We start from the raw sequence: 144,179 nt of genomic DNA on the forward strand, positions 1-144,179 counted from the left end.
ATAAGTTTTATTCACACATGGGGGAGGATCTGATCCCATTGTAGTTCTGGATAGTAAATACTAAATAGCCATGTAAAGTAAATAGTGAGGGAGTGTGTGGTGGCAAGGTGGGGAGAGGGGGGTGCACAATGTCCATGAGTAATATACTTACATCAGTTTGCTTTATGTCTAAGCTAGCCCATTTGAAAACTTTTTTTTAAATTAAATCTTTATTGTTCAGATTATTACATTTGTTCCTCTTTTTTCCCCCCCATAACTCCCCTCCTCCCAGTTCCCGCCCCACCCTCCGCCCTCACTCCCCACCCACTGTTCTCATCCATAGGTGCACGATTTTTGTCCAGTCTCTTCCCCCATCCCCCACATCCCTTTCCCCCCCAAGAATAGTCAGTCCATTCCCTTTCTATGTCCCTGATTCTATTATAATCACCAGTTCATTCTGTTCATCAGATTATTTATTCACTTGATTCTTAGATTCACTTGTTGATAGATGCGTATTTGTTGTTCATAGTTTGTATCTTTACCTTTTTCTTCTTCTTCCTCTTCTTAAAGGATGCCTTTCAGCATTTCATATAATGCTGGTTTGGTGGTGATGAACTCCTTTAGCTTTTCCTTATCTGTGAAGCTCTTTATCTGACCTTCAATTCTGAATGATAGCTTTGCTGGATAAAGTAATCTTGGTTGTAGGTTCTTGGTATTCATCACTTTGAATATTTCTTGCCACTCCCTTCTGGCCTGCAAAGTTTCTGTTGAGAAATCAGCTGACAGTCGTATATGGGTATTCCCTTGTAGGTAGCTGAGTTTCTTTCTCTTGCTGCTTTTAAGATTCTCTCTTTGTCTTTTGCTCTTGGCATTTTAATGATGATGTGTCTTGGTGTGGTCCTCTTTGGATTCCTTTTGTTTGGGGTTCTCTGCGCTTCCTGGACTTGTAAATCTATTTCTTTCACCAGGTAGGGGAAGTTTTCTGTCATTATTTCTTCAAATAGGTTTTCAATATCTTGCTCTCATCTTCTGGCACCCCTATAATTCGGATGTTGGTAGCTTGAAGCTGTCCCAGAGGCTCCTTACACTATCTTCGTATTTTTGGATTCTTTTTTCATTTTGCTTTTCCAGTTGGGTGCTTTATGCTTCTTCGCATTTCAAATCTTTGACTTGATTCTTGCGCTCCTCTGGTCTGCTGTTGGGAGTCTGTATAATATTCTTTATTTCAGTCAGTGTATGCTTAATTTCTAGTTGGTCCTTTATCACAACATCGAGGGTCTCATTAGATTTCTTGTACATCTCATTAAGTTTATCGGCAGTCTCTAGAAGACTCTTGAAAGACCTCAAAAGTGTGATTTTGAATTCTATATCCAGCAGCCTGCTTTCCTCCAGTTCTGTCATTTGTGTCCTGTTTCTTTGTCTCGGCATTTTTTATGCTTCGCTGTGTCGATAGAGTGGCTTTCTGTGTTAAGTGTCCCAATTACCTGAGGTAGACACTCTTGGTGCACCCCCTTGTGGTCTTTGTGCACAGTCTTGTTGTAGCTAAGCCTTGATTGTTGTCGGTAACACTGGGAGGGATTTGACCTCCAGGCCAATTGGCTGTGAGAATCAGCTGTGTCTTCAGTGGGAAAACTTCTGTCCTGGATCTCTAGGGTGGTGCTAATCTAGCCTCTGCCTGAGGCTAACCAGCAAATGCCTCCATGCAAGGTTTGGGCGGGGCAGGTCCCAGGGGATCAACAGGGTGGGCAGAGCGAGCAGTTATGGCTGCTCTCAGTCCCGTCCCCAGAGGCTCTGCTTCTCAGTGTCCCAGCAAGCGCTGCACGCACCTCAGAAAGCTGCCCTCGAGTTTCGACAGATGCCAGACAGTCCCGCCCCTCCTGTTTGAGTCTGGGTCCCCAGAGACTCATCCGGAACTGGAGCCCAGAGCCTGAGACTCCCTCCCGATTGAAAAAGACAACCGTGCCCTCAGCGACCAGCCTGCTCCACACTCACCTTTGTATTTTACTTCAGCACTGAGCCTCCTCTGAGTCTCAGTATGCTTTTCTCTTTCCTTCTAGTTGTAGAATTTCCCCTCAGCCAGCCTTCCTGTGGTTCTGGGTGATGTCCGTTCCGTCTTTTAGTTGTATTTTTGAAGTGGTTGTGCGAGGCAGCAATCTCTGGTGTTTACCTATGCTGCCATCTTGGTTTTCCCTCTGAAAACTCTTAACAGACCAAGAAAGCCTTATCTTTGGGATTAGAAGGGGGATTATCAAGTTATATGTTCAATGGTAGCAGAAACAGTGAGTCCACAGATGGCAAACCTCTAGATTTCGAACACAGATTATTTGGACAAACCAGGTTACTTAGGGACTTGAACAAGATATCTTTATATCTTGGGTTCTCAGAAAAAAATCAACGTGAGATTTGGACCTAAGTCTAACACTGTATCACCAATACTTGGAATTGGACCCATTCTCCTCTTTTGCCTCAGATATATCTGATCAAGAAAATGATCACGTATTTTTTTAAATTTTTTTATTGATGCTGTTACCTAGCTTATTGAACACCTTATACAGTCCAACTGCTCAGATGTATTGGGAAATACAATCATGAAGTATGTTGTTCAACGGCCTAACGGATGGGGTGCCCAGCTGGCATGGAATGCTGCTGGGCAGAGAGAGGGGAGTAACTAGAGCGATGTTGAAGGCATCGTTAGCTCACAGGTTAGTGAGCAGCCAGTCCAGCAGTTGTTTTCTAGCCATGTTGCCCACAGCTTCATCCAGTTGTCGTTCCTTGGCAAACTTCATGACTTCTTGAAGGAGATCTCCTACACTGTAGCCTTTCTCTGCTGCCTTAGCTGAAACTTCAGGAAGCTGTGGAATGAGCAGAGATAGCATGAGTCATGTGATGTTTTTGGAGAAGAGACCCAGATGGATAAAGTGAACTAACCCCTTTACCTACCTTTCCACCCACAATTCTAAGATTAGAGTAAAAGCTGCCACAGATCTAGGACTGGCTTTTCTCTCTTTTTTCCTTGACCCTCCTCTAATGGCATACATCAAAATGAAAAAAAATACTTTTTATCTCTGCAGTATTTTGAGGGCCTTCAAATTCAAAACATAAGACAAAATTGGTCCTCAATATTTTACCAAATACTTTGTTTAAAGGATCATTGATAAAACAAAGCTAATCTTACTCTTCTCTTGGTTGAAATGTGCAGACCCTGAGGTGGTAGAGCCTCACTTAATGGTTCACACTTTTGTGTTTTTATGAAGTGAAAGTAATTCATAAGGCAAATGGTAAAGAGCAGACTTGAAAAAAATTGAACTGCTCTTGAACTCTAAGTACAATGTTGCCTCCATGCCCCTCTCCATTCTAACCCTTTCTTCTTGTGCTTTGTCATTGCTTACCTTATCCAGTTGTCCATCATCATCTCCCATGAAATAGAGCATAGGCACATTAAATTGGGAGGCTGCAATCCACTGCAGGACAGCTTGGAGCTGCTTCTGCAAGCTACTTGTTGAGCACTGATTATTGACGATGACTTCTGGCCCAGAAAATTCTTCATAGTTCTGTGGCATTGCACCATCATGACTACATCTGGGGCCACCAGCCTGGTAATGAGAGTTGTTTGCCATGGATGCTTGTTCTTCCAACTCAGCAAGGGCTTCCCCGTTGTTGCTATACTTAGCCATGATAAGGCACAGCTTCATCACAGATTCTACCAGTTGATCAATGAATTGCCGGTTCATTTGCTTCACGCCAGTGAAGTCAAGTTCTGGATTTTCCTGGCATTGTTCTTCCCCTCTCTTGGACATGGAAGTTGCTTTGTTTACCCTGAGCTCAGCAGATTTGTTCTCACTTTCAGATAGGTCATCACAGTTGAAGTTGTTCTCACTGAGCAGTTTCTGAATCAGTGATAGAACAATGTTTGACATATCTAACTTCTGGCAGTCTGCCTGTTGAGCCTCCTTTAGACAGTTAGATGGCCCAGGAGCTCCACGTGACTCTAGATGTTTCATTGAAAGAGCCTTGGCACTTTGGCCACTTGAACTTTTTTCGTATTGGGCACTCTGAGTCATATAGCTCGTTGTTGAAGGACAGTCATCTTCAACTGAATCTTTGCCCTTGGCCTGCTGGGTTAGGTGGTACTGAATCAGCTTAAGGGCAGAAACAATCAAGTCCTTTGCCAGTGAATCTGTGGAAGAGCTGATCTTTTCTCTTTTTTCTTCCCTACTGGTGCATGCTTTGCTAATCATCTTGCCTTGGTTTCCTTGTTTTTGGTTCCACATGTTCAGGCTCTCCTTGAGGATGTGTTCACCGACTCTTTCAGCACTGCTCAATGACTTGCATTGATCTGATTTTATTTTGCTTTTGTCCTTCCCCTTCATCTCAGCTTTCATGGTGGAGAACTCAAGACTTTGGTTCTTATTTTGGTTCTTGCTTTTGAGATCATGGGACCCAGCTTTCAAAGATGCATACAATAGACTCTGCGATTTACTGTCCTTCTTCTCTCCAAGCAGAGCACTAACCAGGCGCTTCAGCATGGCCTCCATGATATCTGTAGCATTTTGTCTTCCATGGTTGAACAGATTCCTCTTGACAGCTGAGACAAAGTCAGAATCAGTCATCAGGACTCCAGTGATATTATGCAGGTTCTTCAAGCAGGAGTCAATCAAATCGGACACAATGTCTTTGGTGTGTTTTAACAATACCTTCTTCAGGACAACACAGGCAGGAATTGGCTTCCCAGAGGTATGCACTTTCAAGGTCTTCATAACAGAAAGCATCATGTCAGATGCCACTTGATTTGCATAAACCATGAGCCCTTTACTGATGGAATCTGCAAATTCTTTACTGTCTTTTTGGCATAACTGTTTGTCTCCCACCTTGTTCTTGGATAATTCACTATATAGAAACGTTTTCAGACCACCTTCCCTGCACTCTTCTCCTCCGGTGCCCCGCATTTCTGCAGAGGTCATTTCCACAGCATCATGGACCATTTCAGAAGCGATCTTGCTCACAGCACTGCGGGGGCTGTTTTTCCCTTTGTCCACAGAGGGTGGATAGACTGAATGATGAAAGCATTTGTTTCCATTTTCCAACTTATCTTTGATTTCTTTATGGGCCATTTGGACTACCAGATTAGATAGTCGGTTGACATAGAAGGAAAGGTCATCCATTGAACATTCTCCCTCAGGAGACATTTCTTCCCTCTGAGTGCTAGGAGATTTTGCTGGTGGGGTGGAAGGACTCTGGTTATTGTTGGTATTTTTGGCTGCAGTCATTTCTCGACGTAGGCTTTGAGGTCTGTTGGTCGTATAATCGACTTTCACTTGATCGGCAAAAATGCTGTAGCAGTTTTCATGGGGGTATCTGTGATGTTCATTCTCTGTGCCTCCTACTTTATGTTTACAGTTAGAAGCTGAGGGGCTTAGTGCATGTTGGAAACCCAAGGCATACTTCTGGAGATCATTGAGGAGCCAATTTAGAACACTTATAGGATCAGAGGGAGCTTGTTTGAAAAGGCATATAGATCCCTCCGTCTAAAAAAAGAAGAACACCTAAGAATTTGGGAGGGTACTTCCCACCCCCTTATTTTATTTTGAATATATCTTTCTAAACCACACATATTAGGGATTTGGCTTTTAGAATTTGCATGGAAACAAAATATACAATTATATCCATTAACACACATCCAAGCACAAGTGCTATCAACAAAAGCTCAGAGTGTATACATTTGTACACTTAACTATATACAAGTGCTATCAATGTCAATTTCACCTGAGCATGTTGTGCTTATTTCAATATGTGTAAAAAATATGTCTACGTGTGTGTATGAATAACAATATAGCAATTTATGTGTGAACATCTAAGAAGATGTGAGAATGTATCAATCTGTGTTGCAGTGTGTGGAAATGTATCAGTGTGTGTGTGTGTTCATGTGTGCATTTTAGTGTACTATATGATTGACTATATGTAAGCATGTGTAATAATGTGTATGTTAAAATTGTGTGCATGGATATGAATATGGATGTTTATATGTTTGCTGGAGCAATGCTTGTATGTGTTTATCAGTATCATATGTGTGTCATTGCTTATACAAGTTATTTTTGCTGATATATATAAATATATATATATTTGTTAATCCTCACCCAAGGATATTTTTCAATTGATTTTTAGAGAGAGTGGAAGGGAGAGGGACAGGGACAGAGAGGAACATTAATGTGAGAGAGACACATAGATTAGTTGCCTCCCACATGAACCCTGACCTGGGGCCAGGGATCGAGCCTGCAACCAAGGCATTTGCCCTTCACCAAAATCGAACCCAGGTCCCTTCAGTCTGTGAGCTGGTGCTCTAATGGCTAAACTGAACCAGCTAGGGCAGTGATGGCGAACCTATGACACGCGTGTCAGAGGTGACACGCAAACTCATTTTTTTGGTTGATTTTTCTTTGTTAAATGGCATTTAAATATATAAAATAGATATCAAAAATATAAGTCTTTGTTTTACTATGGTTGCAAATATCAAAAAATTTCTATATGTGACACGGCACCAGAGTTAAGTTAGGGATTTTCAAAATGCTGACACGCCGAGCTCAAAAGGTTCGCCATCACTGAGCTAGGGCTATAAATGTATATATTGATGTGTGTTGCTTTGTGCCACTTTGTGTAAATTTATGTGTACATGTATTGTATACATCTACTCAATGCTAAATACCATTGCTCTCTTTGTCCCTTCCATTGCTTCAGCTCCTCTCTTTTCACTGAATTCCTAGAAATGTAAGGTCATGATAAGTTCAACATTTTGAAAATAGGCTTAGGTTACAATCAAGGAGATCTGCATTGTGAGCTGCACTTTTAAAAATAAACATTAGGTATAATTTAACCCTTTCTTAAGACTCCAAAATAGAGCCTCCCCAATTGAACCCAACACCCTTTGAAAAATATTTTGTAAATGTTTTTTTTTCTTCCTTAAGGACCACTCTTACCACTCCAATTGTGTCAGAAATGTTCTTTCTGGTTATAACATGAGCATAGGGACTCAGAACAGGAAATATTTGACTCCTTTGAGCTAAAACCAAATATCTTGTTTCAGTATCAACCACTCTGGGCTTGCAGGACTGTGAAGGTGACTTGTCATGAGCTCTAATGCCCACCCCAAACCAGGAGCCTAACAGACATAATTTAGGGTAGTTACATAAAAAACAAAGAGATTCTGTATGTGACAATGGTGTGCAAGTCTAATTGCTTCTAACTTCATTATACCTAACAGCCTGGATAATCTCTTAGACAACAGGGTTGGGGACCAGGCAACTACAGTTCTTGGTTGTCATGAAGTCTCTCTGCTCCATATATCCTTGGGTATCCTTGGCAACCAGACAACTACAGTTTTGGTTGTCATGGAGTCTCTCTGCTCCATATATCCTTGGGTATCCTTGGCAACCAGACAACTACAGTTTTGGTTGTCATGGAGTCTCTCTGCTCCATATATCCTTGGGAACCAGACAACTACAGTTTTGGTTGTCATGGAGTCTCTCTGCTCCATATATCCTTGGGTATCCTTGGGAACCAGACAACTACAGTTTTGGTTGTCATGGAGTCTCTCTGCTCCATATATCCTTGGGTATCCTTGGGAACCAGACAACTACAGTTTTGGTTGTCATGGAGTCTCTCTGCTCCATATATCCTTGGGTATCCTTGGGAACCAGACTACAGTTTTGGTTGTCATGGAGTCTCTCTGCTCCATATATCCTTGGGTATCCTTGGGAACCTGACAACTACAGTTTTGGCTGTCATGGAGTCTCTCTGCTCCATATATCCTTGGGTATCCTTGGGAACCTGACAACTACAGTTTTTTTGTTTTTTGTGTTTTTTTTTTAAAATATATTTCATTGATTTTTTACAGAGAGGAAGGGAGAGAGATAGAAACATCGATGAGAGAGAAACATGGACCAGCCGCCTCCTGCACATCCCCCACCAGGGATGTGCCTGCAACCCAGGTACATGCCCTTGACCGGAATCGAACCTGGGACCTTTCAGTCCGCAGGCCGATGCTCTATCCACTGAGCCAAACCAGTTTCGGCCTGACAACTATACAGTTTTGGTTGTCATGGAGTCTCTCTGCTCCATATATCCTTGGGTATCCTTGGGAACCAGACTACAGTTTTGGTTGTCATGGAGTCTCTCTGCTCCATATATCCTTGGGTATCCTTGGGAACCAGACAACTACAGTTTTGGTTGTCATGGAGTCTCTCTGCTCCATATATCCTTGGGTATCCTTGGGAACCAGACTACAGTTTTGGTTGTCATGGAGTCTCTCTGCTCCATATATCCTTGGGTATCCTTGGGAACCTGACAACTACAGTTTTGGCTGTCATGGAGTCTCTCTGCTCCATATATCCTTGGGTATCCTTGGGAACCTGACAACTACAGTTTTTTTGTTTTTTGTGTGTTTTTTTTAAAATATATTTCATTGATTTTTTACAGAGAGGAAGGGAGAGAGATAGAAACATCGATGAGAGAGAAACATGGACCAGCCGCCTCCTGCACATCCCCCACCAGGGATGTGCCTGCAACCCAGGTACATGCCCTTGACCGGAATCGAACCTGGGACCTTTCAGTCCGCAGGCCGATGCTCTATCCACTGAGCCAAACCAGTTTCGGCCTGACAACTATACAGTTTTGGTTGTCATGGAGTCTCTCTGCTCCATATATCCTTGGGAACCAGACTACAGTTTTGGTTGTCATGGAGTCTCTCTGCTCCATATATCCTTGGGTATCCTTGGGAACCTGACAACTACAGTTTTGGCTGTCATGGAGTCTCTCTGCTCCATATATCCTTGGGTATCCTTGGGAACCTGACAACTACAGTTTTGGCTGTCATGGAGTCTCTCTGCTCCATATATCCTTGGGTATCCTTGGGAACCTGACAACTACAGTTTTGGCTCTCATGGAGTCTCTCTGCTCCATATATCCTTGGGAACCTGACAACTACAGTTTTGGCTGTCATGGAGTCTCTCTGCTCCATATATCCTTGGGTATCCTTGGGAACCTGACAACTACAGTTTTGGCTGTCATGGAGTCTCTCTGCTCCATATATCCTTGGGTATCCTTGGGAACCAGACAACCACAGTTCTTGGTGGTCGTGGAGTCTCTCTGTTCCATATTTCCTTGGGTATCCTTGGGAACCAGACAACTACAGTTTTGGCTGTCATGGAGTCTCTCTGCTCCATATATCCTTGTGTATCCTTGGGAACCAGACAACCACAGTTCTTGGTGGTTGTGGAGTCTCTGTTCCATATATCCATGTTTGTGTGTGTGTGTGTGTGTGTGTGTGTGTGTGTTTAACACTGGGCAATGTGGGGCACACAAGGATCTTTCTTATAAACCCATATCTTTTTTTTTAGGATAAGGATAGCAATATTCTGTTTGGAGTAGATGCCTGAAATCAGGAAAGGGCATTCTGAGCCTCTGTGATTAATGCCATTTTTAGATACCTGGGCATTGAACTTACCGTGACACTGAACTTAGGCCTGTGTTCTCTGGAATGTCATAGTAGTCAAATTTATGGGCCTGTTTGACAATATTTCTCTTACCAGATTCTTCAGACTCAGCACTGGGCTCTGGAAATTAGAAAGGGCAGACTCAGAGGCTAAGCATACCTTGGACTGGTGGTCTTTTTTCTCAATATCCTTGATCACAATAATTTCTTTATCTTCCAGATGCTCCAGGGTTAAGTCACCTCCTGAACTGGAACCACCAGCATCCTATGGAATTAAGGGATGAGATTCTTATGAATAGTAGCTTTTTGAAACTTATGAATAGTTGCTTTTTGAAACTTCTCCAGGCTGCCCTCTCTGCCTGTGACCACTTCAAAACATGAATGACATATCTTTTTAATTTTCGAAGGAGAAGTAGACTTGTAGTGTTAACTAGTCTTTGAAGAATGAGATATTTTTCTTTCCACAAATTACTACCCTTCCCCAGAGGAATTCACAAAGCAACCAATCTCAGGAACCACAGTTCATTAATTACCGACCTTTTGGACATTTTTTTTCACTGTTCTGACATGGTATCTTCCATGCTTTAGTTCTTCCATCCCTACCAGCAATGTAAGTGCTTTCTAAAATGAGATTTGGTATCAAGAGTGACAGTAAATTCTCAACCAGAGATCCTGGGCTCACAAGAATGATGGCTTCTCACCTGAATCGCCTCCACCTTTTCACCCACAGCCACAGCCTTTCCCTTTTATTATGTCATCACTGACAATCCTTTCAGCAGTTTCCTACCCTTTCCAACTATGAGGGGAACAGAGAATACCTACCTTGGAACCTTTATCTTCCACATTCAGGGTGGCCACATCAACAAAACATATCTGCATCAAATTAAGAGGATGCATTTAGAAAAATTCTAGAGAAAAGACTGTAGTTTCTCTTTGAGATGATAAAGCACCTACCGTATAGGGTTCTTGTGAGGATTGATTGAGATAGTGCATGTAAAGAAAGCTTTCAGCAGAGTACTTGTTCATAGTAAATATTCAGTAAGTGTTATTAGGCAGACAGAATCTTATCATTGCTATATTTCCTAGATGAGAAAACTTACCTATCAGAGAGGCCCCAAATACCCACATTTATTAAGAAAAGTAAGAAGAAAGGTGGCTTGCCCAACTGACACAAACTCAAAGGTGGAACTTATATTAGATCTCAATTCTCCTAGCTCCCAATTTAGAGCACTTTCAACTACACTAGTGTTTCCCAAACGTGTTATTTTTACTATTGAGGCTATAGAAAAGTTTAAGTGGTACATGGTTAAACACTTCTGTGTTTAATAAGTATATTTTTTATTGTTTAGTAGGAAAAGTACATACTAGAACATCAAACCTGTGATATTTTGGATACCATTGTTTAAGGTGATGGTAATTTTTAAATGTAAGTCAATTTTAAAAACATTGTAAAACACATATTAAATAAATAATAGTATGAGTGGTACTTGAGCATGATAAAGAAAAGTGAAATACTACACAAATAACTCAAAGTTTGGGAAACAGCATGAAGTATTTTGCCCTCCTGAGGGAGTCCCACTTTAGTACAACTCATGTTAGCTAGGTGGTATTATGACTTCAGAGGTTAGGTAATAGAGGCTTGTAACTAGGCAACCACCACTCCTCCCTCCCCTGAGGCTCCCTCTAGCCCTCCCTCCCTAGCTCCTTTACCACTCTTCATCTTGCCCTTCCCTTGATTTGTCCCTCTGCAATGTATAAGCATACTGGTCCCCCACAGACTTTATTGAACTTGCTTGCTTGTAAACGACACTGTCACCCTTCATTAATCTATCCTGGGTTCCAGTATATCTGTATCCATATGCCAATACTTCCCACACTTTGGTAGGAGTAATTTTGTATCTTACCACTTTGCGTTCCTGTTCTTTCCGTTCTGTTGGGCTATAGAGATCGACCTTGCACACACCCCTGGAGCTGTGTAGCCAGTCAATAGGATCAGACATCTGGAAAGACAAAGAAAAGTAATCTGAAAGGTTTATATATGTTTTTTAGGAACTGGCTCAGTTTAGATAAGAGGACCCTGAAACCCACCTGTGTTTCATATTAGTTTAGGCTAGAAACTGGCGAGGTGAGCAGTGGGGGAAAGGATACCCTGAAATCATCAAATCATCAGGATCATTTTAGCATAATTCATAGTTTCTCACCTATACCTAGGTGTTCTCTCTCTCTCTCTCTCTCTCTCTCTCTCTCTCTCTCTCTCTCTTCCTCTCTCTCTCTCTCCTTCCCTCCCTCCCTCCTCTCTCTCATACCCAGCTTCTCTCTCTCGCTCTCCCTTTCTCTTTCTCTCTCTCTCCTATACCCAGCTATCATTTCACATAATAACACTACATCCATACCCTTTACCTGCCCCCACCCCTGCATCACATGAAAATCTTTTAGGACTCTCCCAAAGATTTAGAAAAAAGCTTCACACACCCTCAAAAGGGGTAGTTTCTTTTTTCCAGAGCTAGAGATCACTAGCCTAGAAAAAGAGGGAGGCATAGAGGTCCCTCATGTACAGATTCTAAAGAACTGTTAAAAAAAGAAATTTATAAACTCATTACCTTGATAATGAAGTTGTTTTCTTCTTTTTGCTGAAAACGTGCCACCGAGAAGGGAGATACGCCCCTTTAGATGGATCTGGGCAGTGCCAAGTTCTTGGGCACTCACAGCTGGCTGCTACCCCTACCAGCAGTTGGACAAGACTGATGGGCCAAGGCTTTTTTCTGCTGCTTATGACCTTGAGGTATGACATCATACTTTGTTAGGTCACAATGCCTGAAACTATAGCAACCGTAGTAAAGGGGTGGCAGGCTGGCAAACTTAATACCCCTTCAAATCAAAACTACCTCAGGCTGTCTGCTATATGACAAGCTTTTTCTATTCTTTCTAGAAGGGTACATATAATTCTTTCACATTTTGTCCAGTTCACAACACCTTGAAACCTCCTTTCTCTTTCCTCTGCTTGCTAGACTTCCAGAACAACCTAATCCTACCAGTTTGGTCTGTATTTTTCACATACAGAATTACCACCAGCCTGTATGAACAAAACAGTATTAATTTTCACATCTTAACTTATTTTTCTATGCTAGTGTTTGTTTAAGTCTCATTATGTAGGAGTGGGTGAAATTCTTTGTGCTGAAAGTTGAAATTTTTATAGGCCAAGATTGAGGCCTAGTTGAGAAGCGGTTTCAGGGGAGCTTGACAATATCAAATCATCATGTTGTAGATCTTAAATACATATAATGTTTATTAAAACATTAATTTTGGTTGAGGATGGAGTCTTTGTCAATGGTGATGAGCTAAAATCCACAATATAGGACTTGTTTTTCTTTTATCATCCCTTTTGGCAAGGGGAACTTTTGATATTTAAGTTGGAGCTCTTGTGTCTGGCTCATGTCTATGGAATAATAAGTAAAGAAAGAAAATGTTTATTTATTCTCTATGTATAAGAATATATATTCCTAAGATTAAAAACAAGCAAACAAACAAACAAATAAGCAAACAAACAAAAAACACCTCTCTATGTCTCTCAGCCTAGAAGGAAAAAACTGTCGTCTGGGCCTGGAAAATGTCATACCAAATCCTCTAAATGACATAGAGAGAACTATTATGGATGATTAGAGCCCTGACCCATGGCACCCCAATACTGTCATCCTGGAGGCTAACCAGGAGCAAATAAGAGCAGCATTTGGGTGGGAAACCAATAATGAAAATGTAAGGAGGCTCAGTCATAGGTTACAGTATATTCACTGCCTCTTCTTTTCTCTTAAGCTGCTGAGGCTCTCAGAGTGTCCTGTACTGATGTTCAAAGTGTCAGAAGAAGGAATATGCTACATTAGTATGTCAATATATGCCAAGTAGTGTACACTTAGGTTAGCCTTTAAGAGCCAAATATAGAGATGTTAAACAGAAGCTTTGTCATTTTTCCCTAACCATTATCATCCATTTTCTAACCTTATTTATTCTCAAACATCTTCTCTTTCATATAAACTTGTGAGTAATCATACAAATTACATTTTAAATATGCTTTCAGCTTGCATTTGGTTTGAAAGAGCTATTAAGGTAATAAAAAATGGAACCTGTGTTTCTAATTATTATGAATAATGGCAAAATGAAATTTAAGTGAACTGAACTATCAGCCTTCATGAAATTACTGTCTGCCTGTTAGTTCCACTAAGTACCTTTCAGCCTCAGATTTAGCCTACCTAATTTAGTTTATGTGATGACACTATTTGGAAAATGGGAAGTGATGTCAATGATTATCAGACATTATTTATTATGGACCAGTACAAATGGGAACTCCACCTCTTTTTCTCCTGAATTGTTTCCAAGCCATGAGAATGCCCAATGTCCTTTAGAGCAGCTCCCCACAACCATAGTAAATTGAAAAATTAGATAGCCATTATTTTTAAATTTTATTAAATTTATTGGGTGATATTGGTTATTAAATTACATGCTTTGAGTGTACAATTCTACAGCACATCATCTATATATTATATTGTACCACTCAAAGTCAAGTCTCCTTCAATCACCATTTATCCCCCCTTTACCCTCTTCTACCCCCATACTCCCTTTCCCTCTTGTAATCACCATACTGTTTTCTGTGTCTGTGAGTTTTTGTCTGTTCATTTGTTGCTTTCAGTATTATATCCTACATATGAGTGAAATCATATGGTTTTTGACTTTTTCCATCTGACTTCTTTTGCTTAGCATGACATTCTCAGGATCCAACCATGTTGTCACAAATGGCAGTATTTTGTCTTTTCCTATGGCTGATTAGTATTCCATTGTATATATGTACCACATTTTCTTTATTAAATCATCTATTAGATAGCTATTCTGAGCATCTCATCAATGGTACTGCATAATTACTTCCATCAAGTATTTATGTCATGTCTGCATACCCATCTGTCCTTTCCTATAAGTGATTGAAACAGTGGAGGGAGAAAATAAAGCACTTTTAAAAAACTATAAACGTTCTAATTATTTTTATTTAAGAGGCAGCTGTTAAAGGAAAGCAAACTCTTAGATATGTTGGGGTTTCCTTTCAGGCAGGGAGTTAATTAGGCAGCTAAGGTCTGTTCTATTGCCTTGTGGAAATTACTTACAGCTATTTGGTGTATGTGTGTGTGTATTGGGGGGGGGGGGCTCACCTCTAATTGTAAAATTTCCCTCCTCTGATTTCCTAGAACATTTGCTTATTGTCCATATAATTCATTTGACATTTACTAGATCTGGCCTTGTAGATTTAATTAACTTTTCCTATTCCTGGATCACCTACACTGAAGCCTCAGGGCAGGTTCTCTGTCTCTTTCTCATTGTATCTACTATGATACTGGCCATACAGTTGAGGTCAAGAAACAAATGATGGTTTTGAAAGTTCAGGCAGGAGTAATGAAATCCGAAATAATGACAAATATCTTGGTTAGCTATTTGAGTTGGCAGCCTTCCTCATTGAGCAACGATTTTGACACATTAGGCGTGACTCAGGGTCACTTGGAGTGCTTAATAAAACATAGTTGGGCCTCATCCCAGAGTGTCTAATTCTACAGGTCTGGAAATTTGCCTGGTGTTGTGTTTTACATGCATACTCTCATTTAATTCTCAGACAGACTTATGATATGGGCACTATTTTAATCCAGACTTTATTAATGGCTCGCTGGAGACCTGAGACGGCTTTGATTGATGGTGCAGCCAGTTCCAGCAGTAGCCACTTCCCTCATCCTGGAGGGGGGGGGTGTTATGTGTGTGTTCAGAGATTAGCATGAGTTTTCTTTATTCTAGGGTTATAAGATGTAGAAGAGAAATTTCTTGAGGGGAAAAAAAGTATAGAGGGTACCTAGTATAATCTTTTGGCCCCATCTAGCGGTTTCAAGTCTGACTAAAAAGGGTCAATCCGTTATCTCCCCCTTCTGGCGAGAATGGTACAGTCGGCGCGCCTCCTAAGTGCGCATGCTTGCTGGAGGCTGTTAATATGAGGCGGTTGGCAGCCGGTTTGAAGCAGTTGGCCAGAGAGGCGGTTGGCCAGAGAGGCGGTTGGCCAGAGAGGCGGTTGGCCAGAGAGGCGGTTGGCCAGAGAGGCGGTTGGCCAGAGAGGCGGTTGGCCAGAGAGGCGGTTGGTCCAAGGTGGTAATTCTGAGGCGGTAATTCTAAGGCGGTAATTTTCTAAGGCGATAATTCTAAAGCCGTTAGTTCCCTCTCCCTTTGCCCCTCATCTATGTTGGTTTTGTTTCCAACAGGCGGGAAGTTCGTTTCCCATGCGTAGTTTTGGTTCCAATCCCATTTGTAGCTTGTTAAAGGTTCTTTTGCCGTACACATATAAATATATTTTATGTCAGCGCTGGAGATATGGCTGAGGGAAATAAGCTGTTAATCGGAATATTTTTTTCCTGTCAGACGAACTTGCTTGAACATCTGACAGAAAAGTACTTAAATATAGTATTAATTGGTGATAGTTTTTCTCCTTCTCTCCAGACAGTTTCTTTATTTGTGAATAAATGTTTTAAACAAAGACTACGGAGGAGAGAAAGGGGATCTGGAAGCATGAACCTCTTCAGGTCCCCTTATAGCACTTAAAGGCATCCTCCCCCTCTACACACACACTTAAGGATCCCCCTAGTTTTAGGAACATTAAAATGGATGAAGACTGGCCTAGTCTTCAGCGTTGTCAGGTAGTTGCCCTGCGTGGGGATGTCAGTCAGGCTTAGTTAGCCCTTCTGTGCCTGTTGCTCTCAAAGTTAGATGGTAAATGGGGGTAATGAGTTCATGTGGCCACTAGGAGGTCGCAGCTGCTTGGAAAACATTTCCATACAGTACAAGATCACCCCATACAAAAATCAATTTTGCCAAGCATTCCTCAAGAGGGAATTTGGTGATTCCCCTCGCCCCCCATATAATCACCCTCCATCCTAAAAATTGCATTTTTAAGTCTGTTATATTTATTGACTTAATACTTAGTATTATATTTATAATGCAGATAATATACACATAATATTAATGTAATATTTTCTTAATTGTTCCATCATAAAGGTGTATTAGGTTCAAAGGAAGAAGTATTTGTCTAACTCTCTGTATAGACCCTAACAAGTGGCGTATGTACCTAATACACTCACTAATCACTATTGGTGATGCTGGGGTGAGTATGACAGCAGTGACTGGGTTGGGAATAATAGCGTGCTAAACAACATGTGTCCTCTGAAATCTTTAGCAGTTGTATTTTCACCTTGTTTTGGCAATTATTGCGCTGAATTAATGTTAGCTACTACTATTAATAGCTCTCTGCACTTTGGGGACTTACCCATAAAATAGGGGCAATAATTTCTACCCTGCTTCCCATCACAAGGCCACTTGTGAAGCCAGCAGGAGTTAATGTTTGATTCTACAAAGATTTCTTAACTGGTCTGAACCTAAGTTGTACAGTTGCTCTCCCCTTCCTCCAGCAGGGTTATTTAAATAAAATGCCTCTTTAAAGAGACCCAGTACTTCACTTGTCAAACCAGCCTATTCCAACCAATTGTATGGGAAACCAAGCCCCAATGTAGTCGATTTGACAAGGAGTTCAATCAATTACCCTCCCAGCCCACCCCTCCTTGCTGGGCCAAGCCTATGTCACAACTCTGCACGCAGATTGGTCCTTGTTGGCCAATCACCACTGCAGTTTCTCTAGGACTGTAATTTTAAAAATTCACTGCTAGCAGATGGATTGGAGGGAACTCAGGCCAGGCTGAGACCCACACCCGGTCACTATGACTTGGTGCTCCATTCATTTATCGGGGCTCCTCCTGGTCTAGAAGTGTGTCTATGGTCTTTCCTGTTATGCCCCCAATTTCAATGTGAGGTAGGAGCCTTTGGTTTTGTACTGCCCGCACGAATGTCCGGTATTGGCCATGGAATGCCCCTTGTTACACGCTGTCTTCTCTTGCCAGTCAGCCGTTGTGAAGTGAGCCCCATATGAGGTTGGGCAGGGAGTGTGTATTAGAGGGTGAAATGATAAAGTAAATGAGACTAGGTCCCATCATTTAGATGGAGCGTCCAGTACACATGCCTGAATCAGAGTACATATACAAAATGTCTTTTTACAAGTGAAAGTATGCAGGATCAATTTCAGCCACAAGACAACGCATTTAAGTCAGAGAATGCTATTTGAGGGATGTGTTTTGAACTACAGGTTAATGGAAACGTGTCCTTTCCCCCTTGTTAAACTTCTCACATCTCCATTCTTCTATCTCTGCTTCTAACCCTTCAACTCTGGCTTGCCCATTGCTCTCTGCTATGTGATTAGAGTCCTAGAAGGCCAGATGTCGAAGGTGCCTTAGAACCATGCTTCTTAAACTTAAAAGTGCATACAAATCACCTGGGGATATTGTTAACTTGCCTGTGCCTATTTGGTAAGGCCTAGCTTGGGGCCTAAGATTTTAAATGGCTAAAAGCTCCCACGTGTGGCAAATGATGCTGGTCCATTTACCACTGTATGAATAACATGGAGGCTTTGGTCCCATTGCCTCATTTTATTACCTGGAGAAATGAAGTCTACAGAGGGAAAAGGGACTTGCCTAGTGTCACCTAGCCAGCTACCTGCAGTGTTAGAACTAGATCCTAAGATACTTTCCTACCCAGTGCTGCTTTCATTGACAGACACCATACTCCTTACTCTCCCCAATGTCTTGCTGTCTGTAACCTGCCTTTATATATAAAACAAAGTTGCTATTGTTTCCTGTAGACCAGTGGTTCTCAACCTTCCTAATGCCGCAACCCTTTAATACAGTTCCTCATATTGTGGTGACCCCCAACCATAAAATTATTTTCGTTGCTACTTCATAACTGTAATTTTGCTACTGTTATGAATCATAATGTAATTATATATGTGTTTTCCGATGGTCTTAGGCGACTCCTGTGAAAGGGTTGTTCAACCCCCAAAGGGGTCGCGACCCATAGGTTGAGAACCACTGCTGTAGACTGTCTTGATCTACAGTTCTGGAGTCTGAACAATTGGGCTTTTAAAAGAGCCAATTTGCCCTCGTGTGGGTTTCAGCACTGCTCTGGGATTCTCAATGAGGTCTTCAACATGTAGGGGACATGGAGAGTCTGGACACTGGAAAGGATTCTAAGTTTCTTGTCCAAGTAAGGCTCAGCATTTTGTAGGTGGTAGGAGTCTAGAGTGTTTTTGCAGAGTGTCCTTTTATGAAAGCATGTTTTTAGTGGTGTCATTCCCCTCTCCCAGTAGCAGGAAAACTAGCTACTTAAGTCAGTGTGTGTGTCTCCCAAAGCAAGTGATTATTGTTCAGGATAGTGAAAGTGGTGCATGACCGTCGTATGAATAACCTTGTTTTCTCTGAGGTTTAATTAAATCTGTGACACTCTCAGCTGAAAAATTTTTAGCCTTTTTTTTTTTTACTTCAATCTGATATTTTTTCTTTTCCTTTGAAAGGTGAATGTTTCAGAACATGAGTTTTTAGTCATCCATAAAAAAATTGTATGAGGTGTGAATAATAATAGTGGTGTAAGTGGTTTTCATAGAGTGCAGTTAGGGGTAGGTGCACCCAATTTAGCTTTATTGTTGCTTGGCCGAGTTTTGAGGATGAGATGGAAAATAGTTTTCAATTTGGAGGAAGAGGTGAGTAATACCCACCATTTATTCTGAGTGCCTGCCATGCTTAGGCTTTCATGTAAAAATTTACATTTGGCTCTAACCAGTTTGGCTCAGTGGATAGAGCATCGGCCTTCGGACTGAAGGGTCCCAAGTTTGATTCCGGTCAAGGGCATGTACCTTGGTTGCAGGCACATCCCCAGTAGGGAGTGTGAAGGAGGCAGCTGATTGATGTTTCTCTCTCATCGATGTTTCTAACTCTCTATCTCTCTCCCTTCCTCTCTGTAAAATATCAATAAAATATATTTTAAAAAAAGTTTACATTGGCACCACAGAATACCCCTGCAAGTGTATCTTTTTGCAAAAGAGGAAGTTGAGGCTCAAAGATGCTAATTTGGCTGGTTAAGAAGTCCAATTGCTTCTTTTAAAAAAATCCTTTGCTAATTCTACCTCCTCTCTCTACTATACTAGGGCCTTTCGTTTTGGACCATGGACTGTTCTGAAATGTCTTTTTTTTTTTTCTGTGATCAGAGAGATTTTATTTTTTATTTTTTAGAAAGAGCCCTGGAAAGAGCTGGGTGATGTATACGGTTTAATAGTTTGTCCTGTATAGTAAGTCATGTAACTCATTTGGAACTATAAAATGGAAACAGTTTTGTTGTGAGAATCAACTGATGTAGTAACTGTGAAGGCACATACTTTTACTGACTTTTCCTCATCAACAAAATATGTAATACTTCTCCATCCAAAGCAAAACCCAAATCCTTTCTCCTTTCTTAAATCTTCCCCTCAAGCTGCAGACTACTGTTACCAGCCTACCCCCAGCCTAGCTTTCAACCCCTTTATAACTCCTCCCCAGCACATTCTTTTTACTTTGAACTCAGACAACCTGGATATACCTGGAACCTTCTGTTCTCTGCATGTTCAAGTCTCTGCCTGGGCTCAGGCTTTCTTTGGAAAACTGGAAAGCCCTCCAGATCATATATAACCTCTTCTATATTTCCATTATGTTTCTCTAGTACTTTGTATCTACCTTTAAAAATAATTTGTCACTTTTTTGCATAAGAAAGATGTACTTTTTAAAGGAATGAAGAAGTATGTTGGCAAAACATCTACTCTCCCAGGTCCTGGGTAAAGAGGGACCTGTAAATTCTGAAGCTATATTGAAAATTATTTCCTTCTCAATGGCAGTATATACAGCAGCAAACCTTCCAAACCTGTTGTCACAGCCCTCTATAATCCTGAATCTACTTTACAGGTGGGCAAACTTAGACTTAGAAGCAGAAGGTGACCCGGAGCAAGGGGACACTGGAGCTGGCTCAAGGTAAGGGCAAACAGGAGGTGTCTCCACTCAGCCAAAGGCAGGGCCTCTGCCTATATGGAAGGGAAAGGTAAAAGCTAGGGTGACCAAAACTCCCTTTTTCTTTCAGCCTAGGGAAGCAGTGTCAGGAAAGAAAGGCAGGTTCCTACTCTTAGTGGCAAAGGCCAGGGCAGGCCAGAGTTCCTCCTGAGGCCTCTTCAGTGATGCTCTCTGTGTTTGGGTATTGTGGGTTCACTGCTTCTCTAACTCTCTTGTTACCTGCATCTGAGCCTAGACCTCAAGTCTTTAATTATTTCAAAAAGGCAGGGTGGGGAGATGGTTTAAGACAGTGGTTCTCAACTTTGGCTGCACATTAGAATCACCTGGGAATCTTTTTAAAATCCTGATTTCTGGGCCTCATTCCAGAAATCAGGATTTTGAAAAGATTCCCAGGTGATTCTAATGTGCACTTAAGGTTGAGAACCACTGGTTTAAGAGAATATGAGACACAGAACAATCTTTCCACAGCCTCACTTTAAGTAGGCTGGGTCTTTTAAAGATCCCCTTCACCCTGTCTCCTAGGGATATTTAAAGGCAGCTTTTATGAGATTCTATACTGTCTTTTGTGTTTCTTGTTTTGAAAATTATATATCCTATCTAATAAAAGAGAAAAATGGTAATTGGCGTACGACGATACCCTTTTCATTGGCTAATCAGGGCTATATGCAAATTAGCTGCCAACTAAGATTGGCAGTTAACTGCCAACAAGATGGCGGTTAATTTGCATATGTAGGCACAATGCAGGGAGGTGAAAGGGAAAGCAGGAAGAAGCCCCCTGCCACTGACAGTGATCGGAAACCCAGGGGGGAGCTAAGAGCTGCCCCCCAGCCATGATCGGAGAATCAGGCGCCTTTGCTGCCCTGGCCAGTGATAGCAGGAAGTAGGGGTGGAGCCAGCGATGGGAGCTGGGCACGGTCGAAGCTGGCAGTCCCAGGAGCTAGGGGTCCCTTGCCTGGGCCTAAAGCGAAGCCCACGATCGCGGGGCCGCTGCAGCTGCGGGTCCCCGCTGCCTGAGCCGGACGCCTCAGCCAGAGGCGTTAGGCCTGGGCAGGGGCGGAGCCTGCAACCACGGGGAGCTGGGGGTCCCCTGCCCAGGCCTGACACCTCTGCCAGAGGCCTCAGGCCTGGTCAAGGGGCCGATCCGGTGATTGGTGATCGGAGGGTGATGAGGGTCAACTCCTCTGGCCGAGGCATCAGGCCTGGGTGGGGGGCGGAGCCGGGGATTGGGGGGATATGATGGTCCCCTTGCCCAGGCCTGAAGCCTGGGTCAGAGGCGTCAGGCTTGGGCGGGGGGTGGAGCAAGCGATCAGAGGGAGATGGGGGTCCCCTGCCCAGGCATGATTCCTGGGCCAGAGGCCTCAGGCCTGGGTGGGGGCCGGAGCCAGTGATCAGGGGGAGATGGGGGTCCCCTGTCCAAGCCTGACACCTCTGGTGGAGGCGTCAGGCCTGGGCAAGGGGCCGATCAGGCGATCGGAGGGTGATGGGTGTCTACGCCTCTGGCCGAGGCATCAGGCCTGGGCTGGGGGCAGAACCAGTGATGGGGGGAAATGAGGGTCCCCTGCCCAGGCCTGACGCCTAGGCGTCAGGCCTGGGCAAGGGGCCGATCCTGCGATTGGAGGGTGATGGGGGTCAACGCCTGAGGGTTCCCAGTATGTGAGAGGGGGCAGGCTGGGCTGAGGGACACCCCCCACACACACACACAGTGCACGAATTTCGTGCACCGGGCCCCTAGTTCTTTTACATATTCTTTAAAAAAATAGTTTTTTGGTTCCTAAACTCTGAGGAATGATATGATTTTGAACTAAGTAAATCTGGGCTTCCCTTGCCAGGAAGCCCTTAGCAACCCCAAGGCCCTCTGCTGGTTCCCTTCCACAGTCCATCTTCAGGCAGCCCCAGCTGCCTTGCCAGCCTGAGCTTTATGCCACAAGCATAGAACAACCCACTTGATGAAGACAATCCTTAAAGTGATCTGAGCCCCAGACACTGGCCTTGGGTCCAGTCCACCTCCATCTCCAGCTGCTGCTTCAGGAAGGGCTGCTTAAGCGCTTCTGATCTTTTCCTCTCCTTTCTTCTCACTCTTCTTAATCTTTCTGTGGGTGGTCAGTGAGAGCAGATCAGTAAGGCTTATTGGCATCCTTGGGCCTCTTTAGCTGTACCTTCAGCCTCTTCATGGCAATTTGAAAGTCATTCATGGCCTGAATAGCTATCTGGGCACTGGTTGGATTGTCAAAGCTAACAAACCCAAAACACTTGCTCTGGTTGGGGCTTGATCCACAAAGACTTTGACAGAGACTACAACTCCAAAGTACAGGGAAGTCTATATGAGTTCTGCATCACCAAACTCCTGAGGCAGGTGATAGATGAAGAGGTTATAGTCTTCGGGCCTTCTTTTTGCTGCTGGGGCAGGGCTGAAGGCTGCTGGGGAAAAGCTATGTTCACTGGGGCATAGGCTGATGGGTAGGCTGCTGCTGCATAGTGGTGCATCCTAGCTTAGGCCTGTGCAGGGGGTCAACCACACCAGGGCTCTGTACTAGGTAAGGGGCGAGCTGGTTATTTTAGAGAGTGTGAGGGCTGGCTGCCCATTGGTCTGAGGGGTCAGGGGGCCAAATCCTCTGACTGATGGGTGCCAGGAGACCTGAAAGTATGCCCTGGCAGCTGCAGGGAGGGGAGTTGGCTGCAGGTGGTGGAGGAGGTGGCAGAGTCAGGCCACATCTTCCTCCCAGCCTCTCTCTGCCACAGCCCCGCCCTGCTTTCCCATTTGTCACATTTTTATGTTACTGTTAGAGCTATGCATGTGAATACTTCTAGGATAAGATCCGTGATTTGTGTTTGTATCTTTATTGCCTGAAATATCTGGTACATAGTGGGACATTTGTTGTAGTCCCTTTAGGGTCTTTCTTAGGGAAGCCTGTTGTTTGTCAAATGCAGTTGAACTTGGAGATTGAATGTGAGTGGGGTTGAAAGGTCAGTTGTATCTGAGTGGGAAGGGTTTCTTGTGTATCCAAAAAATAATTCCTCCTAATAATGTATTTGCTTGTAAGACACATAAGTGTATCTAACTATTGAGACTCAGAAACTACAAGAACCTTAAGAAATATAGAATGGCCTGGGGGAAGAAGGGGGACGGTAGCAGGGTGGAAGAGGTTCTATGGGAAAAGGAGGGCCTATGTAATACTTTCAACAATAAATATTTTTTAAAAAGAAATTAGAATGGGGTTTTCTACTGAGATGAGGTGAAGGTAGGATTCTTCTAAGGGTTGTAATAACTGTTAAATTGTTATGTCAAATGATTTTCCAATACATTACTTTCTTTTGCTATTATCTCATTTTTTATTTTTAAATGTTCCTATCAGGTGTCTAGAACTGTATTACAGTTTCTTCTGCTTGATTGCAACCTTTGAGTACTCGCTGGCCTATTGTGCATATGTGTGTGTGCAGTGCATTCTTGTGTCTTCTTTGTAACATATTATAATTTCCACTAGAGGCCCGGTGCACAAAAATTTGTGCACTCGGGGTTGGGAGAGGAGGTCCCTCAGCCTGGCCTGTGCCCTCTCACAGTCTGGGACCCATCAGGAGATAAGGACCTGCTGGTTTAGGCCTGCTCCCGGGTGGCAGAGGGCAGGCCTAATCCTAGGTGTAACCCCTGGTCGGGCTCAGAGCAGGGCCCATTGGGGAGTTGGGGCCCCGCCTCCTGTCATGCACAGAGCAGGGCGGATTGGGAGGTTGCGATGCCACCCTCAGTCATGCTCAGGGTAGGGCTGATTGGGGGGTTGGGGCACCACCCACTGGCACACTCAAGGCAGGGTCCATAGGGAGGTTGCAGCGCCACTCCTGTCATGCACAGAGCAGGGCCGCTCAGAGGGTTGGAGCTCCGCACCCTGTCACACTGATCCCGGTGCTGGGAAGCCTCCCTGCTCCGCTGATCCCAGGGCCAGGACGCCTCTCGGCTCCCCTGATCCCTGGCCCGGAGGCCTCTGACTCCGCTGATCACTGGGGCCCGGAGGCTTCTCGGTTCTGCTGATCACCGGACCGGAAGGCCTCTCGGCTCCGCTGATCACCGGGGCCGGGAGGCCTCTCGGCTCCTCTGATCACCGGGGCCGGGAGGCCTCTCGGCTCCGCTGATCACAGGGGCCTGGAGGCCTCTCGGCTCCGCTGATCACCGGGGCCGGGAGGCCCCTCGGCTCTGCTGATCGCGGGGCCTCCGACTCCGCTGATCACCGGGGCCAGGAGGCTTCTCTGCTCCGCTGATCACCGGGGCCGGGAGGCCTCTCGACTCCGCTGATCACTGGAGCCCGGAGGCCTCTCGGTTCTGGTGATCACCGGGGCTGGAAGGCCTCTCGGCTCTGCTGATCACTGGGGCCGGGAGGTCTCTCGGCTCCGCTGATCGCGGGGCCTCAACTCCGCTGATCACCGGGGCCGGGAGGCCTCTCAGCTCCTCTGATCACCGGCGCCGGGAGGCCTCTCGGCTCCGCTGATCACCGAGGCCGCAAGGCCCTTCGGCTCTGCTGATCACCGGGGCCGGGAGGCCTCTGGACTCCGCTGATCACAGGGGCCGGGAGGCCTCTCGGCTCCGCTGATCGCGGGGCCTCTGACTCCGCTGATCACCGGGGCCGGGAGGCCTCTGGGCTCCGCTGATCACCGGGCCGGGAGGCCTCTGGACTCCGCTGATAACAGGGGCCGGGAGGCCTCTCGGCTCCGCTGATCGCGGGGCCTCTGACTCCGCTGATCACAGGGGCCGGGAGGCCTCTCGGCTCCGCTGATCGCGGGGCCTCTGACTCCGCTGATCACCGGGGCCGGGAGGCCTCTGGGCTCCGCTGATCACTGGGCCGGGAGGCCTCTGGGCTCCGCTGATCACCGGGGCCGGGAGGCCTCTGGGCTCCGCTGATCACCGGGGCCGGGAGGCCTCTCGGATCTGCTGATCGCGGGGCCTCTGACTCCGCTGATCACCGGGGCCGGGAGGCCTCTGGGCTCCGCTGATCAACGGGGCCGGGAGGCCTCTCGGCTCCGCAGATCACCGGGGCCGGGAGGCCTCTTGGCTCCGCTGATCACCGGGGCCGGGAGGCCTCTCGGCTCTGCTGATCACCGGGGCTGGGAGTCCTCTCGGCTCCGCTGATCACGGGCCGGGAGGCCTCTCGACTCCGCTGATCACAGGGGCCGGGAGGCCTCTTGGCTCCGCTGATCACCGGGGCAGGGAGGCCTCTCGGCTCCGCTGATCACCGGGGCTGGGAGGCCTCTCGGCTCCGCTGATCACAGGGGCCTGGAGGCCTCTCGGCTCCGCTGATCACAGGGGCCTGGAGGCCTCTCGGCTCCGCTGATCACCGGGGCCGGGAGGCCCCTCGGCTCTGCTGATCGCGGGGCCTCCGACTCCGCTGATCACCGGGGCCAGGAGGCTTCTCTGCTCCGCTTATCACCGGGGCCGGAGGCCTCTCGACTCCGCTGATCACTGGAGCCCGGAGGCCTCTCGGTTCTGGTGATCACCGGGGCTGGAAGGCCTCTCGGCTCCGCTGATCACTGGGGCCGGGAGGTCTCTCGGCTCCGCTGATCGCGGGGCCTCAACTCCGCTGATCACCGGGGCCGGGAGGCCTCTCAGCTCCTCTGATCACCGGCGCCGGGAGGCCTCTCGGCTCCGCTGATCACCGAGGCCGCGAGGCCCTTCGGCTCTGCTGATCACCGGGGCCGGGAGGCCTCTGGACTCCGCTGATCACAGGGGCCGGTAGGCCTCTTGGCTCCGCTGATCGCGGGGCCTCCGACTCCGCTGATCACCGGGGCCGGGAGGCCTCTCGGCTCCGCTGATCGCGGGGCCTCCGACTCCGCTGATCACCGGGGCCGGGAGGCCTCTCGGCTCCGCTGATCACCGGGGCCGGGAGGCCTCTCGGCTCCGCTGATCACCGGGGCCCGGAGGCCTCTGGACTCCGCTGATCACTGGGGCCCGGAGGCCTCTCGGTTCCGCTGATCACCGGGGCCGGAAGGCCTCTCGGCTCCGCTGATCACTGGGGCCGGGAGGCCTCTCAGCTCCTCTGATCACCTGGGCCGGGAGGCCTCTCAGCTCCGCTGATCACGGGCCGGGAGGCCTCTCGGCTCCGCTGATCACCGGGCCCGGAGGCCTCTGGACTCCGCTGATCACAGGGGCCGGGAGGCCTCTCGGCTCCGCTGATCACCGGGGCTGGGAGGCCTCTCGGCTCCGCTGATCACAGGGGCCTGGAGGCCTCTCGGCTCCGCTGATCACAGGGGCCTGGAGGCCTCTCGGCTCCGCTGATCACCGGGGCCGGGAGGCCCCTCGGCTCTGCTGATTGCGGGGCCTCCGACTCCGCTGATCACCGGGGCCAGGAGGCTTCTCTGCTCCGCTGATCACCGGGGCCGGGAGGCCTCTCGACTCCGCTGATCACTGGAGCCCGGAGGCCTCTCGGTTCTGGTGATCACCGGGGCTGGAAGGCCTCTCGGCTCCGCTGATCACTGGGGCCGGGAGGTCTCTCGGCTCCGCTGATCACGGGGCCTCAACTCCGCTGATCACCGGGGCCGGGAGGCCTCTCAGTTCCTCTGATCACCGGCGCCGGGAGGCCTCTCGGCTCCGCTGATCACCGAGGCCGCGAGGCCCTTCGGCTCTGCTGATCACCGGGGCCGGGAGGCCTCTGGACTCCGCTGATCACAGGGGCCGGTAGGCCTCTTGGCTCCGCTGATCGCGGGGCCTCCGACTCCGCTGATCACCGGGGCCGGGAGGCCTCTCGGCTCCGCTGATCGCGGGGCCTCCGACTCCGCTGATCACCGGGGCCGGGAGGCCTCTCGTCTCCGCCGATCACCGGGGCCGGGAGGCCTCTCGGCTCCGCTGATCACCGGGGCCCGGAGGCCTCTGGACTCCGCTGATCACTGGGGCCCGGAGGCCTCTCGGTTCCGCTGATCACCGGGGCCGGAAGGCCTCTCGGCTCCGCTGATCACTGGGGCCGGGAGGCCTCTCGGCTCCTCTGATCACCTGGGCCGGGAGGCCTCTCAGCTCCGCTGATCACGGGCCGGGAGGCCTCTGGGCTCCGCTGATCACCAGGCCCGGAGGCCTCTGGACTCCACTGATCACAGGGGCCGGAAGGCCTCTTGGCTCTACTGATCACCAGGGCGGGGAGGCCTCTCAGCTCCGCTGATCACCGGGGCTGGGAGGCCTCTCGGCTCCGCTGATCACAGGGGCCTGGAGGCCTCTCGGCTCCGCTGATCACAGGGGCCTGGAGGCCTCTCGGCTCCGCTGATCACCGGGGCCGGGAGGCCCCTCGGCTCTGCTGATCGCGGGGCCTCCGACTCCGCTGATCACCGGGGCCAGGAGGCTTCTCTGCTCCGCTGATCACCGGGGCCGGGAGGCCTCTCGGTTCTGGTGATCACCGGGGCTGGAAGGCCTCTCGGCTCCGCTGATCACTGGGGCCGGGAGGTCTCTCGGCTCCGCTGATCGCGGGGCCTCAACTCCGCTGATCACCGGGGCCGGGAGGCCTCTCAGCTCCTCTGATCACCGGCACCGGGAGGCCTCTCGGCTCCGCTGATCACCGAGGCCGGGAGGCCTCTCGACTCCGCTGATCACAGGGGCCGGTAGGCCTCTCGACTCCGCTGATCGCGGGGCCTCTGACTCCGCTGATCACCGGGGCCGGGAGGCCTCTGGGCTCCGCTGATCACCGGGGCCGGGAGGCCTCTGGGCTCCGCTGATCACCGGGGCCGGGAGGCCTCTCGGCTCCGCTGATCACCGGGGCCAGGAGGCCACTCGGCTCTGCTGATCGCGGGGCGTCTGACTCCGCTGATCACCAGGGCCGGGAGGCTTCTCGGCTCCGCTGATCACCGGGGCCGGGAGGCCTCTCGTCTCCGCTGATCGCGGGGCGTCTGACTCCGCTGATCACCAGGGCCGGGGGGCTTCTCGGCTCCGCTGATCACCGGGGCCGGGAGGCCTCTCGGCTCCTCTGATCACCGGGGCCGGGAGGCCTCTCGGCTCCGCTGATCACCGAGGCCGCGAGGCCCTTCGGCTCTGCTGATCACCGGGGCCGGGAGGCCTCTGGACTCCGCTGATCACAGGGGCCGGGAGGCCTCTCGGCTCCGCTGATCGCGGGGCCTCTGACTCCGCTGATCACCGGGGCCGGGAGGCCTCTGGGCTCCGCTGATCACCGGGGCCGCGAGGCCTCTCGGCTCCGCTGATCACCGGGGCCGGGAGGCCTCTGGGCTCCGCTGATCACCGGGGCCGGGAGGCCTCTCGGCTCCGCTGATCACCGGGGCCGGGAGGCCTCTCGGCTCCGCTGATCACCGGGGCCGGGAGGCCTCTGGGCTCCGCTGATCACCGGGGCCGGGAGGCCTCTCGGCTCTGCTGATCACCGGGGCTGGGAGGCCTCTCGGCTCCGCTGATCACGGGCCGGGAGGCCTCTTGACTCCGCTGATCACAGGGGCCGGGAGGCCTCTCGGCTCCGCTGATCACCGGGGCCGGGAGGCCTCTCGGCTCCACTGATCGCGGGGCGTCTGACTCCGCTGATCACCGGGGCCGGGAGGCTTCTCGGCTCCGCTGATCACCGGGGCCGGGAGGCCTCTCGGCTCCGCTGATCGCGGGGCCTCCGACTCCGCTGATCACCGGGGCCGGGAGGCCTCTCGGCTCCGCTGATCGCGGGGCCTCCGACTCCGCTGATCACCGGGGCCAGGAGGCCTCTCGGCTCCGCCGATCACCGGGGCCGGGAGGCCTCTCGGCTCCGCTGATCACCGGGGCCCGGAGGCCTCTGGACTCCGCTGATCACTGGGGCCCGGAGGCCTCACGGTTCCGCTGATCACCGGGGCCGGAAGGCCTCTCGGCTCCGCTGATCACTGGGGCCGGGAGGCCTCTCGGCTCCTCTGATCACCTGGGCCGGGAGGCCTCTCAGCTCCGCTGATCACGGGCCGGGAGGCCTCTGGGCTCCGCTGATCACCGGGCCCGGAGGCCTCTGGACTCCGCTGATCACAGGGGCCGGGAGGCCTCTCGGCTCCGCTGATCACCGGGGCCGGGAGGCCTCTCGGCTCCGCTGATCACCGGGGCTGGGAGGCCTCTCGGCTCCGCTGATCACAGGGGCCTGGAGGCCTCTCGGCTCCGCTGATCGCGGGGCCTGGACTCCGCTGATCACCGGGGCCGAGAGGCCTCTCGGCTCCTCTGATCACCGAGGCCGCGAGGCCCTTCGGCTCCGCTGATCACCGGGGCCGGGAGGCCTCTCGGCTCCGCTGATCACGGGCCGGGAGGCCTCTGGGCTCCGCTGATCACCGGGCCGGGAGGCCTCTTGGCTCCGCTGATCGCGGGGCCTCTGACTCCGCTGATCACTGGGGCCGGGAGGCCTCTCGGCTCCGCTGATCACCGGGGCCGGGAGGCCTCTGGACTCTGCTGATCCCAGGCCCTGAGGCCTCTCTGCCCTGCTGCTTCAGGGCTGTTTGGCTTCGCTCTGCTTGGAGCCTGAGTATGCAAAGTAACCGCCATCTTTTAGCTTCTATAATTAAAACATTGTATCTTTTGGAGTTGTTGCTTCAGGAGCTCAGAGCCCTGCAGCTGCGGGGATCCTTGACTTTCTCCATCGCTGGGGCAACCAAGCCTCCTATTCTCAGCTGCCTGGCTGCCAGCCGCCATCTTGGCTGACAGTTAATTTGCATATCTCGCTGATTAGCCAATGAAAAAGGTATCGGTTGTATGCCAATTACCATTTTTCTCTTTTATTAGTATAGGATGGCCAGGATCCCATGCCTTTTAAAGAACATTATTCTTACCAGCTAGCCTCCATACTATATGACCTGTCACATTTTTTATTGTCTTCAGTGTAAATCACATAACTTGTTCCCAGTGTTCCTAGACTTAAACTTGGGGCTAGGCCATAATTTCAGTGCCCACAGATGATGGCAGGCATTACGCTGGGCTTTTTACATAGAGTATCTAATTTAATTTGAACAGTGTCCTGCAGAGGTAGGTATACTTATCCCCATTTTATAGAGGGATATCTGGATCCCAGGGAGTTTCAGTCACTAACCCAAGGTTAACTGTGGTAGAAACAAGATCTGCCTAACTCAAAGTCTGTTTCCTCCTGGGGATGCTATAGAGAGACTGGGTTTTCTCAAAAGTCTCCGGATAATTCTGTGATGTTTCTGGTGAATAGTATTTTAAAGAGACCCTTTATGATTGCAGCTCTGCCTTGGATAGACACTGCTGAATCTGTAAGAGATGCCACCACCACCGGGAAGCGACAAAAAAGAGACTAAGAAATCTCAGTCCAACAAGATTGTGCCCACTGATCATGGCCAATCTGAAAAGGTTAGAGCAAGCTGTTTCTCCTAATAGTGTCTCAAGTAGCCCCTTCCTGTGTTGGCTTGGTCCCTATACTCACCCCTAAGTCTTTCAGATTATGTGTGGTTTTATTTGAGAAGGAGGGCAAGGAGTAAGAGCCCCTGTAGTTGCAGAAGATCAGCAAATTAGAATTTGGGGAGAAAATATGAACTTTTCTTTCCCATAAATGCATGGCTGAAATGAAGGCTACCCTCCTCAGTCTTCCAAAGCAAAGAACATTCACCTCTCCTTAATGATCATATCCATACTCCTACTTTGCCTAAGTTGCTCAAAGCACCTTTCCAGGAGGTTGCTTGGTAAATCCTGGGGAGACTATGAAGATTAGGTCAACAATCATGATTTTTATAGCTATTTAATTAGAAGAATGGGTTCATTTTGATTCTGTTGTTTTGACCTTGGGGGTCGTTTGACATAGTCATTCCGGTCCTGAGCTGTTCTGTGTTCATTTATCATCATACATATTTTAATAAGAATTTTACTAACACTAATGAATTGTCATTAAGAGAGTATTTCCTAGAACAAGTATCATTAGGCCAATTTCTTTTCCTTGATTACTTTCCTTTCAGTACAGATATACATTTTCTAATCATTTTCATTTTAATAAAATGATTTTCATGTAGGGGAGAAATATTTTTTCCTGTATAAATTGGCAAGAAATATTTGCTACATTTATCAGATTTTTGTCTATATCGGATTTTCTTGTTTAGATTTTGCCATTGTAAGTTTTCTTTTGTGGTAGTTATTTTTCCAAATGCAACTTTCTTGGGCACATTTTTTAAATCTAAATTTTTATTGAGTTTAGTTTTACCTGTGAATTTTATTTGGGGCTGATTATTTCTACCAGTAATATTAAGTAGGAATTAGAAAACAGATTAACAGTTGATGTCTTAGCTAATGTGAAAAAATATTTTTTTGCTAATTATTTCCACTAGGATTATTTATTGTGAGCTAGATTAAAAAACTAATGGTTTACTTATTTCTTAGCTTAATCAATTAGAAAACAGAAGTAATTCTTCTCAGCTCTTTCAGGATTACTCTACTGTATTAGATTGGTCTGAGGATATTTTTCCATTGATATTTAGAGAGAGTGGAAAGGAGGGAAAGAGGGAGGAGAGAGAGAGAGAGAGAGAGAGAGAGAGAGAGAGAGAGAGAGAGAGAGAGAGAAAGAGAAACATCGACGTGAGAGAGAGAGACAATTGATTGGTTGCCTTTTGCATGCATCCCAACCTGGGCCAGGGATTGAACCTGCAACCCAGGTACATGTCCTTGACCAGGAATTGAACCTGGGACCCTTTGTTTCATGGACTAACACTCTAACCACTGACCAACACTGGCCAGGGCTGAAGTGAGTCTCTTGTAGACAGCATATGTAAGGGTCTTATTTTGTTATCCATTCATCCACCTAACTCTGAGTTACACTGATGGTCATCTTGTCTCATTGCAGCCTTGTCCCTATCATCAATGATTACCTCTTTCAGTGATTCTCTAAGCAGCAGTGAGTGTCAAAATGTCCTTTTGTTGTAGTTTATTGGAGTTTATATTATAAACTGCAGTTGCTTGGAGATTCTGGAGTTTCCTTCTGAGCCCCAGAGACGACCCTGAAAAAGACTGTTCACAGTTGGGTATACTCATTTACCTCTTTTACTTTTTTAGAGAGGTGAGGATTACCAAGCAGTGATATCTCCATCTTCATCTCCGGAACTGCTCAAAAAGAGATCAGCTTTGGACGATCTCACCAATGTGAGTATGCTAATCCAATCCTCTGCTGTGATGTTGCATAAGGTTTAGACAACCTCTTCCTTGAAGGACCTTTCCAGTTGACCAGACTATGACCCTTTCTGGAATGTAGAGATTTGATTTTATTTGGAGTCAGTGACCCAATTTCAGAAACTGGAGGGGCTCCTCTGCTGGCACATGCATCTGAATTAATTGGTGGAGTTCTCTTGATAGAATGATTATTATATATGAAATTGTAGATAAATATGAGAACTATGGGATTGTACATTTATATAAAGTCCAGAAGTTGGTCAACAGGTTGCCTATGCCTTGGAGGTAAGTACTTTGGTGCATTCATTGTAGTCTAGGGCAATGTTTATCAACTCAAGCACTATGGGCAATTGGGGCAGGACATTTTTGTTGTTGTTGTGTAGGAATGACCTCAGGCAACATCCCTGGACTCCAGGATTTAAGTTCCAGTAGCATCCCAGTCATAGTGATAATAAAAAATGCTCCCTGTGGGCACCACAGCTCCATGATCTGGTCTTCAACTATGGAGCTCTTGGAACTCAATTTTGACTAGAATTCTTAAGTTCACTTCCAAGTTACTCCCTTCTGGTATTATGTAAGTACCAGCAAAACTCAGAATTAATGGAATGTTACTAATTGAATATAGAATTGGGCTAAAAGTAATCTTTGGTCTTAGATAATAGTAACTGATGCCTACTGAGTGCTTACCATCTGCCAGACACTATTCTAAGCACTTTTTCCATATCAACTTGATCCTCATATAAGCCTTTGAGGTAGATGCTATCATTATCTCCACTTTACAAATGAGGACTTGTCCAATGTTTATTTTGAAGTCTGTTTCAGCTATGATACAGAGAACCTGATGAACTGTTCTTGCCATCTATAATAAAGTGCCCTTCTGTGGCTACCTGAATACTTGTCTCTACTAGATAATATTTACCCTCTTGGCTAGGATTGGGTAAACACTGATAAAGTTCTCCCCTTTGAATCTCTGCTCTTTAGATGCTATGTGACCACCTTTGTGCTAATACAGTCTCTTTCCCATAGAGATTACAACATATATGATTAAGGTTATAGCTTTCTGCCTAATTTCAGATTTACTATAGAAAGGTTTAAAGAGACCCCTTCCATACAGACCTGTGGGGTTAGGTTTATTTCCTGACTTATTTAACCACTAGTGGTCCAGTGCACGAAATTCATGCACATTAAAAGGGGATTAATTAGAGGAAATATTTTAACTTTGCTATTTGCCCTTTCTCTATAATAGAAGTGTCAGAGATGAAAGAAAATTAGTAAAATGTATATGAAAATCTTCCTCCTGTCAGAGTCTGGGGCACACCACAGAACCCAGAGTCAAATCCCCGCCCATCCATGTGTGCCTCAAAATCGCACGAGACCCAGACCCGGCTGTGCCCCCCCCATTGGGCTAGATCCAAACCTGGCCAGTCCCACCCTTGTCAAGCCCCACTTGGGTGGGGGGGTGCAGCCTCAGGGCCCCTGGCCTGGCACTGGGGTGGAGGGCGCGGCCTGAGGTCCTCCAGCCCAGGCCAGGGGCATGCCTTGAGGTCTCTCGTCAAGCCCCGCTGGGTGGGGGATGCAGTCTGAGATCCCCTATCAAGCCCCACCGGGTGGGGTGCATGGCCTGAGGTCCCCCGTCAAGCCCTGCCAGGTGGGGGGCATGACCTGAGGTCCCCTGGCCTGGCACCAGGGCAGGGGGCATGGCCTGAGGTCCCCTGTCAAGCCCTGCTGGGTGGGGGCGTGGCCTGAGGTCCCCCATCAAGCCCTGCTGGGTGGGGGGCACAGCCTGAGGTCCCCAGCCTGGCACTGGGGTGGGGAGCATGGCCTGAGGTACCCCGTCAAGCTCTGTTGGGTGGGGGTGTGTGGCCTAAGGTCCCCTGTCAAGCCCTGCCAGGTGGGGGGTACAGCCTGAGGTCTCCCAGCCTGGCACCAGGGTGGGGGGCGTGGCCTGAAGTCCCCTGTCAAGCCCTACTGGGAGGGGGATGTGGCCTGAGGTCCCCCGGCCTGGCTTCAGGGTGGGGGGGCATGGCCTGAGGTCCCCCAGCTTGCACCGGGGTTGGGGGCACGGCCTGAGGTCCTCCATCAAGCTCTGCTGGGCGGGGGTGTGTGTGGCCTGAGGTCCCCTGTCAAGCCCTGCTGGGTGGGGGGCATGGCCTGAGGTCCCCCGGCCTGGCGCCAGGGTTGGGTGTGTGGCCTGAGGTCCCCTGTCAAGCCCCACAGGGGAAGGAGGGGAGCGCAGCCACAGGTCCCTGCTGATTGCTCGTTTAGGCTCGTTACGGAAATTCGGCCTTTGCTGTGGGTGCAGCCATCTTGTGTACGGAAACCCCGTCTCCGCTGTGGGCGCCGCCATCTTTGTGGCAGAGTGACAGCCAATTTGCATATTCCCTCTTTAGTGTATAGGATGGATCTAGAAACTTGGCTGAACTAAGCCACACACGTGAGGAGCAGGTGCAGCTCATCTTGGTGAAGATTCCCTTGGCCTACAGAATCTGTTATGGGAGTGTGGTGACAGTGTATGAAAAGCAAGGTCTCAGCATGTGAGAAACTTGTTTGTCATGTCTCAGTCCTATCTCATTAAGTTTATACAGAAACTAGAGGCCCAGTGCACAAAATTTGTGCACTGGCACGGGGGGTATCCCTCAGCCCCACTTGTGCTCTCTCACAGTCCGGGACCCCTCGGGAGATAATGACCTGTTGGCTTAGGCCCACTCCCGGGTGGCAGAGGGCAGGCCCAATCCCTAGGTGCCTGCCCCGCAGCCCCTGGTCGGGCTCAGAGCAGGGCTGATTGGGGAGTTGGGGCACCGCGCCCTGTCATGCACAGAGCAGGGCAGATCAGGAGGTTGCGATGCCACCCTCAGTCACGCTCAGGGTAGGGCCAATTGGGGGGTTAGGGCGCCGCCCCCTGTCACACTCAAGGCAGGGTCGATGGGGAGGTTGCGGCACCACCCCCTGTCACACACAGAGCAGGGCCCATCAGGGGGGTTGGGGCTCCATACCCTGTCACACACAGAGCAGGGCCAATCAGGGGGTTGGGGAGCTCCCCCCTGTCATGCACAGAGCAGGGCGGATCAGGTGGTTGCCATGCAACCCTCAGTCACACCCATGGTAGGGCCGATTGGGGGGTTGGGGTGCCGCCCCCTGTCACACTCAAGGCAGAGTCGATGGGGAGGTTGTGGCGCCACCTCCTGTCACGCACAGAGCAGGGCGGATCAGGGGGTTGGGGCGCTGCCCCCTGTCACCCACAGAGCAAGGCCAATCAGGGGGTTGGGGCACTGCCCCCTGTCACACTCAGGGCAGGACCAATGGGGAGGTTGTGGCTCCACCCCGTCACACACAGAGCAGGGCCCATGGGGGGGTTGGGGCACCGCACCCTGTCACACACAGAGCAGGGCCGATCAGGGGGCTGGGGAGCTCCCCGCTATCAGGCACAGAGCAGGGCAGATCAGGGGGTTGGGGTGCCTTCCCCTGTCACGAACAGAGCAGGGCAGATAAGGAGGTTGTGGCCCTGCCCCCTGTCACACACAGAGCTGCAGGGCGATCAGGGGGTTTGGGCGCTGCCCCCTGTCACACTGCTCCAGGGGCCAGGAAGCCTTGCAGCTCCGCTGATCCCAGTGCTGGGAGGCCTCGCTGCTCCGCTTGACACAGGGGCAGTGAGGCCTCGCTGCTCAGCTGATCCCGGTGCTGGGAGGCCTCGCTGCTCAGCTGATCCCGGTACTGGGAGGCCTCACTGCTCAGCTTATCCCGGTGCTGGGAGGCCTCGTGGCTCCGCTGATCCTGGTGCTGGAAGGCCTCGCGGCTCCACTTGACACAGGGGCAGTGAGGCCTCGCTGCTCTGCTGATCCCGGTGCCGGGAGGCCTCGTGACTTCGCTGATCCCAGGTTCGGGAGGCCTTGCGGCTCCGCTGATCCCAGTGCTGGAAGGCATATTACCCTTTTACTATATAGGATAGAGGCTTGGTGCACAGGTGGGGGCCAGCTGGTTTGCCTTGAAGGGTGTCCCGGATCAGGGTGGGGGTCCTGCTTGGGTGCCTGGCCAGCCTGGATGAGGGGATGATGGCTGTTTGCAGCTGGTCACACCCCCTTCAGGGTGGGGGTCCCCACTGGGGTGCCTGGCCAGCCTGGGTGAGGGGCTGAGGGCGGTTTTCAGGCTGGCGGGTAACTGAAGCTCCCAACCTCTCCTTTTTTACTTTTTTTTTTTATTTTGGGATTTATTTACCTTCTATGCCTGACACTGGAGCTGAAAGCCGGCTTTAACTCTGAGGCTCGGCTCCAGCTCTGAGACCTCAGTTGCTGAAAGCAGGTTTCTGGGCTTTGTTTACCTTCTGTATTTGAAACTTTGTGGCGACTCTAGCTCTGAGATCCTGGCTGACTGAAAGCAGGTTTCTGGGGATTGTTTACCTTCTATATTTGCAACAATGTTTCTTAGAGAGCAGCTCAGAACCCAGCAGCGGCAGGCGGGGAACATTGGTTTCCTCTATCACTGGAGCAAGCAAGCCTCCTGTTCGCTTCAGGGGCCTGGCTGCTGGCCGCCATCTTGGTTGGCAGTTAATTTGCATATCTCACTGATTAGTCAATGGGAAGGGTAGCGAAGTTATGGTTAATTATCATGTTTCTCTATTATTAGATAGGGTAGCTATCTACACTAATAAAAGAGAAACATGAAATTAACCATCACTCCGCCACTTTGCTACACCCACAAGCCACGCCCACCAGTCAATCAGGAGCGAGTATGCAAATTAACCCAACTAAGATGGCAGTGGCCACGGAGCTGGAGCGAGCAGGAGGCTTGGGTTGCCCCTTGGCTATGGAGGAAGACAAGCTTCCCGCCTGCCCTGGCCGGCCCTGGGCTCTGCTCAAAGCTACAAAGTTTCAATTATAGAAGATAAATAAATCCCAGATACCTGCTTCCAGCCAGCCTCCACTGGGAGCTTGGGTGGCTGGAGGCCATGCCCAGCCTGCAAACAGCCATCAGCCCCTCACCCAGGCTGTCCAGGCACCCCAGCAGGGACCCCCACCCTGAAGGTGGTGTGGCCAGCCTGAAAGCAGCACTCAGCCCCTCACCCAGGCTGTCCAGGCACCCCAGCAGGGACCCCCACCCTGAAGGTGGTGTGGCCAGCCTGCAAACAGCCCGCAGCCCCTCACCAAGGCTGGCCAGGCACCCCAGTGGGACCCCTCATGCTGAAGGGAGTGTGGCCAGCCTGAACACGGCCCCCAGCCCCTCATCCAGGCTGGCCAAGCATCCCAGTGGGGACCCCACCCTGAAGGGGGTGTGGCCAGCCTGCAAACAGCCCGCAGCCCCTCACCAAGGCTGGCCAGGCACCCCAGTGGGACCCCTCATGCTGAAGGGAGTGTGGCCAGCCTGAACACGGCCCTCAGTCCCTCATCCAGGCTGGCCAATCATCCCAGTGGGGACCCTCACCCTGAAGGGGGTGTGGCTAGCCTGCAAACAGCCATTAGTCCCTCAGCAAGGCTGGCCAGGCACCCCAGCGGGACCCCAGGCCTGAAGCCTGGGTCAGAGGCGTCAGGCCTGGGAAGGGGGATGAGCCGGCAATCGGAGGAGTCTGGGGGGTCCCCTGCCCAGGCCTGACACCTCTGGCAGAGGCATCAAGCCTGGGCAAGGGGCTTATTTGGCGATCGGAGGGTGATGGGGGTCGTCGCCTCTGGCTGAGGCGTCAGGCCTGGGCGAGGGCAGAGCCATCAATTGGAGGGGTCTGGGGGGTCCCCTGCCCAGGCCTGAAGCCTGGGCCAGAGGCATCAGGCATGGGCGGGGGGCAGAGCCATAAATTGGAGGGGTCTGGGGGGTCCCCTGCCCAGGCCTGACACCTCTGGAAGAGGCGTTAGGCCTGGGCAAGGGGCCGATCCTGCGATTGGAGGGTGATGGGTGTTGATGCCTCTGGCCCAGGTGTCAGGCATGTGCGGGGGGTGGAGCTGGCAATCGAGGGGTCTGGGGGTCCCCTGTCCAGGTCTGACGCCTGAGCCAGAGGCATCAGTCCTGGGTGGGGGGGGGCGGAGCCGGTGATCGGGGGAATACGGGGGTTCCCTGCCCAGGCCTGAAGCCTGGGCCAGAGGCGTCAGGCCTGGGCGGGGGGAGGAGCAGGCAATCGGAGGGGTCTGGGGTCCCCTGCCCAGGCCTGACGCCTCTGGCCGAGGCATCAGGCCTGGGCAAGGGGCCGATCCAGTGATCGAAGGGTGATGGGGGTCGACACCTCTGGCTGAGGCGTCAGGCCTGGGTGAGGGGCCGATCTGGCGATCGGTGGGTGATGGGGATTGACGCCTCTGGCCAAGGCATCAGGCCTGGGAGAGGGCGGAGCTGGTGATCCATGGGAGATGGGGATCCCCTGCCCAGGCCTGAAACCTGGGCCAGAGGCGTCAGGCCTGGGGGATGGGAGGGCAAGCCGGTGATTGGTGTGAACTACAGAGGAAACACCTTTTCCGACAGCTCATTGGTTAAGCTCCCTGCATGCCACTGGTAATATTCTTAGTAACTTGGGTAATAAGAATCCAAGAAGGTGATCTAGGGTTTTTCACCACGCTCCTGGCGAAAAAAACGAAGGTCCGCTGCTGGAGGGCTAAGAAATGTCATTCTGCCCTAGCCGGTTTTACTCAGTGGATAATGCCTTGGCCTGCCGATGGCAGGGTCTGAGTTCAATTCTGACCAAGGGCATGTACCTAGGTTGCAGGCTCCTTCCTGGCCAGGGCCCAGGTCAGGGCTCATGCAGGAGGCAACCAATCAAAATGTTACTCTCACTTTGATGTTTCTCTCTGTCTTTCCCTTTCTCTTCCACATTCTCTAAAAATCAATGGAAACATATCCTCAGGTGAGGATAAAAAAAATAATAAAGAAATTATTATTATATGAAAGACACATCTTGAAAATGCCTAAAGATAGTTGTCATTTTTTCATGGTGAAGGGACTGGAGTCCTTGTCGATGAAAAAACCTTGCTGGCTGCAGTGACTGGCAGTGGCTGCAGCAGCAGGATGATGGGGCTGGTGCCTTCCCCTGATCAGCCTGGTCAACTCCCACAAAGGGAGGCCAGACTGCGGCTTAGGTCCTATCCCCAAGGGGAACAGGGAATGGGCCTAAGCCGTCAGTAGGACATCCCCTGAGGGTTCCCAGTATGTGAGAGGGGGCAGGCTGGGCTGAGGGACACCCCCCCAGTGCATGAATTTCATGCACTGGGCCCCTAGTATACTAATAAAAGGGTAATATGCTAATTAGAGTGGGAGACCTTCCAGGAGACATTCTGGACGTTCTTCTAGACAAAGCCATGGTGGCGGGGCCGAGGTAGAGGTGGTTAGAGGCCAAGAGGGGAGGGCAGTTGTGGGTGATCAGGCTGGTGGGGGGTAGGGCTGTTGAAGCAGACCAACAGGGGGGCCAGTTGGGGGCAAGCAGGCCATCAGTGGGGGTCAGTTGGAGGTGATCAGGACAGCAGGAGGCAGTTTGGAGTGAGCAGGCCAGCAGGGGGGCAGTTGGGGGCGAGCAGGCCAGTGGGGAGGGAAGGTGGGGGCGAGCAGGCCAGCAGGCAGAGTGGTTAGGGGCAATCAGGCAGGCAGGCAGGCAGGTGAGCGGTTAGGAGCCAGCAGTCCCGGATTGCAAGAGGGATGTCTGACTGCTGGTTTAGGCCCAATCCCTGTAAACCAGAAGTAGGACATCCTTCGAGGGGTCCCAGACTGGAGAGGGTGCAGGCCGGGCTGAGGAACACCCCCTCCTCCATGCATGAATTTCGTGCACTGGGCCACTAGTTTATAAAGAATAAACACAAATAAACTAATAGTAAGTACATGTAGATATCCAGGACTCTCCTGATACTCTAACTGAATTCAACATCTGCTAGGTCACATCCTCATTCAGCATTGGGGGTGGGATTAGAAAGGCATCCCTGAGCAGTATTGTCTCTATCTAGCTTTCCAGATTCCCAGAAAGCCCATTTCCATTTTTGCATTCAAGTTCTGAGGATTCACTTTGGTCACCGGTGCTTTCCAGAGAACCTCCCATTATTACAATATACTTAAGCCATTCCGAGGGTTGGGCACTTGCAGATGTCTGAGCTCATCTATTTGAAGGTTTAGGGCTCCTTTCTCTATGAATTTTGGGGTTCCCTATATGATTATTTTCTTCTTTCTATCAGTATTAATAGGGCTCTCTATACCCATATCTATTTTCTCCTTACTATTCACTATAGTGAAGTCCTAGCCTGCCAAAAGTTTTGACCTGTTTTAATTAGTTAATCTGCTTTGAGTTTTTTTCTTTCCCTCTCCTTTGTCATTCTGGCATAGGAAGGATTCTGCTATGTAAGAGCTGATCTTAAGCCAGTAGACAAGGAGATAGGGTCCATATCCACATTTACCTAAATGATTTTGTGTCAGTAGGATTTTCAACTCTATTTTCCTATGTCGTGGTGAAAGAATTATGGGGAAGTACAGTTAAAGGTCTCCTTGAGCTTAGATCTGAAAATATCTGTGCTTCAAACCTTTACATATGGCAGGTACAGAGTGTCACCCTAGGGGTTGCAGGGGTGGGCAAACTTTTTGACTTGAGGGCCACAATGGATTCTTAAACTGGACCGGAGGGCCGGAACAAAAGCATGGATGGAGTGTTTGTGTGAACTAATATAAATTCAAAGTAAACATCATTACATAAAAGGGTACGCTCTTTTTTTTTAGTTTTATTCATTTCAAACGGCCCTCGGGCCATAGTTTGCCCATGGCTGGGTTAGGGTCTCCGCCTCTCTCCTGCTAAGAATGTACTTTATTTTTCAATTCTGAATCTCAATTGCATATATTAGGAGTTAATAAAGCTTCAGGTAAAGTTAAAATGAAAACTGTGCCAAGCTCTTTGAAGAGAAGAGGGGATGACTTGAGTGCCTAAGAAAGAATTCCCTATTGATCTCAAGATACAAAAGTATCACTTTAAAAATATTTTATTTAGAAATAATTTCAAGTATACATATTTGCAAAAATAAAAAATAGTACAAAGAATACACATAAGGTCTTACCTAAAGTCATGTGTCACATGACTTTATCGCATTTGCTTACATCCATCATCGTCCTTTATCCCCAAGTACTTTAGTGTATATTTTCTTGGAGAAACCACAGTACAATTAACAAATTTATAAAATTACATTGATACAATATTTTTATAATCTATTGTAATATATTGTCTATATTCCGATTTTTCCAGTTGACTTTATAAGATCAACATTATAAACATTTTTCCTCCTCCAGTAAAGGATTCAGTCTAGGGTCATTTGCTTGTCATGTCTCTAGCTTCTTTTAATTTGGAACATTTCCATAGCCTTTCTTTGTTTTCTTTTTTATGACAGTACCCTTTTTGAAGAATATAGTCCCACCCAACTTCCCCTTTTAAAAATAGAACATTCCTCATTTTATGTTTATCTGATGTTTCCATGTGATTAGATTGATGTTATACATTCTTGGCTAGAATGCTGTGTAGGTGATGTTCTGTCCTTCTTAGGCTATCGCATCTGGAGACACACAATGCCCATCTGTCTCTCATTGGTAATGTTAAATTTGATCACTGAGTTAAGCTGTTGTCTGGTTTCTCCAATATATAATTACTGTTTCTTTTTATCCTCTTGCAACAAATAGGCAATCTGTGGGACACACTCTTAAGAGCCTGCAAATAACATGCTCTTCATAAAAAATGTCCCCTAGATTTAGCATCCATTGATGATTTATTTCCCTAAATCAATCTTATGATGATTTTTTCCACTAGCACTCACTCCCCATTTATTACCCTGACCTGGATATTCTACTACAAGCATGAGCCTTCCCTTCTTCCCTGCTTATTTATTATTGGTATGGACTTATTAACTCCTATTTTTCAGTGGTTTATTATTCATTATTGTGCTTAAGTATTATTTTTTTAATGTAAAAATGTACTTTTATTTTATATCATATTTTCCAGGTTGAAATCAAAGCAAATAAAAGTATAGCATATTATAACTCATTTAAACAACATTTAACACAAATTTAAATAGAAATGTAAAGTGATCCTGTCACAGATATCAAGTTTCTACTGAATGAAACTTTTTTTTAGAGAAATGTTTTTCTTTTATTGAGATAACATTGGTTAATAACATTATGTAATTTTCAGATACAACATTATAATTTGATATCTGTATACACTATAGCATACTCACCATCAAAAGTATAGTTTCTATTCATCAGCATATATTTGACCCTCTTTGCCCACTCTATTTTTTATTTATTTATTTTTGTTTGTTTAACGTATTACATATGTCTCCTTTTTCTCTCATTGACCTCTTCCTGGCCACTCCCTCTCCAAGCACATGCCCTCATCCCCCTAATGTCTGTGTCCATTGGTTATGCTTATATGCATACATACAAGTCCTTTGGTTGATCTCTGACCCAACTCACCTCCCTTGCCTTCCCTCTGAGGTTTGACTGTTGGATGCTTCTCTATCTCTGGATCTATTTTTGTTCATCAGTTTATGTTGTTCATTATATTCTGCAAATGAATGAGATCATGTGATATTTATCTTTCTCGGATTGGCTTATTTCGCTTAGCATAATGCTTCCCATGTCCATCCATGCCGTTGTGAATGGTAAGAATTCCTTCTTTTTTAAAGCATCATAGTATTCCATTGCATAGATGTACCACAGGTTTTTAATCCACTCATCTGCTGATGGGCACTTAGGCTGTTTCCAAATCTTAGCTATTGTAAATTGTGCTGCTATGAACATAGTGGTGCATATATCCTTTCTGATTTCTTGGGTATATTCCTAGAAGTGGGATGACTGAGTCAAATGGGAGTTCTCGTTTTAATTTTTTGAGGAAACTCGATACTGTTTTCCACATTGGTTGCACCAGTCTGCATTCCCACCAGCAGTACAAGAGGGTTCATTTTTCTTCACATCCCCATAAGCACTTGTCGTTTGTTGATGATAGCCATTCTGACAGATGTGAGATAGTACCTCATTGTCATTTTGATTTGCATCTCTCAGATGATTACTGACTTTAAGCATATTTTCATATGTCTCTTGGCCTTTTGTATGTGTCTATTTAGGTATTTTGCCCATTTTTTGATTGGATTGTTTACCTTCCTTTTGTTAAGTTGTATGAATTCCCAGTAAGTTTGGAGATTAAATCCTTATCGGAGAGAACGTTGTCAAATATGTTCTCCCATGCAGTGGGCTTTCTTGTTATTTTGTTTATGGTTTCTTTTGCTGTGCAGAAGCTTTTTATTTTGATGTATTTTCTCCATTTGTTTATTTTCTCCTTAGTTTCCATTGCCTTAGGAGCTGTATTGGTAAAGATATTGCTACGACATATGTCTAATGTTTTGCTGCCTATGGATTCTTCTAAGATATTTATGGTTTCCCGCCTTATGTTTAAGTCCTTTATCCATTTTGAGTTTATTTTTGTGTATGGTGTAAGTTGGTGGTCTAGTTTTATATTTTTGCATGTATCTGTCCAATTTTCCCAACACCATTTATTGAAGAGACCGTCTTGACTCCATTGTATGCTCTTGCCTCCTTTGTCAAATATTAATTGAGCATAATGGCTGGGGTCAATTTCTGGGTTCTCTGTTCTGTTCCATTGGTTTATGTCTGTTCTTGTGCCAGTATGAGACAGTTTTGAGAACTATGGCTTTGTAATATAGATTAATATCTGGTATTGAAATCCCTCCTACCTTGTTCTTCTTTCTCAGGATTGCTGCAGCTATTTGGGGTCTTTTTTTATTCTAGATGAATTTTTGGAGAGTTTGTTCTAGGTCTTTGAAGTATGCCATTGGCATTTTAATGGGGATTGCATTGAATCTGTAGATTGCTTTAGGTAGTATGGACATTTTAATGATGTTGATTCTACCAGTCTATGAACACGGTATATTCTTCCATTTGTTTATGTCTTCCTCTATCTCTTTTTTCAACGTCCTATAGTTTTCTGAGTACAGGTCTTTTACCTCCTTAGTTAAGTTTACTCCTAGGTATCTTAATTTTTTTGGTGCAATAGTAAATGGGATTTTTTTTTTTTTAGTTTCTCTTTCTGTGAGTTCATTATTAGTCTATAAAAAAGGCATAGATTTCTGGGTATCAATTTTGTATCCTGCTACATTGCCGAATTAATTTATTAAGTCTAGTAGGTTTTTATGGAGTCTTTGGGGTTTTCTATGTACAATATCATGTAATCTGTGAATAATGATAGTCTTTTCCAACTTGGATGCCTTTTATTTCTTTTTCTTGTCTGATTACTATGGCTAGAACTTCCAGTACTATGCTGAACAGGAATGGTGAAACTGGGCATCCCTGACTTGTTCTCTTCTTTGGGGAAATAGTTTTATTTTTTGCCCATTGAGTATGATGTTGGCTGTAGGTTTGTCATATATGGCCTTTATCATGTTGAGATATGTCCCTCTCTTCCCACCTTGCTGAGAATTTTTATCAAAGTGGGTGTTGAATTATGTTGAAAGCTTTTTCTGTGTCTATTGATGTGATCATGTGATTTTTGTCCTTCAATTTGTATATGTGATGTATCATGTTTATTGATTTGCGAATATTGTACCAGCCTGGCATCCCTGGAATAAATCCCACTTGATCATGGTGTATGACCTTTTTAATACATTTCTGGGTGCCATTTGCTAATATTTTGTTGAGGATTTTAGCATCTATGTTCATCAGGGATATTGGCCTCTAACTCTCTTTCTTTGTAGTGTCTTTATCTGGTTTTGGAATTAGGATAATTCTGGCCTCATAAAAAGAGTTTGGAAATGTTTCTTCCTCTTGGAGTTTTCTGAAATAATTTGAGGAATATAGGTGTTAGTTCTTTGAATGTTTGGTAAAACTCCCCTGTTAAGCTGTCCAGACCTGGACTTTTGTTTGGTGGGAGTTTTTTTGATTCCTGCTTTTATTTCATCAGTTGTTATTGGCCTATTCAGGGTTTCTGATTCCTCCTGATTCAGTTTTGGGAGATTATCTTTTTTCTAGGAATTTGTCTATTTCATCCACATTGTCCAGCTTGTTGGCATGTAGTTGTTCATAATATTTTCGTACAGTGCTTTGTATTTCTGTAGTGTCAGTGGTTACTCCTCCACTTTTGTTTCTGTTTTTATTTATTTGGGTCCTCTCTCTTTGTTTCTTGATGAGTCTGGCTAATGGTTCATCAATTTTGTTTATTCTTTCCAAGAACTAGCTCTTGTTTTCATTGATTTTTTGTATTGTATTTGTAGTCTCTATGTTATTTATTTCTGCTCTAATCTTTATTATTTCCTTCCTTCTACTTACTCTGGGCTTTTCTTGTTGTTCTCTTTCTAATTCTTTAAGTTGTAGGGTTAAATAATTTATTGCTGATTTTTCTTGTGTTTTAGGTATGCCTATACCGCTATGAACTTCCCTCTCAGGACTGCTTTTGCTGTGTCCCAGAGATTTTGCATTGTTGTGTGTTCATTTTCATTTGTTTCCATGAAGTTTTTGATTTTTTTTTCTTGATCTCATTGGTAACCCATTCATTGTTTAGTAATATGCTATTTAGCCTCCATGTATTTGAATGATTTGGGGTGTTTTTACTGTATTTTTTTAAATACATTTTATTGATTTTTTACAGAGAGGAAGGGAGAGGGATAGAGAGCCAGAAACATCGATGAGAGAGAAACATCGATCAGCTGCCTCCTGCACGCCCCCTACTGGGGATGTGCCCGCAACCAAGGTACATGCCCTTGACCGGAATCGAACCTGGGACCTTTCAGTCCGCAGGCCGACGCTCTATCCACTGAGCCAAACCGGTTCTGGCATGTTTTTACTGTAGTTGATTTATAATTTCATTCCACTGTGATCTGAGAAGATGCTTGATATGATTTCAATATTTTTAAACTTGTAGAGACTTATTTTGTGTCCTAACATGTGGTCTATCTTTGTGAATGATCCATGTGCACTTGAGAAGAATGTATATTTTGCTGTGTTGGGATGAAATGTTCTATAAATGTCAATTAAGTCTGACCCAGTGTGTCCTTTAGAGTCTCTGTTTCATTGTTAAGTTTTTGTCCGGAAGATCTATCTAGTGAAGTCAGAGGGGTGTTGAAGTCTCCTACTAGACTGTATTGTTGTTGATCTCTCTGTTAAAGTCCTCTAGAAGTTTTTTTTTTAATATATTTAGGTGCTCCTATGTTGGGTGCATATGTTTACCAGGGTTATATCATCTTGTTGGATTGATTCCTTTAGTATTATGTAGTGACCTTTGTTGTCTCTTGTGATGGCCTTTCTTTTGAAGTCTATTTTGTTGGATATGAGTATTGCTACTCCAGCTTTTTTTTTTCTTTTCCATTTGCATGGAAAATTTTCTCCCATCCCTTCACTCTCATCTTGTGTGTGTCTTTCGTTTTGAGGTGGGTCTCTTGTAGACAGCATATAGTTGGGTCATGTTTTTGAATCCATTCAGCTACCCTACGCCTTTTTATTTTAGTATTTATTCAATTTACATTTAGGGTTATTATTGATAGGTACTTATTTATTGTCATTTTAATTCTGTATGGCTAGGGTTCTCTCTCTGTTTCTTCTTATTATTACAGCAATTCCTTTAGCATTTCTTGTAATGCTGGCTTGGTGGTGATGTACTCCTTTAGCCTCTTTTTATCTGGGAAGCTTTTTATTTGACTGTCTGTTTTGAATGATAGCCTTATTGTATATAGTAATCTTGGTCTCAGATCCTTGTTTTCCATTACCTTGAGTACTTTATGCCATGCCCTTCTGGCCTGTGGAGTTTCTGATGAGATATCAGGTGTCAGCCTTATGGGAACTCCTTTGTAGGAAACAGTTTTATTTTCTACTGCTGCATTTAAGATTCATTCTTTATCTTTAATTTTGGGCATTTTAATTATGATGTGTCTGGGCATGGGCCTGTTTGGATTCTTTTTGCTTGGGGTTCTCTGTGCCTCCTGAACTTGTGTGACTTTTTCCTTTACCAAGTTAGGGAAGTTTTCTGCCATTATTTCTTCAAACACCTTCTCTGTGCCTTTCTCCCTTTCTGCTTCTTCTGGCACACCTACTATTCTAATATTGTTAGACTAGTGGCCTGGTGCATGAAATTCGTGCATGGGGGGGGTTCACTCAGCCCAGCATGCACCCTCTCCAATCAGGGACCCCTTGGAAAATGTCCAACTGCTGATGGTCAGACATCCTTCTCACAATCTGGGACTGCTGGCTCCTAACCGCTCACCTTCCTGCCTGCCTCATTGCCCCCAACTGCCTCTGCCTGCCTGCCCAATTGCCCCTAACCCAGGGGTGGGCAAACTTTTTGACTCGAGGGCCACAATGAATTCTTAAACTGGACCAGAGGGCCGGAACAAAAGCATGGATGGAGTGTTTGTGTGAACTAATATAAATTCAAAGTAAACATCATTACATAAAAGGGTATGGTGTCTTTTTTTTTTTAGTTTTCATTTCAAACGGGCCGGATCCGGGCCACGGGCCGTAGTTTGCCCACGGCTGCCCTAACCCCTCTGCCTGCCTGACTGATCACCCCTAACCTCTCTGCCTGCCTGCCTGATCACCCCTAACTGCCCTCCCCTGCCGGCCTGATCTTGCTCCCCAACTGCTCTCCCCTACCAGCCTGATCTCACTCCCAACTGCCTCTGCCTGCCTGATCACCCCAACTGCTCTCCCCTGCTGGCCTGATCTCACCCCCAATGGTACTTCCCTACTAGCCTGACCTCTCCCCCAACTGCTCTTCCCTGCAGGCCTGATCTCGCTCCAAACGGCCCTCTCCTGCTGGCCTGATCTTGCGCCCAACTGCCCTCCCCGCCAGCCTGATCTTGCCCCTAACTGCCCACCCCTCTGGCCTGATCTCGCCCTCAACTTTCCTCCCCTGTCAGTCTGATCTTGCCCCCAACTGCCCTCCTCTGCCTGCCTGATTGCCCCTAACTTCCCTTTGCTGCCAGCCTCATCTTGCCCCGAACTGCCCTCCCCTGCTGACCCAATCTTGTCCCCAATGGCCCTCTCTACTGTCCTGAACTTTCCCCAACATCCCTCCCCTGCTGGCCTGATCTCGCCCCCAACTGCCCTCCCCTGCCAGCCTGATCACCCCTAACTGCCTCTGCCTCAGCCCCCACCACCATGGCTTTGTCCAGAAGGAAGTCGGGCATCTGGAACATGGCCAGTTGACCCGGTCTAATTAGCATATTACCCTTTTATTAGTATAGATAAATTATATAGGATAGGATTGCTTAAATGGGGGGTAAATGCCTTTTTCAGCAGGAGGAGATGCTCTTGGAAGACAAAAATACATAATAATCCCTTATATCTGGACTGATAGCCAGCCATATGCACTATACTGCCAAACCAGTAATTAAAAAATTGAATTGCTTTCTTACACCTTACACCAAACAACTATTGCCCTTAAAACACCCCCTCAGCCCCCACCTTAGGTTCTGCCTTCGCAGTACACCCAGAGTAGGTTCTGATTGGTCAGTTTCTATGCCAGTCAGCATCAAAAGCTTTGCCTCCTATGCAGTCATTGGCTCCTCGCAGTTTACCCAGATTTGGTTCTGATTGGTCAGTTTTTATGCCATTCAGCGTCTCCTGGCCTATCTCCAGGCCTGATCAGAGAGGCAGGGCTGATCAGCAGCACCCGCGGAGGCCCGGAGAGAAAGAGAGGCATGGCTGTTGGCCAGGGCTGGAGAGAAAGAGAGAGGCAAGGACTGATCAACAGCTGCCACAGAGGCTAGGGGTCAGACCCTGGTTCTCTCTCCAGGCCTGATCCGCAGCCCCCTCGGCAGTCAGTGCTGGTTGCCACACCTGCAGCAGCGGCAGTTAGTGCTGGGTTGCCGGCAACTCAGCACTGCCTGCAGGACTGACTTCCAGTTGGTCAAGCCTTTGGTCGTTTGGAATATTATGGGTCCTGAATTTTTATATATTAGGATTTCACGTTGTCCCACAACTCTCTTAACCAGTTAACTGCCACATGTCCAAAACAGAAACCATTCTCACATGTCACTATATTTTGAATTTAATTAAAAAATCAATTTGCAATGAATATTATAAAAATAAATATATTACAATTCATGTGTTCTTGAATATTTTCAGTTGAAAATTCTCATGAAAAATGATTTTAAAGTTGGTCAGGGCTGCAACTTAGAGAAAACATTTTTAAAAAAAATTCTTCCAAAGAACATTTTTAATGATTTTTACGTAGTACATACACAGTTAAAAAAAGTACACTTAGTTATTATTAAAATCACCTCAGTTTATGATAAAGTTGGAAACACAGTACAACACATAATGGAACATTATATTGTTTACAAAAGTATTTGGTTTCTTTTCACTGGTTTCTACCAATACTAGTAGAAGAGCATACCAGACACTTTTTCCATGTAGATTTTTCTCCCATTCGGCAGATATTCCCCCCAAAAATGTCATTCATATAATCTGGATGGCAAGTCAGCGACATAATGTTTTCTTTCCTCACATTGTGCTAATAAACGTTTTTGAATTAATTGCCTGATTACCTGTAACTGGAAATCACCGAGTGTAATATTGCTATTTTTTGTGTGGCTATAGATGTGCATGGTGTGTGGGGAAGGTCTGCCACTCACATCTATTAGACACTTATGGTGTACAAAGGATTAAGCTGTCCTCCTGTTTTTAAATTGCTTTTTTCTTTTTAGTTTTCTAGTTGAGTGATATTTTCAACTCTGTTTTCAAATTCAATGATTTCATCCTCAGCTTCCCCTAATCTGCTGTGTATTCCTTCCAATGTGTTCTTTATTTGTGTTGTCATTCTTTATCTCAGACTGTTCTTTTTCATAGTTACTATATCCCTTTTCATGCTGTTGACCATCTTTACCATTGTTACTCTGAACTCTGTGTCAGATAAATTTCTTTCTTATCTCTGCTTCATTTATCTCTTTTGGAGAATTCTCTAGTTCTTTCATTTGGGGGTTGTTTCTTTGCCTCCTCATTTTGGCTTTCTGTTTGGGTTTGTGACTATGTATTATGTAGATGCTCAATACCTCTCAATTTCTAGTGCAGGACAGTGTTAAAGGCTGTTTCTGACTAATTAGATCAGGCAAAGACTCAAAGCCTCAAGAGACTGCCTCTGCCTACAGACTGATAGGATTCCAACTTGAATTACCCCCCCCAGGCAATTGTCCTCAGGTGTGGCAAGAGTTTCTTTCAATACAGTGGGACAGTTTCTTGTGCCTGGAGGCCAATTGTTATTTTAGTCTTTTAAGTAGCCTCAGGGCAAGGTGTTTTCCGATAGGGTGTGCCAACTGTCTTCCCTCAGGCAAGGCAAATGTCTATATGGGAAAGATGTCCTCTGCTGTGTGAGGGAATTACTCAGCCCAGGATACTTTGGGTGTCTGCCTTCTGAGCTCTATCCCCTGAGTTTCCCAGTACTGGCTTCTACTCTCATAGCTGCAGTCCACTTCACTCTCCCTCTGCTGGAGCACAAGGTGGGTGGCTCCACAGGGAATTTTGTGCATTGGCCCTTTAAGAGGGTGCCTAAGATTTCAGCTGTTACTCTCTGGCAGACAGCAGCCTGCTGCTTTTCACAGTCAGATGTTATGTGGGTACCCTCCTGTTTTGATGCTCTCTGCTGGGGCCCAGCTTGGCGATTAGATCCCAGAGTTCTCAGTGGCAACCTCTCACAGCTCAGATATCTCTCCAGGATTTCAGTTGCTCTCTGTGGGCACCTGGCCAGCCCTTTCCCGCCTCCACCCCTCCTACCAGTCTCTATACAGCAGTTCTCAACCTGTGGGTTGTGACCATCAGAAAACACATATAGCATATCAGATATTTACATTAAGATTCATAACAGTAGCAAAATTACAGTTACGAAAGAGCAATGAAAATAATTTTATGGGAGAACCAAGATGGCGGCATAGGTTAACACCGGAGTTTGCTGCTTTGAACAACTACTTCAAAAGTAAAACTAAAAGACGGAAGGGACATCACCCAGAACCGCAGGAACACTGGCTGTGTGGAAGTCCTACAACTAGGAGGAAAGAGAAATGCATACGGACACTCAGAGGAGGCGCAGTGCTGAAGTCAAATTCTGAGGTGTGGAGTGCGCGGATCGGGCTGGCGGCAGAGGGCGCGGTTGTTGTTTTCAATCGGGAGGGAGTCGCAGACTCTGAGCTCCAGATACAGGCGAGTCTTTAGGGACCCAGACTCAAACGGGACTGTCTGGCTTCGGTCAGAGCGAGTGCAGCTTTCTCTCCCAGCTTTGCAGCGGGTGCTGGGACTCAGAGAGGCAGAGCCCCTGGGGACAGGACTGAGAGCCGCCATAACTGCTCTCTCCGGCCCACCCTGTTGATCCTGTGCGACCCGCCCCGCCCAAGCCCTGCACAGAGGCATTTGCTGGATAGCCTCAGGCAAAGGCTAAATTAGCACCTCCCTAGAGGACAGAAGTTCTCTCACTGCTGACACAGCTGATTCTCATAGCCACTTAGCCTGGAGGTCAAACCCTCCCTGGGATTAGCTACAACAATCAAGGTTTAACTATAAGACTGCAAACAAAAACCACTAGGGGGTGCACCAAGGAAGCATAACAAAATGCGGAGACAAAGAAACAAGACAAAATTGTCAAAGGAAGATATAGAGTTCAGAACCACACTTTTAAGGTCTCTCAAGAACTGTTTAGAAGCCGCCGATAAACTTAATGAGATCCTCAAGAAATCTAATGAGAACCTCGATGTTGTGATAAAGAACCAACTAGAAATTAAGCATACACGGACTGAAACAACGAATATTATACAGACTCCCGACAGCAGACCAGAGGAGCGCAAGAATCAAGTCAATGATTTGAAATGCGAGGAAGCAAAAAACACCCAACTGGAGGGGCGGAATGAAAAAAGAATCGAAAAATGCGAGGATAGTGTAAGGAGCCTCTGGGACAGCTTCAAGCGTACCAACATCAGAATTATAGGGGTGCCAGAAGATGAGAGAGAGCAAGATATTGAAAACCTATTTGAAGAAATAATGACAGAAAACTTCCCCCACCTGATGAAAGAAATGGACTTACAGGTCCAAGAAGCGCAGAGAACCCCAAACAAAAGGAATCCAAAGAGGACCACACCAAGACACATCATAATTAAAATGCCAAGAGCAAAAGACAAAGAGAGAATCTTAAAAATAGCGAGAGAAAGAAACTCAGTTACCTACAAGGGAATACCCATACGACTGTCAGATGATTTCTCAACAGAAACTTTGCAGGCCAGAAGGGAATGGCAAGAAATATTCAAAGTGATGAATACCAAGAACCTACAACCAAGATTACTTTATCCAGCAAAGCTATCATTCAGAATTGAAGGTCAGATAAAGAGCTTCACAGATAAGGAAAAGCTAAAGGAGTTCATCACCACCAAACCAGGATTATATGAAATGCTGAAAGGTATCCTTTAAGTAGAGGAAGAGGAAGAAAAAGGTAAAGATACAAATTATGAACAACAAATATGCATCTATCAACAAGTGAATCTAAGAATCAAGTGAATAAATAATCTGATGAACAGAATGAACTGGTGATTATAATAGAATCAGGGACATAGAAAGGGAATGGACTGACTATTCTTGGGGGGAAAAGGGGGGTGGGAGATTCGGGAAGAGACTGGACAAAAATCGTGCACCTATGGATGAGGACAGTGGGTGGGGAGTGAGGGCGGAAGGTGAGGCGGGAACTGGGAGGAGGGGAGTTATGGGGGGGAAAAAAGAGGAACAAATGTAATAATCTGAACAATAAAGATTTAATTAAAAAAAAAAGAAAATAATTGTATGGTTGGGGGTCACCACAACATGAGGAACTGTATTAAAGGGTCGCAGCATTAGGAAGGTTGAGAACCACTGCTCTATACAGTTTCCACTTTTGGTCTTTGGATGTCAGGGTTCTCTCCTGCGAGTTTTCCGTTGATTATTCAGAAAGTTTTTCTGTATTTTAGTTGTAATACCAGTTTGTTCCTGGGAGCATATCCATGCAGCATCCACTTACTCTGCCACCCTTTTTAATCTCCCCTTACATATGTTGTTGATTTTCTTATGCAGCCTGTTTAAGAATTGTATGACTCGTATTCTGAATTCTTCTTCTGACATATTGCATGCCTCTGTTTCATTTAGTTCAGTGTTTCTCAACCTTCCTAATGCTGCGACCCTTTAATACAGTTCCTCACGTTGTGGTGACCCCCAATTTCATTGTTACAAATTGAACATAATTAAAGCATACTGATTAATCACAAAACAATATGTAATTATATATGTGTTTTCCGATAGCCTTAGTTGACCCCTGTGAAAGGGTCGCTCGACCCCCAAAGGGATCGTGACCCACAGGTTGAGAACCGCTGATTTAGTTCCTTTTCTGGCAATTCCTCCTTTGCTTTCCTTTGGGGGTTGTTGCTTTGTCTTCCTATTTTAGCTCTCACCAAAGGGTCCAGGCACTGAGTCATGCAGGGCCTATGGCTGAAGCAGTGGGCTTGGCTGAAGGGTCTGTGCTTAAGTATTTTGGTGCTGAAACTGTCCCAGATTTAGCCAGTAGGGTCCCCTTCAATCTGACTACTGTGACATACTCTCATACCTTTTTTTTTTTTTTTTTTAGCAGTTTCTTTCCAGCATAACAGGATGTTCAGATTCATCTTGTTTCTATTTTATCTTAGCTCTTGAATGGTGCTAGAGATCAAGATCTCAGTGCTAGGTGTGTTACTGGGGTGTCTAATTTTCTGACTTTTCAATATACAGAACTAGGAAATATCTGCATGTATACACACATCCATGCATATATGTACCTAAACATACATATACATATATCTATACCAGTGATGGTGAACCTATGACATATGTCATAGGTGACACGCGAACTCATTTTTTTGGTTGATTTTTCTTTGTTAAATGGCATTTAAATATATAAAATAAATATCAAAAATATAAGTCTTTGTTTTACTATGGTTGCAAATATCAAAAAATTTCTATATGTGGCACGGCACCAGAGTTAAGTTAGGGTTTTTCAAAATGCTGACACGCCAAGCTCAAAAGGTTAGCCATCACTGATCTATACACACATATTCTATACTAGAGGCCCGATGCACAAAATTCATGCAAGGGGCTCGGCCCCTGCCCACTGCAGCAGGCGCCTCTGCCTCGGCCCCTGCCACTGAAGCTTCATCCAGAAGGTCGTCCAGAAGGACGTTCAGTCTAATAAGCATATTACTCTTCTATTATTATAGATATTCAGGTGTATATATAGATATGCATATTTGAAAATCATGTTCACACAGCCCTCATTCTAATAAACAGGATTCCTTCTTTTATTCCCCAATCCATGCTTTTATGTTTCTTCTTCTACAATAAGGATCCTGGTTCCCAAGAACATCAACACATTTACTCAATACTGTAATATTTCTAAAGGAGTTTCAAAATTACTACATATATACCATCATAATAAACAAACCTACTAAAAAGAGTTCCATATTTGTTGGCAATATTCCCTGCCACTCCACAAATCCATCCTGATTGATGGTGTACATATTGAGGGTATATAGTCTAATGTTGTGTTTACTTAAGCTAGTTTTTTCTTTTCTTATATTATCTTCTTTTTTTCTTTAGTATGGTAATGGTATTTATTTAGACTATAATTAGGTTAAATGTATTTCATTTTAAAGGTATAACATGAATTTAATTTTACTGACATTATTTGCAGACTCGGGATCTCTCCTAATGTTTAATACAATTAGTCATGATTAGAATATGGGGTGGAACTCCTCAGAGTTCCATATTTAATATCCCTTCAATGAAATGGAATAAATGTATCATAGGTAGTGTTGTGTTAGAGCTCAACCCTGAAAACCTAGTTGACCTTAGTATACCCAGGCAGCAAAGCCAGTTATATTGCCTTCCCCCACCTCTGAACATCTTCTGGGGTGAAAGTGGAATGTGATATTAGCAAAACATCTTTTGGAGAATTTGCCAGCCAGTATGCCTAACATGGAGATAAGAACTACTTTCTATATTTCTTAGAATCATTTAAATGAGGCATATGGCCTGCTGGCTGTGAGTTTGACATGCTTGATTTAGGACTGCTATTTAGCTAATAATTACCAGTTGTACTGTTCTGCTAGCTTTCACTGTGATTCGTCCACACCAGTCCTATACTGGTTGTGAGATATTTTGATTATTCCTCGAACACTCAAACAAAGTGTCTAGGGTGGGGATGTGGGTCAGGACTTTCCTATAAGAGCCACCTATTGGGTAATTTATTGTTCTCTCAATTTTTTTGCTGCCTTTTCTCCCCTATTTTTTGTAGGCTTCTCAGAGTCCTCCTGCCCAACACAAGAAGGAAGCCAATAAGGAGGTTGTTAAAAACATTTCCAAGAAGATAAACAAGAACACACCTGCTCTTGAGTTGGCCAGAAACAATGGGATAAAAATAAAAAAGTAAGAGGTGACACAGATGGCATTGTTTTAGATGGTAAAGGAGAGTGTGTGATATCCTTCTGACTTCCTTTTGTCCTCATTGAAAACATGTTTAATAAGCCATGTTGGTGATTACTACGTTAACTTTGGTTGCTGAGGTGGACTCAGCTGTGGTTGCTAAAATGTTACAGGCCTCTTTTCTCCCTCCTTTTCCATGGGGTATTTGCATATTGAAAAAGCTGTTGTCATTGGGGAATTTGCCGAAAGATCTTGTGCTCACCTTTTCTATCTTTTAGTAATTCAGTCCCTGTTTGAACTCTCTGTACTTGAGAGTTTGGGGCAACTTAAATTTTTAGAGGATTCTTAGCAGCTCTTTGATAGCTTGCTAGTCCACTTATTCATTAGAAGCTGTAGGGGATGTTTGTCCCTTGTTATTGGAGAGAGATTACTGTCTCCCTAGGCCAAAAACATGTGTTTTCCAGCTGTTACAGGGAACTGTTCATAGGTTCTGCAAATATGGTAAGTATAAGTATTTCCATCTAGGATTAGAGAAAGGATTTACCCTGAGGAAAAATTTTATTAGAAGAGGAGTTAGAGAGTGGAGTGAGACGTTTCTATATCTTCTCCTCATTCCAGTGGGAATTACTTCATCAGGGAAGAATAAAATAGGTTAGATAGATATCTATAATGGGGCTAAGCATGGGTTCCAAATGGTAAGGGGGAAAAGTTGGGGAAATTAAGAAAATTAACATGCCAGGTCCACAGGACACTTTGTCAATTACCCAACTCAAAGCAGTCAAACCAGAAGATTAGCAGTTAGCCCTACTTGGTTTATTTTTTTTAAATGTATTTTTATTGACTTCAGAGAGGAAGGGAGAGAGATAGATAAAAATATCAATGATGACAGAGAATCATTGATTGGCTGCCTCCTGCACACCCCCTACTGGGGATCCAGCCCAAAACTCAGGTTTGTGACCTAACTAGGAATTGATCCATGACCTCCTGGTTCATAGATCTACGCTCAGCCCCAAAAGAAACCCTGTGCCTTTAGCCATCATATCTCAATTCTGCCATCCTTCTGAGCTCTAAGCAACTACTAATCTATTTTCCATCTCTATAGATTTGCCTATTCTAGACATTTCATATAAATGGAATTATATAATTTGTGGTCTTATGTGTCTAGCTTCTTTCATGTAGCATAATGTTTTCAAGGTTCAGCCATGTTGTAGCAGGTATGAGTACTTCATTCCTTTTTTATTGCCAAATATTCCATACTATGGATGCATATACCATATTTTGTTTATCCTTTCATCAGTTGGTGGATATTTGGTTATTCTGAATAGTGCTCGTATGAACATTCACATACCAGTTTTTGTTTGAACACTTATTTTCAACCAGAGTTCCAGTGCATGGATTCGTGCTTGGGGGGGGGGGGGGTGGAAGTCCCTCAACCTGGCCTGCTCCCTCTTGCAATCTGGGACCTCCAGGGGATGTCTTACTGCTGGTTTAGCCTGATGCTCGCAGGCCAGGCCAGGCCAGGCAGTCAGACATCCCCTGAGGGATGTAGCAGTGCACCAAGCAGCAGACGGCCAGGGAGGAACCTGCCTGAGCCGGCACCACGCTGCTCATGCTCATCCCAGCCCACTGCTCCTGCCACTACTGCTTGGTAGCACTGCCGCAGTGTTAGGAGAGGCTCCTGTCATGGTAGCTGTGCTCATCAGCCATGACTCTGGCTTCTGGCGGAGTGGCGCTCCCCCTGTGGGAGTGCACTGACCACCAGGGGGCAGCTTCTGTGTTGAGCGTCTGCCCCCTAGTGGTCAGTGTGCATCATAGCAACTGGTCGACCTGTTGTTCCAGTTGTTCATTTGTAACAGTCACTTAGGCTTTTATATATATACTAGGGGCCCGGTGCACGAAATTCGTGCACTGGGTGTGTGTGTGTGTGGGGGGGGTGTCCCTCAGCCCAGCCTGCCCCCTCTCACATACTGGGAGCACTCAGGCGTTGACCCCCATCACCCTCCAATCGCAGGATCGGCCCCTTGCCCAGGCCTGATGCCTCTGCCAGAGGTGTCAGGCTTGGACAGGGGACCCCCATCTCCCCCTGATCAATGGCTCTGGCCCCCGCCCAGGCCTGAGGCCTCTGGCCCAGGAATCATGCCTGGGCAGGGGACCCCCATCTCCCTCTGATCGCTTGCTCCACCCCCCGCCCAAGCCTGATGCCTCTGACCCAGGCTTCAGGCCTGGGCAAGGGGACCATCATATCCCTCCAATCCCCGGCTCAGCCCCCCACCCAGGCCTGATGCCTCGGCCAGAGGAGTTGACCCTCATCACCCTCCGATCACCAATCACCGGATCGGCCCCTTGACCAGGCCTGAGGCCTCCGGCAGAGGTGTCAGGCCTGGGCAGGGGACCCCCAGCTCCCCACGGTTGCAGGCTCCGCCCCTGCCCAGGCCTAACGCCTCTGGCCTAGGCGTCCGGCCCGGGCAGTGGGGACCCGCAGCTGCAGCGGCCCCGCGATCATGGGCTTCGCTTTAGGCCCAGGCAAGGGACCCCTAGCTCCTGGGACTGCCAGCTTCGACCGTGCCCAGCTCCCATCGCTGGCTCCACCCCTACTTCCTGCTATTACTGGCCAGGGCGGAAAAGGCACCTGATTCTCCGATCATGGCTGCGGGGCAGGGCAAAGGCGGCCCCAGGGCCGCCTTTGCCCTGCCCCCCAGCTCTTAGCTCCCCCCTGGGTTTCCGATCACTGTCAGTGGCAGGGGGCTTCTTCCTGCTTTCCCTTTCGCCTCCCTGCATTGTGCCTACATATGCAAATTAACCGCCATCTTGTTGGCAGTTAACTGCCAAACTTAGTTGGCAGTTAATTTGCATATAGCCCTGATTAGCCAATGAAAAGGGTATCGTCGTACGCCAATTACCATTTTTCTCTTTTATTAGATAGGACTAGAGGCCCGGTGCACAAAAATTTGTGCACTCGGGTGGGTCCCTCAGCCCACCCTGTGCCCTCTCGCAATCTGGGGCCCCTTGGGGGCCCCTTCCCCTGGCTGCTGGCACCAGTTTTCCTCCGGTGCCCGGAACCCAGGCCTTCGCTCTTCGCTGGGAGGGGCCCACACGGTGGGCGAGGGGCTTAGCTCTTTTAAAAATACTTCTGAATGTTTGGTAAATAACCCTGTAGGAATCTACTTTCTGAAACATGCTGGTTGTTAAGGGCTGATTTGGGTAATCAACAAAATGTATGTTAAAATCCTAATCCCCAGAACCTCAGAATGTACCTGTATATGGAGATAAGATCTTTAAAGAGGGGATTACATTAAATTGTGGCAGTTCCAGTGGGACCCCTTAGCCCATCTCACTGAAGTCCTTATAAGAAGAGGAATGTTGGGGTCCAGCCCCAGCAGGTCCAGGGGTTCCCAAAGAAGGAGTGACACAGAGGCAGCATTCAGGTTATCATCATAGCCAGGTTCTCTTTTTATTGTCCTGTTACATCTATATTTATACTATTTGATCCTATAAACATGCCTCTATAAGCTTTTTTTTTTTTTGCATCGGGTCCATTTATTGGGGGGTCAGTCAAAGGGGGAGCTGGCTAGGGTGGGGTAGGGCAGCAGCTTGTCTGGCCCCCGAGAAACCCAACTTAAGTCCAGAGCCTCGAGGGCTTAGAAGCCAAAGTCTTCCTCCACCTTTATCTGCACGGGGGCCAGCTCCGGAGTCAGCGGGACTCCTGCCCAGTGCCCTTCCTATGGCACTCGCCGCCTCTTCCAACTGCTGGGCCCCTCGCCAGGGGCCGGGCTGCTGGCTTCTGTGGGCGCTGGCGTCCTCCTGGGCGGGGACAGCCCCTCTTTCTCTGGAGGCTCGTTCTCAGCGTTGCCTGGTTGGGGGCGTCTCTGCCCTGGCTGCCCTCGTCCTCCAGTAAGATGGTGAACTGGCTGGCCCGGTAGTTGTCACCGTAGGAGTCCAGCACCTTCATGAGGAACCTCCGCTCCTGCTGGAGTCTCCATGTTATCCTCTATACCTGATGGAGCCTGTTCAGGACCCGCTCCTTCGCCTGCTCGATCTCCCTGCAGCGCCGATCCAGCGCCTGGTACTTCCTGCGATTGAGTTCCTGTTGGCGCCGCCCTTGCTGGCCTCAGGCTGCCTCCTCCTCTTCGTCTCGCTCCTGGAGGCTGGAGCTGCCCAGACCCCCAGACACAACTCCACTTTGGTCTCAAGCTCGCTCTCCAGGATGTGACCACCTTCAGCGGAGGCAGCGCCAGCTCCCAGCCAGGAGGTGCTGAGAACTCCTCAAAGCCCACAGCTGCCATGGACCCCTCTCTCTGCTCCAGCTCCATTTCTCCCTGGCTCCCGACGCAGAACTTCCAACCTTGCAAGCCTCTAGTTTAAAGTGGCTTGCGAAACTACAGCCCATCCGATTTCACAGCCAGGCACCCAGGCCCTGGCCGCTAAGCCTCCTGGGAGTTGTAGTTCTCTATTTCCGGCTTGCCTCCCTCGCCCCACCCCCACCCCAGTCCCAACTGAAAGGCCCTGCTGGCTGGTCTAACCCTGTGGCCAGGCATCTGAGTCACCTCGGGTCTTTATTCCTGTCCCGACACCACACCATCTGACCATGGAGACTCTCCTCTTGCAAGGCCCCTGGGTCTCCTTCTGGGTCTCCTCAGCCCAGGTACTGGATCGCGTGCCCCAGCAGCGATACAGCCCTGGTGCCTGGGTCTCCTTATGGGGCCTGGCTGTATTGCCCCCGGACCGGATGGTGTGCCCCGGGCCCTGGGTCTCCTCAGCCTGGGCACCGGATTGCGTGCCCCAGCGGCAAAAACAGCCCCGTCGCCTGGGTCTCCTTCTGGGTCTCCTCAGCCCAGGCACTGGATTGCGTACCACAGCTGCAACTCAGCCCTGGGCCCTGGGTCTCCTTCTGGGGCCCGGCTGCGTTGCCCCTGGGGTCCAGCCCAGGCAGCTATGCAGCCTGGCCTCTGGCCCCGCCTCTGGGTGTTCTCCCATCACTGGTGATCAGTGATCTGAGAAGCCAGGCAGACATCCACCTCTTCCCTGCCCCACCCAGCTTCTCCCATTACTGGCCCAGGGCCGGCAAAGGCGGCCAGGTTCTCTTATCACAGAAGCCGGCAAAGGAGGCCTGGCTTCTCCGAGCAAAGGCAGCTCGGTTCTCTGGCTCTTGGCTGCCGCCTGGGTTTCCGATTGCAGTCAGCGGCAGGCAGCTTCTTCCCTCCTTCCCCTTTTGCCTCCCAGCATTGCGCCTATGTTGGCAGTTAACTGCCAATCTTAGTTGGCAGTTAATTTGCATATAGCCCTGATTAGCCAATGAAAAGGGTATCGTCGTACGCCAATTACCATTTTTCTCTTTTATTAGATAGGACTAGAGGCCCAGTGCACAAACATTTGTGCACTCGGGGGGGGGGGAGGGTCCCTCAGCCCGGCCTGTGCCCTCTCACAGTCTGGGACCCCTCAGGGGATGTCCACCTGCTGGGATCCCCAGGGGATCAGGCCTAAGCTGGCAGTCAGACATTCCTCTGGCAGCCCTGAAGCTCTTGGGGGATGTCTATTTGCCATCGAGGAGCAGGCCTAAGCTCCAGTCGGACATCCTTAGTGCTGCTGAGGAGGCGGGAGAGGCTCCTGCCACCACCGCTGTGCTGGCAGCCATCAGCCTGGCTTGTGGCTGAGCAGAGCTCCCCCTGCATTATGCGTCTGCTCCCTGGTGGTCAGTATGTGTCAGTGACCAGTCATTCCCAGTTAGGGTCAATTTGCATGTTACCCTTTTATTATATAGGATAGAGGCCTGGTGCACGGGTCGGGGCCAGCTGGTTTGCCCTGAAGGGTGTCCCGGATCAAGGTGGGGGTCCCACTGGGGTGCCTGGCCAGCCTGGGTGAGGGGCTGAGGGCCATTTACAGGCTGGCCACGCCCCCAGCGACCTAAGCTCCCAGCCTCTCCTTTTTTTCTTTTTTTTTTTTCAGCACCTCCTTGAGTGGAGGCCAGGGTGGGCTGGACGCAAGTATCTGGGATTTATTTATCTTCTATAATTGAAACTTTGTAGCCTTGAGCAGAGCCCAGGGCTGGTTAGGGCAGGTGGGAAGCTTGGCTTCCTCCATTGCCTGGGACAACCCAACCCTCTTGCTTGCTCCAGCTCCGTGGCCGCCACCACCTTAGTTGGGTTAATTTGCATACTCACTCCTGATTGACTTGTGGGTGTGGCTTATAGGTGTAGCGGAGTGGCGGAGTGATGGTTAATTTGTATCTTTCTCTTTTATTAGTGTAGATAGACTAAAGGCCCAGTGCATGAATTCGTGCACCAGTGGGGTCCCTCAGCCTGGCCTGCAGGATCAGGCTGAAACTGTATCTCCAACATCCCCCAAGGGATTGATGATTGTGAGAGGGTGCAGGCCAGGCTGAGGGACCCCACTGGTGGATGATCAGGGCCAGGGAGGGATGGGATACAGGAGGTTGGCCAGTCGGGGAGGGACCACAGGAGAGCTCCAGGGTGTGTCTGGCCCATCTCACCCAGTCCTGATCAGCTGGACCCCAGCAGCAAGCTAACCTATTGGTCAGAGTGTCAGTCCCCTGGTTGTCAGTGCATGTCATAGCGAGTGGTTGAGCAGCCTTAGCATATCATTAGCATATTATGCTTTGATTGAACAGACGACTGAATGACCAGACACTTAGCATATTAGGCTTTTATTATATAGGATCCTTTTGTGTATATTCCTAGGAATATAATTGCTAGGTCAAATGGCAATTCTATGTTGTACTCTTTGAGGAACTGTGAAACTGTATTCTACAGTGGTTGCACTATTTTACAATCCTACAAGCAATATATGAGGGTTTCTAATTCTCCATATCCCTGTCAACGCTTGTTATCTTCTTTCTTTAAAAAAAATTATGGCCATCCTAGTGGGTGTGAAGTAGTATCTCCTTCTTTAGATTGCATTTCTCTGACATTCAACATCTTTCATATGCTTAGTGGTCACTTGCATATCTTCTTTGGAAGAATATCTAGTCAGATCCTTTGTCCCCTTTTTATAATTTAGTCATTGAACTTTTCATTATTGAATTTGTAAGAGTTCTTTGCATACTCTAGATATAAGTCCCTGATCAGATAAATGATTTGGAAATATTTTTATTCATTCTGTGGGTTGTATTTTCACTTTCCTGTTGGTGTCCTTTGATGCACAAACATTTTTAACTTTGTAGAATTCAATTTATATTTTTCTTTTGTTGCTTATGCTTTTGGTGTCATATTTAATAAGAAACCAGTGCCAAATCCAAGGTTATAGAGATTTACGTCTTAAAATTTTTATTTTTAAAGAATATTATTGAATTTTTTTGTTTCACGTGTACAGTTCTATAATACATCATTTATATATTGTACTGTATGTTAACCACCCCAAGTCAATTCTCCTTCCATCACTATTTATCCCCCTTTACCCTCTTCTACCTCCCCCACCCCCCTTTTCCTCTGGTAATCACCATACTATGTCCATGACCTTTTTTTTTCTTTGCTTATTTTTATGATTTTCTTTTAAGAGTTTTAAAGTTTTAGCTCTTAACTTAGGCTTTTTAAAGTTAATTTTTGTTGGTGGTGTATGTTAGGGGTCTAAATTAATTGTTTTGCATGTAGATATCCAGTTCTAGCACCTTTTTCTTAAATAGACTAATCTTTCTCCACTTAATTGTCTTGACAACCATGTCAAAATTGATTGTTAAGGCAAGTGTTTATATCTGAACTCTTAATTTTATTCCATTGATCTACATATCTGTAGTTATATCAGTACCACAGCTATCTTGGTTATTGTTGCTCTGTAAGGCATTTTGAAATTGCCTCCAACTTTGTTCCTTTTTTTCAAGATTGTTTTGGCTATTCTGGGTTCCTTGAAATTCCATATAAATTTTAGAATCAGCTTGTCAATTTCTACTAATACAGCTGGCACTTCTTTTTTAAAAATAATTCATTGTTTTTTGGTATTATATTCATAGAGTTAGTTGTATAGCCATCACATCACCACTATCTAATTTTAGAACTTTTCCAATATTCTGTACCCCCCCCAAAAAAGAAACTCGTACCCATTAGCAGTCCCTTCCCTTTTCAGTCTTCCTTTCTACCCTTCCCTTCCCAGACCCACCCCTTTTCAGCCCCAGTCAACCACCAATCTACTTTCTGTTATGAATATCCTCTATGGATATGTCTATTGGTATTTCAGATAAATGGAATCATATGATACATAGTTTCTTGGCGGTACTTATTCTTGTGCAGACTGATGATTATATTTGTTTTTAATCCTCTCTCTTATTCTGATTTCTAGTCATCCAATGATTTAGTTACACCAGGTTACTCACTCTGATTGGACATGAAATCCTATACAAAACAAAGCTTTGCATCTGACACATGCGAACAATGCTTATTTTGGTCTTTTCATGTCCACTGAGAAAATACCTTGTGAATAGTCTAGGGTAAAGGGACTATGGTTAGATACCACCAACGTTAAGTGCCCAGCTTTTACTTATAACCCTTCTTGAGCCTCTTATACACTTCTCTCTTAAAATCCTCTCTCATAAGCTTTCAAAAATATTAATTTCAACCTGAATTTTACCAGATGCCTAGTTCTGATATATAAAGACAAATAATTGCAGCTAGTGAGGGAGACTGATATGTAAGCAGATAACTCATACAATGTGGTAAGTATTATAATGAAAGCCTTTACATATAAATAAAGGTAATAAATCATATATTCTAAAAGTATAGCATGGATTTCAGGAGAAATTTTTCAGAAAAGTGAGGGGATGTAGGTCATAGAAACTATAAACTGCTATTTAGTTAATTCACTATGGTACGCATTGATTTTTACACTCTAATCTGTCTCCTGGAGTTGAAGGCCTTTTCACTTTCATACCTTTAGTACATTTGGCAACAAAATGAGGTGGTAGGTAAAGATTCTAGGAACTACATTCTTCTTACCCAGATATTGTTTTCTTTACAGATATAAATTGGAACTCTCATCATCAGCAGTTACCACAATGGTACTAAACCTTGTGGAGAAACCACCCACTCTGAATATATCTACCATCTCTAAAGCACCCACTACTGAGGAGGCATCTCTTTTAAAAAAGCCATTAGTTTTAAAAGAGAAACCTACTACTAGGAACACAACTCATATCAAGAGGTCATTATCTTTAAAGAAGGACATAAATTGGAATGAGACATCTGAATTTTTGGAGCCACTATCCTTGCTGGAGGAGACTGAGAGTGATTTTGAGTTTGTTTCAGAGCCAGTGACTTTTGGGAATAAGCATGAAACTGGAGAGGCAACTTTTGCTAAGAGGACATTATCCTCCACGAAGTTGTATATAAGTCAAGAGAAGCAATTCTGCTGTGTGAAGGAAATGACCTCACTGGACAATAACATTGCAAAGGACACTTTTATGGAACCAATGGACTTTAGGAAGAAACCTAAAACTGAGGAGTCTACCACCACTGAGAGACTGTTAACTTTAAATAAGTATACCACTCAGGAGAAGGTGTCTTATAAGAGAAAGCCACTAATGTTGCAGAAGGCCACCTCCAGAGAGAAGTTGCTCAATGAGGAACCATTTCCTTTTGAAAATAAGTCTACCACTAAGCAGTTCTGCTGTGTGAAGAAAATGACCTCACTGGACAATAACATTGAAGAGGATTCTTTTGTGGAGCCAATGGACTTTAGGAAGAAACCTAAAACTGAGGAGTCTACCAGCACCGAGAGGCTATTAACTTTAAATAAGTGTACCACTCAGGAGAAGGTGTCTTATAAGAGAAAGCCACTAATATTGCAGAAGGCCACCTCCAGAGAGAAGTTGCTCAATGAGGAACCATTTCCTGTTGAAAATAAGTCTACCACTAAGCAGTTCGGCTGTGTGAAGGAAATGACCTCACTGGACAATAACATTGCAAAGGACACTTTTATGGAACCAATGGACTTTAGGAAGAAACCTAAAACTGAGGAGTCTACCACCACTGAGAGACTGTTAACTTTAAATAAGTATACCACTCAGGAGAAGGTGTCTTATAAGAGAAAGCCACTAATATTGCAGAAGGCCACCTCCAGAGAGAAGTTTCTCAATAAGGAACCATTTCCTTTTGAGAATAAGTCTACCACTAAGGAGTTCCTTTTCCAAGAGCCATTTCTGTTGCAAGAGAAGCATACCACTGAGGGGGACATGTCTGTCTTAAAGAAGCCCTTGGCCTTGCAAAAGAATCCAACTGAAGAGGAGTCACTTTTAAAGGAGCCTTTGGTTTTTAAGAAGAAGCGTACCATTGAGAAGGCGACCCCCAATGAGGTGCTAGTGTTTGCAAAGAGACGTACCACTGAAGATAAGCTATCCTGCTTGAAGAAGCCACTAGTATTGCAGGCCATTTCTGAAGAGAAGTCACTCATTAAGGAGCCATTGTCCTTTAAAAAGAAGCCTACCACTGAGGAGGAGTTCCTCTTCAAGGAATCATCTATGTTGCCAGAGAAGCACACCACTCAGGGGGAGGTAGCCCTCTTGAAGAAGCCTCGGGCATTGCAGGAGAATATTCACAGCAAAGATGAATTTCTTATGGAGCCAGTTTCCTTTAGGAAGAAACATACCACAAATGAGGCAATCTCCAGCAAGGAGCCATTATCTTTAAATAAGAAAAAGTACACCACTCAAATAATGATGTCCATCTGCCAAGAAGTGTTGGACTTGCAGAATATGATTGGCAAAGATAAGGATTTCTTTGTTATGAAGCCAGGGCCATTTAGGAAGAAGTCTTCAACTGAGGAGGCAATTGACAAGACGCTGTTATCTTTAAAGAAGAAGCATATCACTGATACCAAAGAGGACTCCTTGAAGAAGCGGTTGATTTTTCAGGAGAAAAGCACCACTGAAGAGGATTTCCTTTTGAAGAAACCATTGATTCGGAAGAAGAAGCTCTCCACTGAAGCAATAATAAGCACGGAGAGTCAATTATCTTTAAAGGAGAAGTCCACTGCTCAAGGGGATGTGTTCCTCTTGAAGAAGCAATTGTCCTTGCAGCAGAAGCCCAGCATTGAGAAGGATCCCTTCATCATTGAAGAATTAACTTTTCAGGGGAAGCCTACCATTGATGACTCATTCAATTTAAAGATGTTGAATAAGAAATCTACCGCTCAGAAGAAGTTGTCCTGTGAGGAGCCATTGACCTTGCAAGATAATCCCACCCAAAAGGAAGACACTTTTCTTAAAGATTTATCAACACTCCAAGTTAATAACAGCTCACATGTGTTCAACTCTCCCCCTGAATCCCAAACAGGCATGGCCAACTTTGGCAAAATGACTAGTTTGGGCAAGTATAAAACCAAAAAGAAGTACAGTGCTCGTAAATCCAGTTCCAAAAAACGTTTCTCCTATTGGCGCCATATATCAAAGAAGAAGGTATTCTGCTCTCTTCTTACATTAGATTAAATGTTCTTTGTTGTCCTGGAGGTAGCTGCTAGCAAAGAGATTTTTTTTTCTTAAACAGAAACTGAACTATATATTATAAGCTATAGTAAATCAAGTTGGCCTTGTAGAACCTCTTGACTTTCTGATTGGCATAGTGATTCACCTAAGCAATTAGAGAGTGTTTATTCTAGGAATACCCACAAGAGCCTGTAATACTGTATATAAATATATATAGGCTTTGCAGTAGTATTTACTTCTTGGGAAATTGCCTTTCTTAGTAATTGCAATCTGAATTCAAATGGACTTCAGTCAAAGATGGGTAAAGTTCACGGAGGCATCTCCTAAGGAAGATGCTCTTTAAGTTGTAAATTAAAAGGGTAAAGGGATGAGATTTGGCAAATAGAAAGAGAAATAGCCCTCTTGTAGGCAAAACAACCTGAATAAAGGTGTAGAATGGTGGAAAAGGCTACCAAGAAGATGATTTGGGCCAGATTAAAGCTTTGGGACAAGGAACCTAAGAAGACAGATGACAGACAAAATAGTAAAATAACGGTGTTGCTGAAGAATCTTGAGCTTACCTGTAAAAATAGTGTCAGATTCCTAGGGTAGAGCAGACATGTACAAGGAGGACTAAGCATATCTTGGTCACTCAGCAGCATGAGGATTGCAGGGTGAAAGGGTGCTCTGTTATGGTCCAGGATGTATGAAGCTTGAAGAACCTTAGTAGAAGATGACAGTGGAAAGAAAGAAGTCATTGTATATGTGCATATGCTAAGCCTTCCTTGGAATCTTTCTCCTAATATGACTTTTTGATGATTTCCAATCAGATAACAATACTGGAGATGATTGATGGGGACCATTATGATCCATATTTCAACTTAGCATACACCAAGGATATCTTCAACTACATGAAGGCGAGAGAGGTATGTAGATGACTGGTGGGGGGTAGGAATGATTTTTAGTTCTCATTTCCTCATCACTTCATCCTTCAAATATGAGTTGAAAGGGGGGCAACAACTGGCATCTACTGGTAGCTTACTATGAGTTATACTTTGTGCTAAGGAATTTATAGACATTATCTTGTTTAATTCTCCCATTAATTTCATGATGGTAGGTACTATTATCTCCTTTTTATAGATGGGGGAAACTGTCCATAGTCACACAACTAGTATGTGGTAGAGTTGGGATATGAAATGAAGTATTATTACCTAGAGGAACATAAGCCTACACCTCTAATTGCTGAGGAGACAGTCTCAGACACAAAAATGGTCAAGTAGTCTCCTCTGAGTAGCTGCTATTAGAGATCTTTTCCTTTCTCTATGCAAGTTTCTGGCATCATATATAAAATCATACCCTTTGTTTTACCTTTCCAACCTGGTGAAATTTTCTTCCTCCTTTGAAATCTGCCAGTCTCTTTTACTACTAATATTCATCAATTTCAATTTTTCCCTGTCTCTTTCAACAGAACAGATGGGACCAAGATTATGTGCCAACTAGAATTTTAGCAGGCCATGCCTGAGAGGGAGGATGAATAACTCTTATTTTCACTAGAGACATAGCTTTTGATTAACTGACTCTAGAGCCTACATTTTTTCTAGTATACCTTAGAGGAAGTAAGAGAAAACTTTGCTATGCCAAAAGTGTGGGCCTTAGCTTAGCACTATAGGTTTCACTTGGGATTTTGTTAGAAATGCAAAAACCTAGACCCACCCCAGACCTTCTAAATAGATTGTGAATTTTAAAGATCCTCCAAGTGGTATATATGCATGTTAAAGTTTGAGAAGCATTGCTCTACATAGAATGGTATTGTGCTTTTAGGTTGAATTTCAAAAAGGAGGCAGAACCTTTTTGATATTCATCTAATCATAGATATGTTTCTGCCTGTCTTCCCCCTGGATTCCTCAGTATCCACTGTGACACTTGAATATCATGTGTGTCCCTTTTTCAAAGAACTGGGAAAGTATACTTTGATCTGCCTTTATCAGATACCAGCTGAAAATGAGTTAAATAGTGAAGAAGTTAATTATGTTAAGTTATATTTTTTTCTGAGATATTAGTTGCAAATATTTTTTCCTCAGATACAATTTTTGAACTATAAGAATAGTTTATTAACATTTCTTTCTTATTGCCACCAGGAAAAGTTCAGACTTAAAAATTACATGAGAAGTCAGACTGAGATCAACAGTGACATGAGGGCCTCTCTTGTGAACTGGTTGGTGAAAATACAGGTGAGCCTGGCAACTCCTGCTTTAAGGAACTGCTATTCTGTTTATCAATTATTCATTTAGCAATGCCAGGTTCCAGACATGGTAAAAATGTACTGGGTCTACAGAGCTGAATAAGCCATGGTTCCTGCCTTTGGAAAGCTTATGATATACTAGAGGCCCAGTGCACGAAATTTGTGCACTTGGAGCGGGGGGGGGGGCGGCGGGGGGAGCTCCCTCAGCCCAGCCTTCGCCCTCTCGCAGTCCAGGAGCCCTCAGGGGAACAGGCCTAAGCTGTCAGTCAGACATCCTTAGCGCTGCCATGGCGGTGGGAAAGGCTCCCACCACCGCTGCTGGGCTCCTCAGCTATGAGCCTGGCTTCTGGCTGAGCAGCACTCCCCCTGTGGGAGTGCACTGACCACCAGGGGGCAGTTCTGGCATTGAGTGTCTGCCCTCTGGTGGTCAGTGCACATCATAGCGACCAGTTGTTCTACCATTTGGTCAATTTGCATATTAGCCTTTTATTATATAAGCTCGGTCAAGGTAAGACATGCACACAAATAAGTACATACATAATAAAATATACCAAATACTATAAGAACGTTATAAATTAGATACTGGAGAAACAAATGGAAGAAGAGATTATTTATATATAAAAAAAGAAACTGATGGTATGGTAGTTTAATTCTTCTTAAAATCTTGTAAAAGTATATCTAGTGATTTTGATAGGGGTCAGTGGCAAAGTCCTTCAAGTTTGGGTAGGATGGATAATAGGAAGGACAGTGTAGCACCAAACATGGCGGGTAGCTGTTTGTCCAGAGTTGGTTGGTAAGGGAATACTACAGTGAATATTTAATTATCATTTTACACTAAGGAAAGGTAGCCTAGAATAATACCTGGCACATAGAAGGGTGTCAATAAATATTTGTTGAATGAATGGAATCGAATGGATTGCTATGGAGTTTGCACAGAAATATAAGGCATAGTGTTCCTGTATAATTAGGGAGAAAAGTTAATATAGTTTAATATCCTTTAAGTGCCAGAGAAATGGTTCAGGCTCACTTTGGAGTGACCGACTGGGGAAAGGTGGGAGATTGGACATCAACAAAGCATGAAAATGTCTATTATCTTATGGAAATGATGGAGAGTAATAAATTAGATAAGAGTAAAATTTGGAGAGATCTTAAATAAATAAAATTAATCCCAAAGATTATTGATCATTACCAAGCTACAACAAGATTTCTAGTGGACTTCCAGCAGACTTTGATCAAACTTTTTTTTATTGGTGATGTAAATGAGAACAGAGAACAAAGAAGATCTACTCATCAAATTCATGGGTAATTGAAATTGGGAGTAGGGATAGGGAATAATAAATGGATAACAGAAATAAAATATATCTACCAGCTAGAATGATGAACTGAATCTTTTTTATAACAGCTTTTGTTACTTTTATTGTACAAAACTTCACATTTATTATAGCAGGGTAGGAAATTACAATGACCTATGATCCCACAACCACTGTTAATGTGTGTATTTCTTACCCTCCACTTTTAAAGTAGTGGTAATCCATAGGGATGGATCTTTAGTGTGCAGATCACAGAATCACAGATACCCAGGTCCCATCCTAGACTTATCAAATTGGAATTGTGGGGGTGTGGCCCAGGTACATTTATTTTTATAAAGCTCTGCAAGTGATGCTAATGTACATCTTTTTGATTGAGAATCACAGTTGAGTATTTTGGTATGTAGTTCTATGAAATTTTTACGTTTAAAATAATAGATTTATAATAACTTGCAAAAATAGTATAGAGAGGTCCTGTGTACCTTTTACCTTTTTCTCAATGATAACATTTTGCACAAATGTAGTATAGTGTCACAATCAAGGTTTCACAAGCCTTATTTAAATTTCATCGGTTTTATATGTACTCGTGTGTGTGTGTGCTCTATATAATTTTATCACACATGTGAATTTTGTAAGCACTACCACCACCAATACAGAATTATTTCATCACTATAAGGATCCCTCATGTTTCCCTTTTATAACTATAGCCAACTCCCTCCTCTCACCTTCTTGTCTCTAGAGACTCCTAATTTATTCTCCACCTTTATAACTTTTTAATTTCATGAATATTATATGTTTTTAATTTAAATAAAGTCCGTTTTTTTAAGTATTTATTTATTTATTTATTTATTTTTCTTTTTTTTATTGCTTAAAGTATTACAACGGGTATTACATGTGTCTCCTTTTTTTCCTGCCCTTAACAATCCCCCAGCCTCCCCTTCCCCCCAGTGTCTTATGTCCATTGGTTATGCTTATATGCATTCATACAAGTCCTTCGGTTGATCTCTTACCCACCCCACCTCCCGCCCCTCAACCCTCCCTGGCTTTCCTGCTGTAGTTTGACAGTCTGTTTGCGGCAGCTCTGCCTCTGTATCTATTTTTGTTCATAAGTTTATAATGGTCTTTATTACCAATGAGTGAGCGAGATCATGTGGTGTTTTTCATTCATTGACTGGCTTGTTTCACTTAGCATAATGCTCTCCAGTTCCATCCATGCTGTTGCAAATGGTAAGAGTTCCTTATTTTTTTTTCATGTAATGCAGATACATTTCAATTAATATTTTATTAATTTTTAATTTTTTAATATTTTAATTTCAAATAATCTCATACATGTAAAAAAAAACTATAAAATACTACAGCATATTATATGTACCCTTCACCCAATTTCTTAGGTGTTAATAATTTAAACATAACCATTATACAACTAACAAAATTTGGAATATATTTTTCTTTTTTTTATTGCTTAAAGTATTACAAAGGGTATTACATATGTGTCCTTTTCCCCCCCCCCCGCCCTTGACAGTCCCCTAGCCTCCCCTATCCCCCAGTGTCTTATGTCCATTGGTTATGCTTATATGCATGCATACAAGTCCTTAGGTTGATCTCTTACCTCCCTCCCTCCTGCCCCCCAACCCTCCCTGGCCTTCCCGCTGCAGTTTGACAATCTGTTTGAGGCAGCTCTGCCTCTGTATCTATTACTGTTCAAAACTTTATAATGGTCTCTATTATCCATGAATGAGTGAGATCATGTGGTATTTTTCCTTCATTGACTGGCTTATTTCACTTAGCATAATGCTCTCCAGTTCCATCCATGACGTTGCAAATGGTAAGAGTTCCTTCCTTTTTAGAGCAGCATAGTATTCCATCGTGTAGATGTACCACAGTTTCTTGTTGCTCTCTTTCTAATTCTTTGAGTTGTATAGTTAAATGATTTACTATCATTTTTTCTTGTTTTTTGAGATAGGCCTGTAGAGCTATAAACTTCACTCTCAGGATTGCTTTCATTGTGTCACATAGGTTTTGGATTGTTGTGTTTTCTTTGTCATTAGTTTCCAGGATGTTTTTAATTTCTTCTTTGATCTCATTGGTAACCCAATCAATATTTAATAACATGCTATTCAGCTTCCAAGTGTTTGAGTATTTTGGGTTGTTTTTATTGTAGTTTATTTTTAATATTATGCCATTGTGGTCTGAGAAGATGCTTGGTATGATTTCAGTCTTCTTGAATTTGGGGAGACTTTGTTTGTGACCCAATATGTGGTCTATTTTTGAATATGTCCCATGAGCCCTTGAGAAGAATGTATATTCCATGGCTTTGGGGTGAAGTGTTCTGTAGATGTCAATTAAGTCCATCTGATCTAGTGAGTCATTTAGGATTGCTGTATCTTTGCTGATTGTTTGTCTAGAGGACTTATCCAGTGCTGTCAGTGGTGTATTAAAGTCCCATACTATGATTGTATTGTTGTCGATCTCTCCTTTGATATCTTCCTGGAGTTTTTTTAATGTATTTGGGTGCTCCTGCATTGGGTGCATATATGTTTATCAGGGTTATATCTTCTTATTGTATTGATCCCTTTAGTATTATGACGTGGCCTTCCTTATCTCTTGTTATGGCCTTCACTTTGAGGTCTATGTTGTCCGATATAAGTATTGCTACCCCAGCTTTTTTTTTTCATTTCCATTTTCCTGAAAGATATTTTTCCATCCCTTTACTTTCAGTCTGTGTGAGTCCCTTCTTCTGAAGTGGGTCTCTTGTAGACAGTAAATGTATGGGTCATGTTTTTTTATCCATTCAGCCATTTGATGTCTTTTGGTTGGAGCATTTAGTCCGTTTACGTTTAAAGTTATTATTGAAAGGTACTTGTTTGTAGCCATTTCTTTTTTGTGTGTGGCTGTTTTCTTTCTGAGCTTTTTATTTCTTCTTTGTACACCACTCCCTTTAGCATTTCTTGCATTGCTGACTTGGTGGTGATAAACTCCGTTAGCCTTTTTTTTTGTTTTTTTTTTTGTCTGTGAAGCTTCTTATTTCCCCTTCAATTTTGAATGATAGCCTTGCTGGATAGAGTATTCTTGGATTCAGTCCTTTGCTTTGCATCACTTTGTAAATTTCTGTCCATTCTTTGGATAATCTAATGGGAGATCCCTTGAATGTAATGTTCGTTCTCTCTCTTGCAGCCTTTAAGATTTTCTCTTTGTTCTGAACATTTGCCATGGTAATTATGATGTGTCTTGGTGTGGGTCTTTTCGGGTTCACCTTGTTTGTGACTCTCTGTGCTTGTGTGATTTTTTTTCTTCCCCACCTCAGGGAAGTTTTCTGATATTATTTCTTCAAATAGGTTTTCTAACCCTTGTTCCTCTTTCTGTTTTTCTGGCACCCCTATTATTCGTATGTTGTTTCGTTTCATGTTGTCCCATTGCTCCCTTAGGCTCTCCTTCTGTCTTTTAATTTTTTTCTCCAATTGCTGTTCAGTTTGTGTGTGTTTTCTTTCCCTGTCTTCTAATTCGCTAATTCGGTCCTCCGCTTCTCCTAGTCTACTGTTGAAACTTTCAATTGTATTTTTTATCGCAACTATATCACTCTTCATTTCTTCTTGGTTCTTACATAATTTATTGATTTTTTCATCTGTTTCTTCTTGCTTCTTGCATAAGTTGTTGATTTCTTCCACCATCCGGTTTATGCACTCTAGGACCCTTAATCTGGATTCTTTTTCTGTCATTTTGCATGCCTCTGTATCACTTAGCTGCTTTTCTGGCAAGTCCTCCTTTTCTTTCCTTTGGGGGTTTCTTTGTCTACCCATGTTTGATCGTACCGCCATATCTAGATGTTGAGTCGTTCAGTGGCTGCTCCTTGGGTGGCAGTGGCTCCTCGGGCTGAGGTTGCTCCTCGGGCGGTTGTGGTAGCAGCTGCTCCTCAATTGGTAGCAGCTCCTCTGGTGGGTGCTGTTCACAGTTGTGGTGGCTTCTCTGGCTGGTAGAGGGAGGCTTCACACACAGCTGCTGTTCCTCAGACAGAGGGTGTGGTGATCAGGAGGCTGCTGTTCCTTGGATTTGGGCAGGGTACACAAGCAGCTGCTACTCCTTCGAATTGTTACTTTTAATCTCTTAAGCAGCCTCAGGGCAAGGTGTTTTCCAATAGGGTGTGTCAACTGTCTTCCCCCAGGCAAGGCAGATGTCTGTCCCCCCAGGCAAGGCAGATGTCTATCCCCCCAGGCAAGGCAGATGTCTGTGTGGCTGTGTGAGGGAATAACTGAGCCCAGGAGACTTGGGGTGTCTGCCTTCTGAGCTCTGTCCCCCGAGTCCCCAGTGCTGGCTTCTGCTCTCACAGCTCCAGTCCACTTCACCCTCCCTCTGCCAGAGAACAAGGTGGGTGGCTCCACAGGGAATGTTTGTGCCTTGGCCCTTTAAGAGGGTGCCTGAACTTTTAGCTGTCACTCCCTGGCAGACAGCACCCCACTGCTTTTCACAGCTTGATGTTATGTGGATACCTTCCTCAGTTTGGTGCTCTCTGTTGGGGAGCCCAGCTCTGGGATTAGATCCCAGAATTCTCATTGGCACCTCCCCCAACCCCCACCAGTGGCTGAGATATCTCTCTGGGACTTCAGTTCCCCTCTGTGGGTCACGTCTCTGCCCCTCTTACCAGTCTCTATGCTGGCTCCACCTTCGGTCCTTGGGTATCAGGTTTCTCTCCTGTGAGTTTTCCATTGATTATTCAGGAAGCCTTCTAGTATTTTAGTTGTAATTCCAGCTTGTTCCTGGGAGCATGACCATGCAGCATCCTCCTATTCTGCCGCCATTTTTAATCTCTCTAAAGTGTTTTCTTTTTAGATCGTGTCTTTTGTGTTATGTCTAAGAACTCTTTGACTAAACCTAGGTCATGAATATTTTCTCCTATATTTTATCTAAGAGTTTCATAGTTTTAACATTGAATCTGTAACCCCTTCTGAGTTAATTTTTGTATTAAGGTATGAAGATTTTGAAGTCAAAGTACATTTTTTTGCATATGAATGTCTAATTATTCTAACACCATTTGTGGAAAAATATACTTTCTTCATTAAATTGTTTTGTGCTTTGGCCAAAAATCAATTGGCCTTATTTGTGTGGGTCTAATTTTATACTTATTTCTATACTCTCTTCTATCCCATTATCTCTGTATCCCTTTGCCAATATTACACTATCTTTATTTCTGCAGTTTCATAGTAATTCTTAAAACTAGGTAGCATGATTCTTTCAACTCTCTTCTTTTTCTCCCAAAATTGTTTCAGCTATTCTAATTCCTTTGCCTTTCTATAAATTTTAGAATCAGTTTGTTTATATCTACAAAAAAGTCCTGCTGAGTTTGATTGGAATTGAGTTACATTTTGTCCAGAAAAGGGTTAACATAATGGGCCTAGTACTGCTATCCTTAGACAGGCCTGTTTGCAAAGTTGGCCCTTGGCTGGCATCTGGGAACTTGACTAGTAAACAGTTCCCTGCACTGCTATAAAACCCTCCCTTAATGATAACTGTACTTGAACTCTGTGCAAACAATGTGGTTTATTCTGAATACCTGCTTTCCTTCTGGGAGACGGGAATTTGGTACATGCTAAGCACAGAGTGTTTACGTGACCAGCTCCCAATAAAATCTTAGGCACTGAGTCATTAATGAGTTTCCCTGTAGACAATACTTTACATGTATTGTCACATCTCATTACCAGAGGAATTAAGTGCATCCTAAACTACTCTACTGAGACAGGACTCTTAGAAACTTGCTTTTGTTTTTTGTCAAACTTTGCCCATGCTTTTTTCCCCTTTGCTAATTTTGCTTGTTAACTTTTGCTATAATAAATCATAGCCATGAATATGATTATATACTGAGTCCTGGTAGTCCTCCTAGGAATGTGGTCTTGAGGACCCCTAACACACATCTATAGGTGGAGTTAAAAATGATTGACATACTTTCTATGTTGAATCTTTCAACCCATGAATGTATTATATATCTTAATTATTTAGTTATTATTTTTTTTTACCATATAGATCCTGTACTTGTCTTGTTAGGTTTATACCTTATTTATATTTTATTTTCTTGGAGCTATTGTAAATGGTATTTTTCTAAAATTTAGGTTTTCAGATTTATACTGCTGTTATGAAATACTGATATTTGTGTTTTGACCTTGAATTCATATTTTGCGACCTCGCTAAAACTCACTTATTGATTTTTAGTTTTTTTAGATTTCTTGATGTTATCCACATAGATAGTTGTCATTTGTAAATGTAAACAGTTTTATTTTTTCCAATCTTCGTGCATTTAATTTCATTTTCATGTTTTATTGCACTGCGTAGGACTTCCATTATGATGTTTAATAGAAGCAGTAAGAGTGCACAACCTTGCCATTCTTCCTAAACTGAGGAAGAAAGCAGTTAGTCTTTCACCACTAGTATGATCTTAACTTGAGAGTTTTTGTAGATACCCTTGTTCAGGTTGAGAAAGTTACCTTCCATTCCTAGTTTGCTGATGTATATTTATCATAAATGAATGTTATATTTTTTTCTTGGATCTATTGATAAGATTTGTTTTATACTATTAATATGATAGATTACATTGACTGATTTTCAATATTAAATCAACCTCATATTCCTAGGGTAAACACTACTTGGCCCTGTTATGTTACTCTTTTTATATACTGCTAGGTTTTATTTGCTAGTATTTTGTTGAAGATTTTTGTTGATGATCTATAATTCTGATGGATGTTGGCCTGTAGGTCCATAGTGTTCTTTTTTCAATTTTTTATTTGTACTGTCTTTGTCTATTTTTTTGGTATGAGAATGATTCTGGCTTCATACAATAATTTGGGAAACTATCCCCCCTTTCTTCTATTTCAGGAAGAAGTGTATAGAGTGGATGTTATTTATTCTTTAAATGTTTATAGAATTTGCAAGTGAAATCATCTGAGTCTGAAGTATTTTTCTTTTCACCAAACAACTTTAACTAAAAATATAATTTCTTTAATAGTTTTAAGATTATTAAAGTTATTTATGTCATTTAGATGACTTTTGGTAGTTTGTAGTTTTCAAATAATTGGTCTGTTTCATCTTAAGTTGTTGAATTTATGTGCAAAGAGTTGTTTATAGTATTCCCTGTATTACTTACTCTTTCATTCCTGATACTTGGTGATTTGTTTTTCTATCTTTTAGTTAATCAGTCTTGTTAGAAGCTTATCAATTTTATTGATTTCCACTCCCCAAAGAACCAGGTTTTGGTTTCATTCATTTTCTCTATAGTTTTTCTATTTTCAGTTGTTATGATATCTGCTCTAATTTTTATAGTTTCATTTCTTCATGCTTTGGGCTTAATTTGCTCTTATTTGCTTTTTTAAAAATATTTTTTATTGATTTTAGAGAGGAAAGGAGAGGGAGAGAGAGATAGAAACATCAATGAGAGAGAATCATTGATCGGCTGCCTTCGGCACGCCCCACACTGGGAATTGAGCCCGCAACCTGGGCATGTGCCCTGACTAGAATTAGTGACCTCCTGGTTCATATGTTGATACTCAACCACTGAGCCACACAGTCTGGGCTTTTTCTCATAGCTTAAGGTAGAAGCTTAGATTATTAATATCAGAACTTTCTTTTTTCCTAATATAAACATTTACTGCTACAAATTTTTCCATAAGCACTGCTTTCGCTGCATGTTACAAATTTGGGGAGACTTCCTTTTTATTGATTCTTGCACTATTTAGAAGTCTGTTGTTTAACACGTTAAGCGCTTTGTCAGTCACCTGTGACTGACACTATACTTTCCATCTGGACCTCGTCAGTCACTGGTGCCACCAGCATATCGGTAAAATTGGATATCGTGGGCTAAACGGAAAGGAAGACAAAACAGGCTTGGTGCTAAACGTGTTAACTTACAAGTGTTTTGAGTCTTCACCATTTTTTTTTCTGTTATCTATTTCTTTTTTGTTTTAATATATTTTATTGATTTTTTACAGAGAGGAAGGGAGAGAGATAGAGAGTTAGAAACATCGATGAGAGAGAAACATCGATCAGCTGCCTCCTGCACATCTCCTACTGGGGATGTGCCCGCAACCCAGGTACATGCCCTTGACCAGAATCGAACCTGGGACCCTTCAGTCCGCAAGCCGACGCTCTATCCACTGAGCCAAACCGGTTTCGGCTATCTATTTCTATCTTAACTCCATTATGGTAAAAGAAAACACTACGTATGATTTTAATTCATTAACAATTTTAAAAGGTTTATTACCCAGAATATGGTCTGCCTTTGGGAATAATCCATGAGCTGTTGGATGGAGTGTTCTACGTCAGTTGGATCCAGTTGATTGATGTTGTTATTAATTTATGCATTATCTTGGCTGATTTTCTGTGTACTAATTATGTTACTAAAAGAGAAGTACTGAATTTTTCAACTATAATTGTGAACTTTTCTATTTCTCTTTTCAGTTTTGTCATTTTTTGCTTTGTGTATTTTGAAAATCTGTTGTTAGGAACATACACATTTAGGATTGTTATGTCCTCTTTATAGTGTTTTGTGACTTGCATTTTTTCTCCTGTAACAATGTTCATGTAATTGTGAACATCTTCTAGTAAAATTGACATATTTCTGCATTCGTTTTGTTGACTGTATAGTATTCTGTTCTTCAGCTGTCATTATTTACCCAACCTCCTATTAGACATTTAGTTTATTTCCAAAATTTTCTCTTAGAAATATCGCTGTAGTGAACATGCATACACTTGCATTGTTCATAACCGTACTATTATTTTTCTGGAATAAATTACTAGGAATAGAAGTATTAGATCAAAACAATGCACATTACAAATTTTTGTACATATTAGGCAGCTGTCCTTCAGAAGAGTCATGCCTGTTTGTGCTTTTACCAGTACTCAATGAAAGTGATTGTTTTCTCATAATCTTACCAACATAGGATAGGGTGTTATATTTTTTTGCCATCTGCCAACTGAAAAATTTTAATATGTTAATTTAGGTTTATGTATAGGAGCATTGGCATTTAAGTAGTCAGGTCTATTCTTTCCTTCAAGTTTTTAAAATTTCTTTCTTGCTTAGGAAGTCTTCTCTAGTGGTAATTACTAGTAAATAAAGATTTCTTTGAATTTTTTAATAGAACATTTATAGCTTCGTGTTCACATTTACATCTTTACCTGGAATTTATTTTGGTTTGATATCAGCATCTATACACCTCACTCCAATGATTATCTAGTTATTCTAATACCATTTATTTGTTTTAATCATCCACTGGTTTGAAATGACATCTTTAATCAGATGTAGGTGGGTTTGTTTATGTTTGTCTAGTCTAACATCAGTAGTATGCTGTTTTTGTTGTTACAGCTTTGAAAGACATTTACTGCCCCTTTACTTATATTTTACAGTATATTTATGGCTCTTACACATTAAATTCTTCAAGATGAGCTACAGAATAATTTTTTCAACTCTTCAAAAATAGTCCATTGGGATTAATTCAGGGAGAATTCACAGATTTGACAATCTTGAACTTTCCAAGCCAGTTAGGTTGTGTTTGTTTAGTTACCAGTTGTTATTTTACAATTTTAAAATTTTAAAGATTCTCTTCATATTGGTCTCATTGACTTAAAAAGTTTTTATTTTCTTGGGTACTGGGGAAGTTTTTTTATTGTTATGAGTGATACCTTTTTCCTTTAATTTTTAAATTTATTGCTAGTGTATGGGAAAAGCAGTTGATTTTTAAAATTTATTTCATATTCATCTACTTTTCTGAACTTAGTCACAGTTTATTTAGGTTGCTCTTGGATTTGATGTGCTTATATTTTTATTTAGAATTTTTGCTTCTATATTCACAAATAAGATTTCTTTATAAGTGTGGTAGAGGGTACTATTTTTTATTAAGTTTAGCACAAGGATTGCTCTATCTTATTAATATAATTAGGGAAATTTTTCTACACTACTAAGTTTATTTTTCTAGAAGAGCTTACCCATGAGCCCATTGATACATGATGCTATTTGTGTGTGTCATTTTTTGATAACATTTTCTAATAACATTGATGGTTATTGGCCTACTAAGGTTTTATTCCTAATCTTGAGTCATTTTTGTAGTTTATATTTCCCTTTAAAATCATTCATTTAATGGATAGTTTCACAGTTATTATCATAGATTGTATATGGTATTCTGTTATTATCCTTTGTAATTATTTTTCTCATTCAAAATGTTGCATGTACACTCTTTTTCCTCATAAAAGTTTTGTTCAGTCCTGTGGTCAAAGAACCAGCTCATAGCCCTGGCTGGTTTGGCTCAGTGGATAGAGCATTGGCCTGTGGACTGAAGGGTCCCGGGTTCGATACCAGTCAAGGGCACATGCCTGGGTTGTGGGCTTGATCCCCAGTGGGGGGCACTCAGGAGGCAGCCAATCAATGATTCTCTCTCATCATTGGTGTTTCTATCTCTCTCTCCCTCTCCCTTCCTCTCTGAAATCAATAAAAATATATTTTAAAAAAAGAACCATCTCATGGATAAATGTATATCTTTTTCTTTAAAAAAATTTGGCCCTGAATAGGGCGGTGAAGGCCTGGGACAGAGGACAGGGGCAAACTAGAAAGGGTCAATGGGGGAAAAAGGGGGATATATGTAATACTTTCAACAATAAAGATTTAATTTAAATAAATAAATAAGATACAAAATTCAAAAACATAAAAATAAAAATTTCAGCCTTGGCCGCATAGCTCAGTTGGTTAGAGTGTCATCTCGATAGGCCAAGGTTTTGGGTTCAATCCCCATTCAGGGTACATACAAGAATCAACCAGTAAGTGCATAAATAAGTGGAACAGCAAATCTATGTATGTCTCTGTCTCCCTTACTGTCTCTCTCAAATCAATAAATTAAAAAGAAAATTCATTAGCATCTGTTTTCATCTTTATATTTTATTTAAATTTATTTTGTTTTCCTCTAGCTTTCTGAAATGAAGGCATAGTCTATTTTAATTATTTCTGACTTCATAGTAAAAGCTCCAAAACTGTACATTTTCTTCTAAGTAACAGTTCTGACTACACCTCATTAGTTTTGACAGACAGTATTGTAGCTATCTTGTTTTTTTCTCAATAAACTGTAATTGAAATTTTTACTTCCTCTTTGACTCAGGTTTTGTTTTTTTTTTCTTAAAGAAATAGTGCTTACCTTTTTCCCCCAAATGCTTTGTTTTTAATTGGCTTGTTTGGTTTATATTTTTATTACCAATTTTTAGATTTATTGCATTGTGTTTTAAGAATGTGATCTGAATGATGAATTTTGCTTTTCTTAAGTTAATGAGGTTTATCACTAATGTTTGAAGAAAATATGTATTCTCTATAGGTACAAAGATCATTATATCAATTAATTTTGGCTTAATAATCTACACTAATAAAAGAGAAACATGCAAATTGGTGTCACTCTGCTATGCCCACCAGCCAATCAGAGTGACTATGCAAATTAACCCAACAAAGATGGCGGTTAATTTGCATACACAGGCGTGGAGTGAAGACTGAAGACGACTGAAGATGGCAGTGGCCACAGAGCTGGAGCGAGCAGGAGGCGTGGGTTGGTCCCAGAGACGGAGGAAGCCAAGCTTCCCTCCGGCCCTGGACTCCGCTCAAGGAGTGGCTGGGGGTCTGGGTTGCTGGGGGCAACCCAGGCTTCCAGCCCGCCCTGGGCTCTGCTCAAGGAGGGGCTGGGGGCCTGGGTCGCCAGGGGCTTCCAGCCAGCCCTGGCTTCTGCTCAAGGAGCTGGAAAAAAAAAAAGGAGGGGCTGGGAGCAGCCAGAGCAGAGAAGCCAAGCCTTGCTGCTGTGGCCGGACCAAAGGCCTGTATCCTGGGTTCCAGAGGAAAACCAGTGCTGGCTGCCAGGGGAAGGAAGGCCTGTTGCACAAATCTTCCTGCAATGGGCCACTAGTTCTTTTTTTAAAAATTTTTTAAAAATATATATTTTATTGATTTTTTACAGAGAGGAAGGGAGAGGGATAGAGAGTTAGAAACCTCAATGAGAGAGAAACATCGATCAGCTGCCTCCTGCACACCCCCTACTGGGGATATGCCTGCAACCAAGGTACATGCCCTTGACCGGAATCGAACTCGGGACCCTTGAGTCTGCAGGCCGACCCTATATCCACCAAGCCAAACCGGTTAGGGCGCCACTAGTTCTTATATAATTTATATGCTAATTTATTGTCTTCTGCTTAACTTACCAAAAAGTCTTATAACAATGTGGGGACCACCCACAACCATTGTTGTTTAGTTAATTTCTTCTGGCAATTCTTCACCCCCTCCATTTCACCTTAACTTCTCTGCTCAATATACTTTAAAAAAAACAAACTACAAAATGAACATGTTTATAGTATGTATGCATGTATTCATATACATATTTGTATATATGTGTGTATATAAAGTCAACAACTTTTTTCCTATATTCTTATTCCTCAGAAGTAACAACTATAGTTTAGAGTATATCCTTTCAGATCTCTTTTTGTATGTCATGTCTTATCATTTTTATTAATATTTGACTATCCTTTCTTTAAAGTCTTAAATTATATGAGTAATAAAAGGATGCATCCACATACATGCATATATGCACATATAAAATACAACTCTTTAATGAGTGGGTTTTATGGTATTTTTCTTATATGAATAAGTCATGCTGTACATATTGCACTGCAACTTGCTCTTTTCTCTTAAGAATGAGTCCTAATAATCTTTCCTTTTAAATATAGATCTACCTTTTAAACTGCTGTATAATATTCTATTATGTGGATATAGACATTATTTAGTTATTTAACCCCTTTGGTGTGTCTGATCTATTAATTGCCCCTCATGAAAGAAGTGATCATATATTTTTAGTTTATTTCTTCTTTTATTGTTAGTCAAAAATTTTAGACTTTTAGGTCCAGATATTGTTTAATACATTACCTTCCATATAAATAATTATTTTTTAATTTTCTAGATGTAGACCTATCTTACTTAATTTTGTTGGTTCATTCAATCTAAAGGTTCAGTCTTTCTATGGCTCAGAGACATTATCTATTATTATTTCTCTTCTGCCTTTTCTCTCATTTTGATGGTGTGTGTATGAGTGTGAGTGAGTGTCTCCAGAATCTATTCTCTTTGTGTCTCAAGTTTTCACTCATTACCTCTCAGTTCTGGGAGAATTCCTTTGAAATCATTTATCTGTTTGTTGTCATGATTATGAATATACTGTTCACTGCCTTTATTACATTTTTAAATTAAGTAATTGCTTTTTCACCAGAAACTAGACATTCTGGATCCCAGTGTTCTCTTTTCCTGGATTCAATATCCTCTCAGATCTTGTTGAGAGTGTAATTTTTAAAAGTTTATTTCAGTTTTGTGGAATAAAATGGTTTCATAAGTAGACATTTGTTCTAATTCTTCAGAACCTTTCTCCTTGAAAAATTACTTTTCCTTTTTCATATATCTGGTTGATTTTCTCTGTTTATTCATCACTGTGGAAAATGATCTTTTACTTTTGGAATTTAAGATGAATTTTGTCAGATGGAAGCATGGAACAGAGTGCCTAATCTCAGAGGAAAGGCGAAAGAGGGTAGGTGGGTTGTAGGTAATCAACCAAAGACCTTGTATGCATATATGCATAACCCATGGACACAGACAATAGGGTACTGAAGGCCTGGGGATCAGGAGGGGGCGGGCTGGAGGGGGTCAAGGGGGGAAAGAGGGGGACATATGTAATACTTTCAACAATAAAGAATTATTTTTTAAAAAAGATGAATTTTGTCAGATTTGTCTTCTAGTTCAAGACTAAGATTAGTCTTTATATTTTCTATAGTTTTATTTATCACTTCCCTTTTCTTTCTTCGTACCCATCTCCAGATAAGGAGAATAATCTTTATGAACAATTGAAAGGGTGTGCTAGCCAAAGTCAGTACAAGGAAGAGAACCTTGCTACTATGCTAAAAGGTTTCTTATCTACATTTGTTGTAGCTGCTTGAAATTACCCAGAGCACTGCCACTCTTCTCTAATTGACACAAAGTTAGGGTCTTCATTTGGAGCCTGATGCTGAGGGAACAGAAAACCATATCATGTGAAGTCAAGTTATTTGGTCTAGAATGGAGATGTATATGAGACATAATAACTGTTTTTTTTTAATTTATTTTTTATTGTTGACATTATCACAGATGTCCTCCTAGTTCAGCCGTGGGCAAACTACGGCCTGCGGGCCGAATCCGGCCCGTTTGAAATGAATAAAACAAAACAAAAAAAAGACCATACCCTTTTATGTAATGATGTTTACTTTGAATTTATATTAGTTCACACAAACACTCCATCCATGCTTTTGTTCTGGCCCTCTGGTCCAGTTTAAGAACCCATTGTGGCCCTCGAGTCAAAAAGTTTGCCCACCCCTGCCCTAGTTGAAGGGCTGTCACAAGAAGGATTAGCTTATTTTGTCTAGTCCCAAGTGGTGGAATTATGTTAGAAGAATTATGTTAGAATGTCTTACATTCAAGGAAGAAGGATTGCTATAACTGACAGCTGCTGATTTAAATATTTATTGACTCCAAATTTCAACCATTCATTCAGGTATTACCCACACTTTTAGGTGTTTCCATTTGATAACAACCTGCTGCATGGGTGGCCAAGTGCCTATGTGAAGTACTGGCAGGAGGCTACACAAGCACTGACTTTGTCATTTGTTCACAGAGGCATCATTCTCAGAGAATTGCTGATTTCCATTTCTACTTTCTTTGTTTTTGTAATTGACCTCAATTTCTTGATATTTAAAGTGGTAGTCATTAACCTTCATCTGCATGAATTCTCCTCTTTCCTTTCTTAATGACATTTCTTTGGAAAATGTAGTAGACAGAATAAAATGTCCACATCCTCTGTGAATACAGGAGTGGCCAAAAGTAGGTTTACAGTTGTTCATATGGAAAATAATACAATAATTAATAAATAATAATGTAAGAATAAACTTTGTGTTTTGCATACTCACAAAGGGAAATTAAGTAGACTATGGAATTATGATTGTAATCAACTGAATTTAAGATGGTGATTACCCTTGATTATCCAAGTGGGCCCAATGTAATTACAAGAGTCCTTAATTGTGGAAGAGGAAGTCAGAAAATGATATAGTGTGAGTAAGACTCAGCTGGCCATTGCTGGCTTTGAAGATGGAAGGGACCCCAAACCAAGGAGTGCAGGAATCCTTTAGAAGGTAGACAAAGGATTCTTCATTTAGACCCTCTAGAAAAAACATAGCCCTGCTAACACCTTGATTTTTTTTTAACCCAGTGAGTACTATTTTGACCTTCTGAACTCCAGATCTGTAAGATAATAGATTTGTGTTATTTTCAGCCACTAAGTGTGTAATAATTTATTATAGCAGTAATAGGAAACGAAGGCAATTTCTGAGAATATCCAAGGCCATATCCTAGGAACAATAGGAACAGCTTTTTGGTATTTCTGTTATTTAAAAGCTTAATATATCTATTGCTGAATCAATGTATGCAACCATCTTCTAATAATCATTCATGCATGCTAATATACATCCACTTCTCCAAAGCTTCTTATTGACCTACTTTGTAGTAAACTAGGCTCTAGTCCAGCTGTGGGCAAACTACGGCCCGCGGACCAGATCCGGCCGTTTGAAATGAATAAAACTAAAAAAAAAAAAAAAAAAAAAAGACCATAACCTTTTATGTAATGATGTTTACTTTGAATTTATATTAGTTCACACAAACACTCCATCCATGCTTTTGTTCCGGCCCTCCGGTCCAGTTTAAGAACCTATTGTGGCCCTCGAGTCAAAAAGTTTGCCTACCCCTGCTCTAGTCAATAAGAGTAGCCTAAATAAAAGGAATCCCAATGAAGTAAGTGAAACTTACAGGGAGGATTTTTTTTTACTCAATATAAGGAAGATTTTTCTGTTAAAACTATTCAAGGAGAGGAGAGATTGGGCTGTATTTGGAGGTTTTATGGCAGGAACTGAACAACTACTTGGTAGAGACATTAAAGAGAGGGTTCAGGCATTGGTTGAGCTGTTGGACAAATATAGATCTTATTGTTTTCAAACCCTAAGACCCCAAGGGATTGTGAGGAAGAAGCATCATGGAGGGTTGAGTAGGACCCCTGTGTACAGTGCAAATTGTGGCTATACGTTGCCTTTAGTGAAGGCAAAAGCAGACAATGGAATCCAGCTATACTCTTGTTTGCCAAGCTGTGCATTCTGGCTGTGGGGCTGCTATGCCCTGAGGCAGGGGTACCTTTTGCTAATTCATATAAAGGTATTATCTACTTGATAAGATGTATGCCTTCAGGGCTGAATTCACCCAAAGAAGTTACCTTTTTTCTAATTTTTATAAAGATGCTATATAGATGCGAACACTAACTCTGGGACTACTTTTATAGGAGATGGTTTTTTGGAATTGGTGAGGGCAGGATAAATAAAAGAAGGGAGATTAATTCTTTAATCTCATTCTGGCTTCTTCAGCCCCTCAGCTCACTTCCAAATGGTACTATTGGTACTTGCTCCCAATCTATACATTCTAATAGGTAATAATGGATGAATAAACTAATAAATAAAACAAGTCTCTGTTTCAGAGCTAAATAAACATGATTTCTTCTGGGAATTCACTATACAAGGTGGTAGCAAATAGGGAACGCAAGAATATCAAGTATGTATTTGGAGATCAAGGAGAGAGGTCTGTTCACTCAGGGTGTTCCTAGAGAAGGCAGAGCCTCTCTCTGACTTATAAGACTGGTTACCTACCCAAAGTTAGGGATAGATAATGCCAGCGTTCTCAGAGTCACAGGATATATATATATATATATATATATATATATATATATATATATATATATATACACATACATACAGGCACCTACCTGAACTAGTTCCCATATTCATAGTTGAATCTCAGCTGGCCAGGTCTGGTAGCTCTACTGTGCTCAATGCCACAGACCAGGTAGTTAGATTTATGTGAATATGATTTTGGAGCTGGACAATATGCAGATTTTTGCCCTGTTTATGTATTCCTCCAGGTTAACTGTAATCTGAATCATGAGTCTCTCTACTTGGCAGTGAAGCTGGTGGATCACTACCTTATGAAGAAAAAATGCAAGGAAGAGAATCTGCAACTCCTTGGTGCCACTGCTTTTCTGATTGCAGCAAAACTTGAGGTTGAGTCCATAGGACCTGGAGAAAACTAATCAATCTGATTTCTATCCAAGTCATATGTATCCACATGTCTATATATGTGTGTATATGTGTATTTGTATATATATTTGTACCTATGTCTGTATGAAAATAATATTTCTTACTAATTTTTTAATCTATCTTCCCCAGCAGGGAAGCTGGTGTTAGGTGGCAGTGGTGGTGTATTTATTTTCTGGAATCAACAAGATTCTTCCATTTTCTCTAATATATACATATGTGGGTGTGTGCCTATTTAATGGGTTGTTAGATTCTCTGTGCCCCACCCCCCTTTTCTTCTTCCCACCACCATCTCCATCTCTTTCAAGTGGAGTCTTGAATTGTATATATAAGAAAGAATTTCCAAACCTGGGTGCTGGAGACATTTAAGAGAAAATGGCCTGGTAGTGAGTCTAAGTGAAATAGTTATTTTTGAACTGGTAGTATAAAAGCAAGTAGCTGTGCTTTCCTTTATAATCATAATTATAAAGGAAATTATAATTTCTCTGATTCTTTCCTCTTCTTTAGATTTTAAATGATCTCGTACAATTCCCGTTTTTCCTTCAGATAGGCTAGTTGTATAAAACCTTAGGGTTTAGGAGCAGAAAGGTAGTAGCTACTTTTACTGAGTTCAAAGAGGTTTAGAACTGTGTTTGTTTTTGTGTTCCTCTGCCAGCTCCCTCCCTCTACAGCTCTATCTTTAGTTCACTTCCTGCCTTCCTTCCTCCTTTGCTCACTCACTTCCTACCTAGTCCTTCAGTACCTCCCTCCCAAACTCCAACCCTCTCTTTTTTGCTCTTTACTTCCCTCCTTCTCTCCCTCCCTCTCTTGCTGTCCTTGCCCTCATCTCACTTCTGTGCTCTATCACTTAAGCCCTAACTTCACTATGTCCTCACTTTCTAACAATCTTTCTCCAGTCTTCTCTTAATCCATCCCTCGATTTTACTGTCCCTACTTTGTGTATTCACTCAATCCATACTGGCTCCTCTCTCTGGCTTTTTCCTTTCCTTTCTGGCTCCCTCTCTTTCTCACTCCCTTACCTGTTCACTTACTTCCTTGTTCCACTCGCTACTCCACCCGTCCTTAATTCACTGGTCCCCTTCCTCCTTCCCTTCCTCCCACCTTTGTAACCCTCATTCCTCTGTCTCCCTCCCTGCCACTTTCCTACCCTCACACCCTTCCTTCCCCAGGTCCTGTTCCATCCTCCTCCCTTCCTCCCCCTCTCCTCCCCTTCTCTTGCAAACTCTCTCTGCTCTATCTCATCCTCTCTCCTCTCCCTTAACTTGTCCCTACCTCCCCCACCTTACTTCCCTTGTGCCTTGCTCCTACCCTCTCCTTGGCTTCCCCCTACCCTACTTCCTCCACCCTTTTTTTGCTAATTTGTTCTCTCCTCTCCTCTCTTGCTCCTTCCTTCCTTCCTTCCCTACCTACCACCCTCACTCCCTAGTCTCCTTCTTTTCTTGCTTCCTCTCTCTCTTCCCCCTCCCTTCTTCTCTGCTTCATTGTTTCCCTCTCTGGCTCATTTCTTCCCTATCCACCTACTCTCTGGTTCCCTTGCTCCCCCTCCTCCATGCTTCCTCTCTGCTCCTTCTCCAATAGCTTCCTCTCTTTCTTGCTTCCTTGCTAATTCTCTCCGACTCACTCTTACTTGCTCCCTTCCATTATCCTTTCCTCCTTTGCTCCCTAGTCTCATTTTCCCTTTTCTCCCTCTCTCCCCTCCTCTTCTCTCATGCCCTCCCTTACTGCTTTCCTTTCTGGCTTATTTCCTCCACTGCTAGCTTACAATTTCCCTGGCTCTTTCCCTTGTCCCACCTCCTCCTCTCTTCTTGCCTCTCTCCCTTCCCCCTTTCCCTTTCCCCACCTAGGGCCATTTTTATGGCTTGAGTAAAAATGCCGGCCTCTCTCCCACTGCCTGTTACCCCAGCGATGCCCCCTTAAAAAAGCAGCTGGGGCCCTGGCCCGTTTGGCTCAGTGGATAGAGCATCGTTGGCCTGCAGACTGAAAGGTCCTGGGTTTCTGTGGGAGGCAGCCCATCAATAGTTCTCTCTCATCATTGATATCTCTCTCTCTCTCTCTCTCTCTCTCTCTCTCTCTCTCTCTTCCCCTTCCTCTCTGAAATCAATAAAAAAATTTTTTTCAAAAAGCAGTGTGGGTCCCTAGAGAGCAGGAGGGAGGAGGAGAGTAAGAGGGGGCTGTTCTCAGCAAACCTTGGAACCAGGAGCATGTCTCTTCTGTTTGCCAGGACAAAGGGCCCCCCACTAAGTTTTTTGTTGTTGTTGAAGGAGGTCTTCCCCTCACAGGATTTATAAGTACAGAAAGACTTTTGCAAGGGGAGGTGTGGAGATGGTATGAGAAGAGAAGAAAGGAACCAGTGGTGAGTAGAGAAATGGAAGAGAGTGTCTTGCCCTGGTCTTAACCACTAGGTTGCTTTGTGAACTTGAGCAAGTTACTTCTTCTCTCTGGGCCCCAATTTCCTGTCTGAAAAACCAGAGGGTTAATCCAGTTTGTGATCTGAAACTAGAGAGACAGAGAAAAGTTTGAATTAAAGGCTGGGGTAGGCAGGTGGATGCTTCTAGAGCAGTGGTTCTCAACCTTCCTAATGCCGTGACCCTTTAATACAGTTCCTCATGTTGTGGTGACCCCCAATTTCATTGTTACAAATTGAACATAATTAAAGCATAGTGATTAATCACAAAAACTTACTTCCTTGTTCCACTCGCTACTCCACCCGTAATTATATATGTAATTATATATATAATATGTAATTATATATGTGTTGACCCACAGGTTGAGAACGGCGGTTCTAGAGAGAAAATTCAGTGGTCTTTCTGCCTCTAGTCCTCTCCCCATAATCAAGGTTCAGTCTGCAGAGGGTGGGGCGTGGGAAGGTACTCCCAGATAGGGTTCTTCTCACCCTTGGGCTGGCCTGGATCCCCCCAGTCTTACCCCCATGCACATCCCCCCACCCCCTGTAGTCCTCAGTCTCAGCTTAGGCTCCCTCTGTGCCTGCCTCTCTCTCACTGCCTGTTACTCCAGTGGTGCCCCTTCCCAAACATCCTTATTTATTCCTTAGGCTAGGACACATAGTGAGGACTTACCTTCCATCTCTAACTCCCCATTTTGTGGCCTCTTTTCTTCCCTTCCCCCAGAGTAGGCCTTAGATTTCCCATTCCTGGCTCTCACCCATTAAAAGAGAGACCACTGATACCAGCCCTTGTGCTGTATTATGTGCTTCCAACACTGTAAGAATCCATCCCCAGAGGCCCTATCCTTTTTCTAGTGGTGCAGTTTTGAAGCAGATCTCTCCTGTATTTCTGATTTTGTGTTTCAGATGGGCCACTCAAATCAACCAGAAGCTGGCTCTCAGAGCTAACCTAAAGGTTTATTCCAGGAAATGTTATTACCTGCTATCCTTCAACCCCTTCCCCTCTGCTTTTCATCTCCAAGCAGAGGAGTGGGCTGTCTTGGCCTGGTGTGACTGTCTCTTCTCTCCACCTGTAGGAGACTGGCCCACCTAAGTTGGATCGATTCCTGCAGTCCCGTAGAGAGGGTTTTCAGCGACATGAGATGGTTGCCATGGAAATCAGCATTCTGAGTGCCCTCAAATTTGAAATCAACATTCCTGTCGCCTATCATTATCTGCGCATATTTTCTATGGTAAGAGAGAGAAGGCATATCCCCCTTCTTCCTGCTAGGTTTGTCTCTTCCATACCAAGAGTGACTACTTGAGTGGTAGGTAAAGGGAAAGAGACAATTGGGGACAGAGGAATTTCTTCTTCAATCTGACTCTCCTAGATTAGCAATCTTTATGAAGTGTAGGAGGAAGAAAATTGGAGGTTTGTATAGAATGTCTGTAAAGTTTTGAGGTGAGGGCAGAGTAGGGGAAGGAGATAAAATTCTTTTATGAGGAAAGGACACAAGAACTTTGGGAGAGATGCTGCAAAGTTCTCTTTCTTCACCTGAATATTGGTTACAAGGGAGGTCACTTCATAATTATTCATTGACTTCTACAAGTGTACCTTCTCTCTCTCTCTCTCTCTCTCTCTCTCTCTCTCTCTCTCTCTCTCTCTCTCTCTCTGTTATAGGCTATAATAAAAAAAAAAGATACAAACAAGAAAGGGGGGAAAGAGTTATTATGGAGCATGGAACACATCCTAGGGTGGAACCACCTGCAAAGTTATAGTTGGAAAGCTTTGGCCCTTCAAACGATGACTTGTACATAAAGAGTAGATGAAAAGGTACCACAAATACATTTGGTAATTTGGTTACAAACCATGAAAGTAGTGAATTCTAATGCTGATTTCAGAATTGCTTCCCTTCCCCCTGCTTAAGATTCTGTGCTTTCAAGGGTAGAGTGCCTTGGTGTGAACCATGATGGTAGGAGAAGTACATTGTTCAGGCAGAGAGCCATTTAGGCCTGAGGTGAGATAACTGGAGAGAGTAGGTGAAGGGGGTCTTCTGCTTAGTTCTGGTTTTCTACATTGCTTGCTGAAATGGTCTTTTTGCTCTCTTTAGAATATTCATGTCAACATTAGAACAATGGTCTTATCTCGATTCATCTGTGAGTTGACCCTGCATGAATATGACTTCATCCAGGAAAAGGGTTCCAATCTAGCTGCTGCTTCCTTTCTTTTGGCCCTCCACATGACGAAGCTTGGAAACTTGGTAAACACTGGCTAGGGGCATGGGGTTGGGATTCAGAAGCACAAGGTTGGCTGAGAAGGAAGGTGTAAATTAAAGCTGTGGGACATTTAGTGCCAAAACTGCCATATATCCATAGTTATGAATTCTTTGACACCTCAACATTAGGGTCCTGGCTGCCTAAAGTGTTTCTATAGCAATTGTTGTGAAGTATTTGGTACCATTTTTCTTAGTCACAGTATGCTTTGTTCCAAGGAAAGCTTATCTGAAAGCCCAATATCACAAAACAGACTAATGTGAAATTATTCTGGTTGCAGCAGGGCTGGGTTGGGCCCACTTCCTACCTGACCCCATTTCACTTCTGCCCCTTGTAGTCCCTTCAGCAAGGTTACCCCCTGAGGGAGCTTGTTAGAATGGAATTTGAAGCACTGACCCAGAGAACAGAGTAGTGAAAGTAACTGTCCATGTGTAATAGGGGACTTACAGGTATACTATAGTGTTGTTATTTTCTAAAGAGGAAGGCCCCAGAACCTCCTTCCCTAATAGAAATAAAACTCATGTTTGATGCTTTCTAAATTTTATGAAAATCAACTTCAGAGAACTATGAATTTTTACTGATATGTAACATACAATCCAAATAGAAAGAGTATGCTAACAAATGTGCATGCTCTTCCCAATCATCCCTGAGCCCCTCCAACTTAGAAATCCCAGCGCCACTACTGATGGGAAAGCTTCTGTGTACTGAGAAAGAACTCTATAAACAGTTGTGTTTATATAAGTTGAGTGCTTGGTGATCTGAGCACTTTGTATGAACTCATTTAATCTTTACAGTAACCCCACAAGATCAGTATTATCCCTATTTTATAGATAAGAAATACATTCCCATGTTTTGCTAGAGAGAGGCAGAACTAGGAGTGGTGTACAACTAGTACTGCATAATCAGAATGGGTGTGGCCATAGCACTGGAGCCATGGTCCTAGAGGCCCCATTCCGAGCCAGGCTCTGACCCATGGATCCTTGGTAAATCTGGTAGGTACTTGAGAGGGGCAATTGAGTGGCTCAAGGCAACAAATTTCTTGCCAACCAGTATAGAAATATTTCAATGTTTAAACACATGGCATGCTTGTATCAGTGAGTATCAGCTAAATGTCAACCCTGATCTGAATCCTGGTAGTCTGGATTCCACAATCCTCTATGCTATATATCCTGCTTCTATAGGTAAGAAAGGTTTCACAAAGAAGGTGACTTTTGAATTGGCTCTTGAAAGGAACCCGTGAGAGGAGACATTCTAGGTAGAGTGAACAATAATTGAAAAGACGTGAAGGCAACAATTAAAGGGTGTAATGTATAGGGGGCAGAATAATACGTTTCCTGTGGTTAGAGCAAAGGCTTTATGAATAGGGAATGGTAAGAGATGAGACCAGAATGGTAGGATATGTTCAGATTTTAAAAGACCTTTGATATCATGTTGAGAGATCCATTTTATACTAAGGTACTGGAAGTTTTTGAGGCAGGGGTGTTCCTGTTTGTGTGTTTTGGAAATAGTACTGGTAGAGCAGTATAGAAGGTATACCAGGTGATAGTGTAAGAGTGGCAACACTGTCAAGTCAGCTTTTGTAATAGTCAAGGTGCAGCTTTTGGGCCTGAACTGGTGCAGTGACAATGGGGCTACTAATCTTATTTAACACACTAAATATAATGTGTTACCACATGTTACTCCCCTGTTCCGCATGCTAATGACTGCCCTTTGCCTGTGGCAGTGGTTTTCAAACAGTATTCAGTAGAGCCCTGGGATTCCTGTAGAAGTGTCTCCGGGGCCATATAAAGATAAGGGGATTCAAATTAGTGGGCTTCTTAGCCTTTGCCTCCAATTCCAGGTAAGATGTTTGGGCTTCCAGGTAAGATATTTTTTAAAAGGGGGTTTGGGGAAATAATTTAAGATACTTTTATTTTTTAAAAATATTTTTTTATTACTTTCAGAGAGGAAGGGAAAGGGATAGATAGAAACATCAATGATGAGAGAGAGAATCATTGATAAGCTGCCTCCAGCATGCCCCACACTGGGGACCAAGCCCTCAACCCAGGCATGTGCCCCAACTGGGAATCGAACCATAACCCCCTGGTTCACAGGTTGAGGCTCAACCACTGAGACATGCCAGCCAGGCTAATTTAAGATATTTTTAGAAAATCACTATATTATAGAATAAATCTTCCTTTCTCTACCTGTGGAGCTCCTACTTGACTTTCAACACTCATTATAGATGTCCCCTCCTCTATGAAGCTTTCTGTTACTCTCCTAGCCAGAGTTCATGGGTCTTGTTGCCCTTTGCCTCCAGCGCCCTATGTTCACTTCCATCATAGCACTTTCCACACATTTTATAATTCTCTCTGTGCATGCCTGTCTAATAATATTAATCCTAGGTAGCATTATTTAGGCACTTACTATATGCTAGACTGTTACATGTGCTTTGTATATATTAACTCATTTAATCATGCAATGTAATTACTATAATGATCCCCATTGGTAAAATGAGGCACCAAGAGGTTAAATAACCAATTTAAGGCCAGACTATTAGTTAAAATAGATTTTGAACCCCAGTAGTTTGCCTCCAGAACATTTGCTCTTAAATACATTGCTATATTGCTTCTGCCACTTAGTAGGCATCCTTCAAATTGAATGAGAAAATGAATGCATGGAATGATAGCTGGTAGATCCAGAGACAAGGAACAGCCTTAAGTTTCTGTTGGCTATTGAGTTGGGACCTCAAGATTGTTCTGAGGTTTGCATGTCCATTGGTTCTTGATCTGAAAGTGAGTAAATTACAAAGTCAGTCATGTTCCTTGGATTTTTTGGGGTAGTGGATTTCAGCATACCTGAATATCTATGGCCAGGGCTAATATCCAACTGGTACATATGAATATAGCCATACCACTAGTTTGTGGCTGGAACCTATACTCCTGTAATAATTGGTCAGTGTCTATGACGTATGAGTCTTTCACTCTCTTCCCTTTCTATACCATGGATAGGAAGTTTGAATTTGGGATAGTAGACACAGAGGAAGGGTCTGCTTCCTGTCGTAAAAGTCACTGTTTATGTTGCTTCTTTCAGACTTATTTGCTGAATCATTACTTTGACTTCGTGATCTCTGATCTTTACCTCTTGGTCAAAAAACTTAACACGCTGCTGACTTTGTATCCTTGCAATGATAGGCTCAAGACTGTGTGTTTCAAGTATTCTCACCCGTAAGTACCAAGCTCCAGATGAGGTTGGGTTTGTGCTCAGTCATGGGGAGGCCCAGACTATCCTTGCCTCAGGAAAAAGAAAGATTGAGGTACTTTTTACCTTACTTTCTGCTCCAGGGTTAAAGCAAGATAGGGAACCAAGGGCCCTATCTCCCACTTATTCCATGAAGCCTGCTTGCTTTGGCTATTTTATACTGAGCAGATGTCTCTTCCTTTTGCAGGAACTTTTATGAAGTCACCAAAATCCCCCCCTTGGACAAGTTGAAGCTAGAGGAAATTTTGCACTCCCGCTAATTCTGAAATGAGGGCCTAGAACTCTGGCAGCATATAAACCAGGCTATATTTATTCTGTCTTTGAAAAATTTTTTTTGATCACTTTTCTTCATTTTTACCCTGTTTGTCTTTTCCAAAACTGAATGTTATAAATGTTTAAGTGTTTAAGTTTTTTTATGTAAGAGAAAAAAGTATTGTAGTATTTATTTAGAAATATAATAAAAAATTAATATTTGTTGCTAAAATGGCTCACCTCCCCTTTTTTATGTAAAAAAAATAAAAAATTGAATTGAATTTATTAGGGCAATATTGGTTAATAAAATTCTATAGGTTTCAGGTATACAATTCTACAATACATCATCTGTATATTGTATTGTGTGTTTACCACACCAAGTCAAGTCTCCTTCCATCACCATTTATCCCCCATTTACCCTTTTCTACCTCTCCCCATCCCCCCATTTGGCAAACACCATACTGTTGTCTGTGTCCATGAGTTTCTTTATTTCCTTTGCTTAATCCCTTCACCTTTCTTACCCAGTCCCCAACCCCCTTCCCTCTGACAGCTGTCAGTCTGTTCTCTATATACTATTGCATAGCCCAAGGATTCCACCCCCCCTGTCTAGTAAAGGTTGTGCCTCAGAGTCTAGCTTATACAATTTCTTCCTCTGTTGGAGTCTGTCACTTCAGGGGTGTAGGAATTGAGTTGATTTAGGTGTGAATTGATGGATGTGCCTGTAGAAGGAGGATCATTGGAGTGGTGCTGGGGTTGGGTGGTAGTGCCCAGTCTAAGGAGGGAGAACTTTACTTGACAGACAGGCCTCAGTGTTCAGATCTGGACCAATACCCTTTGGTCCATATCTTATGTCGTTTGTTTTCTTTCCTTCTTCCTAGACGATGAAAAGGCAGGGATCAGGATTTTCACCCAAAGACAGCCCTATTTTCATAGTTCAGCAGTTTCCTAGAGTTTAAATCAAATAAAAAAAACTGCTTGGAGTGACATGCTGAAATCTTATGGCCTTTATCTTCTGTCAAGAGGAGAAATTTCTGTTCTGGCCAGGTGGCTCGGTTGGTTGGAACGTTGTCCCATATAACAAAAGGTTGTGGGTTGATTCCTGATTGGGGCATGTACCTTGGTTATGGATTTGATCCCCACCCAGTCAGGGTGCAATGGGAAGCAGTGAATCAATGTTTCTCTCTAAAAATCAATACATATCCTCAGGTGAGATCGATATCTATCTATCTATCTATCTATCTATCTATCTATCTATCTATCTATCTATCTATCATCTATATCTATCTATCTATATCTAGTCTTTGGGGTGATGTGTACTGGTACAGCTATCTCATTTGTTCACAGAGGTTTTGAACATCCTGTTCCAGTTGATAGAGAAACACTGCCTCTAGGACCTCTGGGTCTGCCCCACAATCTAGCCACTGAAACAAGTAATGTCTGTCACAGCAGAAGACCACTAGAGCTGGCAACTGTTCTGATTGGTCTAATCAGAACATTTCTAATCCAAGGTCATGAAGATTTACTCCCACTTTTTTTTGGCTAGTAGTTTTATACGTTTAGCTCTTACATTTTGGCCTTAAATCTATTTTGAATTAATTTTTATATATGGCGTGATATAGTGGTCCAACTTCATTTTCTTGCATGTAGATAGATATCCAGTTGCCCCACCACCATTTGTTGAAAAAGATCTTAGTGCCCTTATTGAAAATTAATTGACTATAAATTTGAGAGCTCATTTCTGGACTCTCAGTTGTATCCCATTAACCATATACCTATCCTTATGCCTGTAACACACCACTTTGATTACTGTAGCTTTGTAGTCAATTTTGAAATCAGGAAATGTACGTTCTCCAACTTCCTCCTTTTCAGGATTGTTTTGGTTATTCTGGATCCCTCACATTTCTATGTGATTTATTTATTTTTTATTTTTTATTTATTTATTTATTTATTTATTTATTTATTTATTTTTAGCATCAGCTTGTCAATTTCTGAAAAGAAAGCTAGGATTTTGAAAGAGATTGCATTGAATTTATAGATCAATTTGGAGATCATTGCCATATTAACCATATTAAATATTCTAATCATGTGTTTTGTACCAGTCTCAGCCTATCAATAACCAATGTTGTGGCTGGACTGACCTTTGTGTTTCTTATTATGATCGAGAGACACTCTCAGCAGTAACCAATAGGAAATTTTGAAAGAGTTAAGATTTATTATTTAGAGGTCCTGGAAATTACACAGCACATCTGGTTCCAGACTAACCGCTTAGTCACACACACACACACACACACACACACACACACACACACACACACACCAGACAGACCTGACAAATACTGCAAAGGCTTTAAAAACTGAACTGACATTGAGCCTTCAGCCCACAGAAAGCTGGTGAGAATCTGTGGCCTGAAAATCAGATTGATCGCTAAAGTAAAAATGTAAATGTTTTCTATACAATTTATGTAAGCAATTTCATAATGTCATATTCAAAATGTCTAGGATATCAACCATATTTACAGTTTAAAGAAGAAATATCACTTATTAATTGATGCAGTAAAATCATTTGACAAAATTCAGCATTCATCCATGACAAAAATGATCAACAAACTAAAAATAGAGACTTCCTCAACTTGATAAAGGCTGTCACCAAAAATTTTCATGTAACATCATATTTAATGGTGAAAGACTGAATACTTTCCCATAAGATTAGGAACAAAGCAATGATGTCTACTCTCATCAGACCTATTAACATTATACTAGAAGTTGCAATTAGACAAGAAAAAGAAATAGAATACAGATTGCAAAGGAGGAAATGAAATTGACTTTTTTTTGGAGATGGCATAATTATATATGTAGAAAATCTCAAAGAATCCACAAAAAACCCTCCTAGAACTAATATTTTTGTTCAGCAAGGTCACAGAACACAAGCTCAACACAAAAAAATATCAAGCACATTTCTATATCCTGGTAATGCACAAGGAAATTCAGATAGCCACATAGTATCCCATTGTGTAGATGTACTACAGCGTTTTGTATCCACTCATCTACTGATGGGCACTTGGGCTGTTTTGAGATCTTAACTTTTATAAAAAACACTGCTATGAAATATGGATGCATATATTCTTTCTGATTGGTGTTTCAGGATTCTTAGGATATATTCCCAGAAGTGTGATCATTGGGTCAAAGGGCAGTTCCATTTTTTTTTTTTTGAGGAAACTCCATATTGTTTTCCATAGTAGCTGCACCAGTCTGCATTCCCACCAGCAGTGTAGTAGGGTTAACTTTTCTCCACATCCTTGCCAGTGTGGCGAGCTGGCACGGCCATGGCATACTCAGCCCCAGGACGCCTTACGTGCCATGCCAGCTCAGCCTGGTTCAGTGACCCGAGTGGGGGCGGCTGAAAGGCTTAGAAAAGACAGACAAGAGAATGAAAGCTGGGTCTCGGTGGGATGCTGCTCCTCTGATGGAGAGACAGCGCCAACGCCCACAAGCCGTGTCTTTATTTTATAGCAGATGCCACGGGGCAAAGTAAGGGTGTAATCAAGTTGTTTACAACATTCTCGTGAGTTTCAATGCTACTCAACTACATGTACCTGAACTCTATCTAAAGCCCACATCACTCAGGCACGTGGGGCCACGTGTTCAGACCATAGGTTCAAGTTTACAACTATAGCTGTTGGCTATAATTGTGCTGGGAGGGCTCTGCCCTCCAAGCTGGGGCTTGCACGTGGCAATGAGAGGACTGTGCGCGCTCCTCAGTCCAAGGCTTGAACCTGTCCAAAACACTGTATCCCCCTTTTCTTTTGTTTTTAAACACATCTATCTACATTATCAAAAAACTCTAAACAAATTATTCAGCAACATCAAAACAGACTTTTGGCTATTAACAAAGCAATACCAATGCAAAACAAAACTACAAACATGTTAACATTTTCAGGATATCTTACTCAGAGTCCTTAGATTTAGCTCCGCAAGATTTTACAGAAAACTGACAGTTCACCAACGCTAGCATAGCTTCCACTTGCTTTGCTAACATATGCTTGGCCTCAGTCGCCATCTTCTTCAGCTGACTCCATGTTGAGACCTCGGCTACTTACGTAGTAAGATGCCAGTGATGCAAAGATGTCGTTGATGCAAAACTGGCCCCCTGGATTAGGCTGTTTGGAAGGTTGGCCTTGGTTCTGAGTCGGCACCAGTCCCAGTCAAATCAGCCTCATCCACACAGGTGGAAATTTGGTCCCTTCAGCCACTGCTGCATGGAGTAAGAGAGCACCCCTGGGGCCTGCAGGGCTGGAGACCTCCAACTCTGAGTCTGGCATCTCACACAGACCCAAAGTCCCAGGGAGCTATCAGGTCGCACAAGAAAGAAATAACCAAAGCCCAGAAACAATGCAACTGCTGCAAGAGCTTACAATCTAGGTCAGAAATAAAAGTTACTTCCTCAAACATCAACCACAGCCATTTGTTACTTTACAGTGGCTTAAACCAGTGGTTCTCAACCTTCTGGCCCTTTAAATACAGTTCCTCATGTTGTGACCCAACCATAAAATTATTTTCGTTGCTACTTCATAACTGTAATGTTGCTACTGTTATGAATCGTAATGTAAGTATCTGATATGCAGGATGGTCTTAGCGACACCTGTGAAAGGGTCATTCTACTGTCAAAGGGGTTGCGACCTACACAGGTTGAGAACTGCTGGCTTAAACAAAACCTAGGAGATTTCTACCTTATTTTGTATCTCCTATTTACTTCTTATTTTCTACGGCTTATTTCTGTTTCTACTGCTTATTTCTGCCACTTATTTTCTACCACTTATTTCCTACCGCTTATTTTCTAACGTCTTCCACTTACTTTCTATTGCTTATTTCTTTCCGCCTATTTTCTAACGTCTACTGCTTATTTTCTGCTTATTTTCTTTAAATGGCAATTATGCTTTACAGATCTGTTTTTAATTTTATAAAAATGCTTCAATAAGCATTGTTTTTAGGAATCCCTTCCTAGGATCCTGACTTTCCCAAGTTTTACACCGAGCTATTACCACACCTCAGCTCCCTACCTTCCTTTCTCCGCGTGCATGCCTTGGAATCTCCTTTCACCTAACAATTGTAGTTTCCCCAAACTCAGGACCTGTTCCTCATAACTCAGTTCCTGGTCCCAGAACTCAGTCCCCATTCAGGCTCCATATGTGGTGAGCCGGCATGGCCATGGCATACTCAGCCCCAGGGCGCCTTACGTGCCATGCCAGCTCAGCCTGGTTCAGTGACCCGAGTGGGGGCAGCTGAAAGGCTTAGAAAAGACAGACAAGAGAATGAAAGCTGGGTCTCGGTGGGATGCTGCTCCTCTGATGGAGAGACAGTGCCAACGCCCACAAGCCGTGTCTTTATTTTATAGCAGATGCCACGGGGCAAAGTAAGGGTGTAATCAAGTTGTTTACAACATTCTCGTGGGTTTCAATGCTACTCAACTACATGTACCTGAACTCTATCTAAAGCCCACATCACTCAGGCACATGGGGCCACGTGTTCAGACCATAGGTTCAAGTTTACAACTATAGCTGTTGGCTATAATTGTGCTGGGAGGGCTCTGCCCTCCAAGCTGGGGCTTGCACGTGGCAATGAGAGGACTGTGCCCTCTCCTCAGTCTAAGGCGTGAACCTGTCCAAAACACTGTAGCCGCACCCCACATACTAGCACTTGTTGTTTGTGGAATTATTGATGGTAGCCGTTCTGATAGGTGTGAGGTGATATCTCATTGTCATTTTAATTTGCATTTCTCTGATGATTAGTAACATTGAGCATTATTTCATATGTCTCAGTATGAAGGCCAACCTTCCAAACAGCCTAATTCAGGGGGCCATTTGTATGTCCTCTGCCCATTTTTTAAAAATTGAATAGTTGGTCTTCCTTTTGTTGAGTTGTATGAGTACTTTATTATATACTAGGGGCCCGGTGCACGAAATTCGTGCACTGGGTGTGTGTGGGGGGGGGGAGTGTCCCTCAGCCCAGCCTGCCCCCTCTCACATACTGGGAGCTCTCAGGCATTGACCCCCATCACCCTCCAATCGCAGGATCGGCCCCTTGCCCAGGCCTGACGCCTCTGACAGAAGTGTCAGGCCTGGGCAGGGGACCCTCATTTCCCCCCATCACTGGTTCTGCCCCCAGCCCAGGCCTGAGGCCTCTGGCCCAGGCGTCAGGCCTAGGCAGGGGACCCCCAGACCCCTCCGATTGCTGGCTCTGCCCCTTGCCCAGGCCTGATGCCTCGGCCAGAGGTGTAGACCCCCATCACCCTCCGATCGCCTGATCGGCCCCTTGCCCAGGCCTGTCGCCTCCACCAGAGGTGTCAGGCTTGGACAGGGGACCCCCATCTCCCCCCGATCACTGGCTCTGACCCCCGCCCAGGCCTGAGGCCTCTGGCCCAGGAATCATGCCTGGGCAGAGGACCCCCATCTCCCTCTGATCGCTTGCTCCACCCCCCGCCCAAGCCTGACGCCTCTGACCCAGGCTTCAGGCCTGGGCAGGGGACCCCCAGCTCCCCGCGGTTGCAGGCTCCGCCCCTGCCCAGGCCTAATGCCTCTGGCCTAGGTGTCGGGCCTGGGCAGCGGGGACCTGCAGCGGCCCCGTGATCGTGGGCTCCGCTTTAGGCCCAGGCAAGGGACCCCTAGCTCCTGGGACTGCCAGCTTCGACTGTGCCCAGCTCCCGTCACTGGCTCCACCCCTACTTCCTGCTATCACTGGCCAGGGCGGAAAAGGCACCTGATTCTCTGATCATGGCTGGAGGGCAGGGCAAAGGCGACCCCAGGGCCGCCTTTGCCCTGCCCCCCAGCTCTTAGCTCCCCTTGGGTTTCTGATCACTGTCAGTGGCAGGGGGCTTCTTCTTGCTTTCCCTTTCGCCTCCCTGCATTGTGCCTACATATGCAAATTAACCGCCATCTTGTTGGCAGTTAACTGCCAATCTTAGTTGGCAGTTAACTGCCAATCTTAGTTGTCATTTAATTTGCATGCAGCCCTGATTAGCCAATGAAAAGGGTAGCGTCGTACGCCAATTACCATTTTTCTCTTTTATTAGTGTAGATTTTAGAAGTTAACTCCTTATAAGATGTATCATTGGCAAATATGTTCTTCCATACAGTGGGTTCCATTTTCATTTTGATGCTGTTTTCTTTTGCTGTGATGCTGGTTTCTTTTGCTGTGCAGAAGCTTATTATTTTGATGTAGTTCCATTTGTTCATTTTTTCCTTTGTTTCTTTCTATTGCCCTAGGTGATGTATTGGTGAAAATTCTGCTAGGTGAGATGTCTGATATTTTGCTGCCTATATTTCCTTCTAGGAGTCTTATAGAAGTAGCCTTTTTAATACATGGTGTTGGAGCTATCTGTATGCCAAAAAATGAACCTTCATTTAAACCTCACTTATGCCCTAGATGGTTTGGCTCAGTAGGTAGAGCTTCGACCGGCAGACCAAGGGGGGTTTGATTCCGGTCAAGGGCATGTACCTTGGTTGAAGGCTCCTCCCTGGTCTGGGCCATGGTCAGGACACATGCAGGAGGCAACCAATCGATGTGTTTCTCTCACATTGACGTTTCTCTCTGTCTTTCCCTCTCTCTTCCACTTTCTCTAAAAGATCAATGGAAAAAATAACCTCGAGTGAAGATTAAAAATGAAATGAAATAAACCTCATTTGTTTTTCAAAAATTATTTCAAATTGAGTCAGATTTAAAACCTATAATAATAAAAGTTCCATTTCCCCTAAGAACAGAAACAAGACAGGGATGCCCACTCTCACCACTCCTGTTCGACATAGTACTGAAAGTATTAGCCATTGCAATTAGACAAGAAGAAGAAATAAAAGGCACCCAAACTGGAAAAGAGGAAGTAAAACTGTCCTTATTTGCAGACGACATGAGATTATACATACAAAACCCTAGAGACTCCATCAAAAAACTACTAGACTTAATACATGAATTTGGCAATGTAGCAGGATACAAAATTAACCCCAAGAAATCTGAGGCATTTCTATACATCAATAGTGAACTTTCAGAAAGAGAGATTACAAAAAAAATCCCATTTACCATCGCACCAAAAAAATTAAGCTACCTAGGAATAAACTTAACTAAAGAGGTAAAAGACCTCTACTCAGAAAACTACAGGACGTTGAAAAAAGAGATAGAGGAAGACATAAACAGATGGAAGAACATACCGTGTTCATGGATTGGTAGGATCAACATCATTAAAATGTCCATACTACCCAAAGCAATCTATAAATTCAACGCACTTCCCATTAAAATACCAATGGCGTATTTCACAGGCCTAGAACGAACTCTCCAAAAATTCATCTGGAATAAAAAAAGACCCTGAATAGCTGCAGCAATCCTGAGAAACAACAAAGTAGGTGGGATCTCAATACCAGATATCAAGCTGTATTACAAACGCACAGTTCTCAAAACTGCCTGGTACTGGCACAAGAACAGACATATAGATCAATGGAATAGAATACAGAGCCCAGAAATCGGCCTGAACCAATATGCTCAATTAATATTTGACAAAGGAGGCAAGAACATACAATGGAGCCAGGATAGTCTCTTCAATAAATGGTGTTCGGAAAATTGGACAGATATATGCAAGAAAATGAAACTAGACCACCAACTTACACCATACACAAAAATAAACTCAAAATGGATAAAGGACTTAAATGTACGACAGGAAACCATAAAAATTCTAGAAGAATCCAAAGGCAACAAAATCTCAGACATATGCCGAAGCAATTTCTTCACTGATACAGCTCCTAGGGCACTTGAAACTAAAGAGAAAATGAACAAATGGGACTACTTCAAAATAAAAAGCTTCTGCACAGCAAAAGAAACCATCAACAAAACAACAAGAAAACTCACTGTGTGGGAAAACATATTTGCCAATGTCATATCTGATAAGGGCCTAATCTCCAAAATTTATAGGGAACTCATATAACTTAACAAAAGGAAGATAAACAATCCAATCAAAAAATGGGCAAAGGACCTAAATAGACACCTTTCAAAAGAGGACATTCAGAAAGCCAAGAGACATATGAAAACATGCTCAAAGTCCCTAATCATCCAAGAGATGCAAATCAAAACAACAATGAGGTACCATCTCACACCTGTCAGACTGGCTATCATCAACAAATCAACAAACAACAAGTGCTGGAGAGGATGTGGAGAAAAAGGAACACTTGTACACTGCTGGTGGGAATGCAGACTGGTGCAGCCACTATGGAAGACAGTATGGAGTTTCCTCAAAAAACTACAAATGGAACTCCCATTTGACCCTGTGATCCCACTTCTAGGAATATATCCCAAGAAACCAGAAACACCAATCAGAAAGGATATATGCACCCTTATGTTCATAGCAGCACAATTCACCATAGCTAAGATCTGGAAACAGCGTAAGTGCCCATCAGTAGATGAATGGATTAGAAAACTGTGGTACATCTACACGATGGAATACTATGCTGCTGTAAAAAAGAAGGAACTCTTACCATTTGCAACGGCATGGATGGAGCTGGAGAGCATTCTGCTAAGTGAAATAAGCCAGTCAATGAAGGAAAAATACCACATGATCTCACTCATTCATGGATAATAGAGACAATTATAAACTTTTGAACAATAGATACTGAGGCAGAGCTGCCTCAAACAGATTGTCAAACTGCAGCAGGAAGGCCGGGGAGCGTTGGGGGGCAGGAGGGAGGGGGGTAAGAAATCAACCGAAGGACTTGTATGCATGCATATAAGCATAACCAATGGACATAAGACACTGTGGGTTAGGGGCGGCCAGGGGATTGTTAAGGGTGGGGGGAAAAAAGGACACATATGTAATACCCTTTGTAATACTTTTAGCAATAAAAAAATAATATAAGCATAATATGCTAATTAGACCACACAGCCAAACATCCTTCTGGCTGTCATTCCGCCCATCCTTCCAGAGAAAGCTGCAGTGGCAGGGGCCAAGGCAGAGGCGGTTAGGGGCAATCAGGCAGGCAGGAGAGTGGTTAGACGTGATCAGGCAGGCAGGTGAGCGGTTAGGGGTTATTAGGCAGGCAGAAGAGGTTAGGGGTGATCAGGCAGGCAGGCGAGTGGTTAGGGGAGATCAGGCAGGCAGAGTGGTTAGGGGCAATTAGGCAGGCAGGGAGTGGTTAGGGGTGATCATGCAGGCAGGCAGGCAAGCAAGCAGCGGTGTTCAGGCAGGCAGGTGAGTGGTTAGGGGCAATCAGGCAGGCAGGCAGGCGAGTGGTTAGGAGCCAGCAGTCCCGGATTGCGAGAGGGTGCAGGCCAGGCTGAGGGACCCCCTTGCCACATGCTTGAATTTTGTGCATGAATCCTCTAGTTAAAACATAAAGTATAAAACCTCTAGAAGTCAACATAAGAGAAAATCTTTGTGACCTGGGTTAAATCAGGTTTTCTGAGCACTATTGACATTTTCAGCCAGATAATTCTTTGTTGTGGGAAATGTCCTGTCAATGTAGGATATTTAGTAGCATTCCTCACCTTTACCAATTAGATACCTATAGCCCTCTCCAAGTTGTGACAACCAAAAATGTATCCAGATATTACTCAGTATTCCCAGGGGGCAAAGTCACCCATGGTTGAAAATAATTGAGTTAGAGGAAGAGCTCTTAGATATGGCACAAAAAGCACATTTCATAAAGTAAAATGAAAAAAGACCATAACCACCAATCAGAAAGGATATATGCACCCCTATGTTCAGAGCAGCACAATTCACCATAGCTAAGATCTGGAAACAGCCTAAGTGCCCATCAGTAGATGAATGGATTAGAAAACTATGGTACATCTACACGATGGAATACTATGCTGCTGTAAAAAGGAAGGAACTCTTACCATTTGCAACGTCATGGATGGAACTGGAGAGCATTATGCTAAGTGAAATAAGCCAGTCAATAAAGGAAAAATACCACATGATCTCACTCATTCATGGACAATAGAGACCATTATAAACTTTTGAACAATAATAGATACAGAGGCAGAGCTGCCTCAAACAGATTGTCAAACTGCAGCGGGAAGGCCGGGGAGGGTTGGGGGGCAGGAGGTAGGGGGTTAAGAGATCAACTAAAGGACTTGTATGCATGCATATAAGCATAACCAATGGACATAAGAGACTGGGGGATAGGGGAGGCTAGGGGACTGTCTAGGGCGGGGGGATAAAATGGATACATATGTAATACCCTTTGTAATACTTTAAGCAATAAAAAAAAAAAGAAAAAAGATGACTCGTTCTTTACAAAAGTGTAAAACTTTTCCTCTGAAAGATATAAAGAGAATTAAAAGATAAACTACAGACTCTCAGAAGATATTTGTAAACTATGTATCTGCCAAAGAACTTGGATCTAGGGTACATAAAGTATTCTGAAAACTCAACAAGTAAATGAAAAACACAATTACAAAAAAGGGAAAAGAATTTGAACAGATACTTCACCAAAGAGGATTTAAGTGTGACAAATAAGCACATAAATGAATGTTGAACATTATTTGCTGTTAGGGAATTTCCGTGATGAGATGCCATTAAACACCTATTAAAATGGCTAAAATAAAAAATTATTGGCCCTAGCTGGTTTGGCTCAGTGGATAGAGTGTCATCCTGAGGACTAAAGGGTCCTGGGTTCAATTCCGGTCAAGGGCACATGCCTGGGTTGCAGGCTTGATCCCCAATAGGGGGCGTGCAGAATGCAGCTGATCAATGATTCTTATCATTGATGTTTCCATCTCTTTCTCCCTCTCCCTTTCTCTCTAAAATCAATAAAAATATATTTAAAAAATTAATGGATTCTAAGAGCTGATGATGTAGAGCATGTGGAACTCTCATTTATTGCTACTTTGAATGTGAAATGGTATAGCCACTCTGGAAAACAGTTTGGAAGTTTCTTACCAAGTTAAACTTGCATTTATCACATAACCAACAATCCCACTCCTCAGTAATTATCCTAGAGAAGTAAATACAATAATCTGTATATGAATGTTTATAGAAGTTATATTCATAAAATTTCTTCAATGGATGAATGAATAAATGAATGGTGGATCCATAGGACAGAATACTGTTCAACAATACAAAGGAACATATTATTGATTCACAGGACAACTTGAAAAAATCTGAAAGGCTGAGTTAAAGGAGCTAGTCTCAAAAGGTTACATATTCTATGACATTCTTTTTTTTTTTATTGTTGACAGTATTACAGATGTTTCTCATTTTCTCCCTTTTTGACCCCTTCCACTCAACCCTCACCCCAGTCTGTGTCCATAGGTTATGTATATATGCATATAAGTTCTTTGATTACTCTCTTCTCATCTCCCCCTTTCCCTTCTCTTCAAGATTTGTCAGTCAGTTCCATGCTTCCATGTCTCTGGATCTATTTTGTACATTAGTTTGTTTTGTTCATTAGACTCTACATTAAGTGATATCATATGATACATGTCTTTCTCTGACTGGCTTATTTTGCTTAGTATAGTCATCTCCAGTTCTCTCCATGCTGTCTCAAAGGGCAAGAGATCCTTCATTTTTAAAGCTGAATATCATTCCATTGTGTAAATGTACTAATGCTTTTTTATCCACTCATCTACTGATGGGCACTTGGGACTATTTTCAGATCTTTATTGTAAATAATGCTGCTATGAACATAGGGGTGCATATATTCTTTCTGATTGGTGTTTTGAGTTTCTTAGGATATACTAGTATTCCTAGAAGTGGGATCACTGGGTCAAATGGAAGTTCCATTTTTAATTTTTACTGTTTTCCACAGTGGCTGCACCAGTCTGCATTCCTACCAACAATGCACTAGGATTGTTTGTTGATTTATTGATGACTAGAGGCCTGGTGCACGAAAGTCGTGCATGGGGGGAGGGGGGGAGAGTTGTGTGTCCCTCAGCCCAGCCTGCACCCTCTCCAATTTGGGACCCCTCAAGGGAAGTCCAACTGCCTGCTTGGCCCTCCCCTGATGGCCTGGTCACACCCAACTGCCCTCCCCTGCAGGCCTGGTCGCCCCTAACTGCTCTCCCCTGCAGGCCTGATCTCCCTAAACTACCCTCCCCTACTGGCCCGCTCACCCCTAACTTCCCTCCCTTGCCAGGCCAGTTGCCCCTGACTGCCCTCCCCTGCAGGCCTGGTCCCCCCTAACTGCCCTCTCCTGCTGGACTGTTCCCCCCTAACTGCCCTCCTCTGCCAGCCTGGTCACCCCTAACTGCCCTCCCCTGCAGGCTTGGTCCCCCTCAACTGCCCTCCTCTGCTGGCCCGGTCCCCCCTAACTGGCCTCCCCTGCCAGCCTGATTGCCCCCAACTGCTCTCCCTTTCAGGCCTGGTCCCTCTTAACTGCCCTCCCCTACTGGCCTGATTGCCCACAATTGCCCTCCCCTGCTGGCCATCTTGTGGCAGCCATCTTTGACCACATGGGGCAGCCATCGTGTGTGTTGGAGTGATGGTCAATTTGCATATCACTCTTTTATTAGTTAGGACTAGTAGCCCGGTGCACGAAATTCATGCACTGGAGTATGGGGGGGAAAGGGGCCCCTCAGTCTGGCCTTCACCCTCTCCAATGTGAGACCCCTCAGGGAATGTCCAACTACCTGTTTGTGCCCACACTTTTAACAGATAACAGCTCCATTGTTGTTTCTTTCTTATGCTTAAAACCAATGGAATTAGTAGGTATTCAAAGTGTGTATACATTTTGGGGGGATACCCTGTATATCTCTACTCAGTGGTGAAAGAAACCAACAGCAGATTTGGAACCCCCAGACAGGGAACCTCGCTCACTCCCCACGTCTCCCCACTTCACTTTCCACCTTCGTGGGCAGCAGGAGAATCAACGTTTTCTCTCATTAATTCAGAAAAGCACGTCCTGTCACCCGCTGTCCGGCAGGAGTGTGCTAGGCCCCAAGCAAGCAAGGCTCAGTAAGGGCAGCCTTCGCTCATGGGTGCTGGCACCCAAAGTGCACATTCCTCCTTTACAGTCGCCCCGACTATCCCACTGTTTCACTGAGAGAATGGAATTCCTCTCCGCCTCTGGGTTCTTGAACTTGAATGCTGACCGAAGGCACCTCAGCGAGGGCCGCCCGTGCACACCAGGTGTGTCTATCTGCACCTGCTCCTACCTCAGCACCTGCATTAACCCCCCAGAGCTGATCTCATAGCTGCACTGGCCTCCGTGGGGACAAGGCATTACCACTTTGCCCTCTCACTGTCATCTCACAGGTGCCCACCCTCAGCACCCAGAACACCCAGACACTCTCCAAAGGACGTGAGCGCATCAGAGGGGATGTGTGCACATCCTGTGGGGGTGTTAGGCATGCTGGGTTGATGGAAGTGCGGTGGAGAGGCGGGGGGAACTTGTGCATGCCTTGGTTTGCAACTGTTGCAGGCGTGGGAGGGTGACAGTGTCCTGGGGGATGTTCGCACGCCAAGGGGGGATGTGCACACCGGAGGCCTCTGGCTTTGCAGATCCGCAAACCCCTGTGGTGTGGCCAGGAGGATGTCAGTCTGGCCCACCACGGTGGCTGTCCCTTTGATACTGCACCTTCTGGGCCAGGAGGCGGATCTTGCGCAGCCACTCCTGGGCGCTGATGGCCTGCAGGCTCTACTTCAGCTCAGCCTGCAGGCTCCGCTTGGCGCGCTCACAGCTGTCACCACCGCCATGTGGGGAGTACAGGCCACCCTCCGCCGGTCTGCCTCCCCTGTCCAGAGGCTCTCTGTGCTGCTCACCTGCCCAGAGTCACTGGGGCTGGGCGGAAGCCAGGCATCCTGCCCTGCCCAACCCTGGCCGATCTGCCCCTGTGCGAGCTGCTGCCCCCCCGGGAAGGGTTATGGATCCGGGTCCCGGGACCGCGGACAGCCTCAAGCACTGCCCCCTGCCCTGCAGGGTCACAGATCCAGGTCCTGGGATCGTGGAGAGCCTCAAGCACTGCCCCCCGCCCGGCAGGGTCACAGATCCGGGTCCCAAGAACACGGACAGCCTCAAGCGCTGCCCCCCGGCAGCCAGGTCACGGATCTGGGGCCCAGGAGCACGGACAGCCTCAAGTGGTGCCCCTCGCCTGGCAGGGTCACAGATCCGTGTCTTGGTCCCGTGGACAGCCTCCCGTGGTGCCCCCCACCCGGCAGGGTCACAGATCCAGTCCCGGGACAGCGGACAGCCTCAAGCACTGCCCCCCGCCTGGCAGGGTCACAGATCCGGGTCCCGGGACCGCGGACAGCCTCAAGCACTGCCCCCTGCCCAGCAGTATGCTGCCGCCCGCCTTCAGTATGCAAATTAGCCGCCATCTTGTTGCTTCAGGGTGGGAGTCCCGCTTGGGTGCCTGGCCAGCCTGGATGAGGGGATGATGGCTGTTTGCAGCTGGTCACACCCCCTTCAGGGTGGGGGTCCCCACTGGGGTGCCTGGCCAGTCTGGGTGAGGGGCTGAGGGCCATTTTCAGGCTGGCAGGTGACTGACGCTCCCAACCTCTTCTTTTTTCTTTTTTTTTTATTCTGGAATTTATTTACCTTCTATGGCTGTCACTGGAGATGAGAGCCAGCCGGCTTTAGCTCTGAGGCTCGGCTCCAGCTCCGAGACCTCGGCTGCTGAAAGCAGGGATCTGGGTTTGTTTGGGTTCTATAACTGCAACATTGTTTCGGTCCTGCTCGCTTCAGGTCTGACGGCTGAAAGCAGGTTTCTGGAGTTTGTTTAGCTTCTATAATTGCAACAATGTTTCTTAAACTGCAGCTCAGAGGCCAGCAGCGGCAGGCAGGGAACCTTGGCTTCCTCCATCATGGAGCAAGCAAGCCTCCTGTTTGCTTCAGCTGCCTGGCTGCCGGCCGCCATCTTGGTTGGCAGTTAATTTGCATATCGCCCTGATTAGTCAATGGGAAGTGTGTTGGAGGTACGGTTAATTACCATGTTCATCTATTATTAGATAGGACTAGAGGCCCAGTGCACAAAAATTTGTGCACTGGCGGGAGGGGTGTGTCCCTCAGCCCCACTTGTGCCCTCTCACAGTCTGGGACCCCTTGGGAGATAACGACCTGCTGGCTTAGGCCCACTTCCGGGTGGCAGAGGGCAGGCCCAATCCCTAGGTGCAGTCCTTGGTCGAGCTCAGAGCAGGGCCAATTGGGGAGTTGGGGTGCCGCTCCCTGTCATGCACAGAGCAGGGTGGATCGGGAGGTTGTGTTGCCACCCCCAGTCATGCTCAGGGTAGGGCCGATTGGGGAGTTGGGGCACCGCCCCCCGTCACACTCAAGGCAGGGTCGATGGGGAGCTTGCAGCACCACCCCCTGTCATGAACAGAGCAGGGCAGATCAGAGGGTTGGGGTGCTGCCCCCTGTCACGCACAGAGCAGGGCCCATTGGGGGGTTGGGGCTCCATACCCTGTCACACACAGAGCAGGGCCGATCAGGAGGTTGGGGAGCTCCCCCTGTCACGCACAGAGTAGGGCCGATAGGGGAGTTGGGGCACTGCCCCCGTCACACACAGAGCAGGGCGGATCAGGGGGTTGGGGCGCTGCCCCCTGTCACGCTGCTCCAGGGGCCAGGAGGCCTCGTGGCTCCGCTGATCCCAGTGCTGGGAGGCCTCGTGGCTCTGCTTGACACCAGGGCAGTGAGGCCTCACTGCTCTGCTGATCCCAGTACTGGGAGGCCTCGCTGCTCCGCTGATCCCGGTGCTGGGAGGCCTCGCTGCTCCACTGATCCCGGTGCTGGAAGGCCTCGCTGCTCCGCTGATCCCAGTTTCGGGAGGCCTTGCGGCTCCACTGATCTCAGTGCCAGGAGGCCTCGCTGCTCCGCTGATCCCAGTGCTGGGAGGCTCTGCTGATCCCAGTGCCAGGAGGCCTTGCGGCTCCACTGATCCTGGTGCCGGGAGGCCTCGCAGCTCCGCTGATCCCGGTGCTGGGAGGCATATTACCCTTTTACTATATAGGATAGAGGCCTGGTGCAGAGGTGGGGGCCGGCTGGTTTGCCCTGAAGGGTGTCCTGGATCAGGGTGGGGTTGCCGCTTGGGTGCCTGGCCAGCCTGGATGAGGGGATGATGGCTGTTTGCAGCTGGTCACACCCCCTTCAGGGTGGGGGTCCCCACTGGGGTGCCTGGCCAGTCTGGGTGAGGGGCTGAGGGCCGTTTTCAGGCTGGCAGGTGACTGACGCTCCCAACCTCTTCTTTTTTTCTTTTTCTTTTTAATTCTGGGATTTATTTACCTTCTATGGCTGTCACTGGAACTGAGAGCTGGCTTTAGCTCTGAGGCTCGGCTCCAACTCTGAGACCTCGGCTGCTGAAAGCAGGTATCTGGTTTGTTTGGATTCTATAATTGAAACTGTGTTGCAACTCCAGCTCGGCCGGCTGGCTGAAAGCATGGGGATTGTTTAGCTTCTATATTTGCAACATTGTTTCTTATACTGCAAGCTCAGAGCCCAGCAGTGGCATGCGGGGAACCTTGGCTTCCTCCTTCACTGGAGCAAGCAAGCCTCCTGTTTGCTTCAGCTGCCTGGCTGCCAGCCGCCATCTTGGTTGGCAGTTAATTTGCATATCGCCCTGATTAGCCAATGGGAAGCGTGTTGGAGGTATGGTTAATTACCATATTTGTCTATTATTATATAGGATAGGCATTTTGACAAGAATGAGGTGATATCTCACTTGTGGTTTTAATTTGCATTTCTCTGATGATTAATGAAGTTGAGCATGTTTTTATATGTTTCTTGGCCATCTGTATGTCCTTTTTGGAGAAGTGTCTATTCAGGTCCTTTGCTCATTTTTTGATTGGATCGTTGGTCTTCATGGTGTTGAGTTGTATGAATTCTTTGTATGTTTTGGAAATTAAACCCTTATTAAATGGATTATGGGCAAATATGCTTTCCCATACAGTAAGTTCCCTTTTAAATCTATGACATTCTTGAAAGAAAAAAAACCTATTATGATGGAAAATAGGTCAGTGTTAGAGGTAGAGTTAAGATGTGGCTATAAAGGGATGATGTGAAGGAGATTTATGGGGCAGTGAAAATTATTCTGTATCCTGGATAGTGGTGGTGGTTACTAGAATATCTACATGTGTTAGAATTCGTTGACATTTACACCAAAAGAAAAAAGGCAATTTTATTATACCATGATTTAAAAAGCAGACTTAAATTCAATTCAGATGGTACTCCCCTAGCCTACAGGATGTATTATAAATTTCTTAACGTAGTGATAGCTCCTCAGAAACAGGGCTCTTTTCATCAGAAAGACTAAGAATATAGTTTTTATGGGGGTAGACTGAAATATGGTCCTGAAGATCACATCTGTTTCATCTCTAAGTAAGAGATAGTTTTGGTATTGGTAAGTCAAGGATTTAGAAGATCCAACTTCTTACCCGGGTGTAGCATTTTGTGGAATTCTGGTCTAGTATAGCCTAGTTTGCCCACCTATTAAATGTGACAAGGGTCTCTGTTAGTGGGACAGCAATTGAACCAACTTTGATCCCAGGCCTCACCAATTTTGCATCTGAACAGACTACTCTTTCCAACCTCAAACCCTTCTGGAGGGGTGAGGAGTATGTAATGTATGTGTGAGGTGGGCAGATTGTAATGCCAAAAGTTCTTTAGTGTGCATTTTGCATTTATGCATCTATTTAGCAGTCAGGACTGTATTTCTGTATGTTACTTTCCCTTTACAGTTTATTTCATTGAATTCTGGGTCTTGCAGAGAATTGGCTTTTAAAACAATTACAGTGGCAGGTATTTTCCCACAGAATTGTCCCAAGTTGCAGCTGTTTTAGAACTTTTTGTGGCATCCCTTTTAATGTTATGATCACCCTGATGGAGATCCTTGGCTTGTGTTGCTACTGTCCTTCCTGACCTGCCATCCTTACATGCACGTGGCTTGTTTAGAGGTTGGATACCACCCAAGCTCATCCACCATTACCACTGCCATTCATTTCCCCCCATCCTGAAGTAAATGATGAGCCACTGGTATGATTATGTTTATCCATTTATTAAAATATTTTAAGAAGCAAAACTACTAACTTTGAAAACTGGTGTTCCATTATTTGGGTGAGGAGGAACAGGCTCACTTTATGGACCTTTTCTTTCTGCTTTTACCCGTCTCCTCCCCATCCAGCCCCTGGCCCTGCTGATTTGCAGGGGCCTTTGAAAAAAAAAGAAAAATAATGGAACAGAACAGCATGGATTACAGATTAGCAGACAAAGATACAGATACAATTCCACAAGCCATATTGCCAGTTGAGGTCCTTTACAGGATGGAATGATGCTAATGGGTTTGTTTGCTTTGGTATTCATTTCTGTCTTTTACGAAACTAAAACTATTCCACTTGTGTCCCGAGGGAAGATTGTGTTGACCCCAACTGTCTTCTAATCAATCTTTAACATAATTTATTAAATTGAAAATCTTTCTTATTCTTCTCCTGCCCTTTTGGACACAGTACAGGCCCTTTCTGGAGAGAGGGCTGACCTGTAGTATTGACACCAGAAGCAATTGGTGGCAGTCCAAGTCTCTTGGTGTTCTCCTTCCCCACTGTTCTATCCAGGAATTGCCCACTCAATCCCTCAGAAAGTGCTACCAAAAATGCAAGCAAACCCCAGAACACTGGCTCTTAATGGCATCTCTGAACATAATTAAGATGGGTACTTGGTGTCTGGTCCCACCACTCGAGCAATTATATTACTGAAAGTAGTTAATACTGAAGTCCTGAAAGGAACTTAGGCATCCAGAGGCTAAGCCATTTCCCTGGAGAAAGAGATTACCATTCCTTGCTTTGTTTGCAAGCTAGTACATGCAAGAACAGGTGCTTAGCAAGCTGTCTTCCTTTTGGGGAAGCAACTGGTAACTAAGCAATTTAGGAGATAACCAAGCAATTTAGCAAACCACACCTGCTCCTGGGCCTAATCACCTATCAGTTATTCTCCATGAATTGACTCAAGCCTCAAATCCAAGTGGTTTTGTTCAATATCATTCTGGCTCAGAGTGGGTGAAAGGGAACCCAGATGGTACAACAAAGCAACAATAGCACTACAGTGTACAAAGACATATTATAAGTCAGCAAAGTAAAAACAAGAGATGGAGTCTTATTATAGTTTACTATTATCAGTGATAAAAAGAATTAGAAGACAGAGCCATGATTAGGCACTGCCAAGATAAGGCTACCCTCTTCTAGGACTTCTTCTTCTTCTTCCTTAAATTTGCTCATTTGGAAAATTCCCATTTTGGAAAAGGTCCTTCTGAGAAAAATGCAACTTGGTTCCCAACTCTGGGAGTAAGTGTGCAGATGTTAATATGTGCAGCCATAGAGAAGCCAAGTCAGGCTGCAATGGTGACCTTCCTGATTTCATTTAATACATGTCTATGGCCATACCACCCTGAACACGCTCAATCTTGTCTGATTTGATCTAATACTTCTTCCTGGGAAGAAAGAATGAAGCAGAGAAAGCCAAAGATACAGCAACAGCACATACCCCCACTGAAATATGTACAGTAAGTTAACATATGCTGATGCTTAAATAAGTTTTCCATGTTTTATCTTTTTCATTAACGTTCTAAAGTTGTAGAGCTAGAACTTCTTAATTTGTTTGGCACAGCAATCAGACATTTGGGGACTATCCCCTTGTTAGTATTTTTCTCCTCACCCCTGTAGAGGTAAAATACAGGCGGCTGGTTTAAGTGGGCTAGGCTGGTGGAATTCCAGAGCTGAGAACCAGTGGTTGGAGTCTGGATTGTGCACCTTGATGAACCAGCCTGGATGGAGTCAGGTGATTGAGCACACTAAGTTTGTTTGAGAAGTAGGGAGAGGCCAGTTTTCTGGCTTTCTTTTGATCAGTGGGAAGAGACACTTACTTAAAGGTGTGAGTTGAGGGTGGGGCGGGGGAAACAAGGCCAAAAAGAGAGAACTTCTCTGGACACTGGAGTTTGATTAGGTTTGTCTGACTGGGAGTGGGCATTGAAAAAAAATGCAAATTGGGATTGGGAGCAATCTTGGCACACTTTGTTTCCATAAGAAATTTGGAAGAACCATTGGAAAAACAGAGGGTATTAGCCTCCATTTTCCCGGGCCCATGTTCTTTTTGGTTACTCTGAATGCCCCTCTGTACTCAAGGGAAAGAGCAAGATAGGAAATTCAAAGGTGATTTGGGGACTCACCCAACAGCTTGTCCAGCAGATGTAGGCCCAGATGGAGCTTGTGAGGAAGGGCCTAGGCTCTTACTGGATTGTCAGGCAGTCCCTAACTCAGGCATCTAAGTCACAGAGCTCAAGGCCTGGTTGCTCCAAACAGGTCTTTTTACTGGGGAAGGGGAGAGAACAGGTTGGGGCAGTTGCTGATGTAGAGTCCAGGACAAACGGAGAAAAAAGGCAGCATGCCAGCTTAGCCCCCTTCTCTAGGGCATTGGTGTTTTGTTCTCCTGTTCCTGGCCTGGCTCAGAATTTTAAAGAAGCGTCAGAATCAGCTGGGCTATAAGTATGTCCCAGCCACTTCAAAGACGCTGAAAATGCACCAAAAGATTGGAAGTTCCACCAAGAAGTCGGGCAGTTGGTAGAGGTATGTGTGTGTGTGTACGTGTGCGTTTGTGTAGGGTAATGGGGGTGGGTGATGGGATTAGGGTGGGGAGGGATTCCTGGGTTAGCACAATAAATTATAGGGTCACTTAGAGGTCGAGTTGTATTCTCAGCTCTTAAAATATATATATAATATATAATATATACATCTATAGGTCTCTATACATAATCTATACTGCAGTACAGCGGCAAAACATTGAGTTAAAAAATCCAGCAAGAATGCAGGCAAACACTCCATAGAAGCAAGCAGGCTAGGATCAAGGTAGTAGGAAGAGAGCCTATATGGTTGCCATAGGGGTGAATTCCAACCAATGGGCCCACACAGCCGCCAAAGCACCACCTGTACATGTGCAAAGACATACATGCACACATGGAAAAAACAAAAAAAATTGCAGAGAGCAGTCACTACATTTACAAGGAAAGATTTCACATGATCATTGTAATAGGCAAATGGACATGCTCCCAGGACCTCATTGTCATCTTAATAAACCAACTAGAAGAGACCTCCTGAAGTTGCAACAGGGAGGACTGGGGAAGAAACACAGCCAAGCCTGGCTACCCTGACCCCTCTCCTCATCTCCCTGAGAGTATTTCTTTCATTTATTCCCAGAATCAACAGTTTCTCTGATAGTCAGAGAAAACCATTCACAAACTCCCTGAAGAGGTGAACTACCTTGAATTCTTTGTAGACCCCAGGCCATTCATAAAGAACTTATCCCAATTAAATACTGTAGTTGCTCAATGTGCACAAAGAGAAGGAGAACTGAATAAGACAACTCAGAATAGGAATCTTTGGCCAATGAAATGATGTAAACCTCTAAGGAGACCTGATTGAGTCCAGGAAAAGTGTATTAGTATAAGGAATTGGAGGATCTTTCTTGGTGGTGCTCATGTTGGTTCTAAAATAATTTAGTCTAGCCTATATTGAGGTTTTCAGAGTTTTTATAGTAGAATTCTAAACGTTGTGAGTTCTCCTTCCAGCTTTCAAAGGCTACAGTTGAGATCTTGATGATGTTGGGGGTTCATCATTTTTTGCTTCATCTTCACGATTTCTGCGATGCCATAAATTTCCTTCAGAAACAAACAAATATAGAAATAATGAGGTTAGCACATTGCCAGATGTGCAAATGTGTGGATCACAAAAAGAGCAAAGAAGATAGACTGGTTTATTTCTATTGTACCCACCATCTCTGAACCATCAATAAAATAAAAAACAAACCAACAAAAAACCCAGCTGACACTATGTAAGCCAAACACAAGTGGGATGAATTCTCAGAACGTGAAAAATCCATGGAACTTCAGAAAGACTCTTAAATACCATTATCTCCCAACAGGCAGATTCTTAGGAAATCAAACACCTTGGACCAAACTTGAGAAAACACAGCTTGGTCCGGGAGATTCTCTCTTGGCATTTGGGCAAACTCTCATTTCCTAAAAATGAAACAAACTGATACCCTCCATCCCTTTTCCCCTATGTCCACTATTGCTATATCTCTCAAGCTTCCAGGTTGTCTAGGCCCCAAATTTAGGATAGAACATTGACATCAGAATTAGCATAACTGACAACTTTAAGAGAACCTTCTTTTGAGCCTCACTGACATATCAATAATGTATAAGTTCAATTTTGAAGATGGGATGGAACTGAAATTCAAATAATGCAACATCGAAATTTTGTATTTACAGGGACTTACTATAATAGATAGTGAATAAAAATATTTAGATATGTCATGAAACCTGTTCCTGACCCTGTAGATGCCCAGCACTGATACCCCCGACCCATTTCAAATAATACTGTTTTCCGGAACAGGACTAAAATCTTGTAGTTGTAGCTGACTAGGAGAGAGATCTAAGTATGGTTATTTTGCCATACTTATCAACGCAGAACAGGAATGGGGCAAGTAGAAAAGTAACTGCCTCCTACCATTTTTTCTCTTCAGCTCTCTACATCACAGAGATCACAATGCAAGGTTCCTTCTCAGGTTCTTCCCCTGCCAGTGTCCATATCACTTTCTAGCTCACACCTTTCCCAAAAGATCACTTACTGTTGCCTAAGGTTGGCTCTCAGCCAGCCTCCTCCATCACCACCATAACTGTGAACATTTCTAATTGGATATTCAGCTCCCTGGGAGGTACAAGGGCTGATGTGGAGGTCTTCGTGGCCCCTATCCCTGTGAGGGAGACTTACCAATAAAACCCTGGACTCATTGGCCCGATTTAGGCTTGTCTTCCTCTTCTAGCTTCTTTTTCCTCGATTTGGGGAACTTAACTTTCAATCTGAGGCTTCTACTCTCAGTGTCTGAAGATTTTTCCTGGGAAACCACAGCAAGATGAAGGTCAAAATGTTAGTTACCTAACATTCAGAAATAATTCCTGGAGGCCTGGCAAGATGATGAACAAGGATGGTGGCAGAAAGCAGGCAGATCTGCTATCTATCCAGGTGTGGTAGATACCTCTAGTCCTATGCCCTAGGAAGGCAACTTTTCTTTATCAAGATCCTATTCTCTGCCAAGCGCCTTGCTAAATACTTTAATAAATGCTCTCATATAAGCCACAAAACAACCTCTTAAAGTAGCTACTATTACCCTTATTGTAGAAATGAGGAAGCAGAGGCTCAAAGAGGTAAAATATGTCACCTGAAGTCATGCATCTAACAATTAGTAGGGTGAGATTGCTAGGGCAACTGCTGACCCATGTGGCATCTTTTCATGAATTAGAAAAACTCACTCCTTCCTTCAGACGTATAGTTTGGTAAGCCCCAACTCATTCCCTTGGGTAAATACCTTGCTATAAGGAAGTACCTGCCTCGTAGGCCACCTACTTCCATGTCTGGAGTGCAAAGAAGGTTCTCTACACATAGCTGTTAATTATGAGTGTGGGTTATTTGCTATTTAGATTATTCAGACTCTAATTCCAGCTTAGCTTCCCAGTCCTCTCACTCCTGCTAACGTGTGTTTGTTTTACTACTGGTCTTAGTAAAACATATCCCAAGGTTGATCTTATTGCCAGAAAGTCCAGCCAAACACAATCCAAGAAACTTGGGGATTTTCTTCTCTTCAATATTATGTATGCCTTTGATCCTTACATTAAAATCAAAGTATATACCTGACCTCATCCTCTTCCTGCTCTGACTCTTACTTACCTTCTCTCCTCTAAGCTATGTACAGGACCTTCAGAATTGTCTTTGAGAAGTAACCTAAAGGAAGGGCACAAGACCTTTCCCCTCAGCCAAAGCCTTGGAAAGCCCAATGAATAATTGGCTGTCATCCTGCTTTTTCCACCAAAATGGATCTGAATCTTCTGTGGTTTTAAGGTGAGCAAGATTATTGTCACATGAATGAGAAACATCTTCCTGGCTTTCTTTCAAATCACTCTGCCCTTCTTTAGAGCCTTACTTCTTCATCTTTATGATAATTTTGAAATCCAGAAAAGAGATTATGCCCTAGGCCACACCAACTCACATACTGAGACCTTAGACCAGAGTAGGGAACCTATTTTCTGCTAAGGGCCATTTGGGTATTTATGACATCCTTTGCAGGCCATACAAAATTAGCAACTTAAAAATTGGCCTGCTATATTTGGTCAAACATTTAATTAATTCATTCCTAATGCCTTGGCAGGGCCAGACCAAATGATTTCTCAGGCCTTATATAGCCCATGGGCCAGACGTTCCCCGCCCCTGCTTTAGACCATGGACAGTTTTTCTAATTACTCTCAGTGTCCAATCCAGTTGCTTAGTTCGGGAGCTTGGTGAGATATAGCTGCACTGAGTAATAAGAGAAATAACATGCTACAATAGTTGACTTCCTTTTCTGCATAACAACATGTTTCCCCCTCTCAAAGCAGCAAAGTCATCAGCAAAGATATATGAGAAAGTTATTAAATCCTTTAACCTAAAGTTGTATGTGGCTTTTTCTCTTAAATGATAATCTGATTGCTGCACAAGTCCAAACATGCATATGTGTGGCTTGCTTACAACATACATATAATTGGTGTATGAAACCAGAAACAGGTATAATGAGTAGGGGAACCAGGGATTCATACAGTTTGAAATGAGCCCTTGTATGTTGCAGAAACTTAAAGAAAAACTATGTCACACCATAAAGAGAATAATTTACCTAGTAATCGGTGGACATTTTGGGGTCATTTGATTTATTAAATGGGACTATTTTTCAATCTCAGGAAAGTACTCAGAGTTGTCCAAAAATGACAATGTCCTTACAACTATATTGTAGCCACTAGTGGCATGCTTGATTTGCTTTTAAGCCACTCACCTTCTAGGGGAAGGCACTGGAAAGCCTACTATCCTTCAAGATGGGGAGGGACAGGTGATAATTGGACACGTTAACTACCAGTAAGATCTGGGAGCCAACCATTTAGAACAGAGGTTGGCTGTAAACAACTGGTATCGTCAAAATGGTATGTACCAGATGAAATTCAGTCCTGGCAGCATGTACTGAGCAGGAAAGGGGAATTGTGACCAGGAGAATAGCACAGAAAAAAGCAAACTTGCTTATTCTTTCCTAATCATCTCCTTCCACAGAATAGTTCTTTCTGGTTACTTTCCCATGGCCATATGATTTTTCAATGTGCTTTCTGTCTTGTCCTGTCTACTTATGATGAGGGGATGGGAAGATGAGACTCATTAAGCTCAAGCCAAAAGCTACTACTAGATTTTCTCTGCTGCATCAGTCATTGTCTTGGTCCACACTGGAAGGTAGAGCACCAAGGAATAATCCCTCTTCCCATTTATTTCCCAATCCTCAGGTCACATACCCCTGGAAAAAGGACTGAATTCATCCAGTTGATCTCAGATAGCTTTTCAAAATCCTCATTCATGGCATCCAGGGTGATTTGCAGTGTGGCCTCATCCTCAGCATTTCTCAACTAGTGAAGACAGGAAAAAGAGTGAGTGTCCAATGCCTACCACCCTGCATCATAGACTCTTGTCCTTTCCTCGACTGCTATTCGCTGGTAGTGGCCATGAGACCACAGGGTGCCAACTTGCATCATTTTCAGCTGTGGAGTCATGGAAAAGTGTAGTGAGCTCTTTTCTTTCTCAATAGGGAGACCCTGAAAAATGATGAAAGCCCCCTTTGGGGCTGGAGATGTTCAGTTTGGCAAGCAGAAAGGCCCTTTGACCAGGATCAATTAATATTGAGTTATACCTCTACAGTTTAGGGTCCAGGACAAGGGTCTCTATAAATAACAGCCACCAACTTTTGAGCCCATACTATATTCCAGGAACCATGCATTCATAATTTCATTTCATCTTTTCAATAACTTTTCAATAGCTGGCAAAGTAATACTGTTCTAGTTTTCTATGTGAGAAAACAGACTCAAAGAAGTTTAGCATTCAAAATCACATGACTAGCTTCCAAAATGACAGTAGAGTAAGTGAAGGCTACACTGACACTTTCCCAGGACCAAACTGGAAATACAACTAAAATACAGGAAAAAAAACCCTGAAAAATCAACTGAAGACTAGCTGGAGAAAACCCTGATAACCAAGGATGGAAAGTGGAGATTGCATAGAAAGTGGTAAAAAGTGCAGAGGTGCAAAAGGGCTGGCCAGGCTCCCACAGAATATGGCTAGACTTACCCAGATCAGTTTAACACTATGGCCTATCCTCTATACCACACAGTCTCATAAAGGATATGTGGGGTAACTGGATACTAGGAGGAATCTTTATTACATAGTAACTGTAATTTAAAGGCTGATTTGTGAAGTAAGGAGTGACCTAGAGAGAGATTGGCTCAATTTTCCTTCCTGGCAAAGAGGTCCTGTCTCTTCAGGCTGTGCTTTAGCCCCTATATATTCACTCTTGTAAGAAATGAGTTCCAGATGGCTTGTCCCACAGGTTCAGGAAATACCGCTTAAGTATTCCCTAGTAACCCCCCAGCACCCACAGAATGAACTCTACTCAGTCCATGGGAGACTTAAAATGGACTCTTCTGGGACCATCTCCAATTCAGACAAACCAAGTTCTAGACCAGCAACATAGGTGATATTGTTCATATTCCAGTAAATAGTGAGCTGGGAGTATAGATATATGCTGATATTTTCAACCTGGCCCTTATGTGGCTTCTTTCAGTGGCCACTTGATACACCAGCCATAAATGGAACCTTGCCAACTGTCACTAAGTGGCAGGTGAATGAGTGAGGGATGAGGCTGGAAGTTATGACCACTCAGGGTGGGATATGAGAAAGACAAATATCTCTTGATTTTGTTTTATAGCTAATGATTTAGGACAGTACAGAGTAGCCCAGATGCATAGGACATTTGTGTACACATGACAATGGGATGGGAGAGAATGGGTGTCAGATAGAAATCACCATCACTTCAAAGTAAAGAGGGAAGGGGCAGGGAGTCCTTAGGGGCATATCTACCAACAACACTTTGGTAGTCAAACCCAAAGGTATAGAAAAGAAAGGAATTTCGAGCCTTGGAAAATGATTCCTAATCATAATAGGAAAGGAATAAAATGGCTTCCTATTGTCTTCATATTTGGCATCTGGAGACTCAGGCTCTGAAAAATAGTAGGTGGGTAGGCCTGAGTCTTGTACTCTATTTTCCTGCCCTTTTGGCTCCAGCGGAAAACTTGTCCAGGACTCTTCTCTGAGGTAAATGTACAAACTGACTTAGAGGACTTAGGTGCTTATTTCTTGGTTCCTGTCCCAACACATAACTAGTCATAGCACAAATGAGGTTGCCAAATAAGGGAAGTGAGAGTTACCGGATGGTATTTACTTCATCATAAATCTACATCCAGCTGCCAACACTGAGCTCTGTAGTATCCTCCTTCAAGGGGAGAAATAACACCCAAATGAAATAAGTCTTTTTTGTTAATCCTTGCCTGAGGACATTTTCCCATTGATTTTTAGAGAGAGTGGAAGAGAGAGAGGGAAACACAGAGAGAAACATTGATGTGAGAGGAACACATTGATTGGTTGCCTCCTGAACAAACCCTGAACAGGGCCTGGACCATGGAAGAGCCTGTAACCAAGGTATGTGTCCTTGACCTGAATCAAATCTGGGACCTTTTGGTCCACAGGCCAATGCTCTGTCCACTGAGCCAAACTAGCTAGGGCTAAATGAAATAAGTCTTATCTCCATAGTCCTTCTATGAAATAGCCTTTCTGGAGATACTTGGTCATTCTTAGTTAGCTGCTGCCTGACCCCTGGTCTCATTTGTATGTGTGTATGTGTGTGTGGGTTCTTATCAGGCCTTATGTTAAATATGCTGTGTGCTCAATTTGGGTTTTTGGCTAGCAGGAACCAATAGTCATGCCATGAGCCTCAAGAAAGTTTGAGTGGCAATGAAAGTCCAAGTTCCCATATTTCCTGCTACCCAAACTGACAAGGCCATTGAATTCTGCCAATATATAGAAGGTACTTCTGTTGCTATTGTCTAAGGTTGAAAAACTCTAGCTTGGGGTTCAGATTCTGGGTCAACCTGACCTGATTGCCTTAGGCATTCCACTGCCTGTGCAGTGTGCCAATTAGATGTGCAAATGGAAAAGGGGAAGTGGATGCACTTCTTGGAATATCAACTCAGAAGGCCCTCTTCAAATAAACAATAATTAGATGATAAGCAAAAACAGCACCTGCCACATTGCCCTAACAGCCAACCCAAAAGTGGGGTAGTCATGATCAATTGACTCATCAGAGCACACTCACCATGTGTGCCTATGGGCTTTGCCTTCTGTGAAACATGCAACTATTTTTGTAGCTCAAAAATTTAGCCTCAGTCCATTTTCCCTAAGGCTAATAAAGTTTACCATCTATTAAGCTGCTATTATACAATAATTGGTTTAATCCTCACAACTACCTGGAAAGGTAGAGATTACCATTTCTATTTTGTAGATAGGGAAACTGAGATCCAGAGAGGTGAAATTATTTCACACAGCTGGTGTTATGGATTCAATTGTGTTCTCCCTTCCCCCCCAAAAAAGAGTTATGTTGGAATTCTAACTCCAGTATCTCAGAATGTGACCTTGTTTAGAAATATGGTAATTGATGATGTAATTCATTTTTTAAGATGAGGTCATACTGCAATAGGGTAGGCCCCCGATCCAGTACGACTGCTATCCTTATAAGAAGATGGCCATTTGAAGACAGAGAGACACAGGGAGAACACTACATGAAGATGGAGGATTGGAGTAATGCATCTACAAGACAAGGAACAACAAAGATTGCTAGCAGGTCACTAGAAGCTAGGAAGAGGCAAGGAAGGATTCCCGTACAGGTTTCAGAGAGAATATGGCCCTGTTGACACTTTGATTTCAGGTTTCTAGCCTATGGAACTGTGAGACAATACATTTCTGTTGTTTTATGTCACTCAGAGTTTAGTACACTGTTTCAGCAACCTTATGGAAACTAGTATAGTTAGTAAGGAGCAGATTTGGAATTTGAACCTAGAGTTTCCCAACTTTTCCCACTATTCCATACTGTCTTCATGGTGAGAGAGGTATATGGACACTTGGGAGATACAGAGCAGCTTGAAAGAGCTCACCTTTTCCTACTGAAGCTGTTTTAGGTATGATGGGAACAACCTACTTTGATGGGCCTGGACCCAGGAGACATTTGCCAAAGGAGAGGGGGAGCCTTTTCTTCAAGGATATGGTAGTCCCAGTGGATTAGCATAACCTATGAAGTGATACAGTCAATGACAACCCTGGGTGAGTATAACACAGCAGGGACTGCCAGCTAAGCACCTGGCTAAAAATCTCCTCCAGGTCTTCCAATTCCCTAAAACCAAGCATAGATCATGATGGGATACGTTGCCCTCCCTTGTTCCAACCCCCTCCACTCACCAAGTTTTTTTCCAGGAAAGCTTTGGTGTCATCATAGAGCCCTTTAAGACTAAATGTAACATCGACTGCATCATTTCTGCTTAGAGTCTGAGAGGAGAAAAATGGAAAAGAAAGTAAGGGAAAGGACAAAGACAGAGGAGTTGTTGGTTAGTAGCTGTTCCTCTCTGTGGGAAGGGAGGAACAGGCTAGTAGGATGTGGCTGTAGGTAAAAAAGTAATATTCAAAATATAATACAGCTAGTACAGCATGGGCACTGGGACCAAATTAGAATTGATACCAGCTGTCAACTACCGTAGTTGTATTGGCATATCCTATGAAGTGAGACAGTACAACTTGGCATTTGACATCGATTGAGTGCTATGGGCATAGGGAAATAGGAAACATGAAAACCAGAGAGTAACCTTGAGGCTACTTGCTGCCACTGGAATAAAACTACTAGTACCTTTCCCATGGTAGGTGAAGTTAGGCCCAACCTTCTGCCTTCTTGAAACTCAAAGCTTCCTCCAACTAGGAACTGGCCCAAAATATATAGGTAACCAACATTTTAGAAAACCCTGGCTCTATATGTGGCCCTTTGGTATCATTTGCCTAGCACTAAGATTACTTTTTAAAAGTATCCCATAGGCCAGCTTGTGTGGCTCAGTCATTGAGTATTGACCTATGAACCAGGAGGTCACAGTTCAGTTCCCAGTCAGGGCACATGACTGGGTTGCAGGTTGGATCCCCAGTGTGGGGCATGTAGGAGGCATCCAATCAATGAATCTCTCTCATCATTGATGTTTCCATCTCTCTCTCCCTCTCCCTTCGTCTCTGAAATCAATAAAATATTTTTAAAATAAAAGCATCCCATAAATCTTTTGGCAATAGGTAAAGTTATGGGATGGCACGTTTAACATCAAGCATTCAAGCATTCTCATCTGGATATCTCCCTTGAGAGGGAAACCAAGGCAGCCTGGAGCTCAGGTTTTAATGACAGGTGCTGCCTTAACAGGTTACCTGGGATTAAGAAGGTCCAAGGCCAAGTTTCTCTCCATTTAATTGCCCTTTTCCCCCTAAGGTCAGTGTGGTAGGTGGCTATCAGAGAAGAGGGGTAGGTCTCAGATGATGAAATCTGCTATAGGATTCCCCTAGTAGCCACTCTGGACTTGGAAAAGTCAAGGAATACCTGCCTTCCCTTCTACTCTATCCATCAATTTCTTGACCTATCATTGCCCAATTTCTCCATGCAGCCTAGGAAGGATCCCCTTCCTTCCTTTTCATCACCTTTACTATTTGGTTTGCCCTTTGCCCCCTTACCTCAATGGGAGTAAAGGAAGCTGCCGCTGCCTCATTGCTGCTGTCTTGGCCATTAAAGGTGTCATCCAGGATTTTGGCACTGGCATTCACAGAATCCATGAGGACAGATACATGCTGGTGGACCTTGCTCAGGTTAGTAAGTCTGTAATAAAACAAGGACAGATAGATAAGTCTGTATTTCTGAAGGACTTCTGTCCTGGGGTGCTGGTGAGGGCTGGGCTAAGAATAGAAAGCCCTGGGTACCCAAATTGGCACCTCCTATTATTCCTATTTTTTTTTTAGGTAGCTATCTATGCCAAAAATGTCTCTACTCTAGGTATTCATCTTTTTCTATATTGTCTCAGTTGTAGGTGCTTCAGGATAGTGGGAGGCCAGAGTACAGGAGGGAAGATGACTCGAGGAACTCCAAGGCCCTGCTGATATTTAAGGGAAAGGATAAACATTCTTAGCCCTGTTTGGTCTGGGAAAACAGGAGGAAATAAAAGTTCACCTCTAGGTCTAATGGGAGAGGTCCATGTTGCTGAGCACAAAGACCATTTTCTATTTGGATTGTCAGGGTCCCTGTCAAACTTCAGAGCTTTGGGTAAGACTGCTTTCTGAGACCAAGCTCCCCAGTAGCCAATAGATACAAATCAGCTTCTTCCTATATCCCCTTTTAGGATTTTCAGCCCTGTGTCTAGGCTAGTTTCACTTACCTGCTGATGAGGTTTTCTGCAAGCTGGGCTAAGTGCTGTATCTGGGCAGACTCCTCATCAGAGAGGCTATCTTGAGATTCCTGGGAGTCCAACTGGGGTTGAGAGGCAGCTTGAATTTCAGTATGCTTGCACTCCCACATTTTCATTGAGTTTTCAAAGTCCTGGAGATGAAGACAGTGGCAGATCCTAATGATTTCTCTAGCTAAGAGGGCATGTGATAGATCTGTCTGTGAGTCTGAAATTTGTGGGTATTGTGGGTAAAGGGAAAAGAGGGCCCCCATTCCCCCACACACCCAACTACACACCTATACAAATATCCATCATTTTATTCAATGTCTCTTATGTACTAGGCACTTTTAGTTTTTGCTGTTGTTACTATTGTGAGTCTTGGGACAATATGATACAATCAGATAGACATCTGCCTCCCAGACACTGTTATATGGTTGCACCATTATCAATAAGATAGTGGAGCATCTTTCATGTTCCCTTCTTTGCCAAATCTTAGTAATATGTTGTGATAGACTATAGAACCAGAAATATCTGATTTAATTTTGAATGATCTTTCTATCATTTACTGGTTGTATGACCTTTAGCAAGTTATTTAACCACTTTGGTCCTCATTTTCTTCACCTGTAAAATGGGAATAAGTGTATCTATGTTATCGAATTGTTGGGAGGACCTACAATTAGAGATAATATATCTAAACTGTCTACCACAAAGTAGGCAGTTTATAAACTATACTTTCCCTCTCCTCTCTGTTGCTGCTTCTATGGACTGTCTTCAGGTCAGAATGGAAGAAAGCCTCCAAGCACCGAACATCTGATCAATAATGACTCCTTTCTAGATTTAGATGGCTTAGCGGAAGTGGGTGACACTTGTGAGTGCAGCACCTTAAGGAACCATAGAGGAGCCTAAAACCATAGTTAATGAAGAATCTCTTGTTGAAAGAACAGATTTCTCTGTAACTACTCAAAGTCTTAGCTCTATGTGCAGTGGAGAGAGGACAGCTTTGTCTAAAACCATAGGAGGGAAGCTCCTTGTCTCACTCTCTTAGAGCTTTGAAAATGTCAGTATATATCAGAATGTCTTTGGGGGGGTTGTTTAAAAATGCAAGTTCCCAGAAACTACCCATCCCCATTCTGATTCATTAGGTCTGGTGTGGGGCCTGGGGATGTGTATTTCTAGCAAGTATCCAAGGTGACTCTGATATAAGTGGCAAGCACACAGCCCTTTGAGGAATTCTGCTTGACTGGAAGTATTCACTACTCAGCAAGAGTTGTATATGAGACAATGCAGGAGTCCGAGACAAGCCTTTCCTTTCTTACCTGATCTCTTGTCAGCATCTGGGCAGCGTTCTTGTATCTAATCTTGATAAGGCCTGGCCTCTGAACCCAGGCCTCCCCATCCACCTGCACTGGGATACCTTCTTCACCATCAATGGTTATCATCACCTCACGGCACTGCCAGGGAAGAGGAGGGAGAATAGGGCAGAAAAATGAGGCAACTACTGATAATACCACAGTCATGGCTGTAATGTGTATCTGAAGCAGGACTGGCAAGGATGTAAATCAGATTATCTCAGGGATAAAACACATGCCATCTATGGGCTTTTTGCTCCTTCAGTCCCTACCACATTTGTCTCCAACCTTAGCCAGCACCTTGCTGTCCACCAGATAACCTCATCCCTCCACCCTTATAGTTATTCCCAGTTAATTTCTGGGACAATTCCATATCCTGGATTGTAGCCACAGAGCTCAGTCCCTTTCTGGTGCCAACCCAGCCCCTGCCTACCTGGGCAATGCGATGATGATGCAGATTGATGATACGGGACATTGCCATCTGTACAGAACCAAAGATTGCCACTACCTCCAGCTTCCCATCATCTATTGCAGGAACCTCATATTCCTGAGGAGGAAGATCTGTGTCACATATCCACTTGAGAAACCATACATTGTCTATCACAGAGCAGGTATGCTTTGAAGGCTCCTAGTGAGAATTTTCCTAGCTCATGAAGAGTGGAGTAACTATATATTAAACGGGGGAAAGATGAGGTCAGGGAGCCCACCTGGGAAAAGGGCACTGAGATAATAACTCTTAATTCCCTTTGAGATCACTGCTCTGAGCTGGTTCCCTCTCTGTCTAATCTAGCATCATAAATGCGCAAGACCAGTCCCATTGGCCTCATGGCCTTCTTGAGTGAGCTCAGAGGAAAATGGTCATGGCCAGTTTCTCAGGAGATTTTATTGACAGACCTCTTTGGAGAAAAGAGCGTGGCTTAGGTAACCTTACTAGGATCTGTCAGGCCTGAGGAATGAAAAATTCAAAGTCCAGGTGACACCTAAGAATTGATCTTATCCTGGGGTCTTTGGTTGATTCTTTTTTTATATTCTGAAATGCTAATTTCCTTTTAAAATGCTGCTTATACAGCTGCTACTAATAAAGGTTCCCAGCCCACCTCCTCTCCCCGCATTGTCCACTTTCTTTCTACTCCAGTGAGCCCAACTCTCCTTTCTGAGATATCTTAGAAGGGCCAAACATTTCTCCCTCCCTGTCCCCTATTTCATACTTACAGTGGTTGCTGTGCTGCTTCCCCAGAAGTTGATGCCTCCAGCATAGCTGGTAATGTTGAGCACTACGATGCCTTGCAAGTTTGGCAAAGAGATAGCTTCTCCATCACACTGAAAGATAGGGATGTGAAGGAACATTATAGAGATAGTGGAAGGGCTCTGTATTCTCTTCATGCTATCATTTTCTCATCCATAAAATGGAAATCTATCTTCATGCCTTCCTCCCATGAGTCGTGAGTGAGGATCAGAGTTAAAGCTCAGAGAGAAGCAAGAATATAGGGGAAAGTTGATTACCAAGGTAGTGAGATTTCTTTTTTTCCATGTCCAGGAAAAAGTACCCTATTTTCTACTAACCTTCAGGTGCACTCGTTCTTCCAGGTTCCTATAAGAGCGCTGCAAAAGTTCTTTGCTTCCCAAAAGGCCGTACCACATCTTGTTCTTAAGGCGGCTACTACAGGGAGATAAAGTAGAGAAAGGTAGCCACAGGGTGAATAATATAAAGGTAAATGGATGAGTAAAAGCAAGAGGGGACACAATTTTATTCCTCAAGTGCCTTCACATATAGAAGAGTCATATTGAATGGTAATGGAATACAAGAGGATATGCTAGGATGGTGTAACTGGTATCTCTATTCAAACCTGCTGAAATAGGTTCCTGGCCCCCTTAAAAGCTTTAGCATCCCATTGGTAAGTAAGTTTGACATTTTACTTGCTTCTAATATTGGTTCAGACTTGGAAGAGACAGCAAATATTCAGCAAGTAATGCTTATAAAAAGCTTTGAGTATAGCTGGCTGATAGACACTAGCTACCTTGGCAAGTACCATTCCAGGAGCTCAAGATTTCAGCTGCTTGGAATCAATTTCATTTGAAACATAACTTTTTCTTTGAAGCAGATTTTTTTTCTGGCAAAGTGGAGGGATTTTTCTGAGATCTGCATATTAAACACTTAATTCAGTGCTATAGAATTAGACTTAAATTTACTAGGTAGATTATAGAGGAGGATTCAGTGGACAGAAGATGGGACAGGCAAAGATATCAGGAGACTTGGGGTGGAGGTAGAAAGGACAGAAACCTGCTGATTGTAGGATCTCTGATCAAAACAAACATAGGGCTTTACAATCACTAGAAAGGTTGGCTAGAGTTTACTGTGAGTTTTTATTTATCTATTTATTTAAAAAATTTATTGTTGAGAGTATTACAGATGTTCCCCTTCCCCAACCTACCCCCTTTACCTTCTTCCACCCAGTTCCCACCCGCCCCAGGCATTCACTAAATACCCTATTGTCTGTGTCTATAGGTAATGCATATATGCATACTAGTATGTCCTTTGTTTAATCTCTTCCTGCTCCCCCTCCCTCTGATATTTCTCAGTCTGTTCCATGTTTTTATGCCTCTGGTTCTATTTTATTAATTGGTTCATTTTGTTCATTAGAGTCTTTATTCATTTATTTTTATTTTTAGATTCAATTGTTGATAGCTATGTATGTGTTGCCATTTTATTGTTCATATTTTATTTCTTCTTCTTCTTCTTCTTCTTCTTCTTCTTCTTCTTCTTCTTCTTCTTCTTCTTCTTCTTCTCCTTCTCCTTCTCCTTCTCCTTCTCCTTCTCCTTCTCCTTCTCCTTCTCCTTCTCCTTCTCCTTCTCCTTCTCCTTCTCCTTCTCCTTCTCCTTCTCCTTCTCCTTCTCCTTCTCCTTCTCCTTCTCCTTCTCCTTCTCCTTCTCCTTCTCCTTCTCCTTCTTCTTCTTCTTCTTCTTCTTCTTCTTCTTCTTCTTCTTCTTCTTCTTCTTCTTCTTCTTCTTCTTCAAGAATAACCTTCATGTAATACTGGTTTGGTGGTGATGAACTCATTTATCTTTTTCTTATCTGTGAAGCTCTTTTTCTGACCTCCAATTCTTTTTAAATTAAATGTATTGGGATGATATTGGTTAATAAGATTAAATACAAGTGTACAATTCTATGATACATCACCTGCATATTGCATTGTGTACCCACCACTCAAAATCAAATCTCCCTTCACCATATATTTGACCCCCTTTACCCTTTACTACCCCACCCCACCGCCTGTCCCTCTGGTAACTACCATACTGTTGTCTGTGTTGATGAGTTGTTGTTTTTAAAGTAAAGCCACAGAAATAAGTCACCACAGGGCATGAGCTTTGACTTGTAAGAAGGCTAGTACAAAATTACTTGTATTCTGTTTTAAACCACATGTAATTTGGGCACTTTAGTTTCTTTATAAAAATAGTTTCATTATATAGAAATGCAAAATATCTAGAACAACCAGGACAGTTCTGAAAAAGAACAAAGTTGGAGGACTTTCATCTCTCAATTTCAAAACTAACTATAAAGCTACAGTTAACAAGATAGTGTGGTATTTGTATAGAATAAACACATAGATCAATGGAACAGAAATGATAATCTAAAATAAGTAGATCCAAGGGAACCAGGTTAGTAACACAAAGAACTAGTCAGTTAATACTTTGCATCCTTGTTAATAAAAAACAGACCTGAAGCCACTACTAGGATCTGGTCAAGTTTTCACAGAACAAAGATAAGCAATTTGCTGAATCAAGTCAATGTAATCTGTTTAAAACAACAGTAACACAGTTAGCTGTCTCTACACAGTTACTTAAATGTCTAGATTAAGAAGGCAGCCAAAGTTCAGGATGCCAATGCAGAGTCATCACAGACCAGGTTAACATTTGGGGCAAGCAGTACCATTAGGATAATCTTGGGACTAAGATTTTACTTCCAAAGGACCTCTTATTCTGTTGCTTGTCTGAGAGGTAGGGGATGTAGCAATATATGTATATATGGTTATTGTCTGTCTTCATGTAGGAAGGGGAGTTTCTTTTCCTTACTTGTATTGTCCTGGGTGTTCATCTCTTCTGGTGTTGAACTCCAGAGAAATTTTAGCATCCAGTCCAATTCCAAAATAGTTGTTCATGACGCACTTTTCTTTGAAACATCTGAAATTAGGCAAAGGGAAGAAGAGGGCAGACATTGGTGCACGAAAGAAGTGCCATTATTATTGGGCAGCAGACTTCATATGCATGATAAAAAAAACACTGAGGGAAGGCCTCCTCTACACTGGACACAAGCCTTAATGTTCTTGGGAAGCATGAGTAGATTTTCCTATTATGTTAACAACTAGCATTGTTAGATGTAAAAGAGGGCACCCACCTAGTTGGGAGATTCAGTGGATTTGGGGCTCATAATAAAGAAGTAATCTTTGGAGGCCCTCAGATATGAGTGGCCAATATTTTTCCACATATAATAAAGGGGGATAGAGTCATTGGTTTATTCCCATAAAGAACTTTTGAGTATCTCAGATAAAAATGTATGAGAGTAGCCCTGGCTGGTGTGGCTCAGTTGATTATGTCGTCCCTTGCACCAAAGGGTTGCTGGTTTGATTCAGGGTCAGGACACATACCCAGGCTGTGGGGTTGGTTCCTAATTGGGGTGCATATGGGAGGCAACCAATCAATGTTTCTCTCTCACATTAATCTTTCTCTCCCTTCCTCTCTCTCTAAAATAAATAAAAACATTTTAAAACAATAAAAAATGTGTGGGAGTAAAGCCTGCACTATTGTTTTCAGATATATCTGAACTCCTTTGTGGTGTGTTCACACCAAAGAGCAAAGTGGCAACACATTTGGGAGAAAAGACTGATAAAAGAGGATATATATGTCAGGCAGTTTTTTTTTTTTATTCTTCTGCATTCTTCTCAGGTGTTGACATCAAAACCAGTGGTGTGCTGAAGCCTGTTTGTACCAGTTCATGTCAGCTGATTATTCCTATCACTTCTCAACTCTGCTTTTAGTGGAATTGTGTCAGTAGCTTGAAATAGATTATGGTGGGAGGGTTTATACCAGGAAATAAATCAGGGTTTCCCTCCCCCCAGCCCAGAAAGCTGGTTTTAAACATTTGCTAGCACACCATTGATCAAAACTCATTAGGTAGGTCCATGAACTTAAGCCAATGGTGAAGTAGAAGGGAGTGGGGCTGGAGATAGGAATAAATGGAAAACTGCAAAAAACTTCAATAATTGCTACTGTGTTATTCATTTGGAAAAGTAAAAATGGGTACAGTGTATCTCCTCAATTATAGGTAATTTTAAAAATTCATTACTTAACTGACCCTACATCTTTCATATGAGATTTGCCTCCCTCAACTACAGTCCAGAAATTAAAGTCTTTCTAACTGATGTTCAACTGATATTCTTAATGTAACTCAAAATGAGTGAATAGGACAGAACTTGGCTGCTGGGAATATTCTAAACTGGTAGGGCTAGTGAGACAAACATCTTTAGATTTACTGCCTAATCCCTAAATGCCCATTTATTCTTTTAGTCCCTTCAATCGTTTACTGTTAAAGGCAACAGTGGAAAAACAAGTCCTTTGAAAGAACAACAGCTAACATTTATTGTTTATAATAATAATAACAATAATAAATATTAACACATATAGCATTTAACTATGGGTGCCAAGCACTGCTCAGTGCAAGTACTTTGCATATATAAACTCAATAAATACAACAAACCTATCTAACAGGTTCTACAATTACCTCTATTTTACATGTAAGGAAACTGAGGCTCATATTGGTTGCATAAGGTCAGACAACTAGTAAAGTACAGTCAAGATTTGACTCTGGTCATTCTTAGGCTATGCTCTTAACCAGAGAAAAGAAAGCCATAAAAAGGTCATAAGGCTAAATACTTACATAGTTTCAGGTGTAAAATGTAAGTGCTCCAAATTAAGGTTATCTAGGTCTTCACTTGTGAGAGAAGGTATAGAAGACAAAATGCCACAACGAGAACCTAGACACAAATGACATCACCTCGGTGTCAGATGCAAACAAGCAATCCCTGTCATCACTTGTATTTCACACTATATTCTCTGTGGAAGTAGGGTCAAGCTCAATGACTTTCTCTGAGATAACATTCAGGGTTTGCTTTCCAAAGAGGGATCATCTTAGATGGACAGAGGCTTCCACTGAGAGGTCGGTGAAGCTGAGTTACTTGCTTGCTAGCAGTGAAAACAGTTTCAAATGTTGGATTTCATCAGGCCAGCCTTTTCAAAGGACCTAATAGTGTCATTACATGTGGACATTTGCATGGGGTCTCATAGTGTGAGTTTTCTGAGACAGAGGAAGGGGTATATACTGCAGAGTAGGATTATGGCTAAAGGAAAATGCATGAAAACACATCTTTATTTTCTGCCACTAGGATAGAATAAGAGAAGAAGAACAGAAATATTCTTACGGTGTCTTGGGCTCGGCTGGCTAATATCTTCTGAGTCATCTTCCGTGGAAAAAGTTGAAGTAAAGTTCTTGACCGATATCATCTGTCTGCTTTGTTCATCCAGAACTATAGAGAAAAAAATGAAAGTAAGGAGGGAGGTAAGGGAAGAGAAGGGAAAGGAAAGGAAAGGAAAGGAAAGGAAAGGAGAGGAGAGGAGAGGAGAGGAGAGGAGAGGAGAGGAGAGGAGAGGAGAGGAGAGGAGAGGAGAGGAGAGGAGAGGGGAGGGGAGGGGAGGAGGGGAGGGGAAAGGAAAGGAAAGGAAAGGAAAGGAAAGGAAAGGAAAGGAAAGGAAAGGAAAGGAAAGGAAAGGAAAGGAAAGGAAAGGAAAGGAAAGGAAAGGAAAGGAAAGGAAAGGAAAGGAAAGGAAAGGAAAGGAAAAGAAAGGGGGGAAAAAAAGGGAAGAGGGAGGAAGAATTGGTAACACTTATCAGGCATTTCTCCATAATTTCCTTTGTGCTAGTCAGTGTGTGGTTAGACAACAAAGACTCTAATTTGGACCATCATTTCTCCTCCATGATATTTTTGTAGTCTCAGGTTTATTACAGTATTGGCCCCATATCTCTTCATATCCATGCCACAATGTTCTCTGTTTTACTGGTCATTCTTTTTCTGTCACCCAGTAAATGTGATTGTGAGTAGAAGCTGAGAGGCAGCTGTAGGAAGGGGGTGGGGCACGGTGGGAAACCCTCTGCTCTTCTACCTCTATTCTTAGCTCTGTTAATTCATTTACTCACATGACTTTTGCTATAAATATGAGCCTCTAGGAACATGCCATTTTTTCACTCAAATGTCTCACCCATATTTGAGAAGTCTCCTTCATTTCACCAGTATAGTGTATAACTCAGGTGCTCAGCCTATGCCAAAGCACATAGGTTCAATCTCTATCCTAGTAGGGGTGGCTTTTTCTATCCCATAGCCACAAACTGCCCTTCTAAATCTGACTTATGGGTTGATGAGCAGGCTGAGGGTTGGTTGTAATAAAATCATCACTAATTGGAAACTACTACAGAAATAGAGGCAAACTGACTGTTCAATTCTTTCACAATGCAGAATGGATATTTCCTTTCTTTCTTGGAAATTTGGCTGAGGTTGTGTTTAAAAGTACCAAGGCAGAAGAAAGTACCATGGCTAAAAGTTAAAGGACTTTTACATGGACATCTGCTCAATTTCAATAGCTCAGGTAGAACACACTTGGTCTTATACCATCTTCTGATCTATTTTTCAAAGAAGCATTCTGGGAAGAACTGGGAACCAAAATGTTAAATTAAGAAGTTGAAGGAGTTGAAAGAGTTTTCATACTGAGTTGAAAGCTTGCAACTGGTCATGAGTTTGGGAAATGTCAATCAATTTCAGAGCTGCCAGGACCACTCTCAGGGCCCTTGTGCTTAATTGATACTGTGCAAGACATGAAGAGATAAGTACTATTTTCCTTCTAAAATAGTCACAGGCTTGGTGGTTGGACAGAAACAGGAATGGGTGGAAAATATTCATGGCTGGTGGTGGAAGCTGACAGAGCTTTGAACAGCTATAATTGTTTATAATGAGCATTAGTTCCAAAAATAAACGAGTAGCAAGAGTTGAGTGCATGGGAGGTAGGAGGAGCCAAAGCAGTAGCTTATCATAAGGACTGACACTTTTCAAATCAGCAGAGTCTGAGGACTGATTTTGGATGCTATGTGAATGCAGAATCTAGTCAAATTTTGGTAGTGGAGTCAAGTAGAAAACCTAAAGAGAGGGAAACCAGTAAACCATTCACTGGAACCTTCTTTTTTTCCTACCTCAATCTCCACAACCCTGGGACCCTTACCTTGTTCAACTTGGAATACAATGAGTTTCAAGGATTTCTGGAGATTCTTGGCTTTTGTGGCCAGCTCCAACTTGCATTTGGCTATGTGGTCTATTTGAGGGGCGAAGGGCTTTCCGTGTGCCTTGCTACTATCTGCACATACTGTTGCACTCTTCTCAACTGCTGCCTCCTCAGCCAGGACATCAATCAGGACATTGAGCTTGTCATATATTAAGTCGCTCTATATAGGGAGGAAGGAGACAGAGCATTGTTATAAGGGATCAGTGCTTGAAAGGACAGAATGAGGATCTGGGGTGGTATGGGAAGAGGTGGGAAGGGGTAGTAGTTGACCAGGAACATTGAGCATAGAAAGTTATCTGTGGGGAGATGAAAGTTTGGGAAAAGAAATACTTGGGTAAATGTGATGAGATAACTGAAAAGTGTTAGGGGATCAAACAGATTTCATTTGTTTCTGAAGAGCTGCGCAAACCAGTGCATGTTTTGCCAAGTTTTTCTCATGTCATATTGGCCTATAAAATGATATGGCCAACTTGAGGAAAGATAAATATTTCTGAATTTGTATTTTCACGGGCATGATTCTATGGATGTGGACGTGTCCCTGCATGGGTGCCTGATGTGTCTGCCTTTGTATATGTGCATGTTTGGGAATATGCTGAATAATTATGGCTTGATTCCCAGCTATATCACTTAATAGTTTGTGATGAGGCAAGTTACCTAACCTCCTTGTGCTTAAGAATTAATTGTCTTAATTCTAAGACAATTGTGAGGATTATATAAGTTAATAAATTAAAAGTGCTTAAAAGTTCCTGGCATAGAGTAAGTACTATTATAATTGTTAGTTATTGTTGCTGTTGTTAAAGTGGCAAATGTAGGTGTATTTCTAGTATGTATTTTTGTACATACTTTCAAGCATGTTCTGGTATACAACTGTGTGCATACATGACTGGTGTACACTTGTGTCTAGATGTGGGCAGATGCTTGGCATATAGTTAGGTACATGGTACATATATAAGCATGAATAGTGCCACTCTTCATTTGGTGAAAGATGGAATTTGATGAGGTGGACTTTTCCCCATCAGGGTGCTTACTAGTTGCTCCTCCCTGCTTTTCTTTTACAATTTCCAATAAGAAGCACCTGGCTCCACAGAGTGAAAGACAAAAGGAATGGAAACTTACTTTCAAAATCACAGACTCTATTGTTGCATTGTTCTGTTTTATCTGACTCCAGGTCTTTACAATATCAATCACAAAATCTTCCACTGCTGAGCACAGGAATCTGGAAAGATGAAATAGATAGCACAAGGTGACATGGACCATGAGATCTAGAGCCCTTCTTTCTTATAATGTTCCTAGAGGCGCAGTGCACAAATTCGTGCATGGGTGGGGTCTGGCTGACCCTCCCTGATCATGGTCGATCGGGGCTGGGCCACCTGGGGGAAGGGGCTGCAGAAGGTTGGCCGGCTGGCCCCACCCCCGATCATGCCAGTTGGCCAGCCATAATGCGTGTCATAGCGACTAGTCATTCTGGTCGTTTCAGTCACTTGACTTTTGTATATATACTAGGGGCCTGGTGCACGAAGATTCATGCACTGGGGGTTGGGGGTTCCTCAGCCCGACCTGCACCCTCTCCAATCTGGGAGCCCTCAGGGGAACCCTCTCCAATCCGGGAGTTTCTGTCTATCTTTGCAATCATATGAGCGAATTATCTGAGACCCCCCAACCCAGTTTGGTTTGTTGCTCACAGAATATTAAAGGCATTTTATTTTTTCTTTGCTCCATTGGTGGAGATTTCCTGGAAGTTTTAGGATATCTTCCCTTTAATTTTTCCTAGACACTGTGATTTTACTTATGTCTCTCACCTTTGCTTTCCTTCCATCCCCCACCCACAACAGTAACTTGCTCCAGGCTAACTTTGCTCTAGTATCTAGGAAGTTCCATCTGCCACCAAAACTATGATTCCCAGCATTCCTGATGCTCCCCATGCTCTGGGCTTCTGCTTCCAGTCCAGGGGCTGCCACCAAAATTATTCCCAGAATTCCTGGTGCTCCCCATGCTCTGGGTTTTTCCTGACAGAGAGAGCCACATCCCCCCAAGCCTCTGGCTCTCATTCTCTGCTCTCCATCTGGTGACCGAGGAAGCCACATCCCCCCAAGCCTCTGGATCCCCTGCTCTGCTCTCCATCAGGTGACCGAGGGAGCCACATCCCCCCAAGGGAGCGACCTAGGGAGCCATGTCCCCCCAAGCTGCCAGCTCTCCCCGTGTGCTCTGTGTATGCAAATTACCTGCCATTTTTGTTGGGTTAATTTGCATACTCACTCCTCATTGGCTGGTGGACATGGCTTGTGGGCTTGGCTTGAGCATAGCAGAGGGATGGTTAATTTGGATGTTTCTCTTTTCTTATATAGGATAGACTAGAGGCCTGGTGCATGAAATTCATGCATGGGGAGGATCCCTCAGCCTGGCCGAAACCCTATCCAATCTGGGTCCCCTCGGGGGATGTCCAACTGAAGGATTGTGCCTAAATTGGCAGTTGGACATCCCTCTCACAATCTGGGACCGCTGGTTCCTAACTGCTAGCCTGCGTGCCGGCCTGATTGCTTATACTCCTCTGCCTGCATACCTGATCGCCCCTAACTGCTCTCCTGCCTGATTGATCACTCCTAACTGCTCCCCTGCTGGCCTTATTGCCCCCTAACTGCTGCCTGATGGCGTGATTACCCCCTAACTGCTCCCTTGCTGGCCTGATCACCTCCTAACTGCTCCCCTGCTGCCCTGATTGCCCCTTACTGATCTCTTGACAGCTTGATCACACCCTAACAACACCACTGCCTGCCTGATTGCCCCTGACTGCTCTGCTGCCTGCTTAATCACTCCTAACTGCTCCGCGGCTGGCCTTATCGCCCCCAACGGCTCCCTGATGGCCTGATTGCCCACTAACTGCTCCCCTGCTGTCCTGATCACCCTCTAACTGCTCCCTTACCAGCCTTATCACCTCCTAACAGCTACCCTGCTGGCCTGATTGCCACTTACTCCTCTCTTGCCAGCCTGATCATCCCCTAATTGCTCTACTGCCTGCCTGATTGCCCCTGACTGCTCACTTGCCTGCTTAATCACTCCTAACTGCTCCCCTGCTGGCCTGATCACCCGCTAACTGCTCGCTGCTGGCCTGATTTCCCCCTAACTGCTCCCCTGCAGGCCTGATCACCCCCTAACTGCTTCCCTGCTGGCTTGATTGCCCCTAACTGCTCCCCTGCTGGCCTGATCACCCCCAAACTGCTCTTGCTGGCCTGATTTCCCACTAACTCCTCCCCTGCAGGCCTGATCACCTCCTAACTGCGCCCCTGTTGTCCTGATTGCCCCTTACTTCTCCCTTGCCATCCTGATCTCCCTACACATGCTCCACTGCCTGCCTGATTGCCCCTGACTGCTCTCCTGCCTGCTGAAACACTCCTAACTGCTCCCCTGCTGGCCTGATCGCCCCATAACTGCTCCCTGCTGGCCTGATCACTTCCTAACTGCTCCCCTGCTGGCCTGATCGCCCCCTAACTGCTCCCTTGCTGGCCTAATCACCTCCTAACTGCTCCCCTGCTGGCCTGATTTCCCCTTACTGCTCTCTTGCCAGCCTAGGCACACCCTAACTGCTCTACTGGCTGCCTGATTGCCCCTGACTGCTCTCCTGCCTGCTTAATCACTCCTAAGTGCTCCCCTGCTGGCCTGAACGCCCCCTAACTGCTCCCTATTGGCCTGATTTCCCCCTAACTGCTCCCCTGTCGGCATGATCAACTTTTAACTGCTCTCCTGCCTGCTTAATCAGTCCTAACTGCTCCCCTGCTGGCCTGATCGCCCGCTAATTGCTCTCAGCAGTACCGATTTCCCCCCAATTGCTCCCCTGCTGGCCTGATCATTTCCAAACTGCTCCCCTGATGGCCTTTTTACACATACGGCTCCCTTGCTAGCCTGATCACCCCCTAACTAGTCCACTGCCTGACTGATTGACGCTGACTGCTCTCCTGCCTGCTTAATCACTCTTTACTGCTCCCCTGCTGCCCTGATTGCCCCTTACTGCTCTCTTGACAGCCTGATCACACCCTAACAACTACACTGCCGGCCTGATTGCCCCTGACTGCTCTCTTGCCTGCTTAATCACTCCTAACTGCTCCCCTGCTGGCCTGATTGCCCACTAACTGCTCCCCTGCTGGTCTGATTACCCTCTAACTGCTCCCTTGCCAGCCTGATCACCTCCTAACACCTACCCTGCTGGCCTGATTGCCCCTTACTGCTCTCTTGCCAGCCTGAGCACACCCTAACTGCTCTACTGCCTGCCTGATTGACCCTGACTGCTCTCCTGCCTGCTGAAACACTCCTAACTGATACCCTGCTGGCCTGATCGCCCCCTAACTGCTCCCTGCAGGCCGGATTTCCACCTAACTGCACCCCTGCAGGCCTGATCACACCCTAACTGCTTCCCTGCTGGCTTGATTGACCCTAACTGCTCCACTGTTGGCTTGATCACCCCCAAACTAGTCCCTGCTGGCCTGATTTCCCCCTAACTGCTCCCCTACAGGCCTGATCACCTCCTAACTGCTCCCCGCTGGCCTGATTGCCCCTGACTGCTCTCCTGCCTGCTGAAACACTCCTAACTGCTCCCCTGCTGGTCTGATCGCCCCATAACTGCTCCCTGCTGGCCTGATCGCCCCCTAACTGCTCCCTTGCTGGCCTGATCACCTCCCAACTACTCCCCTGCTGTCCTGATCGCCCCCTAACTGCTCCCTGCTGGCCTGATTTCCCCTTAACTGCTCCCCTGCAGGCGAGATCACCTTCTAACTGCTCTCCTGCCTGCCTAATCACAACTAACTGCTCCCCTGCTGGCCTGATCGCCCCCAAACTTCTCCCTGTTGCCCTGATTTCCCCCTAACTCCTCCCCTGCTGGCCTGATCACCTCCAAACTGCTCACCTGATGGCCTTTTTACCCCTTACTGCTCCCATGCTTGCCTGATCACCCCCTAACTACTCCATGGCGTGACTGATTGCCCCTGAATGCTCTCCTGCCTGCTTAATCACTCCTAACTTCTCCCCTGCTGGCCTGATCGCCCCCTAACTGCTCCTTGCTGGTCTGTTGACCCCCATACTGCTCCCTGCTGGCCTGATGTCCCCCTAACTGCTCCCCTGCAGGACTGATCACCTCCTAACTGCTCCCCTGCTGGCCTGATTGCCCCTTACTTCTCCCTTGCCAGCCTGATATCCCTCCTAATTGCTCCACTGCCTGCCTGATTAACCCTGACTGCTCTCCTGCCTGCTGAAACACTCCTAACTGCTCCCCTGCTGGCATGATCGCCCCATACCTGCTCCCTGCTGGCCTGATCGCCCCAAACTCCTCCCTTGCTGGCCTGATCACCTCCTATCTGCACCCCTGCTGGCCTCATCGCCCCCTAACTGCTCCCTTACTGGCCTAATCACCTCCTAACTGCTCCTCTACAGGCCTGATTGCCCCTTACTTCTCCCTTGCCAGCCTGATATCCCTCCTAATTGCTCCACTGCCTGCCTGATTAACCCTGACTGCTCTCTTGCCTGCTGAAACACTCCTAACTGCTCCCCTGCTGGCCTGATCGCCCCATACCTGTTCCCTCCTGGCATTATCGCCCCCAACTGTTCCCTGTTGGCCTGATCGCCCCCTAACTGCTCCCTATTGCCCTGATTTCCCCCTAACTGCTCCCCTGTAGGCCTGATCACCTTCTAACTGCTCTCCTGCCTGCTTAATCACTCCTAACTGCTCCCCTGCTGGCCTGATCGCCCCCAAACTGCTCCCTGCTGGACTGATTTCCCCGTAATTGCTCCCCTGCTGGCCTGATCACCTCCAAACTGCTCCCCTGATGGCCTTTTTACACTTACAGCTCCCTTGCTTGCCTGATCACCCCCTAACTAGTCCACTGCCTGACTGATTGCCCCTGACTGCTCTCCTGCCTGCTTAATCACTC

General features: G+C 44.4%; 3 protein-coding genes across 3 annotated transcripts in view; 1 reads left to right on the forward strand and 2 right to left on the reverse strand.

Moving 5' to 3' along the window:
• Positions 1-2,375: 2,375 nt before the first annotated feature.
• AKAP4 (A-kinase anchoring protein 4) lies at positions 2,376-11,463 on the reverse strand. Its single transcript, XM_059678993.1, has 5 exons — positions 11,368-11,463; positions 10,286-10,336; positions 9,624-9,728; positions 3,369-5,504; positions 2,376-2,831 (listed from the first exon to the last, which is right to left on the reverse strand). The coding sequence occupies exons 1-5, from the start codon at positions 11,461-11,463 to the stop codon at positions 2,676-2,678; spliced, it is 2,544 nt and encodes an 847-aa protein (XP_059534976.1). The 3' UTR covers positions 2,376-2,675.
• Positions 11,464-20,344: 8,881 nt separating this feature from the next.
• Positions 20,345-96,398, forward strand: CCNB3 (cyclin B3). Its single transcript, XM_059679021.1, has 12 exons — positions 20,345-20,412; positions 30,590-30,715; positions 32,402-32,488; positions 55,773-55,903; positions 64,862-67,295; positions 68,132-68,227; positions 69,440-69,532; positions 87,872-88,009; positions 91,524-91,679; positions 92,538-92,687; positions 95,773-95,906; positions 96,128-96,398. The coding sequence occupies exons 2-12, from the start codon at positions 30,626-30,628 to the stop codon at positions 96,198-96,200; spliced, it is 3,582 nt and encodes a 1,193-aa protein (XP_059535004.1). The 5' UTR covers positions 20,345-20,412; positions 30,590-30,625; the 3' UTR covers positions 96,201-96,398.
• A 23,523-nt stretch (positions 96,399-119,921) lies between these two features.
• DGKK (diacylglycerol kinase kappa) overlaps positions 119,922-144,179 on the reverse strand; it is a 259,182-nt gene continuing 234,924 nt past the window's right edge. The window contains exons 16-29 of the mRNA XM_059680086.1: positions 139,381-139,480; positions 138,205-138,424; positions 136,359-136,463; positions 135,818-135,914; positions 133,957-134,064; positions 131,448-131,544; positions 131,097-131,204; positions 130,318-130,431; positions 129,852-129,986; positions 128,527-128,687; positions 127,832-127,973; positions 126,536-126,622; positions 122,494-122,604; positions 119,922-120,029 (exon numbers count right to left, since the gene is read on the reverse strand). Of these exons, the coding sequence (XP_059536069.1) occupies positions 119,922-120,029; positions 122,494-122,604; positions 126,536-126,622; positions 127,832-127,973; positions 128,527-128,687; positions 129,852-129,986; positions 130,318-130,431; positions 131,097-131,204; positions 131,448-131,544; positions 133,957-134,064; positions 135,818-135,914; positions 136,359-136,463; positions 138,205-138,424; positions 139,381-139,480 (1,693 nt within the window). The remainder of the gene's footprint in view (positions 120,030-122,493; positions 122,605-126,535; positions 126,623-127,831; positions 127,974-128,526; positions 128,688-129,851; positions 129,987-130,317; positions 130,432-131,096; positions 131,205-131,447; positions 131,545-133,956; positions 134,065-135,817; positions 135,915-136,358; positions 136,464-138,204; positions 138,425-139,380; positions 139,481-144,179) is intronic.

Source organism: Myotis daubentonii, chromosome X, assembly GCF_963259705.1.
Source record: "Myotis daubentonii chromosome X, mMyoDau2.1, whole genome shotgun sequence".
Classification (NCBI taxonomy): Eukaryota; Metazoa; Chordata; class Mammalia; order Chiroptera; family Vespertilionidae; genus Myotis; species Myotis daubentonii.

What these genes read in the sequence shown, in the direction of transcription:
- CCNB3 (XM_059679021.1), top strand. Translation starts at nt 30,626, where the DNA reads ATGCCACCACCACCGGGAAGCGACAAAAAAGAGACTAAGAAATCTCAG. An exon ending in CTTTGGACGATCTCACCAAT is followed by an intron (nt 32,489 to 55,772) that starts GTGAGTATGCTA and finishes TATTTTTTGTAG; the next exon opens with GCTTCTCAGAGTCCTCCTGC. An exon ending in TGTTTCAAGTATTCTCACCC is followed by an intron (nt 95,907 to 96,127) that starts GTAAGTACCAAG and finishes TTCCTTTTGCAG; the next exon opens with GAACTTTTATGAAGTCACCA.
- AKAP4 (XM_059678993.1), bottom strand. Translation starts at nt 11,463, where the DNA reads ATGTCTGATCCTATTGACTGGCTACACAGCTCCAGGGGTGTGTGCAAG. An exon ending in AAGAACAGGAACGCAAAGTG is followed by an intron (nt 10,337 to 11,367) that starts GTAAGATACAAA and finishes AATTTGATGCAG; the next exon opens with ATATGTTTTGTTGATGTGGC. An exon ending in ATGATGGACAACTGGATAAG is followed by an intron (nt 2,832 to 3,368) that starts GTAAGCAATGAC and finishes CTCATTCCACAG; the next exon opens with CTTCCTGAAGTTTCAGCTAA.